Here is a 144,179-nt window from a genome sequence, read left to right as displayed (position 1 = left end):
AGTTTTCTAAATGTCTCAACCCCTTCTCCTTCTCAGGAGATCCCATGAGCTGCCACCTTGTTTACTGCAGGCTCTGTGAAAGTGAAATTTAGACCTGTCACACAAATGACAACAGTGAGAGAACAAGCCTGTGTCCCCCCCCCATATATATACAGTGGGTTAAGTACTTAATTCATTCCGGAGGTCCGTTCTTAACCTGAAACTGTTCTTAACCTGAAGCACCACTTTAGCTATTTACATGTTTAACACTTTACATGTTTTCTTTTTTCATGTCCCATTCCATGAAGACATTCATAAACCTACACAAAGTAGAATTAAAGCCGCATAATGGAACTGGGAATTGGACAGCACCAATGCAGAGACTGTGGGGAAATAAACTCCATACTATATATCATAAGCGTCCCTCTTCTTTGGAAAGCAGACAACAACCCCTGGCCTATTTAAAGAACAATAACTTCATAATCGGAAAATATTTTTAGCTAAACTGTGGGAAAAGAAACAGATACAGTGGTACCTAGGGTTACATACTGTTCAGGTTACATAAGCTTCAGGTTACAGACTCCGCTAACCCAGAAATATTACCTCAAGTTAAGAACTTTGCTTCAGGTTGAGAACAGAAATCGTGCTCCGGCGGCGTGGCAGCATCAGGAGGCCCCATTAGCTAAAGTGGTGCTTCAGGTTAAGAACAGACCTCTGGAACGAATTAAGTTCTTAACCTGAGGTACCGCAGTATTCCAAAATTGAGACAAAGTGGATTTATTCATCCCCTTGATCAACATAGCTAGCTCATGAAAATGTCAATTAATCACCTCTGCTCATCTGCAGGCAGAATACATCACTTGTGACCAAGACTCATCTCAAGGTACATCTATTAGTATTCTCACTCCAAAATCTCAGAGAGAGAGGCAGAGAAAAGGAAATGGGAGGAAGCGCGATTACCTTGAAAACCCGTGGAAGATTCATGCGCAAGGAAGTCTGCCTCTGTTCACTTTGAAATTGTATTTAAAAGAAAAAAATCCTCCACTCATACTCTAGAAACAAAATGAGTCTGCTGACATGAAGCCACGAAATGGGTGAGACCAGAGTCAATGGCAGACAGAGGCAGCTCTTTCTACTTTTGTCCCCATCCTCCTTCTTCCTGAAATGAACATCTTCTCCCATCCCTAAAAATGCAGGCATTTCACAGAATGAGCATTTTGAAAATGAGTTTGCTCAGCTCCTGAAGCATTATTCTCTTTGGCCCACCTCAATAACAGATGATTTAATTTCATAGCATACAAATTTCTCATGATAGGCAGTAGGATTATAAACCTTTGCTACAGAAATCCAAGGAAATTTAGACTGAAATTTGTATTTGAGATGAAAATTGGCACCACAACTTCCCACACCTCTGGGGCATAAAATGTGATAATTCTTTGTAGAAGCTTATTATGCTTAATTACCATGGAAGGTCTGGGGGGGACATAAATTTGCACATGGCTCTAAGTTTGCTACCATGGATACATAGGAGCATGTGGGGATGTTATGTAATTTGGTTGGCTTTCTTGTCTCTTTTTGGGGAATAAGAATTCCCCCTTTTGAGATTGCAGTGAATTGAGGTTTCATCCCTATCTGTGTCATAATGGATAGAATACCACAACCTCCAACATTTATAAAATGAAATTAGGGGCGTGAGACTAGAGCCAATCGCACACAGAATTAGTTTATTCTACTTTTGTCCCCTTCCTCCTCTTGCCTGAACTGAACCTCTTCCCCATCCCTGAGAATCCAGGACATGTTGCAGAATGGCCTTTTTGAAAAACTACTTTGCTAAGCTTCTGAGACATTCCTCTCTTTGGCCCACTTCAAATCCAGATGATTTAATTTCATGGCATACAAATTTCTCATGATAGGTATTAGGATTATAAATCTGTACTAGAGAAATCCCAGGAAATTTGAATTGAAATATGGTATTTGAGATGAAAATCAAGACCACACATTTCCGCAGCTCCAGGGCATAAAATGTGTTAATTTCTTGTAAAGGCTTATTATGCTTATTAGTCACTCAAGAGATTAGGAATGTTTTATTTGATCCTTTAGCACCTACTCAACTTACTGTATACAGAACCAAAATATGGTTAGCTGTAATTGTTTAAAAAAACCCTACAGGTATTCCAAAATTGAGAAAAAATGAATTTATTCATCTCCTTGATCAACACATCTCACTCCGGAAAATGTGAATTAAACACCTCTGTTCATCTGCAGGCAGGCCATCCCATGTGACCAAGGCTCTTGTGTCTGAGCATATCTATTAGTGTGCTGAGTCCAAAATCACAGAAACACAGAAAGAGAAGGAGAGAGATAGAGAGAGAGAAGCAAGATTAGCTTGAAAGCCCATGGAACCTTCATGCACAAGGAAGTCTCCCTCTGTTCTATTTGGATTAGACCCAACAAATTGTCCTACTATTATTAATCCTCTCAATAATTACTCATGACGCCTTCGGGTTCTTGGCACTACAATTTCTTTCATCTTCAAATAATTGGCTTTTCTGGGTGGAGCTTTTGGAAGTTGCCCTGCAACCATTGGTCTCCTGGTCTCTTTTACTCTCATTGTAATAAACATGCAGAACCAATAGAGCCCATCAACTCTTTGTCTATAGCTTTGCTTAATTCAGATATCCCCAGTCTGCAGCCCTCCAGATATTTCAGATTCTAACTTGGCAAAACCTCCACCCAGAAAAGGAGGGAATGGATGCCTTTTTGGTCATGTAGTGTCTGATTATTTGCAACATTCTCTGCAGAGGGGAGGAATCACCCCGTCTCTCCAGACCAACCCTGCCTGCTGCAAAGGTGGTTGGGTCTTCATCTCTCTCTGTGTGTAAAGAGAATCCCTTGCTTGAGTGCTTGTGTTGTGGTGTTTTCCACTTTGTCCAGTCCTCTCCTTCATCCTAGTTGCTAGATCATGCTTCTCCCCTCCCCTGTGTTGTCTGGGGAAGGAAGAGTCTAGGGGGCAGATGGATTCTGACCCCGGTGCTGGGCAGGCACAGAAGTGACAAGGCGAGGAGCTTGCTTTTCTCTCCCATTTCTTAAAAAGACAGGATTCTGTTGCAACAACTCAGCATTTCTCCAGGAGGCCTGCATAAATAAAAAGCCTCCAAAATATGTAATCAGTTTCATTACCAGCAATCAGAAAGCCCTTCTTGCATTTCTGGATATGAGGAAATGGAGGTGTGCTGCCGGGACAGCAATATCTCTCGTGTTCTGCAATTCTGCAATCAGGGGTCTTCAAGCAGTCCTGTGGTCTCTCTATGTCCATAATTATTTGCCTGACCACGGATCTTGCTTGATCCAATCCCAAATTTAAGATGGCTTGAGGAGCAAGGCCCAATTTCTGCAGAGAGTTCAGGACGGCTATCTGCCAGCCAGACTGGAACCGATCACAAAGAATCAGTGGAGCTATACCTTGGGGGAGCAATTTCCGTGTCAACCAGGGTTTCTCCAGGAGGCTTGCATATGAAAAATGCTGACAAAATATTAAATCAGTTTCATTGCCAACAATCTCAATGTTGTGACCGTGTATACTTCTGTATTTTTCATTTGGGGAAAATGACCCTATTGTGGATGGAAGCTTTCATGCAACCTTTACAAAATAACATAGGATAAAAGAGAAATAAATGATTATGAAATAGATGCTGATATAGGGAAGGGATGGGTGTTACAGCCACTTAGGAGCTTTGAGGTACTGAGTCATTCCTGAAGAACCAAAATTGCCAACTGTATGCTGGCCAAAATGATTACGCATTCATATTATCTGGGAGATTTCATGTGCTATATTGAAAAAGGTTTGTTTTTCATTTGCAGTTGTGCTTCAGCTTGAGATGGAGGCAGCAGCTCATTTTGGAAATTCACTCTGTTCCTGCTAATTGGTTTGTGATGTTGCTCTTTCATGTTTGATGTATTGTTGCTTTCATCAGCATTGGTTCTTGGTTGCAGTAATTGATGCATCATTTCAGATTTTGGCATGTTTGGTGAATGCCATCTCAGCTCTATTCTGATCCATGTTTGTATCTTGTGTAAACATGATTGGCGTCTCTCCTTCAGGTGAGAGCAGGGGCACAGCCACTAGTTGTTATTGGGGGGGGGGGGAGAGAAGCAATGGGTTTATCCTGCTCCCATCTCTCTCCTTTGGATGTGAGCATGGATACAGAGATTGACTGAAAGTCTTCTCTTGCAATTTTGTATGAAAGGATGGACAAAGAATTTCAGTTTCAGGTTCTCATTTTCTCATTCGCAAGCTCATTTTGCCATATTTCTATGCCGTAAGTCATTCAGTGTTCTGTTATTATTTTTTGTAGCTATTTGTCACACACCCCCCCCCCCGCCGCCATTCTCAATGAAGCCTCATGAAAGTGAAAAGGATATATTTATTAATAAAAGCAATGAAAGTTCTACTGGCCTCCCAGCAGATGTCAAGGCAAAAACCCCCACTATTTTACTTTTAAAAGACAACAGAAGGCTGCCCTGTTTAGGAAAGTTTTTAATGTCTGGTGCTGCATTGTTTTTAATATTCGGTTGGAAGCCACCCAGAGTGAATTCAATTTCAAAGACTTTTTTAAAAGGGAAGTTTAAAAGGTCTTCTATGAGCCAGATGGAACCACCCATGCCTGGGAAGATGGGCTTTACACCAATCTCTAGAATTGAGTGGACTGGGGGCTTGTAACCTTGACAGGCACACATACTTTATGAAGCAGGGGCAACACCAAGTATCATAATTAGTCATCAAAAGGAGTGAATAGGAGGATAATGAAAGGGGAATGAAATTGGATAAAACACATGCTAAAGAAGGCAGGGCAGCTCAGGAATTGCTGGATGAAGTCCACGTCCAACAATTAGTCAGGGAGGGTAGGACACCTGGAGACAGTTTTCGTTTACAAGGGAGGGACTTGCGGTCCTGGAATTGTATAAAAGGACTTGCTGCCCACGATTCTAACAACAGCTCCCCTCCCCTTCACCTGAGTACTTCTCTTGAGACCTTGGTAAGTGAGAGAACTTCATGCTTTTGCTGCCTCGTCCTTTCCAAACTTCATTCGCTTCCTTTTTTGAACCCAGACCTGCCTCTCCTTGCTCATCTTCTTTCTCATTCCTAGGGCACTTTGGCTAAGTAGGAAGGCTCCTTTCGTATGGAGTCAGAGCAATCCTCCATCTAGTTCAGGCCTAGAGGGAGGGAGGGGAATATCGATGGTCCTCCCAGAGTTGCTGGACTACAACTCCCATCCTTCCTGGCCATTGCTTGTGCCAGGTGGGCCTGATAGGTGTTGGAGTCCAGCAACACCTGGAGGCTCACAGATACCGCCACCCTATTGCTGGTCCACATGGACTGGTGCTGGGAGCTCTCCTGAGTTTCAGCAGGGCCCCTTTCCTGCCTTACCTTGAGATGACAGGCATTTCTTTCTCCAAAATGTATTTGGCAGGACTCCTAGAACATGTTGCAAAAAAACAGAAATGAAAGCAAAATGAAACACTGAAGGGGTAGCTTCTTGGTGCAAGTTTAGCTTTGCAACTGAAAAAGCACAGCATAAAAGGGAAGGGGGGGGTGAGGAAGGAAGAGGTGATTATGAGGCCATATACCTTCCATTGCCAAATATCGTAAGGGCTGTGGCATGGATGATGGAACATATCTGCTTTCTGTTGCTGGAGAAAGGATGTGAAACTTGTGGCTGCCATGAAGATGTTGAATTCCAAATAGCATCAAGCTTAGTTAGTTTGGCCAAGGGATGATGGGAGTTGAAGCAAAAAGTTAATATTACAAGAGATTCCAACCAAACATGAAGATGAACAGTATCATGGAATATGCGACCACTGAAGGCATTGGCTTATCAATGGTCAGATATTTATTTAATATTTTTATAGTATTAAATCTTAACAATCAACAATGTATGGTAAACACAACATATAATGGTTCTGTCAAGAGAAAGGGTTTTTGTACAAGAAAGGGAAGGACACAAATATATAACAGAATAAATATCTTACATTTGAGTTTCCTGTGCTCTCACACCCTTCATAGTTTATTCTGAGGGGTCTGGACAACCTTCAACTCCTAGAAACATAAAAGAAAAGCATGAAAATGTAATAATTTCAGGGTTCGCAGGAACAGACAAGGGTAAACAAGAATGCTTTTAGATCTTTTCTCAAAGATAGTCATAAGGATGATAGACACACTTCACGTGTTCCAAAAGCAGGCAGCTGCCTGGAGGAAGACCATCTCATGAGGTCGCAAGGGAGACAAACCCGTTGGTGACACCACCAAGAGGCCTCCAATGCTAGACTGCTGGACTATAGCTAGATTTGGATATTTTAATGATAGGGGATGTTTTTAACGAACTTGCAGATTGTGTTATAATCTCCCCTTCTTCCTCTCCGTCTTCACTGCTGGTGGTAGGGCTTGTTGTTATGGTTGTTGTTTTGTTATAAATTAGATGTGTGAGTCATCATGAATGATTGAATAAATTGGATGAATATTTGCTCATCATCATTTCAGATCCAGGACCCATCACTCCAAAATGACCTGTGGCTACAATTCCTCCTGCTGTTACCCAGTTGGCAGTCTGGGCTCACTGAAATCAAGTAGTGGCTTTGGGGACTTTGGGGGTTTTGGGGGAAGTGGGGGCTTTGGAGTCAATGGGGGTTCAAGTGGTGGCGGAGTGTCATCAAGTAGCCTCGCTATAAATCCTGCCACCAATGTTGATCTCATCAATCCGTTACCACCAAGAGAAGTAATCATCAGGCCATCTCCACTTAATATAATCCTCCCAGGAGTAAAACTCTCTATCTCGTTTCAGCCAGTACGTGTGTGAGGAAGACGGCTGCTTTAGACACTATTCGTGTTATTAAAGAGAGCGTTCAGCCCAGCAGAATGCCCTCACCGGCAATTGACGAACTCGGCATGGCTTCACGACTGATTATCTCATGGTCCTAGGTGCCAGAAATGCCAAGCGTTCCCAGTTCAACCACCAAGTTTACTAGATTCCCAGATGTTTGGCTCATCCATGTTTGCCTTACAAATGTGCAGCTGCTTCCTAGGATGTGTTGATCCCAACTACTATTCTCTATGCATCTCCTCCTCCTCCTCCTCCTCTTCTTCTCCTCTGCTTTTGCTGTGGAATGTATCTCCAGTTGAGGGGCAAATGTTTGAATGCATCCAACTTGTATTGCGCTTGAATGCCATAGAAACATAATACAATTCTGAATGTGTAGTTATTATCAGTGTCATCAAGATCAATGTTTGAATTCCCTTACTGCAATGCCTGGAAGGCAATTCTTCCTTGGTTTCTGGAATGAAAATGTTCTCTGTCTTCCTCTTATGCATTAAACTGAGCTTCAGCAAAGCACCTGTTCTCTGTGGTTTTCTTTAATTCTTGTCCCTCACTCCAGCACCAACACCCAACTTAAATCCATATCCCTGAGAAACATAACTCTTTTTTGTGGTGGGGTATTTTACTCTTCAGGACGCGGGTGGCGCTGTGGGTAAAAGCCTCAGCGCCTAGGGCTTGCCAATCGGAAGGTTGGCGGTTCGAATCCCCATGGCGGGGTGGGCTCCCGTTGTTCGGTCCCAGCGCCTGCCAACCTAGCAGTTCGATAGCACTCCTGAGTGCAAGTAGATAAATAGGGACCGCTTAGTAGCGGGAAGGTAAACGGCGTTTCCGTTTGCGGCTCTGGCTCGCCAGAGCAGTGATGTCATGCTGGCCACGTGACCCGGAAGTGTCTCCGGACAGCGCTGGCCCTCGGCGTCTTGAGTGAGATGGGCGCACAACCCTAGAGTCTGTCAAGACTGGCCTGTACGGGCAGGGGTACCTTTACCTTTATTTTACTCTTCAAAGATAAATTTCACTATGAAATGTCCCACAATTTAGGCTAACTGAGGCTGTGAAGGGGAAAAACCATTCCTGTTAGCTAGGGATGGTGTGATTTGTCGTCCCAAACATTTGGAGGGCCATGTTTGGGGATGTCTGAGGTAAGCTATGCCCCACATAATCGATCACATTGCATGGTGCCGCTGGATCTTGGTGGAGGACGGATGGCTTAGTCAATGCAAACCTCCCAAACTGCAGGGCTGATTGGAGAGCGTGGGAGACTATTGGCTCATCCAGGCTCCATAACACCAGCCTCCTCTAAACTCCACTTAGGAGCTTTGAGGTACTGAGTCAGTTCTGAAGAATCAGCTTGCAGATTGTGTTATAATCTCCCCTTCTTCCTCTCCGTCTTCACTGCTGGTGGTAGGGCTTGTTGTTGTGGTTGTTGTTGTTTTGTTATAAATTGGATGTGTGAATCATCATGAATGTGTGAATAAATTGGATGAATGTTTGCTCATCATCATTTCAGATCCAGTACCCATCACTCCAAAATGACCCGTGGCTACACTTCCTTGTGCTGTTACCCAGTTGGCGGTCTGGGATGGCTGGAACCAAGTAGTGGCTTTGGAGGCTGTGGGGGTTTTGGGGGAAGTGGGGGCTTTGGGGGTTTGGGGGGAATTGGAGGCTTTGGAGTCTATGGGGGTATGGGGGTTCAAGTGGTGGTGGAGTGTCATCAAGTAGCCTCGCTAAAAATCCTGCCACCAATTTTGATCTCATCAATCCGTTACCACCAACGGGGGCGGTGCGAACGGCAATGGCGGTCCCCTGCTACCTTTGAAGGGGAAGCTCGGCAGAAACGGGTCCTCCGCTACGGCGAAGCGGAGACCCTTACTAGAAACCCACAGGCAGCGATAGTCTGTGGTCGTGGGACTCGGCGGGCACCATAAGCGCCCCTAGAAATGACGAAGGGACCTCGTAAGGGGCTCCGGAGCGTGAAAGGGCTGGCGCGGTGCTGTGAGTCGATCGCTCTTTCTGTGGGGTGAAGCCGTGAAGCTGCTGCCAGTGACCGCTGACCCTTTTCCTGGGACAATTCGGCTATAAAACAACTACTCGTGAGTAGGTGAAGCTCATTGATTTTGGACTAAATTTTGTGAAATTTTGGCACTGAAGCGGGAGGCGCAACCAGGAAGTCCGTCTCCCGGCTCTGTTCAAAGACTTAAAGCAAAGACGTTTAACTTTCTAATGCCTTGGAAACTACAATTTTGAAAGGCACTAATCTGAGCATCAATTGAATTCAGCTCAATTTCGTTATCTGTGGATTTTACCCTTTATTCGTGGATACTTTTTTACCTCTTCACTTGTGGATTTACAAAATCATTGAGAAATCCCGGTAATCGGGCTGCCAGACTATTAGAGCTACTAAATTGCTAGAACTGTTAGGTTGTTTGAACTGCTATATTAGATTGTTACATTGAACTGTTACATTGGAACTCGCACTTCTTGAGACATTGTAAGTACTCAAGGATTGGCTCTGCAAAGACTAAAGGACTATGAAGGTTTTTGGGAGTTTGATGTTGTTTGACATTGATATTAATTCTTGAGAGACTTTGACCTCATGGTCCCTCCCAACTCTACAATTCTATGATTCTACGGTGGTACCTTGGTTGTTGAATGGCTTGACTCCCAAAAAAATCAGCTCCCAAACACCGCAAACCCAGGAGTGTGTGTTCTGGTTTGTGAATGTTTTTTAGAAGCCAAAGGTCCTACAGGGCTTCCGATTGAGTGCAGGAAGCTCCTGCAGCCAATCGGAAGCCAGGCCTTGGTTTTCAAACAGTTCTGGGAGTCGAACGGACTCCTGGAATAGATTAAGTTCAACCACCAAGGTGCCACTGTAATTGGGCCAGCTATTCGTTATATGTGTAGCCAACATTACTACTCAGGTGTAGAAGGCTCTAGGGGATGAGCAGAAAAACCATTAATGGAGAATTGCCTTGCCAGACCACAAGGCCAACCTAGTTCATCCAGTATCCTCCTTCCAACTGTGACCAGTCAGATCCTCCCATGAGAGATCCAAAGGCACCAGTTATCCCTGTCGTTTGGCCCTAGCATCTGTGCTTTAGGGGTAGACTGCTGTCATCCACAGAGGCTCCACTTTGAATGCAGCCGATAAAACTCTCTCTATCCCTCCCTCGTGCTACTCTATAATCTTAAGAGGAACATCTCCCTCTGCTGTCAAGCTAGAAGCCATGCAATTTTGTGGCTTACTATTTTGACTCCACTCCATTCCTTTGAGATTTTTGTGCCAGATTGCTGCAGGGTATTGTTGTAGCCTGTTCTTCCAGACAGTTGTTAGGAATTACACCTGAGGTGCAAAAGGAGTAATTACCATGCTTCAATGACACATTGACAGTGCTCTCCTAGTCACTCCCTGCTGCTCAGTCTTTCAGCCTGGCTGAAATCCACCATCAGGGATCAGTGTTTCACTCAGTTCTGTGAGAAGAAAGGAGGAAAACACAGAAGGTGGAACTTGTAATGAATCGGAGCTTCCTAAGGATGGGTAGTGATTGACAGACACACATTGCTCCCCCCCCCCCCGGCGAGTATTTCAGACCCTCCAAGTGTCCCTGTTTTCCAGGGACATTCCTGATTTAGAGAAGCCATCCCAGTTTCTGATTTGATCCTGGAACGTTCCCACTTTTCTTTACGATGTTCCTAGTTTCATTGGAGAAATGTTGGAGGGTATGGAGTGCCAAGGAGGGGGTTGCTTTCCTGAATCTTTCCTCCAAGCTACTAATCATTCACATGCAGGCAACGAATGGGTTACCAGATTTTATTGGCTTCTTCTCCAGCACCAGCTACAGGACATCAAATAGCAAGTCTTAATATTTATACATACATACATACATACGAGACGTGGGTGGTGCTGTGGGTTAAACCACAGTGCCTTGGACTTGCTGATCAGAACGTTAGCAGTTCGAATCCCCATGATGGGGTGAGCTCCCGTTGCTCGGTCCCTGCTCCTGCCAACCTAGCAGTTCGAAAGCGTGTCAAAGTGCAAGTAGATAAATAGGTACCACTCTGGTGGGAAGGTAAACGACATTTCTGGGCGCTGCTCTGGTTCTCCAGAAGCGGCTTAGTCATGCTGGCCACATGACCCGGACGCTGTACGCTGGCTCCCTCAGCCACTAAAGTGAGATGAGCGCCACAACCCTAGAGTCGGCCACGACTGGACCTAATGGTCAGGGGTCCCTTTACCTTTAACCTTTACATACCTACATACCTACCTACCTACCTACCTACCTACCTACCTACCTACCTACCCCACTCTGGGTGGCTCCCAACAGAATATTAAAACATTATATTAAAAATTAAAAACATAATAAAACATCAAACATTAAAAACTTCCCTAAAAAGGGCTGCCTTCAGATGTCTTCTAAAAGTCAGGTCGTTGTTTATTTCCTTGACATCTGATGGGAGGGTGTTCCACAGGGCAGGTGCCACTACCAAGAAGGCCCTCAGTAGTACATGGCATGTTCTCTGCCTCCTCATGCAGGTTAACTTGAAGATTTATAGGGGCTGGTTAATGCTGGCAATCAATCAGCCCCATCACATGCTCCCGCTGTTGGAACTAATTGTTCCCACATGCCTGAAGGGCCCCACCCAGCGATACTTGCTCACAGGTCCACTTTAATTAGTTTAATGCTAAGTAAATGTCCAGTGCGCTTCCATCGTCACAAGTCCCATACAGCAGAGCATTTCGGTTTAAGAAGGGCAGGAGAGGCAGTATCTTTTCAAAGAGGAATCTTGAAGCAAGCGGTTTGGAACTCAAACAAAAGGTTTATTTACAAAAGAAAAAACACTGGCGAGGAACCACACATATCAGCAAACACGCCCAAAGGGGGACAAACACACGGGTGACTGACTATTTATACAAACTCACATTCCTGTAAGCTTAATGACTTCCAGCTGCTCAGTGATTAGAGCGTCTTGCTACCTCTTAACGCTTTGGTAGCAACAACTACTTCATGGCATGGAGTTATCTTACCCATGAGCAGGTTGAAGGCAACATCCCCACATGCTCTTATTTATCCATAGCAGCAAACTTAGAGCCATGTGCAAATTTATGTGCCCTCCAGATCTTCAATGGCAATTAAACATAATAAGCTTCTACAAAGAATTATCACATTTTATGCCCCAGAGGTGTGGGAAGTTGTGGTGCCAATTTTCATCTCAAATACAAATTTCCTTGGATTTCTGTAATAAAGATTTATAATCCTACCACTTAGGAGAAATTTGTATGCCATGAAATTAAATCATCTGTTATTGAAGTGGGCCAAAGAGAATGATACCTCAGGAACTGAGCAAACTCATTTTCAAAATGGCCATTCTGCAAAATGCCTGCATTTTTAGGGATGGGAGAAGATGTTCAATTCAGGAAGAAGGAGGATGGGGACAAAAGTAGAATGAGCTGCCTCTGTATTCCATTGATTCTGGTCTCACCCATTTCGTGGCTTCATGAATATGTCAGCAGACTTATTTTGTTCCTAGAGTATGAGTGGAGGATTTTTTTCCCCTTTTAAATACAATTTCAAAGTGAACGGAGGCAGACTTCCTTGCGCGTGAAGCTTCCACAAGTTTTCAAGGTAATCCCGCTTCCTCACTTTTCCTTTTCTCTGCCTCTGTCTCTGAGATTTTGGAGTGAGAATACTAATAGATCTACCCAGATATAAGAGGCTTGGTCACAAGTGATGTATTCTGCCTGCAGATGAGCAAAGGCGATTAATTCACATTTTCATGAGCTAGCTATGTTGATAAAGGAGATGAATAAATCCACTTTGTCTCAATTTTGGAATACCTGTTTCTTTTCCCCCAGCTAGAGCTAAAAATATTTTCCGATTATGAAGTTATTGTTCTTTAAATAGGCCAAGGGTTGTTGTCTGCTTTCCAAAGAAGAGAAATGCTTATGGTATATAGTATGGAGTTTATTCCCCACAGTCTCTGCATTGGTGCTGTCCAATTCCCAGTTCCATTATGCGGCTTTAATTCTACATTATGTAGGTTTATGAATGTCCTCATGGAATGGGACATGGAAGAAAAAAACATTTATATATATGAGGAAAACACACAGGCTTGTTCTCTGCTGTCATTTGTGTGACAGGTCTAAATTTCCATTTTCATAGAGCCTGCAGTAAACAGGGTGGCAGCTCATGGGATCTCCTGAGAAGGGGTTGAGACATTTGAAGAACTATCCCTTATGGGGATAGGGCTGTTTCCCCCTCCAAACTTCCCACCCAACTCTGAGGTATTTCTTTTCCTCCAAACTCAATTAGCTCTTGGTTGTTGCTTGTGTGTCAAGACCCCGAGGCCTCCATGGAAGCTGGAACAAGAGGGAACTCCCCTTGGCTGTGTGGCTGTTTTAAAGGGCATAAGCCATGGCCCCTGGCCGCCGGATTGGCCGGCCCGGGGCCATGACATGGGGCCACATGGTCTGACCACAACGCCATCACACCTGGAAGTGGAATGCCTTTTTCTTCGCCTTTGTCATCTCCCCAAATAAAATATCTGAGGGGGCTGCCACCCCAAAGCTGATGGACGTCACCATTCAATTACTGTGCATGCTGTCACGGCTTAAAATTAGCCACTGTTTCTTTAATACAAAAGGAATTGAGTCAGCATGAGTCAGTGGTCAACAATAAATCAGCAAAGACTGCATGACTCGTGCAACCTTTCACCTACAAATGCCTATATATATATAAATGCCTATATATAGATATATGGTTGTGGGTTGGTTGGTTGGTTGGATGGTAGAGAGTTGGCTGAGTTTGGTGTGTGTAAAAGCTGTCGGTCGTGGTTGGAGAAGATGACTTTGTAAGAATAAAAGCAGCTATACTCTGCAAGAATACTTTTTCTCAAAGACTCTTTTGTGCCAACTAGGGTCCAAGGACTAGGCAAAGGAGTAAAAAGGAGGTCAGAACCTTTTCTTTTTCAAACACTAACACTTGCAACATGTTATGTGAACGATTATGTGGGGCAGAGCTTACCTCCCCCAAAAATATTTTATTCAACTTGGCAGCATGCCCACAAAGTTCCCAGACAACGCTGAGCTATTTGTAATGGTTTTTTTCTTCCCAACCTTCCACATTTTATGGTGCAATTTTTCTTTAAAGAGTAAAATGCCCCACCCCCACCCATAAAAGGGGGTTATGTTTCTCAGGGATATGGATCAAAGTTGGGTGTTGGCACAGGAGTGAGGGGCAAGTATTAATGAAACCCACAGAGAACAGGTGCTATGCTGAAGCTAAGTTTAATGCATAAGAGGAAGACAGAGAACATTTTCATTCCAGAAACCAAGGAAGAATTGCTTTCCAGACATTTTGCAGAAAGGTAAATCAAACATTGATCTTGATGAGAGAGATGGTACATAAACATTCAGAGTTGTATTATGTTTCTATAGCATTCAAGCGCAATACAAGTTGGAGGCATTAAAAAAATTGCCCCTTAGCTGGAGATAAATTCCATACATAGCAAAAGCCCAGAAGAAGAAGAAGAAGAGGTTGGGATCAACACATCCTAGGAAGCAGTTGCATGTTTGTAAGACAAACATGGATGAGCCAAGCATCTGGGAATCCTGCAGACTTGGTGGGCACCAAGGCCCATCAGATAATCAGCCGTGAAGCCATGCCAAGTTCATCAGTTGCTGGTGAGGGCATTCTGCTGGTCTGTGTGCTCCCTTTAATAGCATGAATAGCGTCCAGAGCAGCCGTATCCCAGGCCAGTTCCATAGGAGGCTGTGCCCACACAGGCGGTGTGTCCTCCCACACAAGCTGGCTCACCCGAGGCACAGAGCATTGCTCCTGGGATAGTCACACAACATGGAGGTGGCTGGATGCATACTTGCGATGGTGGTAACTGAGTCATGCAGCCAACACTGGCAGAAGGATGTATAGCGAGGCTACTTGATGACACTCCACCACCACTTGAACCCCCAAAGCCCCCACATCCCCCCAAACCCCCAAAGCCACAACTTGATTTCAGCGAGCCCAGGCAGCCAACTGGGTAACAGCAGGAGGAATTGTAGCCATAGGTCATTTTGGAGTGATGGGTACTGGATCTGAAATGATGATGAGCAAACATTCATCCAATTTATTCATGATTCACACATCCAATTTATAACAAAACAACAACCATAACAACAAGCCCTACCACCAGCAGTGAAGAAGGAGGAGAGGAAGAAGGGGAGATTATAACACAATCTGCAAGTACGTTAAAAACATCCCCTATCATAAAAAATCCAACACCAGCTATAGTGCAGCAGTCCAGCAATGTAGGCCTCTTGGTGGTGTCCAATTTCCTGTAATATTAACTTTTTGCTTCAGCTCCCAGGCCCTTGGCCAAATTGGCTGAGCTTGATGCTACCTGGAATGCAACAAGTTCATGGCAGCCACAGGTTCACCACCCTTTCTCCAGCAACAGAAAGCAGATATGTTCCATCATCCATGCCACATCACTTATGATATTTGGCAATGGAAGGTATATGGCTTCATAATCACCTCTTCCTTCCTCACCCCCTTTCCTTTTTATGCTGTGCTTTTTCAGTTGCAAAGCTAAACTTGCACCAAGAAACTACCCTCTTCATGTTTCATTTTGTTTTCATTTCTGATTTTTTACAACATGTTCTAGAAGTCCTGCCAAATACACTTTGGAGAAAGAAATGCCTGGCATCTCAAGGTAAGGCAGGAAAGGGGCCCTGCGGAAAATTAGGAGAGCCCCCAGCACCAGTCCGTGTGGACCAGGAACAGGGTGGTGGTATCTGTGAGCCTCCAGGTGTTGCTGGACTCCAACACCTATCAGCCCAGCTGGCACAGCTGGCACAGCCAATTACCAGGAATGATGGGAGTTGTAGTCCAGCAACTCTGGGAGGACCACTGATATTCCCCGTCCCTCCTGTAGACAGGACTGAACTAGATGGAGGATAGCTCTGACTCCAAACGAAAGGAGTCTTCCTTCATAGCCAAAGCGCCCGTAGGAAATGAGAAAGAAGATGAGCAAGGAGAGGCAGGTCTGGGTTCAAAGAAGGAGACAAAAAGAGTGAGGTTTGGACAGGAATAGGCAGCAAAAGGCATGGAGTTCTCTCACTTACCAAGGTCTCAGGAGAAGTACTCAGGTGAAGGTGAGAGGAGCTGTTGTTAGAATCGTGGACAGCAAGTCCTTTTATACGATTCCAAGACTGCAAGTCCCTCCCTTGTAGATGAAAACTGCCTTCAGGTGTCCTACCCTCAAAGGCCCTGACTAATTATTGGAAGCGGAATTCATCCTGAGCCACCCTGTATTCATTAGCATGTGTCTTATCCAATTCCATTCCCCTTTTCATTATTCTCCTATTCACTCCTTTTGATGATTAATTATGATACTTTTTACAATTGGTGTTGCCCCCTGCTTCATAAAGAATGTGTGCATGTCAAGGTTACAAGCCCCCAGTCCACTCAGTTCTAGAGATTGGTGTAAAGCCCATCTTCCCAGGCATGGGTGGTTCCATCTGGTTCATAGAAGACCTTTTAAAGTTCCCTTTAAAAAGTCTTTGAAATTGAAGTCAGGGGACATCAGGCACTCAGGCCATGGGTCCATCTGGCTAATAGTATCCTCCACGTTCCAGCTGAGGAGTGGAGAGTTCAATCCTGCTTGGGGGTCCGCTTGCCGAGTGCCTCCCCTGTGTCTTCCTGCCTGATGGCTTCCCCAGGGTGCTCCAGGGCTATGTCCTCCTGATGGAAGGCACTCTGTGCTACTGAGGTCACCTGAGCCTCAAGATACAGAAATGGATCCAGAAGTGTCCCCAAACTACATACCCACTCCTTCAGAGGGAGTATAAGACTATCAAGTACAGGAATCCATCCATCCAGTCTATGAAGCCACCCATTAAACGTTCCTCAGTATTATCTGCATTGACCTCCATTTGCATTCAAACCATCTCCCAGCTTGTTTCATTGTCCTATGTTCTGGTCAGTGGGCAGCAAACTTTTTCAGCAGGGGGCCAGTCCATTGTCCCTCAGACCTTGTGGGGGGGGGGCAGACTATATTTTTTGGGGGAAATGAACATATTCCTATGCCCCACAAATAACCCAGAGATGTGTATTAAATAAAACACGGATTCTACTCATGTAAAAACACACTGATTCCCAGACTGTTCATGGGCCGCATTTAGAAGGCGATTGGGCTGGATCTGTCCCCTGTGCCTTAGTTTGCCTACCCATGCTCTGGAGTATAACAGAGACCCAAGCAGGCTTCACAAACCAGGCTTCACACACTTTTTATATTATTAAAATAAACAACCCCCCCCCCAAAAAAAACCCCCAACCATAAACAGGGCAGTATCTCAATAAGCAGAGGATGAACAAAGACAAAACGACGAATGGATGTATGTTTGGGTGGGTGGGGGCAAAGAAGGAGGGCAAGGGTAGGGGAAACAGAACAGCTTTTGACATTCCAAAGAAGAAGTAATTTTTTTGGGGGGGGGGAGAAGCAGGGAGAAAGAGCGACATGAGCAGGATTTTTATAAGACAGAACTAGGATGGTGCACTTTTTAAAACCACTGATCCACAGCCCTTCTCCGTGCCAGAAGCCTTCTATTGTAAGCAGCAGTAGAGGTTTGGGATGCACAGTTGTGGTGCCCATGACAGTCTCTCCAGTTTGCAAAGGAGCTCCTGGTTCACAACTCACCATGGCAAAAGAATATACCTGACAGCAATTCCATCTATGGCTTGTGAAGGAAACGTAGGCCTAGCTGGGAAAGACTACCCGACACCCTCCAATAGGGAAATTGGGGTGTGTGGCCCCTCAAAAAGTGTTTCTTTGGCAGGAGCCAAACCGGGGCATGCCAGGATCCAGTCAAGGAAGTCCTGCTCAAAGCCCTGGGGGTGGTTGCGAGGTCTGCTCCCCAGTCCTGCTCAAAGCCCCAGACAGACATATTCACTTACAAAGTGGTTGGTTTGTTTTGACACAAATTAGCTGCCAACCTGACTATTATATGGAAGTCTGAGGTGGTACGTGTGACTATCCACGAGTGTCTGTGTAAAAACACCTGCTGTTTTTCATTTATTAACTCCAGCCTTAATAATTCCCACAATAGTCAATGAGCAATACATCCATAAAGATCTGAGCATCTTGTCCCACCTATTTGTTTTGACTGCATATGGCTACCCTGTAATATTGAAGAAATCAAAGCGGCACTGCTGGACCATTTAGCAGCTCAGACTGCTTATGTCTGAGTATTTTTACTTAATTTTATGGCCTCCCCAAAGCAAAGAGACAGGATGCAAAGTGCTAAAGATGGATCATTCATGCTCCAAACCTTGTTCCTCCATCAAAGTTGGCTTTCAGAATGAGTTTAAGTTGCTGGGCGGGATAACTCTTCCCTCTCTTGCTTTTACATTGTGCTTTTCTTTCTCTATGACATTTGTTTCAAGCTTCCTGGACTGTCTCTCTATATAGAGACTAGGAATACACACAAACACATACACTCACACACCTGGGCAATGATGTCTTTGTGTGTGTGTGTGTAGGGCTAGAGCCTAGGAGATTCATGTCCAAATCCTCACTCTGCCATTAAACTCACAGCATGACCTTGGGCCAGTCAAAATCGCTCATCCCAAGCCACTTGGTAGTGCTGTCATGATGATTAAATAGGGGAGGTGGGACCATGTATACCCGACCCTTTGCTCATTGGAGGGAAAGGTCGATTGAATTCCAAAGGCAGACTGAATTCTACCAGAATTCCCAAAAATCGGCTAAATATCAAGTGCTGGGTGGCATGAGATGTTATACACCCTATTGCAAAGTTTGGAGCACCCATCATTTCACATTTGTAGTGTTGTGCCCATAGCACCACCGTGCTCCAACTCACTTCCAACTACATTTTGGATAGGATATTGACTGTGTAAAGGCATTCTGCCCCTCTCTCGGTGATCCTTGACAGTGACTTACCAATCCTACCATTCCTGGTTTGGAAAATTTATCTGATTCTTATTAGTTTGTGACTCCATGCACATATGCGGCCTAGGACACACGAACCTACGGGACCGCCTCTCCTGGCATGCCCCACGGAGGACCTTAAGGTCCACAAATGACAACATTTTGGAGGTCCCAGGTCGCAAGGTGTTTAGATTGGTTGCAACTAGGGCCAGAGCCTTTTCAGTACTGGCCCCGCCTTGGTGGAATGCTCTGCCACAAGAGACTAGGGCCCTGCGGGACTTGACATTGCTCCGCAGGGCCTACAAGACAGAGCTGTTCTGCCTGGCCTTTGGTTTGGACTCAGTCTGACCCTTATGTTTTCCCTCCCCTTATGGTTTTGATCTATGGGCTACTTTTAAAAAGAGGCTGCATTTTAAATTGCATTTTAACCTGTATTTTAAATTGGGTTTTAACCCCCTATTATGATTTTACTGTCATTTTACTGGTTATTCGCCCTGAGCCTGGCTCTGGCCAGGGAGGGCGGGGCATAAATAAAATTTATTATTATTAGTCTTCTGTTTATGAATTTTGATACAGTAAAGGTAAAGGTACCCCTGCCCGTATGGGCCAGTCGTGTCTGACTCTGGGGTTGTGTGCTCATCTCGCTCTAGAGGCCATGAGCCGGCGCCGTCTGAAGACACATCCGGGTCACGTGGGCAGTCTGCCGAAGCTGCAGCTGGTGAGCCAGCACCAGCGCAGCAAACGGAAACGCCGTTTACCTTCGCGCTATAAAGCGCTACCTATTTTTCTACCTGCACTTAAGAGTGCTTTTGAACTGCTAGGTGGGCAGGAGCTGGGACCGAATGACGGGAGCTCACCCCGCTGCGGGTATAGTGTTATAAAAATATTGTCAGTACAGTGGTACCTTGGGTTAAAGATGCTTCAGGTTACAGATGCTTCAGGTTACAGACTCTGCTAACCCAGAAATAGTGCCTCAGGTTAAGAACTTTGCTTCAGGATGAGAACAGAAATTGTGTGGCGGTGTCGCGGTAGCAGCAGGAGGCCCCATTAGCTAAAGTGGTACCTCAGGTTAAGAACAGTTTCAGGTTAAGAATGGACCTCCAGAACGAATCAATTTCTTAACCCGAGATACCACTGTATATTATTAGCCGATATGTTGCTTGTTGATGTTCGGAGTCAGTTCTCCAGTGGGCTTCCCATAGGCATCTGGCTGGAGGAACAGGAAGCTGGATTAGATGGTGAGGCTGTTCACTGGATTCACTCAGAGTTCAAACCTTCCCCATTTGGGAGGATCATGGTTGAGTTGGGAGGACACAGCCCTGGAACACCCTGGGTGAGCCCACCCAGACAGATCAAAGGAGGCAGGAAGACACAGCGAATGCCCTTTGGACGTAGACCCCCAAGCAGGATTGAATCCTCCACTCTCAAGCAGTAAAGTGGAGGATTCAATACTGTGCGCTGTTCCTCTGCAAGGGCACTGCTGCTCATAATGCATTTTGGGGAAGTTGCAGGGTGAAAGTCTAGGCAATATTGAGCTAGATGCACCAATGGCTGACTTTGCTTAAGGAAGCTCCCTTTGAGGCTGATGTCCACTGAATTCAATTTGGAGGGCTTTGTTTAAAGCAAACACATGTAGGGATTATAAGGGAAGTTTAAATGGCTTTTTAAAACAGATAAACCCATCCCAGCGTGGGAAGATGGGGTTTACACAAATCTCTAGAATTCAGTGGAAAGGGGGCTTGAAGCCTTGACAAGCATGCATTCTTTACGAAGCAGGGGGCGACACCAATTGTAAAACGTATCATAATTAATCATTAAAAGGAGTAAATAGGAGGATAATGAAAGGGGAATGGAATTGGATAAAACACATGCTAATGAATACAGGGCGGCTCAGGAATGGCTGGATGAAGTCTGCTTCCAATAATTAGTCAGGGCCTTTGAGGGTAGGACACCTGAAGGCAGTTTTCGTCTACAAGGGAGGGACTTGCAGTCCTGGAATTGTATAAAAGGACTTGCTGCCCACGATTCGAACAACAGCTCCTCTCACCTTCACCTGAGTACTTCTCCTGAGACCTTGGTAAGTGAGAGAACTCCATGCCTTTTGCTGCCTATTCCTGTCCAAACTTCACTCTCTTTGTCTCCTTCCTTGAACCCAGACCTGCCTCTCCTTGCTCATCTTCTTTGTCAGTCCTACGGCATTTTGGCAATGTAGGAAGGCTCCTTTCATATGGAGTCAGAGCAATCCTCCACCTAGTTCAGTCGTGTCTACAGGAGCGACGTGGAATATCAGTGGTCCTCCCAGACTTGCTGGACTACAACTCCCATCATTCCTGGCCATTGCCAGCAGAGCCTGATGGGTCTTGGAGTCCAACAACATGTGGAGGCTCACAGATACCCCCACCCTATTCCTGGTCCACACAGACTGGTGCTGGGGGCTCTCCGGATTTTTAGCAGGGCCCCTTTAAGCCTTAATTTGCTTCTTGGTGTAAGTTTAGCTTTGGAACTGAAAAAGCATAACATAAAAGGGAAGAGTGTAAGGAAGGAAGAGGTTATTACGAGGCCATATACCATCCATTGCAAAACATCTTAAGGGCTGTGGCATGGATGACAGAACATACCTCCTTTCTGTTGCTGGAGAACGGGTGGGAAACCTGTGGCTGCCAGGGGGCTGTTGCATTCCAAATAGCATCAAGCTTAGCCAATTTGGCCAAGGGATGATGGGAGTTGGAGGAAAAGTTAATATTACAAGAAATTGGATTTTTTGGGTATTATGAGATTCCAACTAAACATGAATATGAATATGAATATGAATATGTGACCACTGAAGGCATTGGGCTATCAATGTTCAGATATTTATTTAATATTTTTGTAGTGGGCTGGGTGTTCATCAGTATGCAGATGACACCCAGCTCTACCTCTCCTTTAAATCGGAACCAGTGAAGGCGGTGAAGGTCCTGTGTGAGTGCCTGGAGGCGGTTGGAGGATGGATGGCAGCTAACAGTTTGAGGTTGAATCCTGACAAGACAGAAGTACTGTTTCTGGGGGACAGGGGGCGGGCGGTTGTGGGGGATTCCCTGGTCCTGAATGGGGTAACTGTGCCCCTGAAGGACCAGGTACGCAGCCTGGGAGTCATTTTGGACTCACAGCTGTCCATAAAGGCACAGGTTAATTCTGTGTCCAGGGCAGCTGTCTACCAGCTCCACCTGGTACGCAGGCTAAGACCCTACCTGCCCGCAGACTGTCATGCCAGAATGGTGCATGCTCTAGTTATCTCCTGCTTGGACTACTGCAATGCACTCTACGTGGGACTACCTTTGAAGGTGACCCAGAAACTGCAATTAATCCAGAATGCGGCAGCTAGATGGTGACTGGGAGTGGTCGCCGGGACCACATCACACCGGTTCTGAGAGATCTGCATTGGCTCCCAGTACATTTCTGAGTACAATTCAAAGTGTTGGTGCTGACCTTTAAAGCCCTAAATGGCCTCGGTTCCTGTATACCTGAAGGAGCATCTCCACCCCCATAATTCAGCCCAGACACTGAGATCCATCGCCGAGGGCCTTCTGGCGGTTCCCTCATTTCAAGAAGTAAGGTTACAGGGAACCAGACAGAGGGCCTTCTCGGTAGTGGCGCCTGCCCTGTGGAGCACCCTCCCAGCAGATGTCAAGGCAATAAACAACTATTTTACTTTTAAAAGACAACTGAAGGCAGCCCTCTTTAGGGAAGTTTTTAATGTCTGGTGCTGTACTGTTTTTAATATTCAGTTGGAAGCCGCCCAGAGTGGCTGGGGAAACACAACAAAAATGGTATCATCTAGAAAAAGGGTTTGTGTACGAGAAAGGGAAGGACACAAATATATAACAGAATTAATATCTTACATTTCTTTGAGTTTTCCTGTGCTCTCATACCCTTCATAGTTTATTCTGAGGGGTCTTGACAACCTTCAACTCCTAGAAACCTAAAAGAAAAGCATGAAAATGTAATACCGGTAATTTCAGGGTTCGCAGGAACAGACAAGGGTAAACAAGAATGCTTTTAGATCTTTTCTCAAAGTCTATCTATCATAAGGAGATACACACACAGCAGTGTGCAATGTGTTCCAAAAGGGGGGAACTGCCTGGAAGAAGACCATCTCATGAGGTCGCAAGGGAGACAAACCCGTTGGTGACACCACCAAGAGGCCTCCAATGCTGGACTGATGCACTATAGCTGGCTTGGGATTTTTTAATGATATGGTGTTTTTTTAAAATGGGCTTGCCGATTGTGTTATAATCTCCCCTTCTTCCTCTCCTTCTTCTTCACTGCTGGTGGTAGGGCTTGTTGTTATGGTTGTTGTTTTGTTATAAATTGGATGCGTGAATCATGAATAAATTGGATGAATGTTTGCTCATCATCATTTCAGATCCAGTACCCATCACTCCAAAATGACCTATGGCTACAATTCCTCCTGCTCTTACCCAGTTGGCTGTCTGGGCTCACTGAAATCAAGTTGTGGCTTTGGGGGTTTGGGGGGATGTGGGGGCTTTGGGGGTTCAAGTGGTGGTGGAGTGTCATCAAGTAGCCTCGCTATACATCCTTCTGCCAGTGTTGGTTGCATGACTCAGTTACCACCATCGCAAGTATGCATCCAGCCACCTCCATGTTGTGTGACTATCCCAGGAGCAATGCTCTGTGCCTCGGGTGAGCCAGCTTGTGTGGGAGGACACACCGCCTGTGTGGGCACATCCTCCTTTGGAACTGGCCTGGGATACGGCTGCTCTGGACGCTATTCATGCTATTAAAGGAAGCACTCAGACCAGCAGAATGCCCTCACCAGCAACTGATGAACTTGGCATGGCTTCACGGCTGATTATCTGATGGGCCTTGGTGCCCACCAAGTCTGCAGGATTCCCAGATGCTTGGCTCATCCATGTTTGTCTTACAAACATGCAACTGCTTCCTAGGATGTGTTGATCCCAACCTCTTCTTCTTCTTCTTCTGGGCTTTTGCTATGTATGGAATTTATCTCCAGCTAAGGGGCAATTTTTTTAATGCCTCCAACTTGTATTGCGCTTGAATGCTATAGAAACATAATACAACTCTGAATGTTTATGTACCATCAATGTTTGATTTACCTTTCTGCAAAATGTCTGGAAAGCAATTCTTCCTTGGTTTCTGGAATGAAAATGTTCTCTGTCTTCCTCTTATGCATTAAACTTAGCTTCAGCATAGCACCTGTTCTCTGTGGGTTTCATTAATACTTGCCCCTCACTCCTGAGCTAACACCCAGCTTTGATCCTATTCCTGAGAAACATGATACTTTTTGTGGGTGGGTGGTGGGGTGGGGTATTTTACTCTGAAAGCTAAATTGCACCACAAAACGTGGGAGGTTGGGAAAGAAAAAGATTGAGGTTGGGAACCGGGGGGGGGGGGGACACATTCCAAATACCTCAGGGTTCTGTTGGAATTTTGTGGACAGGCTGTCAACTTGAATATAATGTTCGGGGAGGTGTTTAAGCCCTGCCCCACATAATGGATCAAATGACACGGTGCAGACACGGCAGACCCCTCAAATATTTTATGGGGGCTCTGAATACCCCCTGGCTCCTATAATAATAATAATTTATTTTTTATACCCTGCTCATCTGGCTGGGTTTCCCGAGCCACTCTCGGTGGCTCCCAACAGAATATTAAAATACAATAGACCGGGAAAGATAAAAAGTTTCCCTAAACAGGGCTGCCTTTAGATGTCTTCTAAAAGTCTGGTGGTAGTTTTTCTGTTAGACCCTCCTGGTGGGAGGGTGTTCCGCAGGGAGAGGGTGCCACTACCAAGAAGGCCCTCTGCCTGGTTCCCTGTAACTTGGCTTATTGGAGTGAGGGAACCGCCAGAAGGCTCTCAGCACAGGGCCTCAGTGTCCAGGCAGAACAATGGGGGTGGAGACACTCCTTCAGGTAAACTGGACCAAGGCCGTTTAGGGCTTTAAAGGTCAGCACCAACACTTTGAATTGTGCTCGGAAATGTACTCATCCTGGAATGTCCCACATTTCCTTGGGATGTTGTTAAAGTTTGTTGGGTCGTATATCTTTTGACCCACTGAGTCTGCTGCAAGGGCTCTGCATGTTTGCAGCTTTCTGCCTCTTAACAAAACGAAAGGACCTTCCTAAGGTTCTCAGACAGACTGCTCTCCAGAGAGAGCTCAGATCAAAGGAGAAATGGAGGGATCATGTGGGCAGTGCACCCAGTTGATAAGAACGCTCCTGGAGTGTTAACTCCTGAGAGGCCAGAACCACAACAGATGTCCCTATTTTCATAGGAGAAATGTTGGAGGGTATGGAGTTAGCCAACCCCCAAGCTGTTTGATGGCAATCTTGTATAGGGAAGTTTTTAAAATGTTCAATGTTTTATTATGTTTTGTAGAGTGCCTGGGGCAGCCCAGTAAGATGTGTGGAGTATAAGAAGTAAAGTTTCATTGTGGAATGGAACTTCCCTATATTCATCAGAGAAAAGATGGAGGGTATCTAACACCCATCCCTCCTCTATATCAGCATCTATTTTTTTTTATATAAATATTTATTAGAGTTTTTAGAAAAAAAATACAATAGTAATAAACATTATTGCTTTGTTTTAACAAAGTTTCATGATATCCTTGAACTTCCTCACGTCTCCCGCTCCCATTTACATCTTTAATAAATTTTTGTCAAGCAAATTATCATCTTATTTCCAAATCTATAACCACTTGCTTAAATACCATAAGATAATTCTCCTACTAATTGTTTCTCTTAATCTCTCTTATCATCAATTCTTAATCTATTTTAATGATGGCCAATTATTTATAACCAAGCATCCTTCTTAACATTCCACTAAGTCACAATATTTCTGCAGGTAGGTCTTGAATTTCTTCCAATCTTCTTCAATCCTTTCTTCTCCCAGGTCTCGGATTCTGCCAGTCATCTCCGCCAGTTGCATATAGTCCATCAGTTGCATCTGCCATTCTTCCAGTGTGGGTAGATCTTGAATTTTCCAGTTCTTAGCAAGTAGTATCCTTGCTGCTGTTGTTGCGTACATGAAAAATGTTCTATCTTTCTTTAACACCTTCTGGTCGACAATGCCCAGAAGAAAGGCCTCTGGTTTCTTGGTAAAGGTATACTTAAACACCTTTTTCAACTCATTATATATCATTTCCCAGAAGGCCTTCACTTTGGGGCAAGTCCACCAGAGGTGGAAGAATGTTCCTTCATTTTCTTTACATTTCCAACATTTATTATCAGACGAATGGTATATTTTGGCAAGTTTAACTGGGGTCATGTACCATCTGTATATCATTTTCATTACATTTTCTTTCAAAGCATTACATGCAGTAAAATTCAACCCAGTGGTCCACAACCTTTCCCAGTCCTCAAACATAATGTTATGCCCAATGTCCTGTGCCCATTTTATCATAGCCGACTTAACCATTTCGTCTTGCGTATTCCATTTCAGCAGCAAATTATACATTCTTGAAAGTACCTTAGTCTTAGGTTCTAACAGTTCTGTTTCCAACTTCGATTTCTCCACCTGGAATCCTAGCTTTTTGTCACTTTTAAAAATTTCCTTAATCTGAGCGTAATGTAACCAGTCTCGCACTTTATCCTTCATTTTCTCCATACTCTGCAATTTCCAATTATCCCCATCTTTTTCTAACAGTTCCCAATATTTTGGCCAGTAGGCTTCCATATTGGGTCTTTTCCAAGCCTTAGCTTCCAGAGAAAAGATGGAGGGTATCCAACACCCATCCCTCCTCTATATCAGCATCTATTGCATAACCATTGATTTCTCTTTTATCCTGTGGTATTTCGTAAAGGTTGCATGAAAGCTTCCATACACAATAGGGTAATTTCCCCCAACTGAAATATAGAGACGTACATAGGCTCCCAACCTTCAGATTGCTGGCAATGAAACTGATTGAAAACAGTAAAACAAAGATGATCAAAATGATGAAGGAGAGGACTGGACAAAGGGGAAACCCCACAACACAAGCACTCAAGCAAGGGTTTCTCTTTACACACTGAGAGAGACGTGAAGACCCAACCACCTTTGCAGCAGGCAGGGTTGGTCTGGAGAGACAGGGTGATTCCTGCCCTCTGCAGAGAATGCTGCAAGACCCTGCCTGTCTCCCATAGGGGGAGTCATCCCTATCAGGAATGGCGTCCCCCTCCATCTGGTAAATAGCCAGACACTACATGACATTGATCGCCGGCATTGATGCTCTTCCAGAAGTAATCTGGGACAATGTCAAAGGTTTCTATACCACTTATTTTCCACCTGTGGTGAATGGTGGAAACGGTGTGAGTGACCCCAAAGATTATACAGTTGTCTGGGACTGGGCAGAGGAGGAGGGTGGGAGACTGCCTCTCCATCCTGACCCTTCCAGGGAGGAGGAAGAGGAAGACAGTATTGATTTACAGCCATGGTTTGAGGGAGGTCACAGCTCAGTGCAGATGAGGGGGGAAATTGGGAGAGGAGGAGGCAGAACAGGAATGGCAGCTGGCTGACATGGTGTCCTTAGCAAGCATTCCAGGCCCCCATCTCCCAGAACACAGTGACCCTTAAAAGTAGGAGAGCAAAGATCCCAAAGACAGAGGGCAGGTAGCAAACACTCCATTGGTGCTTCCTGCTGCTCATTTCCCCATTGACTTACTGCTTGCTTCTTTGATCACTTTCCTTCCCCTCATGTGTTTTCGTTCCTCCACCCCTCCTCTGGCCACGTTCCCTCACCCTTGCCTGCTCTTGCGCTTGCTCTGGAAGTCCCTGCTCTCTGGATGCAGAGACAAACATGCCTTTCTGCAAAATAGGTGCCTGCATCATTTTCCACCAGCTGCTAGGAAGCTGGATAAATCCAGCCTGGGATAAAGTGCTGTGCAAGTATCACTGGGAACGAGGCTGCAAAACTGACGGTATCAGCCTACAAACATGGCTGATAAAGTGAGTCAGGGCATTGGAATACTTTCATTACTTTCCCTTGGTATAATAGGGTCTATGTTTTGTAATACTTTTGGGTTTAACCATTATATCCATGCTACGAAGTGTTCTAATTCCTTCACTAATTTCCATGCATTCACATGCCTGTGGCTTATTTACCTGACAGGTGGTGATCCAGCCTCTATTTAAAATCCTCCAGAAGTCCACTATATAGCTCTTACCATCAGAAATGCCTGATGGTCGGAATCTCCTTTCTTCTCATTTGAATCTATTGGTTCTGGTCCTACACTCTGAAGCAGGAGAAAAACAAGCTCGCTCCATCTTCCATGTGATGGAAGGAATGTCTATAGAAGTGACGAGTCTCTGAGAGATTTTGAACAGTGGACTGCACTACTTTGCAACGTGGTGGACTGTCCTTCTCCTATATGACTCCCAAGGTCCCTTCCGTCTCTACACTTCCATGATTCTATGAATGACTATAAGTCTAATAAAAGGAAACTTAATGGAACCACAAGCAGTGGTGATACAGATAGGTGAGACTTATTTTAGTGGGGGGGACAGTTGCATGACATAATGTATGTTAACATTATGGGGTTATTGGGTTGTTTCTCTTAACTTTATGTTAACTTTATGTTAACTTTATGCTGCATGACATAAAGTTAAGCAATTGTGGTCCCTGCCTGTTTGGAGGAGGCAGTGGTAAATCCACTTCTTAAGAAACCTTCCCTGGATTTGGAAAATCTAAGTAACTACAGGCCAGTTGCTAATCTCCCTTTCCTGAGCAAGGTTCTGGAGCGAGTGGTCGCAGACCAGAACAAGGCGTTTTCGGAAGAAACTGCTTTTCTGGATCCATTTCAATCGAGGATTAGGAACAGTTTTGGCACAGAAACTGCTTTGGTTGCCCTGTATGATGTCTAGATAAGACTGAGACACTGTTAGTGGGTGGTTCCCTAGACCAGATGGGTGGGAGATTGAGAAGTCTGGAGGGTGGCAACTTGGGAACAGAGCCTTCTCTGTGGTGGCTCCCCGTCTGTGGAATGCTCTCCCCAGGAAAGTTCACCTGGTGCCTTCATTATACACCTTTAGGCGCCAGCCAAAAATGTTCCATTTTAATGGAGCCTTTGGTTGATTTGATTGACATCCTATGCCCTTTTAAAATGTGGGGGTTTGGAGGGGTGTTATTGGGTTGTTGCTTTTATCTTGTTTATATATTTTGTGGTGTTATATTTTGATTTTGTTCTGTGAACAGCCTTGAGACCTCCTGGTATGGGGCAATATATAAATTCAAATAAGAATAAGAATAAGAATAAAAGCAAACAATGCATTGAAGTGTAAAATAATTAAAAGACTGTTTTAAGGTTGCCTGCTGTGATTTAATCAAAGGGATACAGAGAAGAACAGAGCTTCTTGGGAAACTGGAAGCATCATATTCAGAGATCCATCAATGAATGACAAGTGTATGTCAGTCACACTTTGGTGTCCCACAAATTTTGGTCAAAGTACATTAGGTACAAGGGGAGAAAAAGGTGCATATCCAAGAGAAAAGGGAGGAAAACCGAAAGACGCACTGAGCAGAGAGGTGTAGACCTGAGTGTCAGAGATGCTAAGAGATCCTTGAGCCAGTCCATTTGGGCTTGTCTAGAAGGGAAGACCCAGCATTTCTGATACCTGAGCCCATGCAATCACCAGCTATTCATCCTACACATGCAATTCAGGGACCATTTCCCCCCTTTCCTCTGGGGATCATGTTCAGATTCAAAAGAGGAATGAGTTAATCCTTCTCTCAGTAAAGGAGCTGTTACCAGAGTCGTAGAGCTAGTTGTATTTCAGGTAAGATGCAGTGAGCCCTGCATTTATTCACATAAAGTTGATGTCGGTGATTCTACCGAAACCACCTCTATATATTTTAGGCGTTGTAGTAATTCTACCAGGAACAGGAAAAGGAAAAGGAACAGGAACAGGAATGGGACGAGGCTGGATGGATACACTGATGTTCATAGATGGCATCTTGAACGGCAGCTGTTAATCTGAAAAAAAAAGGAGGGAAACACTTAGAATCATAGACTTGAAGCATCCATGACATCCACATAAATAACAGAGGCAAAGAAAGATTGGAAAAACACATAAAAAGGAAAGAAAAAGAATTAACAAATTTCCCTCGAAAAGAGACAGTAAAACAGGACATTAAGATATTACATACACAGTTTTCAATGATAATAAATTAGGAAATAGGGTGGAAGATTGAATATATAAAACAGAAGCAATTAGAGGAAAAGGAGGGTGCGGGCATCACTACAGAGCTTGGTATTAGATTTACTCTCATTCTCATTCTCTCTCTCTCTCTCTCTCTCTCTCTCTCTCTTCCTCATCCACCTATCACAGCTTCCAAGAATTTGGTAAAAACCAATCAGAAACCAGAGGCCACGAGAGCAAGTCTCAAAATCCACGGGAAAACCTGAGAGCTGAGCTGTCTGAAGGTGTTGACAATGGGATGTCATTTTAAAATGAGTAAAACGGAAATAACACATTGTAGAATATAATCTGGGGAAGATACTAGAATTCTGTTGAAGAAGTGGATGGAGAGTAGGAGCCAGATGGGGGAAAGGACATTTTAGAAGAAAACTGGCAATTGTATCCAATTTATTATTTCCCTGATGATATTCCTCCAATAAGAGTGATGGACAAAAGTTCCTTTGGAAGATGGGGAAAGGCTTACTATTTCACAATACCTGGCTTTACTTATTCTATAGTGGCTGTAATTATGGAGATGAACGTCCAACGGAAAAGCATTTTTTATAAAATCAAAAATCACACTGTGTGGTTTTTCTGGTGCCTGGTCTAATGTTTGTTCCGATTGAACCTTCTCCCACATTTGAGGCTCATGAAAGGTTTCTCCCCTGTGTGAATCCCCTGGTGCTTCTTAAGGCATGAGCTCTGACTGAAACATTTCCCACACTCGGGGCACTTGTAGGGATTCTCTCAGAGTTAAAGGACTACAACTCCCATCATTCCTGGCTATTGGCTGTACCAACACAGTTACGGGGCACAAAATGTGCTAATTCCTTCTAAAGGCTTATTATGCTTATTAGTCAGTCAAGAGACTAGGAATGTTTTATTTGATAATTTAGCACCTACCCAACAAATTAAACCATTGAAGGCCTTCCTCCTTCAATGAGAAGCTTTTGAAGTGGAATATATGTGTTAGAAGCTGCCCAGAGTGGCTGGGGCAACCCAGCCAGATGGGCAGGGCTTAATTCTTATGACTCTTATGATTACGGTTATGATTATCCCAGTCTGCACTACATTTTGACTGAGTTATATATGGAACTGTGTTTAATTGTTCTTACCCTTTTCTCATTTTATGGTTGGACCAGTTTTATTTTTATGTAATTGTATATTTTATTGTAATAACCCAGCATGGGACCTTATAGCAAACGGCAGGTAAGGATTCAAATCAGATCAAATGAGCAATAGTGGTAAAACCACAATGTAAAATTTTTGTTTCTCACAGTAAAGGAGGCAGGAAGATTCTTTTAAATCAGAGGGGAGAGATATTCACAAGCAGCTGATGAACGAAGGGGAAACTAGAGGCAGCCATTAAGTGAATGATTAGCCTTTGAATTTATGCTGCTGTGCATTTAACATGGGATACCATTGATGTGGTAATTGAACACTGTGCAAACTAGCTTTCAAAAAGACCATTCTTCACTGAGCCATGCATTTTTAGGGATGGAAGAGCTGTTCAGTTCAGGCAGAAGTCGTTTTGCAGAGTTTCAAGGTAATCCTGCCTTCCCCACCTCCCTCCCTCCCTCCCTCCCTCTCTCTCTTGCAATTTTCCAAAAGTTAATCCTGCATCCAACACAGAGGTAATGAGGACGTGCCTGAACCAAGACTCAAAGAAATATGTCAGGGGCGATATGGTTGAGGCACTGGTTGTGCAGCTTTTAACTAAAAATAAAACAACACTTTATGAAGAAAGAAACCTGCTCCAGCATTACTTGATTGGAATGTAAGCAGAAAATTGGTGTAGAGAGTGTTGTCAATGAAGGGCAACTTAAAATCATTAGAATATCACGATGGCTAACTCTGAGGCCACATTTGCCCAAGTAGTCGCATTATGTGACCCATGAGAGCAGCAAAATAATGAGACTGTAACAAGGTGATGGGTCAAAATCAGGCCCAATCTCTATTGACAGCAGCAGGCAGCGAAAGGGTTGCCATAGCTGTGGGTCCCAGGATCAGTTCATCATTCCACAAGCCCCACGTTGAGGAAATAGATCCGCTGGGTTTCAACAGCCCCATGAAGTCAGTCACTGTTGAACCCTGACATGGTGCAAACCAGGGGTCAGCAAGGTTAACCGGTGATGGGATGGATCACTCCCATGGAGATCGTCCGTGGGCTGGACCGGCGTGGGCTGGAAATCGCATCTGCGTATATTCATGGCACCGGAAATTGCTTCTGCACAGGCCCAGATTCCATAAAGCACACCTGTGCAGAAGCGATTTTCGGTGTCTGGACATGCACAGACACAATTTTTGGTACAACCACCACCAGTCCATGTGGACCAGGATGGGGGGGGGGGGACACATTTTTGGCACTCCAGATACTGTTGGACTCCAACACCCAGCTGGCACAGCGAATGGCCAGGAATGATGGGAGTTGGAGTCCAGCATATCTAATTCTCCAAAGAGCCCTAGGAAATGAGAAAGAAGAGGAGCAAAAAGGAGCAGACCTAGGTTCAAAGAAGGAGTCAGAGAGAGTGAAGTTTGGAAAGGAAGAGGCAGCAAAAGGCATGGAGTTCTCTCACTTACCAAGGTCTCAAGTGAAGTACTCAGGTGAAGGTGAGGGGAGCTCTTGTTCGAGTCATGGGCAGCAAGTCCTTTTATACGATTCCAGGACTCCAAGTCCCTCCCTTGTAGATGAAAAATGTCTTGAGGTGTTCTACCCTCCCTGACTAATTGTTGGACGTGGACTTCATCCAGCCATTCCTGAGCCACCCTGTATTCATTAGCATGTGTTTTATCAAATTCCAATCCCCTTTCATTATCCTCCTACTTACTCCTGTGGTTATGTAATGCACTTTAAAAAATTAGTGTCCTGCCTCCCTTCTTAAGAAACTATTCCCTTCAGGACTGCAAGCCCTCTGTCCACTGAATTCTAGAGATATGTGTAATCCCCATCTTTCCAGTCCAGAAGAGCTTTATCTGTTTTATAGAAGACTTTTAAAACTTCCTTTATAATCCCTACATAAGGTAAAGGTAAAGGGACCCCTGGCCAATCGGTCCAGTCGTGGCCAACTCTGGGGTTGCGGTGCTCATCTCGCTTTACTGGCCGATGGAGCCAGCGTGTAGCTTCCGGGTCATGTGGCCAGCATGACTAAGCCGCTTCTGGCGAACCAGAGCAGCGTATGGAAACTCCATTTACCTTCCCTCCACAGTGGTACCTATTTATCTACTTGCACTTTGAACATGCTTTCAAACTGCTAGGTTGTCAGGAGCAGGGACTGAGCAACGGGAGCTCACCCCTTTGTGGGCATTCGAACCGCCGACCTTCTGTTCGGCAAGTCCTAGGCTCTGTGGTTTAACCCACAGCACCACCCGCGTCCCTAATCCCTACACATGTTTGCTATTTTGGCTTTAAACAAAGCGCTCTAAATTGAATTCAGGGGACATCAGCCTCAAAGGAGCTTCGTGGTGCAGTCTGGCCATTGGTCCATCTAGCTCAGTATTATCCTCCCCCTTTCCTCCTCCTTGTAATTTATGAATTTGATAATTGCGGTTTGCAGAACTTTTGTTGGTTTTATTAATAAATATATCCTTTTCACCTTCATGAGGCTTCATTGTGAGTGGGGGGGGGTGGGGGGATGACAAATACCTACCAAAAATAACAGAACACTAAATGACTTAAGGCATGGAAATATGGCAAAATGAGCTTGTGCATGAGAAAATGAGAACCTGAAACTGAAATTCTTTGTCCATCCTTTCATACAAATTGCAAGAGTAGGATAAACCCATTGCTTCTTTCCCCCAATGACAACTAGTGGCTGTGTCCCTGCTCTCACCTGAAGGAGAGACGCCAATCATGGTTGCACAATATACAAACATGGATCAGAATAGAGCTGAGATGGCATTCACCAAACATGCCAAAATCTGAAACGATGCATCAATTACTGCAACCCAGAACCAATGATGATGAAAGCAACAATACACCAAGCATGAAAGTGCAACATCACAAACCAATTAGCAGGAACAGAGTGAATTTCCAAAATGAGCTGCTGCCTCCATCTCAAGCTGAACCACAACTGCAAATGAAAACAAGCCTTTTCAAAATAGCACATGAAATACCCTCAGATAATATGAATGTGTAATGATTTTGGCCAGCATAGACATAGCAATCTTGGTTCTTCAGGACTGACTCAGTACCTCAAAGCGCCTAAGTGGCTGTAACACCCATCCCTTCCCTATATCAGCACCTATTTCATAATCATTTATTTCTCTTTTATCCTATGTTATTTTGTAAAGGTGGCATGAAAGCTTCCATCCACAATAGGGTCATTTTCCCTAAATGAAAATTACAGAAGTATACATGGTCACAACACTGAGATTGCTGGCAATGAAAGTGACTTAATATTTTGTCCGCATTTTTCATATGCAAGCCTCCTGGAGAAACCCTGGTTGACACAGAAATTGCTCCCCCAATGTATAGCTCCATTGATTCTTTGTGATCAGTTCCAGTCTGGCTGGCAGATAGCGGTCCTGAACTCTCTGCAGAAATTGGGCCTTGCTCCTGAAGCCATCTTAAATTTAGTATTGGATCAAGCAAGATCCATGGTCAGGCAAATAATTATGGACATGGAGAGACAACAGGACTGCTTGAGGTCCCCTGATTACATAACTGCAGAACACAAGAGATATTGCTGCCCAGCAGCATATCTCCATTTCCTCATATCCAGTGATGTATTCTGCCTGCAGATGAGCAGAGGTGATTAATTCACATTTTCATGAGCGAGCTATGTTGATCAAGGAGATGACTAAATCCACTTTGTCTCAATTTTGGAATACCTGTTTCTTTTCCCCCAGCTAGAGCTAAAAATATTTTCCGATTATGAAGTTATTGTCCTTTAAATAGGCCATGGGTTGTTTTCTGCTTTCCAAAGAAGAGATGTGCTTATGGTACATAGTATGGAGTTTATTTCCCCACAGGCTCTGCATTGGTGCTGTCCAATTCCCAGTTCCATTATGCGGCTTTAATCCTACTTTGTGGTGGTCTATGAATGTCTTCATGGAATGGGATATGAAAAAAGAAAACATGTATATATATGCGGGGGAAACACACGCTTGTTCTCTCACTGCTGTCATTTATGTGACAGGTCTAAATTTCATTTTCATAGAGCCTGCAGTAAACAAAGTGGCAGCTCATGGGATCTCCTGAGAAGGAGAAGGGGTTGAGACTTTTAAAAAACTAATCCTTATGGGGGTGGGGCTATTCCCCTTACAAGCTTCCCACCCAACTCTGAGTATTTTGAAAGGTATTTCCTTTCCTCCAAACTCAATTAGCTCTTGGTTGTTGCTTTTCTTCATGTTGGTCTTCTCACCATAATAAAATCTTTGAGGGGGCTGCCTCCCCCAAGCTGATGGACATTGCCATTCAATTAGCGTGTGTGCACTGTGTTATGTGATCAATTATGTAGGGCAGATCTTACCTCCCCCCAAAATATTTTATTCAAGTTGGCAGCATGCCCACAAAATTCCCACACAATGCTGAGCTATTTGTCATGGTGCTTCTTCTTCCCAATTTCCCACATTTTATGGTGCAATTTATTTTTGGAGAGTAAAATAAACCACTTACAAAAAGGGGGTTATGTTTCTCAGGGATATGGAACAAAGTTGGTGTTGGTGCTGGAGTGAGGGGCAAACATGAAAGAAACCCACAGAGAACAGGTGCTATGCTGAAGCTAAGAGGAAGACAGAGAACATTTTCATTCCAGAAAGAAAGGAAGAATTGTCTTCAAGACATTGCAATTAGGTAATTCAAACACTGATCTTGATGACACTGATAATACATACACATTCTGAATTGTATTATATTTCTATGGCATTCAAGTACAATACAAGTTGGATGCATTCAAATATTTGTGCCTCAACTGGAGATACATTCTACAATAAAACCGAAGAAGAAGAAGAAGAAGAAGAAGAAGAAGAAGAAGAAGAAGAAGAAGAAGACGACGACCCAGGAAGCAGCTGCATATTTGTAAGGCAAGCATGGATGAGCCAAACATCTGGAAATCCTGTGAACATGGTGGTTTAACTGGGGACGCTTGGCATTTCTGGCACCAAGGCCCATGAGATAATCAATCATGAAGCCATGCCGAGTTCGTCAATTGCCGGTGAGGGCATTCTGCTGGTCTGAGTGCTCCCTTTAATAGCATGAATAGAGTCCAGAGCAGCCATATCCCAGGCCAGCTCCAGAGGAGGATGTGCCCCCAGAGCCAGTATATCCTCCCACATGAACTGGCTCACACAAAGCATGGAGCTTGCTGGACGACTGCTTCCGATGGTGGTAACTGAGTCATGCTATCAACACTGGCAGCACGATTTCTAGCAAGGCTACTTGATGACACTCCACCACCACTTGAACCCCCAAAGGCTCCATAGCCCCCATAGATCCCCATGAGCACAAAGGCATTGTAAGCAGCACCAAAGCTAGGATACATTTTGGAGTGATGGATCCTGAATCTGAAAAGATGATGAGCAAGCATTCATCCAATTTATTCATGATTCACACATCCAATTTATAACAAAACAAGGACCATAACAACAAGCCCTACCACCGCCAGTGAAGAAGGAGAGGAAGAAAAGGAGATTATAACACAATCTGAAATCCATTTAAAAAACCCTATCATTATCAGGAAAACTCAAAGAAATGTAAGATATTAATTAGTGTTCTTCCCTTTCACATCCTTGGAAGCAGCTGCACATTTGTAAGGCAAGCATGGATGAGCAGGAAAACTCAAAGAAATGTAAGATATTAATTCCATTATATATTTGTGTCCTCCTTCTCATACACAAACCCTTTCTTTGGATGGGATCATTTTATGTTGTGTATACCATATGTTGTTGATTGTTAAGATTTAATACTACAGAAATCAATATTACATATCAAGCCTAAGCACAACTGCCAGTGAAAGAGAACCTCTTTGAATATAGCACATGGAATCCCCACAGAGAAGGGTGGGTGAACACTTATATCGATGTCTAGCCATACTTGCCAAGAGAACACATAGCAATTTTGATTCTTCAGGCCTCAAAGTTCCTAAGTAGAGTTTAGAGGAGGCGGGTATTATGGAGCCTGCATGAGCCAATAGTCTTCCATGCCTTCCAATCAGCCCTGCAGCATGTGAGGTTGACATTGGCTAAGCCATCCTTCCTCCTTCAAGATCTATCAGCAGTGGTGCAAAACCCATCCAGGAGACACCAAACAAGTGCAATCAGTATAGAAATTGCAATGGGCAACTGCTCATCTTGGCAGGCACCAGCACTCCACTGTGGCCAACATTAGATTCTAGGGCCCCCCCAAAAAACCAAAAACAAAAACCTTAAGCTTCGAAATCATTAATCAAGTGGGGTGGAAACCAAACCACACAGGAATTAACAAATTCAAGAAGTTTTTCTAAATAAGGTGCTCAATACCAGATGAAAAGAACGCTGTGGGAATGTGGTTGATGGGACTCCCTCAGGGCTAAGGGCCCAAAATAGCAAATACCCAGGAAGTGCAGCCAGACTGTATTTGCGTGTTCAGACCCAGAGACCTCCCCCCTAAATAAACACACATTTGACTCAAATTTTACTTTTGGTTTTTGGCAGAATTTAGGCCACAATTTTATTGATTACAGAAAAGTGAGTGGTTGCATAGGCTCTGGTTCAACTAGCTCGCTACACCCTTGCAGGTAGGGCTGACCCAGAGTTTTATCATAGGTCAGCCAAGGGTGAACACCTGAAGTAGGTGGAAACCCCGGGAACAGACACGGGCACAACCCCCTCATGGGGATTGACCAAACCAAGTTGAGTCCCTGGATTCCTTTAACAGAATACCCTTCACATAAGGATGGCAAGACCGTTCTCCCATCCCTATCACCTGAACCAGTGCCTATCCACAACCTTACAAGTTGTGACAATTTGCTACACGACAGGCGAAACCCAAATTGCAACAGACAATCAGCCAAGTGGGGAAAATTCCTGCCATGCCCCTGTCCCAACGACAGATGACACACGACGGCATAGCAAGGTCAATTGCAAACTGCCCTAAATGTGGGAAGAGGTGGGTGGGTGTTCCGATGCACGAGCCGAAAGAGGAAGGCCTGGGTAAGGTGCATAGGTATATATAGGTCCCTTGATCCATTTCGACTGCATCCCATTGGCCAGATTAAACCCAGCAACGAGGGACCTACCAATTGGGTGTTGTGGCTATCCAATATACCCACCCACAACCAGGCAGCCAGTCTCCAGGTCTCACCACAAAACGTGCCCTCTTTTTGGGAGGACACAGTATGGGCACAATGGGCTCTTCTTCTCTCTGAAGTTGTGAATGAAACTGTATAAAAGGGCTCCCCACAGAAGCTTTTTCCCAATAATGTGAATAGATGGCCCCATAGTCAGTCTCCCATACTTTCTAATCAGCACTGCAGTATAGCAGGTTTAGATTGACTAAGCCATCCTTCTTCCTCCAAGAGGAAGTGTTGCGAACACCATTCAGGAGGCCCCAAAGAAGTACAAACAGTACAGAAAACTGCAATGGACAACTGCTCATCTTGGCAGCCACCAGGTACTCCGCTGTGGCCAACATTGGCTTATTGCCTCCCTCCCATTAAGCCTCCAAAACACTAATCAACTGGGGTAGAAACCACACCACACAGCAATTAAATGAGGTGGCATGATGACAAATGAAAGGAATCTTCTTGAGATGTATTTGATAGGAATCCTCTAGGGCTTAGGGTCACAAAAAGCAAATATCCAGGAAGTGCAGCCAGATTGCATATAATAATTACCTCTTTGGGGCTAATTAAACGAACGAAACTGTATAAAAAGGCTCCACATAGAAGTTTTTTTTTTCCAATAGCAGGTTGAGGCTTCCCTTGTCTCCAGCTCCTGTGTTTTCTCCTGGTGTTGGTATGTCTGGTTTTAAACTAAACTTTGTGGGAGAGGACCTCTCTTCTTGGAATTTCTTATTGTGCTTTTGACTTCAGAGGTTAATACAGTGGTACCTTGGGTTACAGATGCTTCAGGTTACAGATGCCTCAGGTTACAGACTCTGCTAACCCAGGAATAGTACCTCAGGTTAAGAACTTTGCTTCAGGATGAGAACAGAAATCGTGCTCCGGCGGCACCACAGCAGCAGGAGGCCCCATTAGCTAAAGTGGTACCTCAGTTATTCTATTCGCAATTATTTCTAAAACCATTATAAATAATAAGGGGGATAATGGACAGCCCTGCCTTGTACCTTTCTCAATCTTAAAGGGTCTAGTCAAATTGTCGTTTATAATCAACCTTGCCTGTTGTTCTGCATATATTGCCCTGATCCCTTTCATATACGGGCCTTCAATACCTGCCTTTTCCAAACATTGTGATAAGAATTCCCATGAGACATTGTCAAATGCCTTTTCGGCATCTATAAAGATCAGTGCTGCAGGGACATCTATTCTCATATCTAGGTACTCAATGATATTTAGAATGTGGCGGACATTTTCTCTCAGGTGTCTGTTCGGTAAAAATCCCACTTGGTCTTTATGTATATACTCCTTCAAGAGTTTCTTAAGTCTGTCGGCCATGATATTAGCAAAGATCTTATAATCGTTGTTAAGTAAAGAAATAGGTCTATAATTTTTTATATCTGTTTTATCTTTCTCTGTCTTCGGGATCAAAGTTATATACGCCATTTTCCAAGAGGCTGGGATCTTCCCTACCTGGAAGATATTATTAAACACGTCTTTAAGCACTGGGGTTAGATGTTCCTCTAATGTTTTGTAATATTTTGCGGACAGGCCATCCGGCCCAGGGGCTTTCCCGTTCTTCATCCTATTAATGGCTTCCTTAATTTCGTCTACTGTGATCTCTTTATTCAGTTGTGCTCTATCCTCCTCTGATATATATTTCCTTTCATTTCTATCCAGATAATTTTTAATTTCTGTGCTATTTTCACTACCTCTCTCGTACAACTTTTCAAAGAACTGAATAAATCTATTTTCTATTCCCTCAGGTTCTTCTATGATATTATCCTCCGTTATTATTATAGAATAAGAGAGGCAGTTAATGTGAGGGGGATAAGAATTGGGAAGAAAGAATTTAAGCTTAAGGCATATGCTGATGACTTAGTCCTGTCCGTGGAGAACCCAGTAGAAAGCGCAAGTAAGGTGATAGAACTTCTAGAGGACTTCGGCAGACTATCAGGTTTTAAATTAAACAGGAAAAAAACAAAAAGTCTAGTAAAAAACATGACTGAACAGGATAAAATCGAACTAGAAGAAAAGACTGGTATTAAAATAGTGAATAAAGTTAAATATCTTGGAATATGGCTCTCACCAAAAAATATAAACCTGGTTGAAGATAATTATAGTAAGGTCTGGCAGGACATCAAAAAGGACATAGACACTTGGCATAGATTGAAGCTTTCATGGGCAGGGAGGATGTCTGCAATTAAGATGTGCATCCTTCCGAGATTATTATTTCTGTTCCAAAACATCCCGATTATTAAAGGCACCGCTCTTTTCAAAAATTGGCAAAAAACCCTGACCAGGTTTATCTGGCAGGGGAAGAAAGCCAGAATAAAGCTCAAATACTTAACAGATTCAAGAGACAGGTGCGGATTCGCTGTCCCAAACATCAAGCTATATTATGAAGCAGCCTGTTTATGTTGGCTAAAGGAGTGGGCCACCCTTAGAAATACAGACCTTTTGGATTTAGAGGGATTTAATATCAGATTCGGGTGGCACGCGTACCTTTGGCAGGAAAAAGGAGAGATCCATAGAGGCTTCTCCAATCATATAATTAGAGGGTCATTATTAGAGGTATGGAAGAGATATAGGAAACTGATTGAAAAGGGTACCCCATGGTGGCTCTCCCCAAGCGACATAATTGGAATAAAAAAAATTAATATGAATGAGGATAAATACACATATGAGGATCTTCTGGTAAAAACAGAAGAAGGATGGAAGGTGAAGCCCTATGAGGACCTGAAAGATAAAATAAAAGAATGGCTGCGCTTTTACCAGATTATTGCTTTATGGGGGGAGCATAAGAGAACGGGGATGAGCGAAAAAAAGTCAAGGTTCCAGGTAGAAATTTTGGAAAGTAATGATAAAATTCTCTCCAAAATGTATAAACAACTACTGGAATGGGACACTAAAGAAGACCGGGTGAAGGGAATGATGCTAAAATGGGAAAGAGATCTTGGCTATACTATAGATTATAATAAATGGCAGTCACTCTGGACAAAAGGTGTAAAATTTACAGCCTGTGTAGCCCTTCGTGAAAATTTAGAGAAAATGGTATACCGTTGGTACCTAACTCCGGCAAAGTTATCAAAGATGTATAAAACTGTTGATAATATATGCTGGAGATGTAAGGAGAAGGTTGGGACTTTTTTTCATACCTGGTGGACTTGTGACGTAGTGAAGAAATTTTGGACACAAATTTATGATGAACTGAAAAAAATTTTGAAGTACAATTTCCCAAAAACTCCCGAGCTGTTTCTTTTAGGTATGATTGGTAAAGAAATAAAGAAAATAGATCAAACCTTTGTCCAATATGCCATGGTTGCGGCAAGAATTCAAATCGCTCAAAAATGGAAAACTCCCGATCTGCCCACGATTGAAGAGTGGCAAATAAAGCTATACCAATATATTGATTTAGCGAGACTAACAAGGAAAATAAGACCAAATAATACAGTCAAACACAAAGATGAGTGGAACAAATTTGTACTTTATTTTGAGACGATTCAAGGAATAAATAATTTATCAGTAGACGATAACTAATATCATCGATGTAGAACGCTTTAATAATACTGTAAAAATAACATAAGAAATGGAAATCCCAAGACTGAGCTGGACGGAAGTTCTATTATTTTATTTATTTATTTTTTCTCTATTTTTTTCTTTTTGTTTTGGCTTTTGTTTTTTATCTTTTTTCTCCTTTTTCTTCTTTTTTTTCTTGTACTTTTATTTTGTACCTATTTGTACTATGTACTATGTAAATTCTGTACTATGTAAGCTGTGTATTCTTCTTGTAAATAAATAAAATCCAAAAAAAAAATAAAAATAAAAATAAAGTGGTACCTCAGGATAAGAAAGGTTTCAGGTTAAGAACGGACCTCCAGAACGAATTAAGTTCTTAACCCAAGGTACCACCGTAGTTTGGACTTATGTTTGGGTTGGGATTGCTACATAATATATTATTGTCGGGCTGCCTACAAGTGTTACCACCTTGAGTTTCTGCCGGTAATTATTTGTCTCGAACTGGAACTGTTTTAAGGAATACTTGAAGAGTAATTGCTGAATCTAAAAAGGGTGACGGATTTTGAGTAATTTCTGTGGATAATTATCTTAAAATGAAAATTGATTTATAAGAAATATTATAAATAAAAAGACAATGGACAAATATAGTCAATACCTTTATTAGTACAAAATGGAAGAGACGGGATGACACTTATTTATGAGGAATATTATGATTTCAAAATTACATCTTTTTTTCTTTTTCTCTTTTTTCTACTTCTTTGTGTACAGCAATGTTTTCCAATCTATGATAATAACAATTGTGAACTTAGTTTGAAAACAAGAATATGTATAATTACAAAATGTAAAGTTACAATGTAAAGATATACTTGTGAGTAATAAAGGAAAACTAATTTTTTTTAAAAAAGGGTTTTTTGCGGGCAGTTAGCTGCGATGGAAGTTTTTACAGCTGTATGACTCCCAGATTTTGATCAAAACTCAATAATGTCCTGGGAAAAGTGAAACCAAAGAGATTTGATAGAAGGGTGGCTACAGAAGCCCACTCCCCCTTAAAAAACAACTGACAATTTGTCTTGTTCAAATCACTTGTGACTCAGTGTTGAACCCCAACACTTGCTGTTTTTGAATATAGCACATGGAATCCCCACAGAGAAGGGTGGGTGAACACTTATATAAATGTCTAGCCAGTCTTGCCAAGAGAACACATAGCAATTTTGATTCTTCAGGACTGACTCAGTACCTCAAAGCTCCTAAGTGGATTTTGGGGGAGGCTGGTGTTATGGAACCTGGATGAGCCAATAGTCTCCCATGCTCTCCAATCAGCCCTGCAGTTTGGGAGGTTTGCATTGACTAAGCCATCCTTCCTCCTCCAAGATCCAGCAGCGCCATGCAACGTGGTCGATTATGTGGGGCATAGCTTACCTCAGGCATCCCCAAACGTGGCCCTCCAAATGTTCGGGACTACAAATCACATCATCCCTAGCTAACAGGAATTGTTTTCCCCCTTCACAGCCTCAATTAGCCTAAAATGTGGGACATTTTATGGTGAAATTTATCTTTGAAGAGTAAAATACCCCACCACAAAAAAGAGTTATGTTTCTCAGGGATATGGAATTAAGTTGGGTGTTGGTTCTGGAGTGAGGGAAAAGCATTAATGAAACCCACAGAGAACAGGTGCTTTGCTGAAGCTAAGTTTAATGCATAAGAGGAAGACAGAGAACATTTTCATTCCAGAAACCAAGGAAGAATTGCCTTCCAGGCATTGCAGTAAGGGAATTCAAACATTGGTCTTGATGACACTGATAATATATAAACATTCAGAATTGTATTATGTTTCTATAGCATTCAAATGCAATACAAGTTGGATGCATTCAAACATTTGCCCCTCAACTGGGGATACATTCCACAGCAAAAGCAAAGAAGAAGAAGAGGAGGAGGAGGAGGAGGAGGAGGAGGAGGAGGAGGAGGAGGAGGAAGAAGAAGAAGAAGAAGAAGAAGAAGAAGAAGAAGAAGAGGAGGAGGAGGAGGAGGAGGAGGAGGAGGAGGAGGAGGAGGAGGAAATGCATAGTGTATAGAAGTTGGAATCAACACATCCTAGGAAGCAGCTGCACATTTGTAAGGCAAACATGGATGAGCCAAACATCTGGGAATCCAGTAAACTTGGTGGTTGAACTGGGGACGCTTGGCATTTCTGGCACCAAGGCCCATGAGATAATCAGCCGTGAAGCCATGCCAAGTTCATCAGTTGCCGGTGAGGGCATTCTGCTGGTCTGAGCGCTCTCTTTAATAGCACAAATAGCGTCTAGAGCAGCCGTGTCCCTCCCACACGAAGTGGCTAAAACGAGCCACGGATTCTTGCTCCTGGGATAATCACAGAAACTGGAGCTAGCTGGATTACTACTTCCGTTGGTGGTAACGGATTGTTGAGATCAACATTGGCGGCAGGATTTATAGCGAGGCTACTTGATGACACTCCGCCACCACTTGAACCCCCATAGACTCCAAAGCCTCCAAAGCCCCCAATTTCCCCCAAACCCCCAAAGTCCCCAAAGCCACTACTTGATTTCAGTGAGCCCAGACTGCCAACTGGGTAACAGCAGGAGGAATTGTAGCCACAGGTCATTTTGGAGTGATGGGTACTGGATCTGAAATGATGATGAGCAAACATTCATCCAATTTATTCACACCTTCATGATGATTCACACATCCAATTTATAACAAAACAACAACCACCACAACAACAAGCCCTACCACCAGCAGTGAAGACGGAGAGGAAGAAGGGGAGATAATAACACAATCTGCAAGTTCATTAAAAACATCCCCTATCATTAAAAAATCCCAAGCCAGCTATAGTGCAGCAGTCTAGCATTGGAGGCCTCTTTGTGGTGTCACCAACGGGTTTGTCTCCCTTGCGACCTCATGAGATGGTCTTTCTCCAGGCAGCTCTCCCCTTTTGGACCACATTCCACACTGCTGTGTGTGTATCTCCTTATGATAGATAGACTTTGAGAAAAGATCTAAAAGCATTCTTCTTTACCCTTGTCTGTTCCTGCGAACCCTGAAATTATTACATTTTCATGCTTTTCTTTCAGGTTTCTAGGAGTTGAAGGTTGTCGAGACCCCTCAGAATAAACTATGAAGAGTGTGAGAGCACAGGAAAAGTCAAAGAAATGTAAAATATTCATTCTATTATATATTTGTGTCCTTCTCTTTCTCGTACACAAACCCTTTCTCTGGATGGGACCATTTTATGATGTGTACACCATATGTTGTTGATTGTTAATATTTAATACTATAAAAATATTAAATAAATATCTGACCATTGATAGGCCAATGCCTTCAGTGGTCGCATATTCCATGCTAATGTTCATCTTCATGTTTGGTTGGAATCTCATAATACTCAAAAAATCCAGTTTCTTGTAATATTAACTTTTTGCGTCAACTCCCATCATCCCTTGGCCAAACTAGAGGAGCTTGGTGCTATTTGGAATGCATCAACCCCATGACAGCCACAGGTTTCCCAACCTTTCACCAGCAACAGAAAGCAGATATGTTCCATCATCCATGCCACAGCCCTTAAGATATTTGGCAATGGAAGGTATATGGCTTCATAATCACCTCTTCCTTCCTCACCCCCTTGCCCTTTTATGCTCTGCTTTTTCAGTGGCAAGGGACGCGGGTGGCGCTGTGGGTAAAACCTCAGTGCCTAGGACTTGCTGATCGTATGGTTGGCAGTTCGAATCCCCGCAGTGGGGTGAGTTCCTGTCGTTCGGTCTCAGCTCCTGCCCACCTAGCAGTTCGAAAGCACCCTTAAGTGCAAGTAGATACATAGGTACCACTTTATAGTGGGAAGGTAAACGGCGTTTCCGTGTGCTGCGCTGGTGCAGGCTCGCCAGAGCAGCCTCGTCACGCTGGCCATGTGACCCAGAAGTGTCTCCAGACAGCGCTGGCCCTGGCCTCTTAAGCGAGATGGGCGTGCAACCCCAGAGGCGGTCACGACTGGCCAGTACGGTACCATAAATGGGTACCTTTACCTTTACCTTTTCAGTGGCAAAGCTAAACTTGCACCAAGAAGCTACCCCCTCAGTGTTTCATTTTGTTTTCATTTCTGATTTTTTGCAACATGTTCTAGGAGCCCTGCCAAATACACTTTGGAGAAAGAAATGCCTGGCATCTCAAGGTAAGGCAGGACCCTGCGGAAAATGAGGACAGCCCCCAGCTGTGGACCAGGATTTGGGGGGTGGTATCTGTGAGCCTCCAGGTGTTGCTGGACTCCAACATCCATCAGGCCCATCTGGCACAGCCAATTGCCAGGAGTGATGGGAGTTGTAGTCCAGCAACTCTGGGAGGACCATTGATATTTCGCGTCCCTCCTGTAGATAGGACTGAACTAGATGGAGAATAGCTCTGACTCCAAACGAAAGGAGTCTTCCTTCATAGCCAAAGTGCCCGTAGGAAATGAGAAAGAAGATGAGCAAGGAGAGGCAGGTCTGGGTTCAAAGAAGGAGACAGAGAGAGTGAAGTTTGGAAAGGAAGAGGCAGGAAAAGCATGGAGTTCTCTCACTTACCAAGGTCTCAAGAGAAGTACTCAGGTGAAGGTGAGAGGAGCTGTTGTTAGAATCGTGGGCAGCAAGTCCTTTTATCCGATTCCAGGACCGCAAGTCCCTCCCTTGTAGACGAAAACTGTCTTCAGGTGTTCTACACTCCCTGACTAATTGTTGGACATGGACTTCATCCAGCCATTCTTCAGTCGCCCTGTATTCTTTAGCATGTGTTTTATCCAATTCCATTCCCCTTTCACTATCCTTCTATTTACTCCTTTGATGACTAATTATGATACGTTTTTCAATAGGTGTTGCCCCCTGCTTCATAAAGAATGTGTGCCTGTCAGGGTTACAAGCCCCCAGTCCACTCAATTATAGAGATTGGTGTAAAGCCCATCTTCCCAGGCATGGGTGGTTCCATCTGGTTCATAGAAGACCTTTTAAACATCCCTTTAAAAAAAGTCTTTGAAATTGAATCCACTCTGGGTGGCTTCCACACCGAATATTAAAAATAATACAGCATCAGACATTAAAAACTTCCATAAACAGGGCCACCTTCAGTTGTCTTTTAAAATTAAAATAGTTTTTTATAGCCTTGACATCTGCTGGGAGGGCGTTCCACAGAGCGGGCGCTACTACTGAGATAGCCCTCTGCCTGCTTCCCTGTAACCTCTCTTCTCATAGCGAGGGAACCACCAGAAGGCCCTCGGTGCTGGACCTCAGTGTCCGGGCTGGATGGTGGGGGTGAAGACACTCCTTCAGTTATACAGGACCGAGTCCGTTTAGGGCATTAAAGGTCAGCACCAACACTTTGAATTTTGTTCGGAAACGTACCGGGAGCCAATGAAATTTTTTCAGGACTGGTTTGATGTGGTCTCGGCGGCAACTCCCAGTCACCAGTCTAGCTGCCGCATTCTGGATTAATTGCAGTTTTTGAGTCACCTTCAAAGGTAGCCCCACGTAGAGCACATTGCAGTAGTCTAAGCGGGAAATAACTAGAGCATGCACCACTCTGGCAAGACAGTCTGCAGGCAGGTAGGCTCTCAGCCTGCATACCAGATGGAGCTGGTAAACATCTGCCCTAGCACAGAATTAACCAGTGCCTCCATGGACAGCTGTGAGTCCAAAATGACTCCCAGGCTGTGCACCTGGTCCTTCAGGGACACAGTTACCCCATTCAGGACCAGGGAGTCCTCCACACCAGCTCACCCCCTGTCCCCCAAGAACAGTATTTCTGTCTTGTCAGGATTCAACCTCAATCCATTTCCAGCGATTCATCCTCCAACCACCTCCAGACACTCACACAGGACCTTCACCACCTTTACTGGTTCTAATTTAAAAGAGAGGTAGAGCTGGGTATAATCTGCATATTGATGAACACCCAGCTCACCCCCCCTGGTGATCTCTCCCAGCGGCTGCATGTAGATGTTATGTGTAATCCCCATCTTTCCAGTCTGGAGCAGCTTTATCTGTTTCTTTTAGAAGCCATTTTAAGTTTCCCTACATATGTTTGCTTTAAACAAAGCCCTCTAAATTGAATTCAGGAGACATCAGCCTCAAAGGGAGCTTCCCTGTGTAGTCTGGCCATTGGTCCATCTAGCTCAGTATTATCCTCCCCTTTGTGGCTGGGGAGTGGAGGATTCAGTCCTGATTGGGGGTCTATTCTGAAGTGTGTCTTTCTACCTGAAGCTCTCCATCTTGATTCATTCTGTTTTCAAATGCCGAAAATCCGGAAGTAACTGCTTCGTTTTTCGAATGCTTTTCGAAAGTCGAACTGTCCACGCGGCTTCCATATTGAATTTTCCTTTATTAAATGTTTCCAGGAGTAAATTCTTTGCTTATTGAGTGTTTCAGAACTCAATCGGTTTTCTGGAACGGATTACATTCAAAAAACGAGGTACCACTGATTTCTCTGGTTGGGCCCACCCAGGGTGTTCCAGTGCAATTTCAGGAAGAAAAGCTGGTTAGAGACCAGCCTAGAACTCTGGCTGTTTGCTTGCCTGCCAAAATTAGAAAAATACTGCCCCACTTGTTCTTTTTGAATTTGATCATTGTAGGATGTAGAACTTTCATTGGTTATATTAATAAATATATCCTTTTCACCTTCACTTTGTCTCATGAAGCTTCATTGTAAGTGTGTGTGGGCTTTAAATATGACAAATACCTAAACAAAACAAAACAAAAAGAACACTGAATGACTTACAGCATGGAAATATGGAAAGTGAGCAAGGGAATGAGAAAAAGAGTCTGAAATTGAAATATTTTGACCATCTTTTCATACACATTGCATGAGAAGACTTTCAGTTAATGTCTTTACGCTCCCTGACTTCATCCAGCCTTTTCTGTTTTATAGAAGACATTTAAAACTTCTTTTCTAATCCCTACATATTTTTGCATAAAACAAAAATAAAAATATTTTTGAATTTGGGGGACATCAGCCTCAAAGGAGCTTCCTGTGCAGTCTGGCCATAGATCCATCTAGCTCAGTATTATCCTCCCCTTTCCCCCCTCCTTGTAATTTCTGAATTTGATCATTGTGGTTTGCAGAACTTTCATTGGTTTTATTAATAAATATATACTTTCCACCTTCATGAGGCTTCATTGTGAGTCACGGGGGGGGGGGGGTGTGTGACAAATACCTACAAAAAATAATAACAGAACACTAAATGACATACGGCATGGAAATATGGCAAAATCAGCTTGCAAATGAGAAAATGAGAACCTGAACCTGAAATTCTTTGTCCATCCTTTCATCCAAAATTGCAAGAGAAGACTTTCAGTTAATGTCTGTGCCCATCCTCACATCCAAAAGAGAGATGGGAGTAGGATAAACCCATTGCTTCTCTCCCCCAATAACAACTAGTAGCTGTGCCCCTGCTCTCACCTGAAGGAGAGACGCCAATCATGTTTGCACAATATACAAACATGGATCAGAATAGAGCTGAGATGGCATTCACCAAACATGCCAAAATCTGAAATGATGCATCAATTACTGCAACCCAGAACCAATGCTGATGAAAGCAACAATACACCAAACATGAAAGAGCAACATCACAAACCAATTAGCAGGAACAGAGTGAATTTCCAAAATGAGCTGCTGCCTCCATCTCAAGATAAACCACAAATGCAATTGAAAATCAAACCTTTTTCAAAATAGCACATGAAATACCCTCAGATAATATGAATGCGTAATGATTTTGGCCAGCATACACATAGCAATTATAGTTTTTCAGGCTTGACTCAGTAGATCAAAGCTCCTAAGTGGCTGTAACACCCATCCCTTCCCTATATCAGCATCTATTTCATAATCATTTATTTCTCTTTTATCCTATGTTATTTTGTAAAGGTTGCATGAAAGCTTCCATCCACAATAGGGTCATTTTCCCTAAATGAAAAATACAGAAGTATACATGGTCACAACACTGAGATTGCTGGCAATGAAAGTGACTTAATATTTTGTCCGCATTTTTCATATGCAAGCCTCCTGGAGAAACCCTGGTTGACACGGAAATTGCTCCCCTAAGGTATATCTCCACTGATTCTTTGTGATCAGTTCCAGTCTGGCTGGCAGATAGCGGTCCTGAACTCTCTGCAGAAATTGGGCCTTGCTCCTCAAGGCATCTTAAATTTCGGATTGGATCAAGCAAGTTCTGTGGTCAGACAAATAATTATGGACATAGAGAGACAACAGGACTGCTTGAGGTCCCCTGATTACATAATTGCAGAACACAAGAGATATTGCTGTCCCGGCAGCATATCTCCATTTCCTCATAACCAGTGATGTATTCTTCCTGCAGATGAGCAGAGGTGATTAATTCACATTTTCATGAGCGAGCTGTCTCAATTTTGGAATACCCGTTTCTTTTCCCCCAGCTAGAGCTAAAAATATTTTCTGATTACAAAGTTAAGTAAAGGTAAATGTAACCCTGCCCGTACGGGCCAGTCATGTCCGACTCAAGGGTTGTGCGCCCATCTCACTTAAGAGGCCGGGGGCCAGCGCTGTCTGGAGACACTTACGGGTCACGTGGCCAGCGTGATGAAGCTGCTCTGGCGAGCCAGCACCAGCACAGCACACGGAAACGCCGTTTACCTTCCTGCTAGAAAGCGGTACCTATTTATCTACTTGCACTTGGATGTGACTTCGAACTGCTAGGTGAGCAGGAGCTGGGACCGAAAGACAGGAGCTCACCCCGCCACGGGGATTCAAACCGCCGACCATGCGCTCGACAAGCCCTAGGCGCTGAGGTTTTACCCACAGCGCGACCCGCATCCCTGATTATGAAGTTATTGTTCTTTAAATAGGCCATGGGTTGTTGTCTGCTTTCCAAAGAAGAGAAATGCTTATGGTATATAGTATGGAGTTTATTTCCCCACAGTCTCTGCATTGGTGCTGTCCAATTCCCAGTTCCATTATGCAGCTTTAATTCTACTTTGTGTAGGTTTATGAATGTCCTCATGGAATGGGACATGGAAGAAGAAATCATTTATATATATGAGGAAAACACACATGCTTGTTGTCTGCTGTCATTTGTGTGACAGGTCCAAATTTCTATTTTCATAGAGCCTGCAGTAAACAGGGTGGCAGCTCATGGGATCTGCTGAGAAGGAGAAGGGGTTGAGACATTTGAAGAACTATCCCTTATGGGGATAGGGCTGTTTCCCCCTCCAAACTTCCCACCCAACTCTGAGGTATTTCTTTTCCTCCAAACTCAATTAGCTCTTGGTTGTTGCTTGTGTGTCAAGACCCCGATGCCCCCATGGAAGCTGGAACAAGAGGGAACTCCCCTTGGCTGTGTGGCTGTTTTAAAGGGGATAAGCCATGGCCCCTGGCCGCCGGATTGGCTGGCCGGGGGCCATGACATGGGGCCACGTGGTCTGACCACAATGCCATCACACCCGGAAGTGGAATGCCTTTTTCTTCGCCTTTGTCTTCTCCCCCAAATAAAATATCTGAGGGGGCTGCCACTCGAAAGCTGATGGACGTCGCCATTCAATTAGTGTGCGTGCTGTCACGGCTTAAAATTAGCCACTGTTTCTTTAATACAAAAGGAATTGAGTCAGCATGAGTCAGTGGTCAACAATAAATCAGCAAAGACTGCATGACTCATGCAACCTTTCACCTACAAATGCCTATATATATATAAATGCCTATATATAGATATATGGTTGTGGGTTGGTTGGTTGGTTGGTTGGTTGGTTGGTTGGATGGTAGAGAGTTGGCTGAGTTTGGTGTGTGTAAAAGCTGTCGGTCGTGGTTGGAGAAGATGAATTTGAAAGAATAAAAGCAGCTATACTCTGCAAGAATACTCTTTCTCAAAGACTCTTTTGTGCCAACTAGGGTCTGAGGACTAGGCAAAGGAGTAAAAAGTTTTTTTCTTCCCAACCTTCCACATTTTTCTTTGAAGAGTAAAATGCCCCACTCCCACCCACAAAAAGGGGATTATGTTTCTCAGGGATATGGATCAAAATTGGGTGTTGGCGCAGGAGTGAGAGGCAAGCATTAAAGAAACCCACAGAGAACAGGTGCTTTGCTGAAGCTAAGTTTAATGCATAATGTTCATTCCATAAACCAAGGAAGAATTGCCTTTCAGGCATTGCAGTAAGGTAATTCAGACATTGATCTTGATGACACAGGTAATATATACACATTAAGAGTTGTATTGTGTTTCTATGGCATTCAAGCGCAATACAAGTTGGATGCATTCAAACATTTGTGCCTCAACTGGAGATACATTCCACAGCAAAAGTGAAGAAGAAGAAGAAGAAGAAGAAGAAGAAGAAGAAGAAGAAGAAGAAGAAGAAGAAGAAGAAGAAGAAGAAGAAGGAGGAGGAGGAGGACATAGTTGGGATGAACACATCCTAGAAAGCAGCTGCACATTTGTAAGGCAAGCATAGATGAGCCAAGCATCTGGGAATCCTGCAAACTTGGTGGTTTAACTGGGAACACTTGGCACTTCTGGCACCAAGGCCCATGAGATAATCAGTCGTGAAGCATGCCAAGTTCATCAGTTGCCCGTGAGGGCATCCTGCCATTCTGTGTGCTCCCTTTAATAGCATGAATAACATCCAGAGCAGCTGTATCCCTGGCCTCCTCCCACAGACGATGTGCCACCACAGAGGGTGTATCCTCCCACACGAACTGGCTCACACGTGGTAGCGAGAACTGCTCCTGGGAGGGTCAAAACTAATGGAGGTGGCTGGATGACTAGTTCCGATGGTGGTACCAGATAGAGGCAATCAACACTGGCAGCAGGATTTATAGCGAGGCTACTTGATGACACTCCACCACCACTTGAACCCCCAAAGCCCCCGCTTCCCCCCAAACTCCCAAAGCCCCCAAAGTCACAATTTGATTTCAGCGAGCCCAGACTGCCAACTGGGTAACAGCAGGAGGAATTGTAGCCACAGGTCATTTTGGAGTGATGGGTACTGGATCTGAAATGATGATGAGCAAACATTCATCCAATTTATTCATGATTCACGCATCCAATTTATAACAAAACAACAACCATAACAACAAGCCCTACCAACGCCAATGAAGAAGAAGGAGAGGAAGAAGAGGAGATTATAACACAATCTGCAAGTTCGTTAAAAACATCCCCTATCATTACAAAATCCCAAGCCAGCTATAGTGCAGCAGTCCAGCAATGGAGGCCTCTTGGTGGTGTCACTCACGGGTTTGTCTCCCTTGTGACCTCATGAGATGGTCTTCTTCCAGACAGCTCCCCCCTTTTGGAACGCATTCCACACTGATGTGTGTGTATCTCCTTAGGAGAGATAGACTTTAAGAAAAGATCTAAAAGCATTCTCATTTACCCTTGTCTGTTCCTGAGAACTCTGAAATTATTACATTTTCATGCTTTTCTTTTATGTTTCTAGGAGTTGAAGGTTGTCCAGACCCCTCAAAATCAACTATGAACGGTGTGAGAGCACAGGAAACTCAAAGAAATGTAAGATATAAATTCTATTATATATTTGTGTCCTTCTCTTTCTCGTACACAAACCCTTTCTTTGGATGGGACCATTTTATGTTGTGTTTACATATGTTGTTGATTGTTAAAAATTAATACTCTAAAAATATTAAATAAATATCTGACCATTGATAGCCCAATGCCTTCAGTGGTCGCATATTCCAGGGTACTGTTCATCTTCATGTTTGGTTGGAATCTCATCATACTTAAAAAATACAGTTTCTTGTAATATTAACTTTTTGCTTCAACTCTCATCATCCCTTGACCAAACTGACTGAGCTTGATCCTATTTGGAATGCAACAACTTTATGGCAGCCACAGGTTTCACATACTTTCTCCAGCAACAGAAAGCAGATATGTTCTGTCATCCATGCCACAGCCCTTAAGATATTTGGCAATGGAAGGTATATGGCCCCATAATCACCTCTTCCTTCCTCACCCCCTTTACCTTTTATGCTCTTCTTTTTCAGTTGCAAAGCTAAACTTTCTGATTTTTTGCAACATGTTCTAGGAGCCCTGCCAAATAAACTTTGGAGAAAGAAATGCCTGGCATCTCCAAGTAAGGCAGAAAAGGGGCACTGCTGAAAATTGGGGGAGCCCACTGCACCAGTCCGTGTGGACCAGGAATAGGCTGAGGTATCTGTGAGCCTCCAGGTGTTGCTGGACTCCAACACCTATCAGCCCAGCTGGCACAGCCAATTGCCAGGAATGATGGGAGTTGTAGTCCAGCAACTCTGGGAGGACCATCAATATTCCCCGTCCCTTCTGTACTGAACTAGATGGAGGATTGCTCTGACTCCATACGAAAGGAGTCTTCCTACATAGCCAAAGTGCCCGTAGGAAATGAGAAAGAAGATGAGCAAGGAGAGGCAGGTCTGGTTCTAAGAAGGAGACAGAGAGAGTGAAGATTGGAAAGGAAGAGGCAGCAAAAGCATGGAGTTCTCTCACTCACCAAGGTCTCAGGAGAAGTACTCAGGTGAAGGTGAGGGGAGCTGTTGTTAGAATCGTGGGCAGCAAGTCCTTTTATACGATTCTAATACCGCAAGCCCCTCCCTTGTAGACAAAAACTGCCTTCAGGTGTCCTACCTTCCCTGACTAATTGTTGGAAGTGGACTTCATCCTGAGCCATCCTGTCGTCGTCGTCTTCTTCTTCTTCTTCTTCTTCTTCTTCTTCTTCTTCTTCTTCTTCTTCTTCTTCTTCTTCTTCTTTCTCCAGTTGAGGGGCAAATGTTTGAATGCACCCAACTTGTATTGCGTTCGAATGCCATAGAAACATAATACAAATCTGAATGTGTATGTATTATCAGTGTCATCAAGAGCAATGTTTGAATTTTGTTGTTGTTTAGTTGTTTAGTCGTGTCCGACTCTTCGTGACCCCATGGACCAGAGCATGGCAGGCTCTCCTGTCTTCCACTGCCTCCCACAGTTTGGTCAAAAATGTTTGAATTACCTTACTGCAATGCCTGGAAGGCAATTCTTCCTTGGTTTCTGGAATGAAAACGTTCTCTGTCTTCCTCTAAATTTAGCTTCAGCAAAGCACCTGTTCTCTGTGGGCTTCTTTAATTCTTGTCCCTCACTCCAGAACCAACACCCAACTTAAATCTGTATCCCTGAGAAACATAACTCTTCTTTGTTGTGGGGTATTTTATTCTTCGGGGACGCCGGTGGCACTGTGGGTTAAACTACAGAGCCTAGGACTTGCTGATTAGAAGGTTGGCGGTTCGAATCCCCGCAATGGGGTGAGCTCCCGTTGCTCAGTCCTTGCTCCTGCCAACCTAGCAGTTTGAAAGCACGTTAAAATGCAAGTAGATAAATAGGTACCGCTCCGGCGGGAAGGTAAACGGAGTTTCCGTGCACTGCTCTGGTTCACCAGAAGCGGCTTAGTCATGCTGGCCACATGACCCGGAAGCTCTACGCCGGCTCACTCAGCCAATAAAGCAAGATGAGCTTGCAACCCCAGAGTCGGTCACGACTGGACCTAGTGGTCAGGGGTCCCTTTGTTGTTGTTGTTGTTTAGTTGTTTAGTCGTGTCCGACTCTTCGTGACCCCATGGACCAGAGCACGCCAGGCACTCCTGCCTTCCACTGCCTCCCACAGTTTGGTCAAACTCATGCTGGTAGCTTCAATAACACTATCCAGCCATCTCGTCCTCTGTCATCCCCTTCTCCTTTCCCAACATCAGGGTCTTTTCCAGGGAGTCTTCTCTTCTCATGAGGTGGCCAAAGTATTAGAGCCTCAGCTTCACGATCTGTCCTTCCAGTGAGCACTCAGGACTGATCTCTTTAAGAATGGATAGGTTTGATCTACTTGCAGTCCATGGGACTCACAAGGGTCTCCTCCAGCACCATAATTCAAAAGCATCAATTCTTCGGCGATCAGCCTTCTTTATGGTCCAGCTTTCACTTTCATAAATCACTACTGGGAAAACCATAGCTTTTACTATACGGACATTTGTTGTCAAGGTGATGTCTCTACTTTTTAAGATGCTGTCTAGGTTTGTCATTGCTTTTCTCCCAAGAAGCAGGAGTCTTTTACTTTCGTGGCTGCTGTCACCATCTGCTGTGATCATGGAGCCCAAGAAAGTAAAATCTCTCACTGCCTCCATTTCTTCCCCTTCTATTTGCCAGGAGGTGATGGGCCCAGTGGCCATGATCTTCATTATTTTGATGTTGAGCTTCAGACCATATTTTGCGCTCTCCTCTTTCACCCTCAATAAAAGGTTCTTTAATTCTTTAATTCCTCCTCACTTTCTTCCATCAAGTTTGTGTCATCTGCATATCTGAGGTTGTTGATATTTCTTCCGGCAATCTTAATTCCGGCTAGGGATTCATCCAGCCCAGCCTTTTGCATGATGAATTCTGCATATAAGTTGAATAAGCAGGGAGACAATATACAGCCTTGTCGTACTCCTTTCCCAATTTTGAACCTACCAGTTGTTCCATATTCAGTTCTAATTGTAGCTTCTTGTCCCACATAGAGATTTCTCAGGAGACAGATGAGGTGATCAGTCACCCCCATTTCTTTAAGAACTTGCCATAGTTTGCTGTGGTCAACACAGTCAAAGGCTTTTGCATAGTCAATGAAGCAGAAGTAGATGTCTTTATGGAACTCTCTAGCTTTATCCATAATCTAGTGTATGTTTGCAATTTGGTCTCTGGTTCCCCTGCCTCTTCTAAATCCAGCTTGCACTTCTGGGAGTTCTCAGTCCACATACTGCTTGAGACTTTCTTGTAGAATTTTAAGCATAACCTTGCTAGCGTGTGAAATGAGTGAAATTGTGCGGTAGTTGGCACATTCCTTGGCACTGCCCTTCTTTGGGATTGGGATGTAGACTGATCTTCTCCAATCCTCTGGCCACTGCTGAGTTTTCCAAACTTGCTGGCATATTGAGTGTAGCACCTTAACAGCATCATCTTTTAAAATTTTAAATAGTTCAGCTGGAATACCATCACTTCCATTGGCCTTGTTATTTGCAGTGCTTTCTAAGGCCCATTTGACTTCACTCTCCAGGATGTCTGGCTCAAGGTCAGCAACCCCACTACCTGGGGTGTACGAGCCATCCATATCTTTCTGGTATAATATAAAGGGGTCCCTTTACCTTTACCTATTTTACTCTTCAAAGATAAATTTCACCATAAAATGTCCCACATTTTAGGCTAATTGAGGCTGGGAAGGGGAAAAACAATTCCTGTTAGCTAGGGATGATGTGATTTGTAGTCCCGAACATTTGGAGGGCCACGTTTCGGGATGCCTGAGGTAAGCTATGCCCCACATAATTGACCACATTGCATGGCGCTGCTGGATCTTGGAAGAGGAAGGATGGCTTAGTCAATGCAAACCTCCCAAACTGCAGGGCTGATTGGAGAGCATGGGAGACTATTGGCTCATCCAGGCTCCATAACACCAGCCTCCTCTAAACTCCACTTAGGAGCTTTGAGGTACTGAGTCAGTCCTGAAGAATCAAAATTGCTATGTGTTCTCTTGGCAAGAATGGCTAGACATTCCTATAAGTGTTCACCCACCCTTCTCTGTGGGGATTCCATGTGCTATATTCAAAGAGGTTCTCTTTCATTTGCCATTGTGGTTAGGCTTGCGATGGAGGCAGCAGTTCATTTTGGAAGTTCACACTGTTCCTGCTAATTGGTTTGTGCTGCCGTTCCTTTAATAGTTAGTGTTTGTATGACAATAAAATTTCTACCTTATTTTATGAGATTCGGTGTTCTTTTTAATTAGCGCTAAGTATTGTTGCTTTCATCCTTATTGGTTCTGAACCTCAGTCATTGATGAATCATTTCAAAGGTTGAAGTGTCTGGTATGTGCCAGCTCAGCGCTATGCTGCTCCATGTTTCTACAGTGTGTATACATGGTTGGTGCCTCTTGTTCGAGCGAGAGCAGGGGTACCATGCTGCAACCCCACTTCCACTCATTTCTTGAGATTTGTGTAAAACCCCATCTTCCCACGCTGGGATGGGTTTATCTGTTTTAAAAAGCCTTTTTAAACTTCCCTTATAATCCCTACATATGTTTGCTTTAAACAAAGCCCTCCAAATTGAATTCAGTGGACAGCCGCCTCAAAGGGAGCTTCCTTAAGCAAAGTCCGCCATTGGTGCATCTAGCTCAATATTGCCTACACTTTCACCCTGCAACTTCCCCTAAAAGGCATTATGAGCAGCATTGCCCTTGCAAAGAAGCAGACCACGGTTCTGAATCCTCCACTTTACAGCTTGAGAGTGGATGATTCAATCCTGCTTGAGGGTCTACTTCCAAAGGGCATTCCACAGCTGGGACATAGGTGGAATAGAAACCTATGCTACTGTCCCAGATTAGTTCTGGAAGAGCATCAATGCGTGGCAGGGGTTGTAATCATAGGGGGACATATCAGCACTTGTGCTGAGGCTACCCAACAGTTATTATTTTGTTGTTGTTGTTTAGTCATTTAGTCGCATCCGACTCTTCATGACCCCATGGAGCAGAGCACGCCAGGCACTCCTGTCTTCCACTGCCTACCGCAGTTTGGTCAGACTCATGCTGGTAGCTTCGAAAATACTATCCAACCATCTCGTTCTCTGTCGTCCCCTCCTCCTTGACTAAGCCATCCTTCTTCCTCCAAGAGGAAGTGGTGCAAACACCATTCAGGAGGTGCTAAAGAAGTACAAACAGTACAGAAAACTGCAATGGACAACTGCTCATCTTGGCAGCCACCAGGCACTCTGCTGTGGCCAACATTGGCTTATTGCCTCCCTCCCATTAAGCCTCCAAAACACTAATCAACTGGGGTAGAAACCACACCACACAGCAATCAAATGAGGTGGCATGATGACAAATGAAAGGAATCTTCTTGAGATGTATTTGATAGGAATCCTCTGGGGCTTAGGGTCACAAACAGCAAATATCCAGGAAGTGCAGCCAGATTGCATATAATAATTACCTCTTTGGGGCTAATCAAACGAACAAAACTGTATAAAAGGGCTCCACATAGAAGTTTTTACTCCAATAGCAGGTTGAGGCTTCCCTTGTCTCCAGCTTCCGTGTTTTCTCTTGGTGTTGGTATGTCTGCTTTTAAACTAAACTTTGTGGGAGAGGACCTCTCTTTTTGGAATTTATTATTGTGCTTTTGACTTCAGAGGTTAATAGTTTGGGTTGGGAATCGGGAATAGTACATAATATATTATTGTTGGGCTGCCTAGAATTGTTACCACCTTGAGTTTCTGTGAATAATTAGGTGAGATAGAAGTCTTTGTTTTTCTGGAAACAAGGACTTGTGTGAGCCACAGATTTTGTCCAAAACTCATCATTGTCTTTGCAAAGGTGAAGCCATGGGTTTCACTGAATATTTGATTACAGAGGCCCCAACTCCCCAAACAGCTGTAATTGAAAACTGTGTTTGTAATATCTTAATGTCCTGTTTTACTGTCTCTTTTCAAGGGAAATTTGTTAATTCTTTTTCTTTCTTTTTATGTTTTTTTCCAATCTTTCCTTGCCTGTGTTATTTATGTGGATGTCAAGGGCCATCTGTCATGGATGCTTGAGTTGAGATTTCTGCATTGCAGGGCGTTGGACTAGATGTCCCTCTCCTTTCAGATTTTGAACTGTCTTTCCACAATGTCATCTATAACCATAATCAAATTATTCAATTCTATGATTCTAAGTGTTTCTCTCCATTTTTTTCAGATTAACAGCTGCCGTTCAAGATGCCGTCTATGAACATCAGTGTATCCATCCAGCCTCGTCCCATTCCTGTTCCTGTTCCTTTTCCTGTTCCTGGTCGAAGTACTACAACGTCTAAAATATATAGAGGCAGTTTCGGTAGAATAGCCAACATCAACTTTATGTGAATAAATGCAGGGCTCACTGCATCTCGCCTGAAATACAACTAGCTCTCTTCCCCTCTGGTGACAGCTCCTTTACTGAGAGAAGGATTAACTTATTCCTCTTTTGAATCTGAACATGATCCCCAGAGGAAAGGGGGGAAATGGTCTCTGAATTGCATGTGTAGGATGAATGGCTGGTGATTGTATGGGCTCAGGTGTCAGAAATGCTGGGTCTTCCCTTCTAGACAAGTCCAAATGGACTGGATCAAGGATCTCTTAGAGTCTCCTTCAGCACCATAATTCAGAGGCATCAATACTTTGGCGATCGGCCTTCTTTATGGCCCAGCTCCCACTTCCATAATATATCTCGGGAGTACTTTCAGAAATTTTTGATATTATAGATCAGGGGTAGGCAACCTAAGGCCCATGGGCCGGATGTGGCCCAATCCCCTTCTCAGTCCGGCCCGCAGATGGTCTGGGAATCAGCATGTTTTTACATGAGTAGAATGTGTCCTTTTATATAAATGGATCCCTGGGTTATTTGTGGGGCCTGCCTGCTGAGTAGTATGTGTGCTTTTATTTAAAATGCATCTCTGGGTTATTTGCGGGGCATAGGAATTCGTTCACCCCCCCCCCCAATATATATATATATATATATATATATATATATATATATATATATATATATATATATATATATATATTGCTTTCGTAGATTTTCACGGGTACAGGAATGCAGGTTTTGGTGTCCTCGGGTGTCTTCCCGTGTAAAAGTTGGGGTGTCTAGGCGACGTTTCGACGAGGTCTCACTCGTCATCTTCAGGCTGGTGCTTTCGGCTTCTTGTTACTGGAACAGAGCAGGATCTCAGTGTTTGAGTTCCTATAAATACTGTTGAGGGGGTGTGGTGTATAGCCTCCAATGTTCTGGGCAGAGAGGAAGTTCCCAGGCTAGTGTGCCTTTTCTTCTTTTGTTCCTTAATTACTTGAGGGATATCTTGAGTGATTTCTTGAGTGATATCCTGAGTACCACTTAGGTGGGTCATTAGGTGTGGATTAGTTGCTAAAGTCTTTGTGTCTTGACCTCTTGAACTTTGTGAAGAGTTTTTCTGAGAAGATGGCTGTACTGCACTTAGTTGTGCTCTGGCTTGGCTTCGTGTATAGGGGCGAGCTGTGGTTTTGTGGCCTGTGTCAGCCAGATCTGTGTAGGGATTGCAGGGGGGTGCAGCATCCGGAGGTGCCACCATGGTTTGGCTACTGGATGGTGTCTGTAATTTATCTGTGGAGAGGGTCTGGGTTTGGGTCTGGTGTGGTTGATTGGTGATAGCGTTCTGTGTGCCTCTGGATCTGGTGTCAGTTTTTGTGGGGAGGGCTAATTTCCAGATGTCTGGCAAGCGGGATGTGTCGTCACGCTTGTTCATGTTGTGAGGGTGTTTCTCTATCTCGATGGCTTCCATGATTATTCTCTTGTGGTGATGTTCCATGTTAAAGAGCAATTTGGAATCTGCAAAATTAATTTCGTGTCCTGTTTCTTTCATGTGTTGGAAAAGAGAGGAAGTTTTTTCTTCTTTTTTTGACGGCATTCTTGTGTTCTGCGATACGTGCATTTATTCGTCTGTTTGTTTGTCCAATGTACGTGGCTGGGCAGACTTTGCAGGGTATTTCATAGACCCCTTGGTTTTCCAACTGGATTTTATCCTTGGGGTTTCTGAGGATATTGGCTATTTTTTGGTTGGTGCAAAAGGCTGTTTTGATATTGTGTTTATGGAGGATTTTGCTAATTTTATCTGTAGTGCCCTTGATATAAGGAAGGAGGGCCATGCCATTGTTTTCTTCTGTGTCTTGGTTTTTGGGGGGTGTTTCTTTTTGGATTAGCTTCGTAACCCTGTTTTGCTGGTATCCATTGGCAATTAACACATTTGAGAGATTCTGTAACTCAGTTGTCAAGTGGTCTTTGTCAGCCAGGCGTTTGGTTCTGGAGATGAGAGTCTTGGCTACGGAGTTTATTTGTGCAGGGTGGTGGTGTGATTGTGCATGTAAGTAGCGGTTGGTGTGTGTTTTTTTTCCGGTAGATAGTGTGTCCTAGGGAGCCATCAGGTTTTTTGTAGATTAGGACGTCAAGGAAGGGAAGTTGGTTGTTGGCTTCTATTTCCATAGTGAATTGTATTTTGGGGTGTAGGCTGTTGAGATGTGTGAGGAAGCTGTCCAGTTTTGCCAATGGATACCAGCAAAACAGGGTTACGAAGCTAATCCAAAAAGAAACACCCCCCAAAAACCAAGACACAGAAGAAAACAATGGCATGGCCCTCCTTCCTTATATCAAGGGCACTACAGATAAAATTAGCAAAATCCTCCATAAACACAATATCAAAACAGCCTTTTGCACCAACCAAAAAATAGCCAATATCCTCAGAAACCCCAAGGATAAAATCCAGTTGGAAAACCAAGGGGTCTATGAAATACCCTGCAAAGTCTGCCCAGCCACGTACATTGGACAAACAAACAGACGAATAAATGCACGTATCGCAGAACACAAGAATGCCGTCAAAAAAGAAGAAAAAACTTCCTCTCTTTTCCAACACATGAAAGAAACAGGACACGAAATTAATTTTGCAGATTCCAAATTGCTCTTTAACATGGAACATCACCACAAGAGAATAATCATGGAAGCCATCGAGATAGAGAAACACCCTCACAACATGAACAAGCGTGACGACACATCCCGCTTGCCAGACATCTGGAAATTAGCCCTCCCCACAAAAACTGACACCAGATCCAGAGGCACACAGAACGCTATCACCAATCAACCACACCAGACCCAAACCCAGACCCTCTCCACAGATAAATTACAGACACCATCCAGTAGCCAAACCATGGTGGCACCTCCGGATGCTGCACCCCCCTGCAATCCCTACACAGATCTGGCTGACACAGGCCACAAAACCACAGCTCGCCCCTATACACGAAGCCAAGCCAGAGCACAACTAAGTGCAGTACAGCCATCTTCTCAGAAAAACTCTTCACAAAGTTCAAGAGGTCAAGACACAAAGACTTTAGCAACTAATCCACACCTAATGACCCACCTAAGTGGTACTCAGGATATCACTCAAGAAATCACTCAAGATATCCCTCAAGTAATTAAGGAACAAAAGAAGAAAAGGCACACTAGCCTGGGAACTTCCTCTCTGCCCAGAACATTGGAGGCTATACACCACACCCCCTCAACAGTATTTATAGGAACTCAAACACTGAGATCCTGCTCTGTTCCAGTAACAAGAAGCCGAAAGCACCAGCCTGAAGATGACGAGTGAGACCTCGTCGAAACGTCGCCTAGACACCCCAACTTTTACACGGGAAGACACCCGAGGACACCAAAACCTGCATATATATATATATATATATATGCTTTCGTAGATTTTCACGGGTACAGGAATGCAGGTTTTGGTGTCCTCGGGTGTCTTCCCGTGTAAAAGTTGGGGTGTCTAGGCGACGTATATATATATACACACACACACACACATACACACACACTCTGGCCAACAACATGGCCTGTAGGATGGTGAACCGTCCATGGCTGGAAAAGATTGCTGACCCCTCTTATAGCTTACAGATTTTTCAAAGGGTCCATAGGTTCATTAGGAGAAGTGAACTCCTGATAATTTTGCTTGTTTCTGAGAGACTTTCTATTGCCCAAACATGGTGGAATCTACAAGGTTTGGGAGGAGACTCATAGTATAAGGATGTGTGGAGGTTTGCTATAGCTTTGAAAATAACCCACAATGCCATGGTGCTGACAGGAAAGGAAGGAAAGGATGTCTCTTATCTCATGTAGTGTCTGGTTATTTACCAGATGGAGGGAGACACCATTCCTGATATGGATGACTCCCCTTATGGGAGTCAGGCAGGGTCTTCAACTTGCAATGTCCTCTCCAGAGGGGAGGAATCACCCCATATCTCCACAACAACCCTGCCTGCTGCAAAGCACCTGCAGCTGGCACCTTTAGATGGAGGATGAATGACACCTTATTCAGAGATAAAGAATTCTGCAAAAAGGCCCAAAAAACATTAAGAGACTATTTTGAGATTAATATGAGGACTAATGTGGAAAAAAGAGTAATCTGGGACGCAAGCAAAGCGGTCATGAGAGGTTTCTTGATACAACAAAATGCAATTAAAAAGAGAAGCCAAAATGCGAAAAAAGGTAAGATTTTGGAAAAAATAAAGGAAGGAGAAAAGAAATTAAGATCCAAACCAAAGTCTCAGGAGATCTTGAGAGAAATTAAACTATATCAAACCCAATACATGGAACTGATGAATCAAGAAATAGAATGGAAAATTAAACAAATGAGACAGAAAATTTTTGAATCTGCAGACAAATGTGGTAAATTTTTGGCTTGGCAACTGAAGAAGAGACAAAAATTAAATACAGTGACAAGTTTAGAAGTGGATGGAAAGAACATTATAAATCCATCTGAGATTAAAAGTTGCTTCCAGAGATACTTTAAACAATTATATGCACAAGGGCCACAAAAAGATATGGACATAGAACAATTCTTGGAGAAAAATGGGATGAAGGAAATTTCGAGAGACGGGAAAGCACTTTTGAATCAGAAAATAACTGAACAAGAAATAGAAGGTGCCATTCAAAATATGCAACTGGGCAAATCTCCGGGGCCTGATGGACTGACTTCCAAATACTATAAAATTTTAAAAGAATGGTTAATACAACCTTTGAAAGAAGTCTGCAATGAAATCCTTGCGGGGAAAGAAGCACCTGAAACGTGGAAAGAGGCTTATATCACGCTTATACCGAAGACAGAGACTGAAAAGACTCAGCTTAAGAACTACCGCCCAATCTCGTTACTAAATGTGGATTACAAAATTTTTGCTGACATTTTGGCTAAGAGACTGAAAAAAGTTTTGATGGAGGAGATTCATAGGGATCAAGCGGGCTTTCTCCCGAGAAGACATTTGTCAGACAACGTAAGGAATATAATAGACATTTTGGAAATGTTAGAAGTGAATTTAAACACAAAAGCTGTTCTGATTTTTGTGGATGCGGAGAAAGCTTTTGACAACATATCCTGGACCTTTATGAAGAAGAATCTCCATGGGATGGGGGTAGGCCAATGGTTTGAAAATGGTATAGGCGCAATATATTCTGAACAAAAAGCGAAGTTAATTGTAAATAATGTGGTTACAGAAGAACTTAAGATAGAAAAAGGGACACGTCAGGGGTGCCTAATTTCCCCACTACTATTTATTTCGGTCCTGGAGGTCTTGCTGAATATGATAAGGAAAGACCAGCTGGTCAAAGGGGTTCAGGTCGGAGTGAAACAATATAAGTTGAGAGCATTTGCAGATGATGTGGTACTCACATTACAAGAGCCAGGAGCTAGTACTAGAAGGGTTCTGGAACTAATTCAAGAGTTTGGTCAAGTGGCAGGATTTAAATTAAATAAATTAAAGACTAAGGTATTAGAGAAAAATCTAACAGCAATGGAGAAGGAGAAGTTCCAGAATGAAACTGGTTTAACTGTGGTTAAGAGTGTAAAATATTTGGGGATCAATATGACAGATAAAAACATGAATTTATTTAAAGATAACTATGAGAAATGTTGGAACCAAGTGAAAAAAGATTTGGAAATTTGGTCAAACTTGAAGCTTTCCTTGTCAGGTAGAATTGCAGCTATTAAGATGAATGTATTGCCTAGAATGTTATTTTTATTCCAAACACTGCAAATTATTGATAAGATGGAGTGTTTCAAGGGATAGCAGCGTGATATTTCTAAATTTATTTGGCAGGGCAAAAAACCCAGAATAAAATTTAAGATTCTAACGGATGCAAAGGAAAGAGGGGGATTTGCCCTGCCAGACTTGAAACTTTACTATGAATCAGCAGCTTTCTGCTGGTTGAAGGAATGGCTGCGTCTTGAGAACACAGATATTTTGGATTTGGAAGGTTTTAATAATGTTTTTGGGTGGCATGCATATCTATGGTACGACAAGGTTAAGGCTCATAAAGGTTTTAAAAGTCATATTGTCAGAAAAGCACTGTACAATGTTTGGATTAGATATAAAGATCTACTGGAAAATAAAACCCCAAGGTGGCTTTCGCCTATGGAGGCCAAAGCAGTAAAAAAGCTTAATATGGAATGTACATGGCCGAAATATTGGGAAATTTTGGAACAGGAGGGTGATAAATTGAAACTGCTGAGTTTTGAGAAATTAAAAGGTAAGGTCAGAGATTGGCTTCACTATTATCAATTGTTGGAAGTCTATAAGATGGATAGGAAAATTGGCTTCCAGGTGGAAAAATCAAAGCTAGAGACTGAACTGTTAGAACCCAATACTAAGAACTTGTCAAGAATGTATAATTTGCTGTTGAAATGGAATACACAAGATGAAACTGTTAAATCTGCAATGATTAAGTGGGCACAGGATATTGGTCACAACATTTTGTTTGTTGACTGGGAAACATTATGGACCACCAGGATGAAATTTACGGCATGCAATGCCTTAAGAGAAAATATTATGAAAATGATTTACAGGTGGTACATGACCCCAGCAAAAATCTATCATTTGCCCGATAATAAATGTTGGAAATGCAAAGAAACTGAAGGAACATTCTTTCACCTTTGGTGGACGTGCCCAAGGATTAAGGCTTTCTGGGAAATGATATATAATGGAATGTAAAAGGTATTTAAATATACCTTCTTGAAGAAACCAGAGGCCTTTCTCCTGGGCATGGTCAGCCATGTGGTGTTAAAGAAGGACAGAACTTTGTTTATGTATGCCACAGCAGCAGCAAGGATTCTTATTGCAAAGTATTGGAAGACACCAGAGCTACCCACCTTGGAAGAATGGCAGATGAAAATAATAGACTACATGGGACTGGCAGGGATGACGGGCAGAATCAGAGACCAGGAGAAAGAGACAGTGGAAGAAGATTGGAAGAAATTTAAAGATTATCTTGACAAGTATTATAAAATTAATGAAGGCTAGAAAGACATGGGTTGGAAAATAATACAGTGTTCAGAGATGTTAATTAAGAAAAGGAATGGAATTGTCAAAAAACTTTGGGAAATAAGGGAATGGATTTACTGACTGGATAATGAAAATAGAATACAGAATGGGGAGGTATGAGGGAGTCGGGGAAAGTAGGCTGAGAAAATAAGGTCTGAAACTATACTTGTTGTTTTTGTTTATGTTTGTTTTTACTGTTGTTGTTTTGTTTTTCTATGTTGTTAATGGAAACTTCAATAAATATCATTTAAAAACAACAACAACAACAACCCTGCCTGCTGCAAAGGTGGTTGTGTCTTCATGTCTCCCTCTGGGTGTACAGAGAAACCCTTGCTTGAGTGCTTGTGTTGTGGGGTTTCCCCCTTTGTCTAGTCCTCTCCTTCATCCTACTTGCTAGATCATTCTGATGATCTTTGTTTTACTGTGTTTTCCAGTTGCCCCCCCCCCAGCTTCTTCATTCTCTTCATGCTTCTCCCCTCCCTCCTGTTGTCTGGGGAAGGAAGAGTCTAGGGGGGAGCTGGATTCTGACCTGATAGCCAGGCAGGCACAGGAGAAGTCCACAGAAGCGACTGGGTCAGGAGCTTGCGTTTCCCTCCCATTTCTAAAAAAGGTGGGAACGCCATTCTGTTGCAAGAACTCAGCATTAATATATTATTTATTGTTACGGTCAAAGACCAGTTCAAGAAGCACAACTGAGACTGCTTTCACAAGAGTGAAATAGACATTTTAAAACAATATACAATAACAGCTTATAGAGCCGAACTTCTGGCAAGAGTAAAGGTCCTTCTTGCATTTCTGGATATGAGGAAATGGAGATATGCTGCCGGGACAGCAACGTATCTCTGGTTTGCTGCAATTATGTAAACAGGGGACCTCAAGGAGTCCTGTTGTCTCTCTATGTCCATAATTATTTGCCTGACCACAGATCTTGCTTGATCCATTCCCAAATTTCAGATGGCTTGAGGAGCAAGACCCAATTTCTGCAGAGAGTTCAGGACGGCTATCTGCCAGCCAGACTGGAACCGATCACAAAGAATCAATGGAGCTATACCTTGGGGGAGCAATTTCAGTGTCAACCAGGGTTTCTCCAGGAGGCTTGCCTATGAAACATGCTGACAAAATATTAAATCAGTTTCATTGCCAGCAATCTCAATGTTGTGACCATGTATACTTCGGTATTTTTTATTTGCAGAAAATGACCCTATTGTGGATGGAAGCTTTCATGCAACCTTTACAAATAACATAGGATAAAAGAGAAATAAATGATTATGAAATAGATGCTGATATAGGTAAGGGATGGGTGTTACAGCCACTTAGGAGCTTTGAGGTACTGAGTCAGTCCTGAAAAACTATAATTTCTATGTGTATGCTGGCCAAAATCATTACACATTCATATTATCTGAGGGTATTTCATGTGCTATTTTGAAAAAGGTTTGATTTTCAATTGCATTTGTGGTTCATCTTGAGATGGAGGCAGCAGCTCATTTTGGAAATTCACTCTGTTCCTGCTAATTGGTTTGTGATGTTGCTCTTTCATGCTTGGTGTATTGTTGCTTTCATCAGCATTGGTTCTGGGTTGCAGTAATTGATGCATCATTTCAGATTTTGGCATGTTTGGTGAATGCCATCTCAGCTCTATTCTGATCCATGTTTGTATATTGTGCAACCATGATTGGCGTCTCTCCTTCAGGTGAGAGCAGGGGCACAGCTACTAGTTGTTATTGGGGGAAAGAAGCAATGGGTTTATCCTACTCCCATTTCTCTCTTTTGGATGTGAGGATGGGCACAGAGATGGACTGAAAGTCTTCTCTTGCAATTTGTATGAAAGGATGGACAAAGAATTTCAATTTCAGGTTCTCATTTCCTCATTCGAAGCTCATTTTGCCATATTTCCATGCCGTAAGTCATTCAGTGTTCTGTTATTCTTTGTAGACATTTGTCACACACACAAACCCGCCACTCACAATGAAGCGTCATGAAGGTAGAAAGGATATATTTATTAATAAAACCAATGAAAGTTCTACTGGCCTCCCAGCAGATGTCAAGGCAAAAAACCTCACTATTTTACTTTTAAAAGACAACTGAAGGCTGCCCTGTTTAGGAAACCTTTTAATGTCTGATGCTGTATTATTTTTAATATTCGGTTGGAAGCCACCCAGAGTGAATTCAATTTCAAAGACTTTTTTTAAAGGGAAGTTTAAAAGGTCTTCTATGAACCAGATGGAACCACCCATGCCTGGGAAGATGGGCTTTACACCAGTCTCTAAAATTGAGTGGACTGGGGGCTTGTAACCTTGACTGGCACACATTCTTTAGGAATCAGGGGGCAACACCTATTGAAAAACATATCATAATTAGTCATTAAAGGAGTAAATAGGAGGATAATGAAAGGGGAATGCAATTGGATAAAACACATGCTAAAGAATACAGGGCGGCTGAGGAATGGCTGGATGAAGTCCATGTCCAACAATTAGTGAGGGAGGGTAGAACACCTGAAGACAGTTTTCGTCTACAAGGGAGGGACTTGCGGTCCTGGAATCGGATAAAAGGACTTGCTGCCCACGATTCTAACAACAGCTCCTCTCACCTTCACCTGAGTACTTCTCTTTAGATCTTGGTAAGTGAGAGAACTCCATGCTTTTGCTGCCTCTTCCTTTCCAAACTTCATTCTCTGCTTTTTTGAACCCATTCTCTGCTTTTTTGAACCCAGACCTGCCTCTCCTTGCTCACCTTCTTTCTCATTTCCTATGGGATCTTTGGCTATGAAGGAAACATGAAGGAGGTAGCTTTTTGGTGCAAGTTTAGCTTTGGAAGTGAAAAAACACAGCATAAAAGGGAAAGGGGGTGAGGAAGGAAGAGGTGATTATGAAGCCATATACCTTCCATTGCCAAATATTGTAAGGGCTGTGGCATGGATGATGGAACATATCTGCTTTCTGTTGCTGGAGAAAGGGTGGGGAAGCTGTGGCTGCAATGGGGTTGTTGCATTCCTAGTAGTATTAAATCTTAACAATCAACAGCATATGGTAAACACAACATAAAATGGTCCCAACCAGAGAAAGGGTTTGTGTATGAGGAAGGGAAGGACACAAATATATAACAGAATTAATATCTTACATTTGAGTTCCCTGTGCTCTCAAACCCTTCATAGTTTATTTTGAGGGGTCTGGACAACCTTCAACTCCTAGAAACATAAAAGAAAAGCATGAGAATGTAATAATTTCAGGGTTCGCAGGAACAGACAAGGGTAAACAAGAATGCTTTTAGATCTTTTCTCAAAGTTAGTCATAAGAATGATAGACACACTTCAGAGGGGCATGTGTTCCAGAAGCAGGCAGTTGCCTGGAGGAAGACCATCTCATGAGGTCGCAAGAGAGACAAACCCGTTGGTGACACCACCAAGAGGCCTCCAATGCTGGACTGATGCACTATAGCTGGCTTGGGATTTTTAATGATAGGGTGTTTTTTTAAATGGGCTTGCAGATTGTGTTATAATCTCCCCTTCTTCCTCTCCGTCTTCACTGCTGGTGGTAGAGCTTGTTGTTTTGGTTGTTGTTTTCTTATAAATTGGATGTGTGAATCATGAATAAATTGGATTAATGTTTGCTCATCATCATTTCAGATCCAGCGTCCATCACTCCAAAATGAATTCATACTTTGGCGCTGCCTACAGGGGCCTGGGGGGCTACGGTGGCTTTGTGGGCATTGGGGTCTATGGCTACGGAGGCTCTAGGGCTGGAGTGCCATCAAGTAGCCTCGCTATAAATCCTGCTGCCAGTGTTGATCGCATCAATCCGTTACCACTATCGGAAGTGTTCATCCAGCCACCTCCAGTTATTGAGATCCTCCCAGGACCAATACTCTCTGCCTTGTGTGAGCCAGTTCGTGTAGGAGGATATACTGGCTGTGTGGGCCCATCCTCCTTTGGAGCTGGCCTGGAATACGGCTGCTCTGGATGCTATTCATGCTATTAAAGGGAGCACTCAGACTGGCAGAAAGCCCTCACTGGCAACTGATCAACTTGGCATTGCTTCACGACTGATCATCTCATGGGCCTAGGTGCCAGAAATGCCAAGCGTCCCCAGTTCAACCACCAAGTCTGCAGGATTCCCAGATGCTTGGCTCATCCATGTTTGCCTTACAAAAGTGCAGCTGCCTCCTAGGATGTGTTGATCCCAACTTCTATGCACTATGCATTTCTTCTTCCTCCTCCTCCTCTTCTTCTTCTTCTTCTTCATCATCATCTTTGCTTTTGCTGTGTAATGTATCTCCAGTTGAGGCACAAATATTTGAATGCATATCCCTGAGAAACATAACCCCCTTTTTGTAAGTGGTTCATTTTACTCTCCAAAAAACAAAAAGAAAGAAAGAAAGAAAGAAAGAAAGAAAGAAAGAAAGAAAGAAAGAAAGAAAGAAAGAAAGAAAGAAAGAAAGAAAGAAAGAAAGAAAGAAAAGCACCATAAAATGTGGGAAATTGGGAAGAAGAAAAACCATGACAAATAGCTCAGCATTGTGTGGGAATCTTGTGGGCATGTTGCCAACTTGAATAAAATATTTTGGGAGGAGGTAAGCTCTGGCCCAGGGACACAGGTGGCGCTGTGGGTTAAAGCCTCAGCGCCTAGGACTTGCTGATCGAAAGGTCGGCGGTTCGAATCCCTGCTGCGGGGTGCGCTCCCGCTGCTCGGTCCCAGCGCCTGCCAACCTAGCAGTTCGAAAGCACCTCCGGGTGCAAGTAGATAAATAGGGACCGCTTACCAGCGGGAAGGTAAACGGCGTTTCCGTGTGCAGCTCTGGCTTGCCAGAGCAGCGATGTCACACTGGCCATGTGACCCGGAAGTGTCTCCAGACAGCGCTGGCCCCTGGCCTCTTAAGTGAGATGGGCGCACAACCCCAGAGTCTGTCAAGACTGGCCCGTACGGGCAGGGGTACCTTTACCTTTACCTTTAAGCTCTGGCCCACATAATCAATCACATAACACGGTGCACACACACTAATTGAATGGCAATGTCCATCAGGTTTGGGGTGGCAGCCCCCACAAATATTTTATTATGGGGAGAAGACAAAGGTGAAAAAAGCAACAATCATGATCTAATTGAGTTTGGAGGAAAAGAAATACCTTTTGAAATACCTCAGAGTTGGGTGGGAAGTTTGTAGGGGGAAATGGCCCCACCCCCATAAGGATTAGTTTTCTAAAAGGCTCAACCCCTTCTCCTTCTCAGGAGATCCCATGAGCTGCCACCTCGTTTACTGCAGGCTCTGTGAAAGTGAAATTTAGACCTGTCAGGCAAATGACATCAGTGAGAGAACAAGCCTGTGTCCCCCCCATATATATATATATATATATATATATATATATATATATATATATATATTTGCTTTCGTAGATTTTCACGGGTACAGGAATGCAGGTTTTGGTGTCCTCGGGTGTCTTCCCGTGTAAAAGTTGGGGTGTCTAGGCGACGTTTCGACGAGGTCTCACTCGTCATCTTCAGGCTGGTGCTTTCGGCTTCTTGTTACTGGAACAGAGCAGGATCTCAGTGTTTGAGTTCCTATAAATACTGTTGAGGGGGTGTGGTGTATAGCCTCCAATGTTCTGGGCAGAGAGGAAGTTCCCAGGCTAGTGTGCCTTTTCTTCTTTTGTTCCTTAATTACTTGAGGGATATCTTGAGTGATTTCTTGAGTGATATCCTGAGTACCACTTAGGTGGGTCATTAGGTGTGGATTAGTTGCTAAAGTCTTTGTGTCTTGACCTCTTGAACTTTGTGAAGAGTTTTTCTGAGAAGATGGCTGTAATGCACTTAGTTGTGCACTTAGTTATCCCACCAGAGAGGTATCAGGCCACAGGTGCGTGGGTAAGTTTCGCACAGTGCGATTCTGAGAGTTGTGAGGTGGTTCCACAAATGCCAAACAGGTTTGCCAAGGGAGGGCACAAGGCATTGGAGAAGGGATCGATCTCACAAGGTGTTACTGAAGATGTTGCACAGGTATCACGCAGGGACACAAGGGGGGGTGTTATGGTTCAGAATTTATCTGGTTAAATTCCCCTGGTGTGTGTCACCTGCTGACGTCAGCTCACAGCTGGGCGGAGACAGAAGCTGGGCGGGACAATCCCTGTATTGTTCACTTCCCTCTGTGTATCTGTGAGGGAGACATGGCTGAAAGTAGCCCTGGACTTTGTTTGCTGTAATGTTTTAATAAAGAGCTGTAAATAGACGAACCTGTCTATGTGTGCTTACAAGGAGCAAGACTGCTTTACACGCTGTTCAACTCTGCTAAACCGTGACTGAAACGAGAGACAGCAGGAGTTATTGCGCAGAGGAAGTGTGCCGGACCCGTTATAAACCGCTGTAGGTGATTGATGCGGATCGTAAAGCTGTCTGACGTTGCGGCTCTATCGATAAGGCAAGATCGATAGATATCTCCGAACAATATATATATATATATATAACAAGCCTGTGTCCCCCCCCCCCATATATGTTCAGTGGGTTAAGTACTTAATTTGTTCCCGAGGTCTGTTCTTAACCTGAAACTGTTCTTAACCTGAAGCACCACTTTAGCTAATGGGGCCTCCAGTCTGTAACCTGAAGTGTATGTAACCTGAAGTGCATGTAACCCGAGGTACCACTGTACATGTTTTCTTTTTTCATGTCCCATTCCATGAAGACATTCATAAACCTACATAAATGAAAATGTGAATTAATCACCTCTGCTCATCTGCAAGCAGAATACATAACTTGTGACCAAGCCTCTTATATCTGGGTACATCTATTAGTATTCTCACTCCAAAATCTCAGAGAGAGAGGCAGAGAAAAGGAAATGGGAGGAAGCGGGATTACCTTGAAAACCCGTGGAAGCTTCACGCGCAAGGAAGTCTGCCTCAGTTCACTTTGAAATTGTGTTTAAAAGAAAAAAATCCTCCACTCATACTCTAGAAACAAAATGAGTCTGCTGACATGAAGCCACGAAATGGGTGAGACCAGAGTCAATGGCAGACAGAGGCAGCTCTTTCTAGTTTTGTCCCCATCCTCCTTCTTCCTGAATTGAACATCTTCTCTCATCCCTAAAAATGCAGGCATTTTGCAGAATGGCCATTTTGAAAATGAGTTTGCTCAGCTCCTGAGGTATTATTCTCTTTGGCCCACTTCAATAACAGATGATTTAATTTCATAGCATACAAATTTATCATGATAGGCAGTAGGATTATAAACCTTTGCTACAGAAATCCAAGGAAATTTAGACTGAAATTTGTATTTGAGATGAAAATTGACGCCACAACTTCCCACACCTCTGGGGCATAAAATGTGATAATTCTTTGTAGAAGCTTATTATGCTTAATTACCATGGAAGGTCTGGGGGGGACATAAATTTGCACATGGCTCTAAGTTTGCTACTATGGATACATAGGAGCATGTGGGGATGTTATGTAATTTGGTTGGCTTTCTTGTCTCTTTTTGGGGAATAAGAATTCCCCCTTTTGAGATTGCAGTGAATTGAGGTTTCATCCCTATCTGTGTCATAATGGATAGAATACCACAACCTCCAACATTTATAAAATGAAATTAGGGGCGTGAGACTAGAGCCAATCGCACACAGAATTAGTTTATTCTACTTTTGTCCCCTTCCTCCTCTTGCCTGAACTGAACCTCTTCCCCATCCCTGAGAATCCAGGACATGTTGCAGAATGGCCTTTTTGAAAAACTACTTTGCTAAGCTTCTGAGACATTCCTCTCTTTGGCCCACTTCAAATCCAGATGATTTAATTTCATGGCATACAAATTTCTCATGATAGGTATTAGGATTATAAATCTGTACTAGAGAAATCCCAGGAAATTTGAATTGAAATATGGTATTTGAGATGAAAATCAAGACCACACATTTCCGCAGCTCCAGGGCATAAAATGTGTTAATTTCTTGTAAAGGCTTATTATGCTTATTAGTCACTCAAGAGATTAGGAATGTTTTATTTGATCCTTTAGCACCTACTCAACTTACTGTATACAGAACCAAAATATGGTTAGCTGTAATTGTTTAAAAAAACCCTACAGGTATTCCAAAATTGAGAAAAAATGAATTTATTCATCTCCTTGATCAACACATCTCACTCCGGAAAATGTGAATTAAACACCTCTGTTCATCTGCAGGCAGGCCATCCCATGTGACCAAGGCTCTTGTGTCTGAGCATATCTATTAGTGTGCTGAGTCCAAAATCACAGAAACACAGAAAGAGAAGGAGAGAGATAGAGAGAGAGAAGCAAGATTAGCTTGAAAGCCCATGGAACCTTCATGCACAAGGAAGTCTCCCTCTGTTCTATTTGGATTAGACCCAACAAATTGTCCTACTATTATTAATCCTCTCAATAATTACTCATGACGCCTTCGGGTTCTTGGCACTACAATTTCTTTCATCTTCAAATAATTGGCTTTTCTGGGTGGAGCTTTTGGAAGTTGCCCTGCAACCATTGGTCTCCTGGTCTCTTTTACTCTCATTGTAATAAACATGCAGAACCAATAGAGCCCATCAACTCTTTGTCTATAGCTTTGCTTAATTCAGATATCCCCAGTCTGCAGCCCTCCAGATATTTCAGATTCTAACTTGGCAAAACCTCCACCCAGAAAAGGAGGGAATGGATGCCTTTTTGGTCATGTAGTGTCTGATTATTTGCAACATTCTCTGCAGAGGGGAGGAATCACCCCGTCTCTCCAGACCAACCCTGCCTGCTGCAAAGGTGGTTGGGTCTTCATCTCTCTCTGTGTGTAAAGAGAATCCCTTGCTTGAGTGCTTGTGTTGTGGTGTTTTCCACTTTGTCCAGTCCTCTCCTTCATCCTAGTTGCTAGATCATGCTTCTCCCCTCCCCTGTGTTGTCTGGGGAAGGAAGAGTCTAGGGGGCAGATGGATTCTGACCCCGGTGCTGGGCAGGCACAGAAGTGACAAGGCGAGGAGCTTGCTTTTCTCTCCCATTTCTTAAAAAGACAGGATTCTGTTGCAACAACTCAGCATTTCTCCAGGAGGCCTGCATAAATAAAAAGCCTCCAAAATATGTAATCAGTTTCATTACCAGCAATCAGAAAGCCCTTCTTGCATTTCTGGATATGAGGAAATGGAGGTGTGCTGCCGGGACAGCAATATCTCTCGTGTTCTGCAATTCTGCAATCAGGGGTCTTCAAGCAGTCCTGTGGTCTCTCTATGTCCATAATTATTTGCCTGACCACGGATCTTGCTTGATCCAATCCCAAATTTAAGATGGCTTGAGGAGCAAGGCCCAATTTCTGCAGAGAGTTCAGGACGGCTATCTGCCAGCCAGACTGGAACCGATCACAAAGAATCAGTGGAGCTATACCTTGGGGGAGCAATTTCCGTGTCAACCAGGGTTTCTCCAGGAGGCTTGCATATGAAAAATGCTGACAAAATATTAAATCAGTTTCATTGCCAACAATCTCAATGTTGTGACCGTGTATACTTCTGTATTTTTCATTTGGGGAAAATGACCCTATTGTGGATGGAAGCTTTCATGCAACCTTTACAAAATAACATAGGATAAAAGAGAAATAAATGATTATGAAATAGATGCTGATATAGGGAAGGGATGGGTGTTACAGCCACTTAGGAGCTTTGAGGTACTGAGTCATTCCTGAAGAACCAAAATTGCCAACTGTATGCTGGCCAAAATGATTACGCATTCATATTATCTGGGAGATTTCATGTGCTATATTGAAAAAGGTTTGTTTTTCATTTGCAGTTGTGCTTCAGCTTGAGATGGAGGCAGCAGCTCATTTTGGAAATTCACTCTGTTCCTGCTAATTGGTTTGTGATGTTGCTCTTTCATGTTTGATGTATTGTTGCTTTCATCAGCATTGGTTCTTGGTTGCAGTAATTGATGCATCATTTCAGATTTTGGCATGTTTGGTGAATGCCATCTCAGCTCTATTCTGATCCATGTTTGTATCTTGTGTAAACATGATTGGCGTCTCTCCTTCAGGTGAGAGCAGGGGCACAGCCACTAGTTGTTATTGGGGGGGGGGAGAGAAGCAATGGGTTTATCCTGCTCCCATCTCTCTCCTTTGGATGTGAGCATGGATACAGAGATTGACTGAAAGTCTTCTCTTGCAATTTTGTATGAAAGGATGGACAAAGAATTTCAGTTTCAGGTTCTCATTTTCTCATTCGCAAGCTCATTTTGCCATATTTCTATGCCGTAAGTCATTCAGTGTTCTGTTATTATTTTTTGTAGCTATTTGTCACACACCCCCCCCCCCGCCGCCATTCTCAATGAAGCCTCATGAAAGTGAAAAGGATATATTTATTAATAAAAGCAATGAAAGTTCTACTGGCCTCCCAGCAGATGTCAAGGCAAAAACCCCCACTATTTTACTTTTAAAAGACAACAGAAGGCTGCCCTGTTTAGGAAAGTTTTTAATGTCTGGTGCTGCATTGTTTTTAATATTCGGTTGGAAGCCACCCAGAGTGAATTCAATTTCAAAGACTTTTTTAAAAGGGAAGTTTAAAAGGTCTTCTATGAGCCAGATGGAACCACCCATGCCTGGGAAGATGGGCTTTACACCAATCTCTAGAATTGAGTGGACTGGGGGCTTGTAACCTTGACAGGCACACATACTTTATGAAGCAGGGGCAACACCAAGTATCATAATTAGTCATCAAAAGGAGTGAATAGGAGGATAATGAAAGGGGAATGAAATTGGATAAAACACATGCTAAAGAAGGCAGGGCAGCTCAGGAATTGCTGGATGAAGTCCACGTCCAACAATTAGTCAGGGAGGGTAGGACACCTGGAGACAGTTTTCGTTTACAAGGGAGGGACTTGCGGTCCTGGAATTGTATAAAAGGACTTGCTGCCCACGATTCTAACAACAGCTCCCCTCCCCTTCACCTGAGTACTTCTCTTGAGACCTTGGTAAGTGAGAGAACTTCATGCTTTTGCTGCCTCGTCCTTTCCAAACTTCATTCGCTTCCTTTTTTGAACCCAGACCTGCCTCTCCTTGCTCATCTTCTTTCTCATTCCTAGGGCACTTTGGCTAAGTAGGAAGGCTCCTTTCGTATGGAGTCAGAGCAATCCTCCATCTAGTTCAGGCCTAGAGGGAGGGAGGGGAATATCGATGGTCCTCCCAGAGTTGCTGGACTACAACTCCCATCCTTCCTGGCCATTGCTTGTGCCAGGTGGGCCTGATAGGTGTTGGAGTCCAGCAACACCTGGAGGCTCACAGATACCGCCACCCTATTGCTGGTCCACATGGACTGGTGCTGGGAGCTCTCCTGAGTTTCAGCAGGGCCCCTTTCCTGCCTTACCTTGAGATGACAGGCATTTCTTTCTCCAAAATGTATTTGGCAGGACTCCTAGAACATGTTGCAAAAAAACAGAAATGAAAGCAAAATGAAACACTGAAGGGGTAGCTTCTTGGTGCAAGTTTAGCTTTGCAACTGAAAAAGCACAGCATAAAAGGGAAGGGGGGGGTGAGGAAGGAAGAGGTGATTATGAGGCCATATACCTTCCATTGCCAAATATCGTAAGGGCTGTGGCATGGATGATGGAACATATCTGCTTTCTGTTGCTGGAGAAAGGATGTGAAACTTGTGGCTGCCATGAAGATGTTGAATTCCAAATAGCATCAAGCTTAGTTAGTTTGGCCAAGGGATGATGGGAGTTGAAGCAAAAAGTTAATATTACAAGAGATTCCAACCAAACATGAAGATGAACAGTATCATGGAATATGCGACCACTGAAGGCATTGGCTTATCAATGGTCAGATATTTATTTAATATTTTTATAGTATTAAATCTTAACAATCAACAATGTATGGTAAACACAACATATAATGGTTCTGTCAAGAGAAAGGGTTTTTGTACAAGAAAGGGAAGGACACAAATATATAACAGAATAAATATCTTACATTTGAGTTTCCTGTGCTCTCACACCCTTCATAGTTTATTCTGAGGGGTCTGGACAACCTTCAACTCCTAGAAACATAAAAGAAAAGCATGAAAATGTAATAATTTCAGGGTTCGCAGGAACAGACAAGGGTAAACAAGAATGCTTTTAGATCTTTTCTCAAAGATAGTCATAAGGATGATAGACACACTTCACGTGTTCCAAAAGCAGGCAGCTGCCTGGAGGAAGACCATCTCATGAGGTCGCAAGGGAGACAAACCCGTTGGTGACACCACCAAGAGGCCTCCAATGCTAGACTGCTGGACTATAGCTAGATTTGGATATTTTAATGATAGGGGATGTTTTTAACGAACTTGCAGATTGTGTTATAATCTCCCCTTCTTCCTCTCCGTCTTCACTGCTGGTGGTAGGGCTTGTTGTTATGGTTGTTGTTTTGTTATAAATTAGATGTGTGAGTCATCATGAATGATTGAATAAATTGGATGAATATTTGCTCATCATCATTTCAGATCCAGGACCCATCACTCCAAAATGACCTGTGGCTACAATTCCTCCTGCTGTTACCCAGTTGGCAGTCTGGGCTCACTGAAATCAAGTAGTGGCTTTGGGGACTTTGGGGGTTTTGGGGGAAGTGGGGGCTTTGGAGTCAATGGGGGTTCAAGTGGTGGCGGAGTGTCATCAAGTAGCCTCGCTATAAATCCTGCCACCAATGTTGATCTCATCAATCCGTTACCACCAAGAGAAGTAATCATCAGGCCATCTCCACTTAATATAATCCTCCCAGGAGTAAAACTCTCTATCTCGTTTCAGCCAGTACGTGTGTGAGGAAGACGGCTGCTTTAGACACTATTCGTGTTATTAAAGAGAGCGTTCAGCCCAGCAGAATGCCCTCACCGGCAATTGACGAACTCGGCATGGCTTCACGACTGATTATCTCATGGTCCTAGGTGCCAGAAATGCCAAGCGTTCCCAGTTCAACCACCAAGTTTACTAGATTCCCAGATGTTTGGCTCATCCATGTTTGCCTTACAAATGTGCAGCTGCTTCCTAGGATGTGTTGATCCCAACTACTATTCTCTATGCATCTCCTCCTCCTCCTCCTCCTCTTCTTCTCCTCTGCTTTTGCTGTGGAATGTATCTCCAGTTGAGGGGCAAATGTTTGAATGCATCCAACTTGTATTGCGCTTGAATGCCATAGAAACATAATACAATTCTGAATGTGTAGTTATTATCAGTGTCATCAAGATCAATGTTTGAATTCCCTTACTGCAATGCCTGGAAGGCAATTCTTCCTTGGTTTCTGGAATGAAAATGTTCTCTGTCTTCCTCTTATGCATTAAACTGAGCTTCAGCAAAGCACCTGTTCTCTGTGGTTTTCTTTAATTCTTGTCCCTCACTCCAGCACCAACACCCAACTTAAATCCATATCCCTGAGAAACATAACTCTTTTTTGTGGTGGGGTATTTTACTCTTCAGGACGCGGGTGGCGCTGTGGGTAAAAGCCTCAGCGCCTAGGGCTTGCCAATCGGAAGGTTGGCGGTTCGAATCCCCATGGCGGGGTGGGCTCCCGTTGTTCGGTCCCAGCGCCTGCCAACCTAGCAGTTCGATAGCACTCCTGAGTGCAAGTAGATAAATAGGGACCGCTTAGTAGCGGGAAGGTAAACGGCGTTTCCGTTTGCGGCTCTGGCTCGCCAGAGCAGTGATGTCATGCTGGCCACGTGACCCGGAAGTGTCTCCGGACAGCGCTGGCCCTCGGCGTCTTGAGTGAGATGGGCGCACAACCCTAGAGTCTGTCAAGACTGGCCTGTACGGGCAGGGGTACCTTTACCTTTATTTTACTCTTCAAAGATAAATTTCACTATGAAATGTCCCACAATTTAGGCTAACTGAGGCTGTGAAGGGGAAAAACCATTCCTGTTAGCTAGGGATGGTGTGATTTGTCGTCCCAAACATTTGGAGGGCCATGTTTGGGGATGTCTGAGGTAAGCTATGCCCCACATAATCGATCACATTGCATGGTGCCGCTGGATCTTGGTGGAGGACGGATGGCTTAGTCAATGCAAACCTCCCAAACTGCAGGGCTGATTGGAGAGCGTGGGAGACTATTGGCTCATCCAGGCTCCATAACACCAGCCTCCTCTAAACTCCACTTAGGAGCTTTGAGGTACTGAGTCAGTTCTGAAGAATCAGCTTGCAGATTGTGTTATAATCTCCCCTTCTTCCTCTCCGTCTTCACTGCTGGTGGTAGGGCTTGTTGTTGTGGTTGTTGTTGTTTTGTTATAAATTGGATGTGTGAATCATCATGAATGTGTGAATAAATTGGATGAATGTTTGCTCATCATCATTTCAGATCCAGTACCCATCACTCCAAAATGACCCGTGGCTACACTTCCTTGTGCTGTTACCCAGTTGGCGGTCTGGGATGGCTGGAACCAAGTAGTGGCTTTGGAGGCTGTGGGGGTTTTGGGGGAAGTGGGGGCTTTGGGGGTTTGGGGGGAATTGGAGGCTTTGGAGTCTATGGGGGTATGGGGGTTCAAGTGGTGGTGGAGTGTCATCAAGTAGCCTCGCTAAAAATCCTGCCACCAATTTTGATCTCATCAATCCGTTACCACCAACGGGGGCGGTGCGAACGGCAATGGCGGTCCCCTGCTACCTTTGAAGGGGAAGCTCGGCAGAAACGGGTCCTCCGCTACGGCGAAGCGGAGACCCTTACTAGAAACCCACAGGCAGCGATAGTCTGTGGTCGTGGGACTCGGCGGGCACCATAAGCGCCCCTAGAAATGACGAAGGGACCTCGTAAGGGGCTCCGGAGCGTGAAAGGGCTGGCGCGGTGCTGTGAGTCGATCGCTCTTTCTGTGGGGTGAAGCCGTGAAGCTGCTGCCAGTGACCGCTGACCCTTTTCCTGGGACAATTCGGCTATAAAACAACTACTCGTGAGTAGGTGAAGCTCATTGATTTTGGACTAAATTTTGTGAAATTTTGGCACTGAAGCGGGAGGCGCAACCAGGAAGTCCGTCTCCCGGCTCTGTTCAAAGACTTAAAGCAAAGACGTTTAACTTTCTAATGCCTTGGAAACTACAATTTTGAAAGGCGCTAATCTGAGCATCAATTGAATTCAGCTCAATTTCGTTATCTGTGGATTTTACCCTTTATTCGTGGATACTTTTTTACCTCTTCACTTGTGGATTTACAAAATCATTGAGAAATCCCGGTAATCGGGCTGCCAGACTATTAGAGCTACTAAATTGCTAGAACTGTTAGGTTGTTTGAACTGCTATATTAGATTGTTACATTGAACTGTTACATTGGAACTCGCACTTCTTGAGACATTGTAAGTACTCAAGGATTGGCTCTGCAAAGACTAAAGGACTATGAAGGTTTTTGGGAGTTTGATGTTGTTTGACATTGATATTAATTCTTGAGAGACTTTGACCTCATGGTCCCTCCCAACTCTACAATTCTATGATTCTACGGTGGTACCTTGGTTGTTGAATGGCTTGACTCCCAAAAAAATCAGCTCCCAAACACCGCAAACCCAGGAGTGTGTGTTCTGGTTTGTGAATGTTTTTTAGAAGCCAAACGTCCTACAGGGCTTCCGATTGAGTGCAGGAAGCTCCTGCAGCCAATCGGAAGCCAGGCCTTGGTTTTCAAACAGTTCTGGGAGTCGAACGGACTCCTGGAATAGATTAAGTTCAACCACCAAGGTGCCACTGTAATTGGGCCAGCTATTCGTTATATGTGTAGCCAACATTACTACTCAGGTGTAGAAGGCTCTAGGGGATGAGCAGAAAAACCATTAATGGAGAATTGCCTTGCCAGACCACAAGGCCAACCTAGTTCATCCAGTATCCTCCTTCCAACTGTGACCAGTCAGATCCTCCCATGAGAGATCCAAAGGCACCAGTTATCCCTGTCGTTTGGCCCTAGCATCTGTGCTTTAGGGGTAGACTGCTGTCATCCACAGAGGCTCCACTTTGAATGCAGCCGATAAAACTCTCTCTATCCCTCCCTCGTGCTACTCTATAATCTTAAGAGGAACATCTCCCTCTGCTGTCAAGCTAGAAGCCATGCAATTTTGTGGCTTACTATTTTGACTCCACTCCATTCCTTTGAGATTTTTGTGCCAGATTGCTGCAGGGTATTGTTGTAGCCTGTTCTTCCAGACAGTTGTTAGGAATTACACCTGAGGTGCAAAAGGAGTAATTACCATGCTTCAATGACACATTGACAGTGCTCTCCTAGTCACTCCCTGCTGCTCAGTCTTTCAGCCTGGCTGAAATCCACCATCAGGGATCAGTGTTTCACTCAGTTCTGTGAGAAGAAAGGAGGAAAACACAGAAGGTGGAACTTGTAATGAATCGGAGCTTCCTAAGGATGGGTAGTGATTGACAGACACACATTGCTCCCCCCCCCCCCCGGCGAGTATTTCAGACCCTCCAAGTGTCCCTGTTTTCCAGGGACATTCCTGATTTAGAGAAGCCATCCCAGTTTCTGATTTGATCCTGGAACGTTCCCACTTTTCTTTACGATGTTCCTAGTTTCATTGGAGAAATGTTGGAGGGTATGGAGTGCCAAGGAGGGGGTTGCTTTCCTGAATCTTTCCTCCAAGCTACTAATCATTCACATGCAGGCAACGAATGGGTTACCAGATTTTATTGGCTTCTTCTCCAGCACCAGCTACAGGACATCAAATAGCAAGTCTTAATATTTATACATACATACATACATACGAGACGTGGGTGGTGCTGTGGGTTAAACCACAGTGCCTTGGACTTGCTGATCAGAACGTTAGCAGTTCGAATCCCCATGATGGGGTGAGCTCCCGTTGCTCGGTCCCTGCTCCTGCCAACCTAGCAGTTCGAAAGCGTGTCAAAGTGCAAGTAGATAAATAGGTACCACTCTGGTGGGAAGGTAAACGACATTTCTGGGCGCTGCTCTGGTTCTCCAGAAGCGGCTTAGTCATGCTGGCCACATGACCCGGACGCTGTACGCCGGCTCCCTCAGCCACTAAAGTGAGATGAGCGCCACAACCCTAGAGTCGGCCACGACTGGACCTAATGGTCAGGGGTCCCTTTACCTTTAACCTTTACATACCTACCTACCTACCTACCTACCTACCTACCTACCTACCCCACTCTGGGTGGCTCCCAACAGAATATTAAAACATTATATTAAAAATTAAAAACATAATAAAACATCAAACATTAAAAACTTCCCTAAAAAGGGCTGCCTTCAGATGTCTTCTAAAAATCAGGTCGTTGTTTATTTCCTTGACATCTGATGGGAGGGTGTTCCACAGGGCAGGTGCCACTACCAAGAAGGCCCTCAGTAATACATGGCATGTTCTCTGCCTCCTCATGCAGGTTAACTTGAAGATTTATAGGGGCTGGTTAATGCTGGCAATCAATCAGCCCCATCACATGCTCCCGCTGTTGGAACTAATTGTTCCCACATGCCTGAAGGGCCCCACCCAGCGATACTTGCTCACAGGTCCACTTTAATTAGTTTAATGCTAAGTAAATGTCCAGTGCGCTTCCATCGTCACAAGTCCCATACAGCAGAGCATTTCGGTTTAAGAAGGGCAGGAGAGGCAGTATCTTTTCAAAGAGGAATCTTGAAGCAAGCGGTTTGGAACTCAAACAAAAGGTTTATTTACGAAAGAAAAAACACTGGCGAGGAACCACACATATCAGCAAACACGCCCAAAGGGGGACAAACACACGGGTGACTGACTATTTATACAAACTCACATTCCTGTAAGCTTAATGACTTCCAGCTGCTCAGTGATTAGAGCGTCTTGCTACCTCTTAACGCTTTGGTAGCAACAACTACTTCATGGCATGGAGTTATCTTACCCATGAGCAGGTTGAAGGCAACATCCCCACATGCTCTTATTTATCCATAGCAGCAAACTTAGAGCCATGTGCAAATTTATGTGCCCTCCAGATCTTCAATGGCAATTAAACATTTATAATGACTACCACTTAGGAGAAATTTGTATACCATGAAATTAAATCATCTGTTATTGAAGTGGGCCAAAGAGAATGATACCTCAGGAACTGAGCAAACTCATTTTCAAAATGGCCATTCTGCAAAATGCCTGCATTTTTAGGGATGGGAGAAGATGTTCAATTCAGGAAGAAGGAGGATGGGGACAAAAGTAGAATGAGCTGCCTCTGTATTCCATTGATTCTGGTCTCACCCATTTCGTGGCTTCATGAATATGTCAGCAGACTTATTTTGTTCCTAGAGTATGAGTGGAGGATTTTTTTCCCCTTTTAAATACAATTTCAAAGTGAACGGAGGCAGACTTCCTTGCGCGTGAAGCTTCCACAAGTTTTCAAGGTAATCCCGCTTCCTCACTTTTCCTTTTCTCTGCCTCTGTCTCTGAGATTTTGGAGTGAGAATACTAATAGATCTACCCAGATATAAGAGGCTTGGTCACAAGTGATGTATTCTGCCTGCAGATGAGCAAAGGCGATTAATTCACATTTTCATGAGCTAGCTATGTTGATAAAGGAGATGAATAAATCCACTTTGTCTCAATTTTGGAATACCTGTTTCTTTTCCCCCAGCTAGAGCTAAAAATATTTTCCGATTATGAAGTTATTGTTCTTTAAATAGGCCAAGGGTTGTTGTCTGCTTTCCAAAGAAGAGAAATGCTTATGGTATATAGTATGGAGTTTATTCCCCCACAGTCTCTGCATTGGTGCTGTCCAATTCCCAGTTCCATTATGCAGCTTTAATTCTACATTATGTAGGTTTATGAATGTCCTCATGGAATGGGACATGGAAGAAAAAAACATTTATATATATGAGGAAAACACACAGGCTTGTTCTCTGCTGTCATTTGTGTGACAGGTCTAAATTTCCATTTTCATAGAGCCTGCAGTAAACAGGGTGGCAGCTCATGGGATCTCCTGAGAAGGGGTTGAGACATTTGAAGAACTATCCCTTATGGGGATAGGGCTGTTTCCCCCTCCAAACTTCCCACCCAACTCTGAGGTATTTCTTTTCCTCCAAACTCAATTAGCTCTTGGTTGTTGCTTGTGTGTCAAGACCCCGAGGCCTCCATGGAAGCTGGAACAAAAGGGAACTCCCCTTGGCTGTGTGGCTGTTTTAAAGGGCATAAGCCATGGCCCCTGGCCGCCGGATTGGCCGGCCCGGGGCCATGACATGGGGCCACATGGTCTGACCACAACGCCATCACACCTGGAAGTGGAATGCCTTTTTCTTCGCCTTTGTCATCTCCCCAAATAAAATATCTGAGGGGGCTGCCACCCCAAAGCTGATGGACGTCACCATTCAATTACTTTGCATGCTGTCACGGCTTAAAATTAGCCACTGTTTCTTTAATACAAAAGGAACTGTGTCAGCATGAGTCAGCGGTCAACAATAAATCAGCAAAGACTGCATGACTCATGCAACTTTTCACCTACAAATGCCTATATATATATATATATATATATATATATATGCAGGTTTTGGTGTCCTCGGGTGTCTTCCCGTGTAAAAGTTGGGGTGTCTAGGCGACGTTTCGACGAGGTCTCACTCGTCATCTTCAGGCTGGTGCTTTCGGCTTCTTGTTACTGGAACAGAGCAGGATCTCAGTGTTTGAGTTCCTATAAATACTGTTGAGGGGGTGTGGTGTATAGCCTCCAATGTTCTGGGCAGAGAGGAAGTTCCCAGGCTAGTGTGCCTTTTCTTCTTTTGTTCCTTAATTACTTGAGGGATATCTTGAGTGATTTCTTGAGTGATATCCTGAGTACCACTTAGGTGGGTCATTAGGTGTGGATTAGTTGCTAAAGTCTTTGTGTCTTGACCTCTTGAACTTTGTGAAGAGTTTTTCTGAGAAGATGGCTGTACTGCACTTAGTTGTGCTCTGGCTTGGCTTCGTGTATAGGGGCGAGCTGTGGTTTTGTGGCCTGTGTCAGCCAGATCTGTGTAGGGATTGCAGGGGGGTGCAGCATCCGGAGGTGCCACCATGGTTTGGCTACTGGATGGTGTCTGTAATTTATCTGTGGAGAGGGTCTGGGTTTGGGTCTGGTGTGGTTGATTGGTGATGGCGTTCTGTGTGCCTCTGGATCTGGTGTCAGTTTTTGTGGGGAGGGCTAAGTGGTACTCAGGATATCACTCAAGAAATCACTCAAGATATCCCTCAAGTAATTAAGGAACAAAAGAAGAAAAGGCACACTAGCCTGGGAACTTCCTCTCTGCCCAGAACATTGGAGGCTATACACCACATCCCCTCAACAGTATTTATAGGAACTCAAACACTGAGATCCTGCTCTGTTCCAGTAACAAGAAGCCGAAAGCACCAGCCTGAAGATGACGAGTGAGACCTCGTCGAAACGTCGCCTAGACACCCCAACTTTTACACGGGAAGACACCCGAGGACACCAAAACCTGCATTCCTGTACCCGTGAAAATCTACGAAAGCATATATATATATATATATATATATATATATATATATATATATATGGTTGTGGGTTGGTTGCTTGGATGGATGGTAGAGAGTTGGCTGAGTTTGGTGTGTGTAAAAGCTGTCGGTCGTGGTTGGAGAAGATGAATTTGAAAGAATAAAAGCAGCTATAATCTGCAGGAATACTCTTTCTCAAAGACTCTTTTGTACCAACTAGGGTCTGAGGACTAGGCAAAGGAGTAAAAAGGAGGTCAGAACCTTTTCCTTTTCAAACACTAACACTTGCAACATGTTATGTGAACGATTATGTGGGGCAGAGCTTACCTCCCCCAAAAATATTTTATTCAACTTGGCAGCATGCCCACAAAGTTCCCAGACAACGCTGAGCTATTTGTAATGGTTTTTTTCTTCCCAACCTTCCACATTTTATGGTGCAATTTTTCTTTAAAGAGTAAAATGCCCCACCCCCACCCATAAAAGGGGGTTATGTTTCTCAGGGATATGGATCAAAGTTGGGTGTTGGCACAGGAGTGAGGGGCAAGCATTAATGAAACCCACAGAGAACAGGTGCTTTGCTGAAGCTAAGTTTAATGCATAAGAGGAAGAGGAACATTTTCATTCCAGAAACCAAGGAAGAATTGCTTTCCAGACATTTTGCAGAAAGGTAAATCAAACATTGATCTTGATGAGAGAGATGGTACATAAACATTCAGAGTTGTATTATGTTTCTATAGCATTCAAGCGCAATACAAGTTGGAGGCATTAAAAAAATTGCCCCTTAGCTGGAGATAAATTCCATACATAGCAAAAGCCCAGAAGAAGAAGAAGAAGAGGTTGGGATCAACACATCCTAGGAAGCAGTTGCATGTTTGTAAGACAAACATGGATGAGCCAAGCATCTGGGAATCCTGCAGACTTGGTGGGCACCAAGGCCCATCAGATAATCAGCCGTGAAGCCATGCCAAGTTCATCAGTTGCTGGTGAGGGCATTCTGCTGGTCTGAGTGCTTCCTTTAATAGCATGAATAGCGTCCAGAGCAGCCGTATCCCAGGCCAGTTCCAAAGGAGGATGTGCCCACACAGGCGGTGTGTCCTCCCACACAAGCTGGCTCACCCGAGGCACAGAGCATTGCTCCTGGGATAGTCACACAACATGGAGGTGGCTGGATGCATACTTGCGATGGTGGTAACTGAGTCATGCAACCAACACTGGCAGAAGGATGTATAGCGAGGCTACTTGATGACACTCCGCCACCACTTGAACCACAAAAGCCCCCACTTCCCCCCAAACCCCCAAAGCCACAACTTGATTTCAGCGAGCCCAGACAGCCAAATGGGTAACAGCAGGAGGAATTGTAGCCATAGGTCATTTTGGAGTGATGGGTACTGGATCTGAAATGATGATGAGCAAACATTTATCCAATTTATTCATGATTCACACATCCAATTTATAACAAAACAACAACCATAACAACAAGCCCTACCACCAGCAGTGAAGAAGTAGGAGAGGAAGAAGGGGAGATTATAACACAATCTGCAAGTACCTTAAAAACATCCCCTATCATAAAAAATCCCAAGCCAGCTATAGTACAGCTGTCCAGCAATGTAGGCCTCTTGGTGGTGTCCAATTCCCTGTAATATTAACTTTTTGCTTGAGCTCCCAGGCCCTTGGCCAAATTGGCTGAGCTTGATGCTACCTGGAATGCAACAACTTCATGGCAGCCACAGGTTCACCACCCTTTCTCCAGCAACAGAAAGCAGATATGTTCCATCATCCATGCCACAGCCCTTATGATATTTGGCAATGGAAGGTATATGGCTTCATAATCACCTCTTCCTTCCTCACCCCCTTTCCCTTTTATGCTGCACTTATTCGTTTGCAAACCTAAACTTGTACCAAGAAACTACCCTCTTCATGTTTCATTTTGTTTTCATTTCTGATTTTTTGCAACATGTTCTAGGAGTCCTGCCAAATACACTTTGGAGAAAGAAATGCCTGGCATCTCAAGGTAAGGCAGGAAAGGGGCCCTGCGGAAAATTAGGAGAGCCCCCAGCACCAGTCCGTGTGGACCAGGAACAGGGTGGCGGTATCTGTGAGCCTCCAGGTGTTGCTGGACTCCAACACCTATCAGCCCAGCTGGCACAGCTGGCACAGCCAATTACCAGGAATGATGGGAGTTGTAGTCCAGCAACTCTGGGAGGACCACTGATATTCCCCGTCCCTCCTGTAGACAGGACTGAACTAGATGGAGGATAGCTCTGACTCCAAACGAAAGGAGTCTTCCTTCATAGCCAAAGTGCCCGTAGGAAATGAGAAAGAAGATGAGCAAGGAGAGGCAGGTCTGGGTTCAAAGAAGGAGACAAAAAGAGTGAGGTTTGGATAGGAATAGGCAGCAAAAGGCATGGAGTTCTCTCACTTACCAAGGTCTCAGGAGAAGTACTCAGGTGAAGGTGAGAGGAGCTGTTGTTAGAATCGTGGACAGCAAGTCCTTTTATACGATTCCAAGACTGCAAGTCCCTCCCTTGTAGACGAAAACTGCCTTCAGGTGTCCTACCCTCAAAGGCCCTGACTAATTATTGGAAGCGGAATTCATCCTGAACCACCTTGTATTCATTAGCATGTATTTTTTCCTATTCCATTCCCCTTTCATTATCCTCCTATTCACTCCTTTTGATGATTAATTATGATACTTTTTACAATAGGTGTTGCCCCCTGCTTCATAAAATATGTGTGCCTGTCAAGGTTACAAGCCCCCAGTCCACTCAATTCTAGAGACTGGTGTAAAGCCCATCTTCCCAGGCATGGGTGGTTCCATCTGGTTCATAGAAGACCTTTTAAAGTTCCCTTTAAAAAGTCTTGCCATGGGTCCATCTGGCTAATAGTATCCTCCACGTTCCAGCTGAGGAGTGGAGAGTTCAATCCTGCTTGGGGGTCCGCTTGCAGAGTGCCTCCCCTGTGTCTTCCTGCCTGATGGCTTCCCCAGGGTGCTCCAGGGCTATGTCCTCCTGATGGAAGGCACTCTGTGCTACTGAGGTCACCTGAGCCTCAAGATACAGAAATGGATCCAGAATTGCCCCCAAACTACATACCCACTCCTTCAGAGGGAGTATAAGACTATCAAGTACAGGAATCCATCCATCCAGTCTATGAAGCCACCCATTAAACGTTCCTCAGTATTATCTGCATTGACCTCCATTTGCATTCAAACCATCTCCCAGCTTGTTTCATTGTCCTATGTTCTGGTCAGTGGGCAGCAAACTTTTTCAGCAGGGGGCCAGTCCATTGTCCCTCAGACCTTGTGGGGGGGGGCAGACTATATTTTTTGGGGGAAATGAACAAATTCCTATGCCCCACAAATAACCCAGAGATGTGTATTAAATAAAACACGGATTCTACTCATGTAAAAACACACTGATTCCCAGACTGTTCATGGGCCGCATTTAGAAGGCGATTGGGCTGGATCTGTCCCCTGTGCCTTAGTTTGCCTACCCATGCTCTGGAGTATAACAGAGACCCAAGCAGGCTTCACAAACCAGGCTTCACACACTTTTTATATTATTAAAATAAACAACCCCCCCCCAAAAAAACCCCCAACCATAAACAGGGCAGTATCTCAATAAGCAGAGGATGTACAAAGACAAAACGACGAATGGATGTATGTTTGGGTGGGTGGGGGCAAAGAAGGAGGGCAAGGGTAGGGGAAACAGAACAGCTTTTGACATTCCAAAGAAGAAGTAATTTTTTTTGGGGGGGGGAGAAGCAGGGAGAAAGAGCGACATGAGCAGGATTTTTATAAGACAGAACTAGGATGGTGCACTTTTTAAAACCACTGATCCACAGCCCTTCTCCGTGCCAGAAGCCTTCTATTGTAAGCAGCAGTAGAGGTTTGGGATGCACAGTTGTGGTGCCCATGACAGTCTCTCCAGTTTGCAAAGGAGCTCCTGGTTCACAACTCACCATGGCAAAAGAATATACCTGACAGCAATTCCATCTATGGCTTGTGAAGGAAACGTAGGCCTAGCTGGGAAAGACTACCCGACACCCTCCAATAGGGAAATTGGGGTGTGTGGCCCCTCAAAAAGTGTTTCTTTGGCAGGAGCCAAACCGGGGCATGCCAGGATCCAGTCAAGGAAGTCCTGCTCAAAGCCCTGGGGGTGGTTGCGAGGTCTGCTCCCCAGTCCTGCTCAAAGCCCCAGACAGACATATTCACTTACAAAGTGGTTGGTTTGTTTTGACACAAATTAGCTGCCAACCTGACTATTATATGGAAGTCTGAGGTGGTACGTGTGACTATCCACGAGTGTCTGTGTAAAAACACCTGCTGTTTTTCATTTATTAACTCCAGCCTTAATAATTCCCACAATAGTCAATGAGCAATACATCCATAAAGATCTGAGCATCTTGTCCCACCTATTTGTTTTGACTGCATATGGCTACCCTGTAATATTGAAGAAATCAAAGCGGCACTGCTGGACCATTTAGCAGCTCAGACTGCTTATGTCTGAGTATTTTTACTTAATTTTATGGCCTCCCCAAAGCAAAGAGACAGGATGCAAAGTGCTAAAGATGGATCATTCATGCTCCAAACCTTGTTCCTCCATCAAAGTTGGCTTTCAGAATGAGTTTAAGTTGCTGGGCGGGATAACTCTTCCCTCTCTTGCTTTTACATTGTGCTTTTCTTTCTCTATGACATTTGTTTCAAGCTTCCTGGACTGTCTCTCTATATAGAGACTAGGAATACACACAAACACATACACTCACACACCTGGGCAATGATGTCTTTGTGTGTGTGTGTGTAGGGCTAGAGCCTAGGAGATTCATGTCCAAATCCTCACTCTGCCATTAAACTCACAGCATGACCTTGGGCCAGTCAAAATCGCTCATCCCAAGCCACTTGGTAGTGCTGTCATGATGATTAAATAGGGGAGGTGGGACCATGTATACCCGACCCTTTGCTCATTGGAGGGAAAGGTCGATTGAATTCCAAAGGCAGACTGAATTCTACCAGAATTCCCAAAAATCGGCTAAATATCAAGTGCTGGGTGGCATGAGATGTTATACACCCTATTGCAAAGTTTGGAGCACCCATCATTTCACATTTGTAGTGTTGTGCCCATAGCACCACCGTGCTCCAACTCACTTCCAACTACATTTTGGATAGGATATTGACTGTGTAAAGGCATTCTGCCCCTCTCTCGGTGATCCTTGACAGTGACTTACCAATCCTACCATTCCTGGTTTGGAAAATTTATCTGATTCTTATTAGTTTGTGACTCCATGCACATATGCGGCCTAGGACACACGAACCTACGGGACCGCCTCTCCTGGCATGCCCCACGGAGGACCTTAAGGTCCACAAATGACAACATTTTGGAGGTCCCAGGTCGCAAGGTGTTTAGATTGGTTGCAACTAGGGCCAGAGCCTTTTCAGTACTGGCCCCGCCTTGGTGGAATGCTCTGCCACAAGAGACTAGGGCCCTGCGGGACTTGACATTGCTCCGCAGGGCCTGCAAGACAGAGCTGTTCTGCCTGGCCTTTGGTTTGGACTCAGTCTGACCCTTATGTTTTCCCTCCCCTTATGGTTTTGATCTATGGGCTACTTTTAAAAAGAGGCTGCATTTTAAATTGCATTTTAACCTGTATTTTAAATTGGGTTTTAACCCCCTATTATGATTTTACTGTCATTTTACTGGTTATTTGCCCTGAGCCTGGCTCTGGCCAGGGAGGGCGGGGCATAAATAAAATTTATTATTATTAGTCTTCTGTTTATGAATTTTGATACAGTAAAGGTAAAGGTACCCCTGCCCGTATGGGCCAGTCGTGTCTGACTCTGGGGTTGTGTGCTCATCTCGCTCTAGAGGCCATGAGCTGGCGCCGTCTGAAGACACATCCGGGTCACGTGGGCAGTCTGCCGAAGCTGCAGCTGGTGAGCCAGCACCAGCGCAGCAAACGGAAACGCCGTTTACCTTCGCGCTATAAAGCGCTACCTATTTTTCTACCTGCACTTAAGAGTGCTTTTGAACTGCTAGGTGGGCAGGAGCTGGGACCGAACGACGGGAGCTCACCCCACTGCGGGTATAGTGTTATAAAAATATTGTCAGTACAGTGGTACCTTGGGTTAAAGATGCTTCAGGTTACAGATGCTTCAGGTTACAGACTCTGCTAACCCAGAAATAGTGCCTCAGGTTAAGAACTTTGCTTCAGGATGAGAACAGAAATTGTGTGGCGGTGTCGCGGTAGCAGCAGGAGGCCCCATTAGCTAAAGTGGTACCTCAGGTTAAGAACAGTTTCAGGTTAAGAATGGACCTCCAGAACGAATCAATTTCTTAACCCGAGATACCACTGTATATTATTAGCCGATATGTTGCTTGTTGATGTTCGGAGTCAGTTCTCCAGTGGGCTTCCCATAGGCATCTGGCTGGAGGAACAGGAAGCTGGATTAGATGGTGAGGCTGTTCACTGGATTCACTCAGAGTTCAAACCTTCCCCATTTGGGAGGATCATGGTTGAGTTGGGAGGACACAGCCCTGGAACACCCTGGGTGAGCCCACCCAGACAGATCAAAGGAGGCAGGAAGACACAGCGAATGCCCTTTGGACGTAGACCCCCAAGCAGGATTGAATCCTCCACTCTCAAGCAGTAAAGTGGAGGATTCAATACTGTGCGCTTTTCCTCTGCAAGGGTACTACTGCTCATAATGCATTTTGGGGAAGTTGCAGGGTGAAAGTCTAGGCAATATTGAGCTAGATGCACCAATGGCTGACTTTGTTTAAGGAAGCTCCCTTTGAGGCTGATGTCCACTGAATTCAATTTGGAGGGCTTTGTTTAAAGCAAACACATGTGGGATTATAAGGGAAGTTTAAAATGGCTTTTTAAAATAGATAAACCCATCCCAGCGTGGGAAGATGGGGTTTACACAAATCTCTAGAATTCAGTGGAAAGGGGGCTTGAAGCCTTGACAAGCATGCATTCTTTACGAAGCAGGGGGCGACACCAATTGTAAAAGGTATCATAATTAATCATCAAAAGGAGTAAATAGGAGGATAATGAAAGGGGAATGGAATTGGATAAAACACATGCTAATGAATACAGGGCAGCTCAGGAATGGCTGGATGAAGTCTGCTTCCAATAATTAGTCAGGGCCTTTGAGGGTAGGACACCTGAAGGCAGTTTTCGTCTACAAGGGAGGGACTTGCAGTCCTGGAATTGTATAAAAGGACTTGCTGCCCACGATTCTAACAACACCTCCTCTCACCTTCACCTGAGTACTTCTCCTGAGACCTTGGTAAGTGAGAGAACTCCATGCCTTTTGCTGCCTCTTCCTTTCCAAACTTCATTCTCCGCTTCCTTCTTTGAACCCAGACCTGCCTCTCCTTGCTCATCTTCTTTCTCATTCCTACGGCACTTTGGCTATGTAGGAAGGCTCCTTTCATATGGAGTCAGAGCAATCCTCCACCTAGTTCAGTCGTGTCTACAGGAGGGACGTGGAATATCAGTGGTCCTCCCAGAGTTGCTGGACTACATCTCCCATCATTCCTGGCCATTGCCAGCAGGGCCTGATGGGTCTTGGAGTCCAACAACACGTGGAGGCTCACAGATACCCCCACCCTATTCCTGGTCCACACAGACTGGTGCTGGGGGCTCTCCGGATTTTTAGCAGGGCCCCTTTAAGCCTTAACTTGCTTCTTGGTGTAAGTTTAGCTTTGGAACTGAAAAAGCATAACATAAAAGGGAAGAGTGTAAGGAAGGAAGAGGTTATTACGAGGCCATATACCATCCATTGCAAAACATCTTAAGGGCTGTGGCATGGATGACAGAACATACCTCCTTTCTGTTGCTGGAGAAAGGGTGGGAAACCTGTGGCTGCCAGGGGGCTGTTGCATTCCAAATAGCATCAAGCTCAGCCAATTTGGCCAAGGGATGATGGGAGTTGGAGGACAAGTTAATATTACAAGAAATTGGATTTTTTGGGTATTATGAGATTCCAACTAAACATGAAGATGAATATGAATATGTGACCACTGAAGGCATTGGGCTATCAATGTTCAGATATTTATTTAATATTTTTGTAGTGGGCTGGGTGTTCATCAGTATGCAGATGACACCCAGCTCTACCTCTCCTTTAAATCGGAACCAGTGAAGGCGGTGAAGGTCCTGTGTCAGTGCCTGGAGGCGGTTGGAGGATGGATGGCAGCTAACAGTTTGAGGTTGAATCCTGACAAGACAGAAGTACTGTTTCTGGGGGACAGGGGGCGGGCGGTTGTGGGGGATTCCCTGGTCCTGAATGGGGTAACTGTGCCCCTGAAGGACCAGGTACGCAGCCTGGGAGTCATTTTGGACTCACAGCTGTCCATGAAGGCACAGGTTAATTCTGTGTCCAGGGCAGCTGTCTACCAGCTCCACCTGGTACGCAGGCTAAGACCCTACCTGCCCGCAGACTGTCTTGCCAGAATGGTGCATGCTCTAGTTATCTCCTGCTTGGACTACTGCAATGCACTCTACGTGGGACTACCTTTGAAGGTGACCCAGAAACTGCAATTAATCCAGAATGCGGCAGCTAGATGGTGACTGGGAGTGGTCGCCGGGACCACATCACACCGGTTCTGAGAGATCTGCATTGGCTCCCAGTACATTTCTGAGTACAATTCAAAGTGTTGGTGCTGACCTTTAAAGCCCTAAACGGCCTCGGTTCCTGTATACCTGAAGGAGCATCTCCACCCCCATAATTCAGCCCAGACACTGAGATCCAGCGCTGAGGGCCTTCTGGCGGTTCCCTCATTTCAAGAAGTAAGGTTACAGGGAACCAGACAGAGGGCCTTCTCGGTAGTGGCGCCTGCCCTGTGGAGCACCCTCCCAGCAGATGTCAAGGCAATAAACAACTATTTTACTTTTAAAAGACAACTGAAGGCAGCCCTCTTTAGGGAAGTTTTTAATGTCTGGTGCTGTACTGTTTTTAATATTCAGTTGGAAGCCGCCCAGAGTGGCTGGGGAAACACAACAAAAATGGTATCATCTAGGAAAAGGGTTTGTGTACGAGAAAGGGAAGGACACAAATATATAACAGAATTAATATCTTACATTTCTTTGAGTTTTCCTGTGCTCTCATACCCTTCATATTTTATTCTGAGGGGTCTTGACAACCTTCAACTCCTAGAAACCTAAAAGAAAAGCATGATAATGTAATAATTTCAGGGTTCGCACGAACAGACCAGGGTAAACAAGAATGCTTTTAGATCTTTTCTCAAAGTCTATCTATCATAAGGAGATACACACACAGCAGTGTGCAAAGTGTTCCAAAAGGGGAGAGCTGCCTGGAAGAAGACCACCTCATGAGGTCGCAAGGGAGACAAACCCATTGGTGACACCACCAAGAGGCCTCCAATGCTGGACTGATGCACTATAGCTGGCTTGGGATTTTTTAATGATATGGTGTTTTTTTTAAATGGGCTTGCAGATTGTGTTATAATCTCCCCTTCTTCCTCTCCTTCTTCTTCACTGCTGGTGGTAGGGCTTGTTGTTATGGTTGTTGTTTTGTTATAAATTGGATGCGTGAATCATGAATAAATTGGATGAATGTTTGCTCATCATCATTTCAGATCCAGTACCCATCACTCCAAAATGACCTATGGCTACAATTCCTCCTGCTCTTACCCAGTTGGCTGTCTGGGCTCGCTGAAATCAAGTTGTGGCTTTGGGGGTTTGGGGGGAAGTGGGGGCTTTTGGGGTTCAAGTGGTGGTGGAGTGTCATCAAGTAGCCTCGCTATACATCCTTCTGCCAGTGTTGGTTGCATGACTCAGTTACCACCATCGCAAGTATGCATCCAGCCACCTCCATGTTGTGTGACTATCCCAGGAGCAATGCTCTGTGCCTCGGGTGAGCCAGCTTGTGTGGGAGGACACACCGCCTGTGTGGGCACATCCTCCTGTGGAACTGGCCTGGGATACGGCTGCTCTGGATGCTATTCATGCTATTAAAGGAAGCACTCAGACCAGCAGAATGCCCTCACCGGCAACTGATGAACTTGGCATGGCTTCACGGCTGATTATCTGATGGGCCTTGGTGCCCACCAAGTCTGCAGGATTCCCAGATGCTTGGCTCATCCATGTTTGTCTTACAAACATGCAACTGCTTCCTAGGATGTGTTGATCCCAACCTCTTCTTCTTCTTCTTCTGGGCTTTTGCTATGTATGGAATTTATCTCCAGCTAAGGGGCAATTTTTTTAATGCCTCCAACTTGTATTGCGCTTGAATGCTATAGAAACATAATACAACTCTGAATGTTTATGTACCATCAATGTTTGATTTACCTTTCTGCAAAATGTCTGGAAAGCAATTCTTCCTTGGTTTCTGGAATGAAAATGTTCTCTGTCTTCCTCTTATGCATTAAACTTAGCTTCAGCATAGCACCTGTTCTCTGTGGGTTTCATTAATACTTGCCCCTCACTCCTGAGCTAACACCCAGCTTTGATCCTATTCCTGGAAACATGATACTTTTTGTGGGTGGGTGGTGGGGGGGGGTATTTTACTCTGAAAGCTAAATTGCACCACAAAACGTGGGAGGTTGGGAAAGAAAAAGATTGAGGTTGGGAACCGGGGGGGGGGGGACACATTCCAAATACCTCAGGGTTGTGTTGGAATTTTGTGGACAGGCTGTCAACTTGAATATAATGTTCGGGGAGGTGTTTAAGCCCTGCCCCACATAATGGATCAAATGACACGGTGCAGACACGGCAGACCCCTCAAATATTTTATGGGGGCTCTGAATACCCCCTGGCTCCTATAATAATAATAATTTATTATTTATACCCTGCTCATCTGGCTGGGTTTCCCGAGCCACTCTGGGTGGCTCCCAACAGAATATTAAAATACAATAGACCGGGAAACATAAAAAGTTTCCCTAAACAGGGCTGCCTTTAGATGTCTTCTAAAAGTCTGGTGGTAGTTTTTCTGTTAGACCCTCCTGGTGGGAGGGTGTTCCGCAGGGAGAGGGTGCCACTACCAAGAAGGCCCTCTGCCTGGTTCCCTGTAACTTGGCTTATCGGAGTGAGGGAACCGCCAGAAGGCTCTCAGCACAGGGCCTCAGTGTCCAGGCAGAACAATGGGGGTGGAGACACTCCTTCAGGTAAACTGGACCAAGGCCGTTTAGGGCTTTAAAGGTCAGCACCAACACTTTGAATTGTGCTCGGAAATGTACTCATCCTGGAATGTCCCACATTTCCTTGGGATGTTGTTAAAGTTTGTTGGGTCATATATCTTTTGACCCACTGAGTCTGCTGCAAGGGCCCTGCATGTTCACAGCTTTCTGCCTCTTAACAAAACGAAACGACCTTGCTAAGGTTCTCAGACAGACTGCTCTCCAGAGAGAGCTCAGATCAAAGGAGAAATGGAGGGATCATGTGGGCAGTGCACCCAGTTGATAATAACGCTCCTGGAGTGTTAACTCCTGAGAGGCCAGAACCACAACAGATGTCCCTATTTTCATAGGAGAAATGTTGGAGGGTATGGAGTTAACCAACCCCCAAGCTGTTTGATGGCAATCTTGTATAGGGAAGTTTTTAAAATGTTCAATGTTTTATTATGTTTTGTAGAGTGCCTGGGGCAGCCCAGTAAGATGTGTGGAGTATAAGAAGTAAAGTTTCATTATGGAATGGGACTTCCCTATATTCATCAGAGAAAAGATGGAGGGTATCTAACACCCATCCTCCTCTATATCAGCATCTGTTGCATAACCATTGATTTCTCTTTTATCCTGTGGTATTTTGTAAAGGTTGCATGAAAGCTTCCATCCACAATAGGGTAATTTCCCCCAACTGAAATATAGAGAAGTACATAGGCTCCCAACCTTCAGATTGCTGGCAATGAAACTGATTGAAAACAGTAAAACAAAGATGATCAAAATGATGAAGGAGAGGACTGGACAAAGGGGAAACCCCACAACACAAGCACTCAAGCAAGGGTTTCTGTTTACACACTGAGAGAGACGTGAAGACCCAACCACCTTTGCAGCAGGCAGGGTTGGTCTGGAGAGACAGGGTGATTCCTGCCCTCTGCAGAGAATGCTGCAAGACCCTGCCTGTCTCCCATAGGGGGAGTCATCCCTATCAGGAATGGCGTCCCCCTCCATCTGGTAAATAGCCAGACACTACATGACATTGATCGCCGGCATTGATGCTCTTCCAGAAGTAATCTGGGACAATGTCAAAGGTTTCTATACCACTTATTTTCCACCTGTGGTGAATGGTGGAAACGGTGTGAGTGACCCCAAAGATTATACAGTTGTCTGGGACTGGGCAGAGGAGGAGGGTGGGAGACTGCCTCTCCATCCTGACCCTTCCAGGGAGGAGGAAGAGGAAGACAGTATTGATTTACAGCCATGGTTTGAGGGAGGTCACAGCTCAGTGCAGATGAGGGGGGAAATTGGGAGAGGAGGAGGCAGAACAGGAATGGCAGCTGGCTGACATGGTGTCCTTAGCAAGCATTCCAGGCCCCCATCTCCCAGAACACAGTGACCCTTAAAAGTAGGAGAGCAAAGAGCCCAAAGACAGAGGGCAGGTAGCAAACACTCCATTGGTGCTTCCTGCTGCTCATTTCCCCATTGACTTACTGCTTGCTTCTTTGATCACTTTCCTTCCCCTCATGTGTTTTCGTTCCTCCACCCCTCCTCTGGCCACGTTCCCTCACCCTTGCCTGCTCTTGCGCTTGCTCTGGAAGTCCCTGCTCTCTGGATGCAGAGACAAACATGACTTTCTGCAAAATAGGTGCCTGCATCATTTTCCACCAGCTGCTAGGAAGCCGGATAAATCCAGTCTGGGATAAAGTGCTGTGCAAGTATCACTGGGAACAAGGCTGCAAAACTGATGGTATCAGCCTACAAACATGGCTGATAAAGTGAGTCAGGGCATTGGAATACTTTCATTACTTTCCCTCGGTATAATAGGGTCTATGTTTTGTAATACTTTTGGGTTTAACCATTATATCCATGCTACGAAGTGTTCCAATTCCTTCACTAATTTCCATGCATTCACATGCCTGTGGCTTATTTACCTGACAGGTGGTGATCCAGCCTCTATTTAAAATCCTCCAGAAGTCCACTATATAGCTCTTACCATCAGAAATGCCTGATGGTCGGAATCTCCTTTCTTCTCATTTGAATCTATTAGTTCTGGTCCTACACTCTGAAGCAGGAGAAAAACAAGCTCGCTCCATCTTCCATGTGATGGAAGGAATGTCTATAGAAGTGACGGGTCTCTGAGAGATTTTGAACAGTGGACTGCACTACTTTGCAACGTGGTGGACTTTCCTTCTCCTATATGACTCCCAAGGTCCCTTCCGTCTCTACACTTCCATGATTCTATGAATGACTATAAGTCTAATAAAAGGAAACTCAATGGAACCACAGCCAGTGATGATACAGATAGGTGAGACTTATTGTAGTGGGAGGACAGTTGCATGACATAATGTATGTTAACATTATGGGGTTATTGGGTTGTTTCTCTTAACTTTATGTTAACTTTATGTTAACTTTATGCTGAATGACATAAAGTTATGCAATTGTGGTCCCTGCCTGTTTGGAGGAGGCAGTGGTAAATCCACTTCTTAAGAAACCTTCCCTGGATTTGGAAAACCTAACTAACTATGGGCCAGTTGCTAATCTCCCTTTCCTGAGCAAGGTTCTGGAGCGAGTGGTCGCAGACCAGAACAAGGCGTTTTCGGAAGAAATTGTTTTTCTGGATACATTTCAATCGAGGATTAGGAACAGTTTTGGCACAGAAACTGCTTTGGTTGCCCTGTATGATGTCCAGATAAGACTGAGACACTGTTAGTGGGTGATTCCCTAGACCAGATGGGTGGGAGATTGAGAAGTCTGGAGGGTGGCAACTCGAGAACGGAGCCTTCTCTGTGGTGGCTCCCCATCTGTGGAATGCTCCCCCCAGGAAAGTTCTCCTGGTGCCTTCATTATACACCTTTAGGCGCCAGCCAAAAATGTTCCATTTTAATGGAGCCTTTGGTTGATTTGATTGACATCCTATGCCCTTTTAAAATGTGGGGGTTTGGAGGGGTGTTATTGGGTTGTTGCTTTTATCTTGTTTATATATTTTGTGGTGTTATATTTTGATTTTGTTCTGTGAACAGCCTTGAGACCTCCTGGTATGGGGCAATATATAAATTCAAAAAATAATAAGAATAAGAATAAAAGCAAACAATGCATTGAAGTGTAAAATAATTAAAAGACTGTTTTAAGGTTGCCTGCTGTGATTTAATCAAAGGGATACAGAGAAGAACAGAGCTTCTTGGGAAACTGGAAGCATTATATTCATAGATCCATCAATGAATGACAAGTGTATGTCAGTCACACTTTGGTGTCCCACAAATTTTGGTCAAAGTACATTAGATAGAAGGGGAGAAAAAGGTGCGTATCCAAGAGAAAAGGGAGGAAAACCGAAAGATGCACTGAGCAGAGAGGTGTAGACCTGAGTGTCAGAGATGCTAAGAGATCCTTGAGCCAGTCCATTTGGGCTTGTCTAGAAGGGAAGACCCAGCATTTCTGGCACCTGAGTCCATACAATCACCAGCCATTCATCCTACACAGGTATTTCAGGCAAGATGCAGTGAGCCCTGCATTTATTCACATAAAGTTGATGTCGGCTATTCTACCGAAACCACCTCTATTTATTTTAGGCGTTTTAGTAATTCTACCAGGAACAGGAAAAGGAAAAGGAACAGGAACAGGAATGGGACGAGGCTGGATGGATACACTGATTTTCATAGATGACATCTTGAACGGCAGCTGTTAATCTGAAAAAAAGGAGGGAAACACTTAGAATCATAGACTTGAAGCATCCATGACAGATGACCCTTGACATCCACATAAATAACAGAGGCAAGGAAAGATTGGAAAAACACATAAAAAGGAAAGAAAAAGAATTAACAAATTTCCCTCGAAAAGAGACAGTAAAACAGGACATTAAGATATTACAAACACAGTTTTCAATGATAATAAATCAGGAAATAGGGTGGAAGATTGAATATGTAAAACAGAAGCAATTAGAGAAAAAGGAGGGTGTCCTCACCCCCTCAGGTAGAAAGGGATGCAAAGAGATCATGTGCAGAGGGGGCTGCTTAGAGAGAGAGTCCTTTGTTTCCTTGCCTAATGAATATGTAATGAAGGAAAGACCATACTCGGTATAATGAGTATTGTGTCGTAACTTTAGATTGGAGGAAGTTTATGCATATGTATTGCTTTTATAGATAACAGCTATGTATATTAAGAGGGTGCCACCCTTTTGGTTTGCTCAGCTTTTGGAGAGTGATCCCACTGAGCCATTATTGCTGGCAATAAACACCCTTTGTTTTCTCACTGCAGCATGGAGAATCTCCAGCCTGGAATGTTGATTTTGCTACACCAGGATCAGTTCATCATTCCACAAGCCCCACGTTGAGGGAAGAGATCTGCTGGGTTTTCAACCTCCCCATGAAGTCAGCCAGCGTTGAACCTTGCCATGGTGCAAACGAAGTAAGGAAGTTCTCAATGGGGGACCAGGGTGCAGATTCCAACCAGGGAGATACTCAACCCAAGCTTGGGGCTGTCTTAATCAATCCTTCCCTCAGGACGCTAATGCTAGTGTGTTAATAGTTCCCAATGCCTTTTCTGCCCTCATACAAAAACGTCCTTCCGCCTAACAAGGAAGGTTTTAATTTCACTGAGGGAAAGGTAAAAGAAACCCCAACCAAGTGCTAATGAGGTTGAGCAAAATAATAGTAATTTCCAGCCCTGTCAACCAGCAACCCAAATAGCTCAGTGACGACACTAACCCCAGTGTCCTACCCGAGTCCGGGTAGGAAGCTCTCCAAGCAAAATGGCTCTGTGCTCCAGGGGAAGCAGGCTTATGCAGGCTTTCGGCTCCCCTTTGCTTATGGGACAGCTTTTCCCATCAGCCACATCACACAGACAAGACACTGGGCAAAACCTTGCCCAGTATTCTGCTGCAGTCTGTGGGTCACCAGGCAAAGGCATCCCACACTTAATGGGCATGGAATGGTTCTTGCAACAGACTATTCTGCTTTTGTAGAATACAGCAGTTCAGTATTCCACGAGCTGTACTGTTTTAAGGGTGCTCAAAACAGGGAGGGAAGCCATGACTGCTGAAAGTAGTATCATAGTATGTGTAATCAATGCTGCAATTTTGCTCTGAGGACAATAATAGACATGCGCAGACGTAACATTTAGCCCAGTGTTCTGGATCAGTGCAAGGAAAAAATGTGGGTGTTGATGTTGGAGTGAGGAGAAAGGATTAAAGAAACCCACAGAGAACAGGTTCTATGCTGAAACTAAGTTTAATGGGAAGGAAGAAATCAGAGGACATTTTACATTCCAGAAACAAAGGAAGAACAACCTTCTAGGCTTTGCAGTAATTCAGACGTTGATATTGATTACAAAGATCATACATGCACATCCAGAGTTGTATCATGTTTCGAGTGGAATACAAGTTGGAAGCATTAAAAAATTGCCCCTTAGCTGGACTGAAGAAGAAGAAGAAGAAGAAGAAGAAGAAGAAGAAGAAGAAGAAGAAGAAGAAGAAGAAGAAGAAGAAGAAGAAGAAGAAAAGCCTGGTGAATAGAAATTGGGAGCAACACATCCTAGGAAACAACTGCACATTTGTGAGACAAACATGGGTGAGCCAAGCATCTGGGCATCCTGCAAACAGGACGCTTGGCATTTCTGGCACTTAGGCCCATGAGATCATCAATCGTAAAACAAGCCATGCCAAGTTCGTCAATTGCCAGTCTGGGCATTCTGCTGCTCTGAGTGCTCCCTTTAATACTATGAATAATGTCTATGGTAAGAACAACAACCATCAGTACCCATGAATAACAAGAAGAAGAGATAGTGGTATGCAGTGCAGAACAACATGATAGCAGAATCTGCAAGTCAATAAAAAAATGATCATAAAAAACAAGCCAGCAATAGTGTTGTTGGGGTGGCCTTTTGGTGGTGCCCCCACTCAGCTTTTCTCACTTTAGTTGTGACCCCCATTTCTCCAGCAACAGAAAACATGTATGTTCTGTCATCCATGGGACAAGGATTAGGTTTTTGGGCAATGGCATGTATATCGACTCTTATAGACCTCTGCCCTCCTCATCCCCGTTTGCTTTAGTGCTGTGCTTTTTAGGTTTCAAGCCTGTGAGCAGAAAATGAGCATTTGAAAGATCTTCTTGGAAGCTTTTGTAGAAATGTAGGTTAAATACACTTTGAAGAAACAAATGACAATAAGCTCATTTTCCAGAATTCTGAATATATGTGATAGATTCATAGACTATATTGCATTAAATAAAACTTCATGTGGTATCTCTGGCATCTCAAGGTAGGCCAGGGAAAGGGCCGTGCCTGAAACCCGGGACAGCCACCACCAGTCCATGTGGACCAGGAATTGGGGAGACATCTTGTCGCTCCAGATACTGTTGGACTCCAACACCCATCAGGCCCAACTGCCACAGCCAAAGGGCCAGGAATGATGGGAATTGTAGTCCAGCATCTCTGGGAGGAACATAGATATTACCCATCCCTTCCTACAAGTGCCCTAGGAAATGAGAAAGAAGATGAGCAAGGAGAAGCAGGCCAAGGTTCAAAGAAGGAGACAGAGAGAGTGAAGTTTGGAAAGGAAGAGGCAGCAAAAGGCATGGAGTTCTGTCACTTACCAAGGTCTCAAGAGAAGTACTCAGGTGAAGGTGTGGGGAGCTCTTGTTCGAGTCATGGGCAGCAAGTCCTTTTATATGAATAGAGGACTGCAAGTCCCTCCCTTGTGAAGTAAAACTGCCTTCAGATGTCCTACCCTCAAAGGCCCCGAATATTTATTGGAACTGAACTTCATCCAGCTATCCCTGAACCACCCTGTATTCATTAGCATGTGCTTTATAAAATTCCATTCCCGTTTTATTATCCTCCTCTTCACTCCTGTGGTTATGTAATACACTTATAAAAATTAGTGCCCTGCCTCCCTTCATAAGGAAACTATTCCCTTCAAGGCTGCAAGCCCTCTGTCCACTGAATTCTAGAGATATGTATAATCCCCATCTGTCCAGTCTGCAGCTTTATCTGATTCTTTTAGAATCCGTATTAACTTTCCCATATAATCCCTATATATGTTTGCTTTAAACAAAGCCCTCTAAATTGAATTCAGGGGACATCAGCCTCAAAGGGAGCTTTCTTGTGTAGTCTGGCCGTTGGTCCTTCAAGCTCAGTATTATCCTCCCCTTTCTGGTGGGGATTGGAGGATTCAATCCTGATTGGGGGTCTATTCCGAAGTGTGAATGAATGAATAGACTTTATTTGCGTAGCCGACATGCCATAGCATCAAAGGACAAATACCAACAAAAATAGATTACGAATATAGTTACCATAAAATCTTATGACCTATTAAAACCCTAGGTAGAAGCTGGATTATCATTCATCCATGACCCTCTGTCCCATGGGCGGCGGCCTTTTCTCTGGTAGATTGTTCCAGGTCGGTTAAGTGAATAGACCAGCCAAATTGAAAGATTATAAATATAAATATAACCTCGGAGGGATGGTCAGGACAGGGAGAAAGATAATAATAACCAGATGCAGATACATTAATAATCTCAGTACTTAAAACTTGGCAGAGGTAATAAAATAATAATAATAAAATGTAATAATAATAATAATAATAATAAGATCCTAGGCAAGGAATCCGGGTGACGACACTGATGTCATTCAGATAACAGCTCTCAGTCTCATTGCTCTCTCGATAAATTTGGCAACCTTCTCTGTTGTCCAGCTGTTCTGGTTGGCTAGGTGTGAGAACAATTTGGCTTCACAAGAGCGGCCCGGGATGGCAGATAGGAGCGGCGTGATGGTCTCGTCCCTGAGATCTTTATATAGGGAGCAAGACAAGAGAAGGTGTGACACAGTCTCTACGTAGCCAGCTCCACAGGGGCAGAGCCAGTTCTCGAATTAAATTTTTTGATATCTACCTTCAAGAACAGCTGAGGGTAACATATTTAGTCTGGCCAGTGTAAAGGCCCGTCTGAGTTTTGGAATGGTTAAGGAAGACAAATAAGATGCCCGAAAATCAAAGTGGGAGGGGGGCAGATAAGCGTACCAAGCACTAAATTTCTTAATGTAGGCCAGATTATTCTGCTGCTCAATAACCTTCATGCGCTGGTCAATAAAGGTTTTTGCCTTGGGGAGACCCATTTTCAGGAGATGCTATGCTTGGAGGCCACATGTAAGTAGTTTTTGATGCACTACTTTGGACCACCGACTTCTATGAGCATCTCGTTCTACTAGAGGTAGTAGTCCGGATGGGTTTAAATTTAAGCAAAGCCAATAGTTGAATGTTCTTAACCAGATCCAGGTTTCGACGGAGAGGAGGCCAGTCTCCAGCCGTAGGGCCGCATTTGGTGCGCATGGTGGAATGGCTAGAATCTGTCTTAAAAATTTAGACTGGACCATTTCAAGTGTGCGGCAATGATTTCCTGTCCAAATTTGGGCCCCATAGAGTAATTGCACCAAGGGTTTTGCTTGAAAGACCTCCAGAGTTCCTGGGATATGTCTGCCCCCCTTCGTAAAGTAAAAGCGAGACAGTATTTTGGCGCTTTGAGATGCTTTTTCCCGAAACCAGAGGCCTTTCTCCTGGGTATGGTAAGCCATGTGGTGCTAAAGAAGGACAGAACTTTTTTATGTATGCTACAACAGCAGCAAGGATACTCATTGCAAAGTATTGGAAGACACAAGATCTACCCACTCTGGAAGAATGGCAGATGAAGATGATAGACTATATGGGACTGGCAGAGATGACTGGCAGAATCCGAGACCAGGACAAAGAGACAGTGGAAGAAGATTGGAAGAAGTTTAAAGGCTATCTTAATAAATATTATAAAATTAATGAAGGCTAAAAAGATATTGATTGTGAAGCTGAGGCTCCAGTACTTTGGCCACCTCATGAGAAGAGAAGACTCCCTGGAGAAGACCCTGATGTTGGGAAAGATGGAGGGCACAAGGAGAAGGGGACGGCAGAGGACGAGATGGTTGGATAGTGTTTTTGAGGTTACCAGCATGAGTTTGACCAAACTGCGGGAGGCAGTGGAGGACAGAGGTGCCTGGCGTTCTCTGGTCCATGGGGTCACGAAGAGTCGGACACGACTAAACGACTAAACAACAACAACAAAAAGATATGGGTTTAAAAATTAGTGGTTTGCAGGGGCGTTGATTAAGGAAAAAGAATGGAATTAATAAAAACTACGGGAAATATGGGAATGGATTTGCTGATAAGATAAATGAGATTAGAATACAGAAGGGGGAGGTGCGAGGAGGTCGGTGAAATTAGGTTTAGAAAATAAGGTCTGAACGTATACTTGTTTTGTTTTTGTTTGTTGGTATGTTTTTATTGTTGTTTGTATTTGTTTTTATTGTTGTTTGTATTTGTGTTTATATGTTTTATTGGAAACTTAATAAATATCATTTCCCTAGCATATTTATGATGGGCCTCCCAGGCCCCTGTTGACTGGAAAACTACTCCGAGGTATTTGAAAATTTTGACCTGTTCTATTGGCTGATTGTCCATCTCCCATCTGTGATGTCTGTGTCTCCTAGCGACGACCATGACTTTGGTTTTTTGGTGATTAACCACCAGTTGATCTCTCCTGCAGTAGGCTGAGAATTCTCTTAGTAACCTTTTGAGGCCTACTTTAGTTCGTGATAAGAGAACTGCGTCGTCTGCATAGAGGAGCACTGAAATTGATTTTTCGGCCAATTTGGGGGCATGAAACTTCGGGGATGTTAGGTATTTGAGCATGTCATTTATTTATAAGTTGAATAAGGCCGGGGCTAAAATACAGCCCTGCTTGACTCCTTTGGTGGCTGGTACAGGGCCAATTAGTTGCCCATTTACTGAGGTTCTTACATATAACTTGGAGTCTTTATATAGGCTTTTTATCAAGAATAGTAATCTTTTGTCAATATTGGTAGCATTGAGTTTAGCCCAAAGTTTGACTGCATATAGAATCCCACATGTTTTATTGACGTATTTGTCAATGAGGTGTGCTAATACGAAGCAATGGTCTATTGTTGTTCTGCCCTGTCTGAAGCTGGCTTGCTCTTCTGCCCGAACTGCCTCAGTTTCCATCCAGTCAATTAGCTTGATGTGGAGGTGTTTGGCATACAGTTTGCTGGGGATAGTAAGGAGGCTAATGGGTCTATAGCTCGCTGGATCTGCCATAGGACCCTTTTTATAGATTGGAATAATTACTGCCTCTGTCCAGCAACCAGGTATTATGCCTGTTTTATCGATGTATGTAAATATTGACGCCATTATAGGAGCCCACCAACTGATACTGTTCTTCATGAGCTCTGCTGGAATGTGGTCTATGCCCGGGGCTTTGTTGTTTTTCAGTTGGGCAATTAGTTTCCCCACCTCCTCTATGGAGACAGGAGGCCAATATGGTAAATTCTCCGAGTAGGCACTTGGATCATTGTGCTGAGCTTTGTCGTCATAGAAGAGGGTTTGAAAATATTTCATCCACTCCTGGGGTTCTACAGTACATGTTTCTGAAGTGTGTGTTTCTGCCTGATGCTCTACTTCCTGATTCATAGGTATCTCGGTTTTTGAGCGTCTCAAAAGTCAAACGTTTAGGTTTTCTAACGCCGAAAATCCGGAACTGCTTCAGTTTTCAAATACTTTTCGGAAGTTGAACTGGCCACACGGCTTCCACGTTGAGTTTTCCATAATTAAATGCTTCCGGAAGTAAATGCTTCAGTTATCTAACATTTCGGAACTCAAACAGTTTTCCGGAATGGATTGCGTTCGGAAACTGAGGTACCATTGTAGCCCTTGATCTTTCTGGTTGGGCTCACTCAGGGTGTTCCAGTGAATTTCAGGAAGAAGAGTTGGTTAGAAAACAGCCTAGAACTCTGGCTGTTTGCTTGCCTGCCAAAATTAGAAAAAATACTGCCCTGCTTGTACTTTTTGTAATTTCGTTGTCCCGGAGAGGAGGCAATGACAATAAAGATATTATTATTATTATTATTATTATTATTATTATTATTATTATTATTATTATTATTATTATTATTGAATCTGATCGTTGTGGGTTGCAGAACTTTCTTTGTTTATATTAATAAATATATCCTTTTCACCTTCACTTTGTCTCATGAGGCTTCATTGTGAGGGGGGAGGGGTTAAATTTGACAAATACCTAAACAAAACAAAACAAACACTGAATGACTTATAGCATGGAGATACAGAAAGTGAGCTAGGGAAGGAGAAAATGAGAGCCTGACATTGAAATATCTTGACCATATTTTCACACACATTGCAATAAAAGATTTTCAGTTAATGACTTTACCCATCCTCACATCCAACAGAGAGAGGTGGGAGTAGGATAAACTCATTGCTTCTTTTCCCCAATAACAACTAGTGGCTGTGCCTCTGCTCTCACCTGAAGGAGAGACGCCAAGCATGTTTGCACAATATACAAACATGGATCAGAATAGAGCTGAAATGACATACACCAAACATGCCAAAATCTGAAACGATGCATCAATCATTTTGGCACAAAACCAATAATGAAAGCAAGAATGCTTCTAGCTAATTAAAAAGAACACCGAAGCTCACAAAATGTGGTAGAAAATTATTTTGTCATAATTATTGCAACTCAGAACCAATGCTGATGAAAGCAACATTACATCAAGCATGATGGGAACAACATCACAAACCAAATAGCAGGAACCGAGTGAACTTCCAAAATGAGCTGCTGGCTCCATCTCAAGCTTAACCACAACTGCATGTGAGAGAGAACCTTTTTGAGAAGAGCACATGAAATACCTGCAGAGAGAAATGGTGTGAACATTAATATGAATGTGTAATCATTTTGGCCAGGATACACATAACAATTTTGATTCTTCAGGACTGACACAGTACCTCAAAGCTCCTAAGTGGACTTTAGAGGGGGCTGGTGTCATGGAATCTGGACGACCCAGTAGTCTCCCATGCCCTCCAAAAAGCCCTGCAGCATGGGAGGTTTGCATTGGCTAAGCCATCCTTTCTCCTCCAAGATCAAGCAGCAGTGGTGCAAAAACCATCCAGGAGATGCCAATCAGTATAGACATATCAATGATCAACTGCTCATCTTGGCAGGCACCAGCACTCCACCGTGGCCAACATTGGCTTCTTGGTTGTTGTTTTTCAAATTAAACTTTCACAGCTCTAATCATTGGGGTGGAAACCAACCCACACAGCAATTAACAAATTCAAGAAGTCATTCCAAATGAGGTTTATAAAATCAGATGAAAAGAACGCTGTGGGGATGTGATTGATGGGACTGTTTCAGAGCTGAGTGCCCAAAATAGCAAATACCCAGGAAGTGCAGCCAGATTGCATATTAGAATTAGTTCTCTAGTGCTGACTTAAACTCGGTAGTGGTGAATGAAACTGTATAAATGGGCTCCCCACAGATGTTTTTCCTCACTAACATGAGTAGCCAGCCCTTGTCTCCAGCTCCCGTGTTTTCTCCTGCTCTTGGTATGTCTCCTTTTCAATTAAACCTTGTTGGAGAGGACATCTCTTCTTGGAATGGGTTATTGTGCTTTTGACTTCATATGTTAATAGTTTGATTTATGTCTGAGTTGGGAATGGGGACTGGGAATCGGGAATGAGCTGCCTGGAATTGTTACTACCTTGAGTTTCTGTTGGTAATTATCTGAGATGTAAGTTTTTACAGTAAACAGGGAGCTGCATGACTTGCAGATTTTGATCAAAACTCAACACAGGCATTGGAAATTGAAACAAAATAGATTTAATTGAACATTTAATTACAGAAGCCCAAACCAAGAAAACAGCTGCAAAAATTTCTCATTCATATGACTTGTGGCTCAGGGTAGAAACACAACACTGGCGGTTTCCATAGATTTTTATATATAAAAAAAATACAATAAAACAACTGAAGTTTTTTAAATGTTTAAAGTTTTATTATGTTTTGTAGGGTGCCTGGGGCAGCCCAGTAAGATGTGTGGTGCATCAAAAGTAAAATTTCATTATGGAATGGGACTTCCCTATATTCATCGGAGAAAAGATGGAGGGTATCTAACACCCATCCCTTCTCTATATCAGCATCTATTGCATAACCATTGATTTCTAACATAACAATATTTATTACAGCCGTAGGCCCATACCGGTAAAAACAACACATAAATAACAGCTTGTGCACGTGGGGAAAGAAAAAAAAACAGCCGCTAAAACACCACTATAACAATAAAATACTATAAGATAGAATGGCATACTACGCCTTAGTTAGCTTGTAGTGCTCCTTGGCGTCGCTTTTGGGTAAGAACAGCGACCAGGAACCTAGCCACTTTCAGGGTCGTATGAGTATCCTTATCCTGCAAGATTTGGGCAAGGTGGAATTTTGGTGGGGTACCCTCTAGTTTCTGTATGATTGATCCCAACAAATTTGCCCGTGGCACATTGAACAGGGGGCAAGTGAACATAATGTGCTGGAGCGACTCCGGCGTCTCCTTATCACATTCGCACATGGCGGGGGCTTGGCCCTTTGAGAATCTATGTCTCAGGACGTTGGAGGGAAAAACGTTGAACCTCGCTTTGGTAAAGGCCAGTCTATGGGAAACAGTCGAAAGGGAGGAGAGGTATGATGGAACGCAGTAAGTTAAAGTGATACTAACCATTGATTTCTCTTTTATCCTATGTTATTTTGTAAAGGTTGCATGAAAGCTTCCATCCTCAATACAGTAATTTTCCCCAATTGAAATATACAGAAGTATATATGCTCACAACTTTCTGATTTCTGGTAATGAAATTGATTAAATATTTTGCAGGCTTTTTTCTTATGCAGGCCTCCTGGAGAAATGCTGAGTTGTTGCAACAGAATCCTGCCTTTTAAAGAAATGGGAGAGAAAAGGAAGCTCCTCGCCTTGTCACTTCTGTGGACTTCTCCTGTGCCTGCCCAGCACTGGGGTCAGAATCCAGCTGCCCCCTAGACTCTTCCTTCCCCAGACAAGATGGGGGGGGGGAGAAGCATGAAGAGAATGAAGAAGCTGTAAGGGGGGGAGCCAACTAGAAAACACAGTAAAACAAAGATGATCAGAATGATGATCTAGCAAATATGATGGAGAGGACTAGACAAAGGGGAAACCCCACAACACAAGCACTCAAGCAAGGGTTTCTCTTTACACACAGAGAGAGATGAAGACCCAACCACCTTTGCAGCAGGCAGGGTTGGTCTGGAGAGACAGGGGGATTCCTGCCATCTGCAGAGAATGTTGCAAGACGCTGCCTGTCTCCCATAGGGGGAGTCATCCCTATCAGGAATGGTGTCACCCTCCATCTGGTAAATAACCACACATTATACATGACATAAAAGGCATCCTTTCCCTCATTTTCTGGGTGGAGGTTTTGCCAAGTTACAATGTGAAATATCTGGAGGGCTGCAGACTTTGGATATCTGAATTAAGCAAAGGTATAGACAAAGATTTGATGGGCTCTATTGGTACAGCATGTTTATTACAATGAGAGTAAAAGAGACCAAGAGTCTACAAAGCCACTCCCGACATAAGGAGGGGGGGGGTGTTGTGGACTCACGCCCCATCTGCATCCTCACAGGGCTGGCTGCAGCCCCGCGGGACTTGGGAATCCTGGGGTTCTTTATTATTCATCATTTGCTGCGCCAGCCCATTGGCTGGTGGCGGGGGCGGGCTTACTATAGTTCATTTAAGGTCAGGGCAGCCCGTGCTCGCCCCTTTCTTTTCTTACAGCCGGCTGCGGTTTCCCACCCACCCACCCTCTAGGTTGTCATTTGGACTTTGCTATGGGCTTCGGCTGGTCACCACAAGGGGCCTGGTAGGAGTTTTTCCACTTGGCTAATTGGCATTATTTTGGAAGCCACTTGGTTTTTTCACCTACCTCGTAGCAAAACGTCACAACACTTTTGGTTTGGGCGGTTAGGCATTGGCAGGGGTATTATTATGCAAAATGGGTTGGGCGGAGGAATGCCATCACCTCCCCCAAATGATGAAGGGTAGTTCGTTAAAGGACTCTGGGGGGCGTCACCTCATCCGAAACCTATGGAGGCTAGGGCCTAATGCGCGCCCCCGAGCGGTAACCCCTTGGGGAGCACCTAGGGATGTGCATCTCGGGGGCTCCCCCTGTTGGTGCTTAACCCTTCCCGGTTCTATGCTGGTTAGTGTGATAGGGCCAATGCCTAAAGCCAATACCGCTCTTACCTGTAATCAATAAAGTTGTGGCCATTTTTTCGCCCATTAACCTAAATTCTGGTGTCCATGTGTCTTTATTTATTCCATCTGCGGCAGTGGGCGGGTATTGCCACGCAACCAAATATTCAAGACATTCAAAATTGAAAAACAGAAGGGTCTCTCCACTTAGACCTCCAGATTTGAATTGGATGTGGTGAACTCAAAGATTAATACACTTTCTAAAGCAGACCGACTCCTCCTTGACTGGGAAGTCAAGGAGGAGGAGGTCACTGCGGCTGTGGTTACGTGGTTGCAAGATTTTGGGTACACAATAACTATGAAGCAGTAGGAAAGCCTTTGGAAAACAAACTGGAAATTCACAGCTTGTTACACTCTGCTTGAGAATTTTCTTAAAATGCAGCATCGGTGGTATCTAAGTCATTGGAAACTGTCCAAGATGTATAAAAGTCTCTCAAGTGATTGTTGGAGATGTAAAGAAAAGCCGGGTACTCTATTTCACATGTGGTGGCAATGTTAAGAAATTGAGACATTTTGGGAGGATATCCACATAGAATTGGAAAAAAATGTTAAAAATATCCTTCCATAAAAAATCCAGAAGCTTACCTCTTGGTAATCACAGATTTGGAATTCCCAAGAAGGTGAGAGAAATCTTTTTATACGCCACAGTGGCAGCAAGAGTTCTAATTGTGACCAAGTGGAAGAGTAAAAAAGTTCCATCAACATCAGAATGGATTTAAAAATTGGTCAAATATGCGGAACAAGTTTGTCAGAGAAAATAAAAAGCAAACCAAAACAAGTATTTATTTCAAGATGGGAAGTCTTAAAACTTATTTGAAAAATAACAATTGTAGTTTAAGGTCAGTTGCAGCGTTCAAATAATTTCAGCAGTAGTTTTAAATATGATGTAAAAGATAAGACAGATCAAAGATTAGCAAACTTTAATAGAACTTGTTATGCTATGGGAGTGTATAAACAATGAGACATTGAGGTGGAGAGTAGACAGGAAGTCTGTTCGACAGAAGAAGATGATAATTTATTTCAATATTAGGAAAATATTAGTTGATGTATTGATTTTATTCTTATTTTTTTCTTTGTGGTGATGGATATTTGTTTTTGTATGATGTGTAAAAGTGAATAAAATGAGAGAGAGAGAGAGAGAGAGAGAGAGAGAGAGAGAGAGAGAGAGAGAGCGCAGGAGACAAATGGTATCTACTGTAGGGCAACTTCCACAAGCTCCATCCAGAAAAGCCAATTATTTGGGGATGAAATAAACTGTAGTGCAAAGAACCCCAAGGCATCATGCCGTTGTTCTCAAAGCTTAGAGGGGAATGCATGATAACTCATGAGTAATTAATGAAAGGATTAATAGTAGTAGGACAATTTGTTGAGTCTAATCCAAATCTAAAGTAGTCAGATACCACTCACAGTGTCCAGTTACCAAATAAGCTTATTGAAGGAGGAAGGACTTCCATGGTTTTGTTAGCAATTACTTGAGTAGGAGCTTAAAGATCAAATAAAACATCTCTAGTCTCTTTACTGACTAATAAGCATAATCAGTCTTTGCAAGCAATTATCACATTTTATGCCCTGGAGCTGTGGAAAGGTGTGGCGTCAATTTTCATCTCAAATACAGTGGTACTTCAGGTTATGTGATGAATGTGTTTGCTGCCAAGCTAGTAAAGATAAAGTTCCAGGCACTGAGCCATTTCTGTCTGGTAGATTTATTACTAAAAGTTCAAAAGCAAATACAGGAGTTCGAACAAACGCATCCATGCTTCTCAGTCAGTTGTCTCTTCTCACTCTTTGTGACGTCTTTTTGTCCAGCATGTCCATCGGTGGAGGGCACGCCTCCTACTTCCTTTGTTCTGTGAATAGCTAGTTCTGGGGACTGACTGGCCCATCCCTATTTCTCCCTCCGAGTCGGAAGACAAACTAGAAAAAGGCTCTTTTGGATCTCAGTAAGTGCTTCCATGCCCCCTCCCCTCTCTAGCTGCCTCCCTTTCCCTGACAGGCTAAGAACTTAATTCGTGAATGGGGCTGATTGATATCCAAGATGGCGGCTGTAACAACTTCTCCTCCGTGACCCCTCCTGGATTACAAACCTTTTATAGCCTTTTACAGCCCTTTACAGACGTTTTTATAGCTGTTCCATTAGACTTTTAATTATTTTACCTCTGTTAGAAGTTTTAACCGTTTTATCTCAACTGTTGGCCAGCCGTGGCCAATATACGTTTTAACAAGGATATTCAAACCTTCTGCTGAGAAAGCCTGCTGCTGATTAGAAACGCCGCCTTGAAGACTGGGTTATGCTGAGCAGTAGAAGAGGAGTAGCAAAGGAGTTGTGTCCACAAAAGATAAGTTCTCCTTTTATTGCCGTTTATCTCTACTTTTAACCTCCGCAGTCAGTGAGACAGTGACAAATGGGTCATGGCAAGCGACCAAGATCTGCTGAGAAAGGTTGTTCTCCTCCGAGAGTAAAGCAGTTAAAGCTTGAATCTCCCTCGCCACCTACTAACAATAACAGCCAAACAGAGCAAGTAACTGTTTCTGCCGTCGAAACATACAACCGCTTTTGGCCACTGTATGGTCAAGGGGAGCTGGAAAAGCCAGTTGATTCAGGGGGAGATGGAAACCATAGGGAAGCCCTCCTCCCTGACACCTTAATTACACCTTCGCCGTCACTAAAACAGGACGCATCAGGGCAAATTGAATCAGTACCTGATCAAATACAACTAGTAATCAGGACTTTAAGCTTTATTTTCAAGAAATTGGAAGGGATTTCTTCATCTTTGGATAAACTCTCACAAGCCCTTCTGACTCATCTACCTTCCTCAACTGAGTTATCTAATTTGCATCAATCTCCTGTGCAGCTTGTAAGTGCCTTAAAGAGACAACATGACCAGAAATCTCACCTTAAGGGTTCTAGAAGCAAGCTGCCACTGCCCCAAAGGAACAAGCAATCCTTGATTTTTCAACCAAAAAAAATATGTCTATCCATTTTTTCCCATGACGCCCCCAGACTTAGGTGGAATAACCTGAGGATGGCTAAACGGTACCTACGTGATCTGCTAAATATCCCTTTTTTCCAGATAGATCTTATATCTGTAGTACCCTTAATTACCACGCCCTGGCCAAGGAAATTTATGCTCTCCTTCCAGTCTGCAAGGATCCCACATCTTCTTGCAAGACAAAAAGACCGGCTGGCAGCCTGGGAGATTGTAACAACAAGAGTCTTTAAGGACACGAGTGTCAAACCTCTTTTTGCCAACATCTTAACCGGCAATGAATGCTCGTTACCTCCTTCTGTTCCTATTATAAAGGAAAAAATACCTAGCCGGGTACCCCCTGTTCCACCTGCGATCCCAAGTGTCCATCTAGCTACGCCGAGGAATGATCCAATTGCAAGCGGAGATTGGAATATCCCTGAAGAGAGAAATCTTATCTCCTCCTATGGAAAACTCCCTTCAGAAGAACAGCAGGCTATTCTCGACAGATTGGATCTACTCAAACAAAGACTCTTATCGCAAGGGGACCCCTCTATGCTGACGAGAGAGGAGAGCAGGCGCTCCATGTCGCACAAGGCGTCCCCATCAAATGCCTTGATAAGCTTTCAACCCGCTACTTTGTTACCCCCTACTGATCTGAATCAGCAGTCACCTGTTGACCAACAGCACCAGTCTACCGTGGAGGAAGTCGATAAACTCAACACTCCCGTCTCAGACCTTATGTCCAATCAAAATATGGAAGTTGATAAATCCTTTGCTTCAATGCCAGAGCTAGAATCTACCCTGCCTGAAGATCACCAGGAAATGATTATGCATGTACCATCCCCACGTTCACGTCCTTCAATACATCTGCGTGATAATTCTTCTCCATCTGCGCAGCAACTACAAGTGATGGCTGGAACACCTCTTAGTGCTACCCTGGTTAAGACTGACAACTCTGACGGATCTACTAGTATAGCCCATCAACGACCTACCACTACTCACCTCAATGAACAGCATCCGACCTCACTAATTTTGCCTAATTCTTCCTCCCCGGCAAAGCCCTCCTTGCCTGTTAATGTTACCAGATCATGGATTCGATCAACACAGAAGACCCTATCCGCACAAACTAAAATTACTGATTTCTTTATGGGTCCTCCTTCTATCTCCAAGAACGTATTAAACAACTCAAAGTGACAATTACCGAGACAGCACAAGGATCTGACATTATCAATACTTAGCTGGAACAGTGCTGGTTGGAGAACCAAAAAATCAGATCCCGAATTCAGGAAGTACATAAATTCATTTAATATCATTCTATTCCAAGAAACATGGGATGAGGAAGAGATTATCATAGACGGCTTCGATCTTCTAACACTTCCGGCCTCCCCTTCCTTGAAAGGCGGTCGCCCCAAAGGGGGTCTTTTGATTGGGATCTCACTCCAACTTCACGCCAAACTCACTCTGGTACGGGCTTCCCCGCCTTTTGCTCTATCTGGACTGATCACAGAAGGGAAGTCCTCATTACTAATTACTAATGTCTATCTCCCCCCTGAAGGCTCTGCACCTGATCTTGATTGGAGGTGGGAATCATTTGAAGATCACCTATTGTCATGTCATACCAAATGCCTTAACTCGTACTCCTTAATTGGGGGAGACTTTAATGCTCGTATTGCCACAAATTGGGACCTATTAACCAAGTCCAAATGGTGGACTCCCCCATGCTTGGACAACTTTGACTTGGAACATGCCAGAATTAGAACTTCAAAGGACAACAGAGTAAGCAAAGCAGGGGTGACCCTTTACCAAATGGCCATTCGCCTGAATCTAGTCTTCTTGAACGGCACCTTCCCCCCCGACATACCGGGGGAGTTCACTCACCTGGGACTTGCATCAAACAGTGTTATCGATTACTTCTTGATCTCTGCAAATTTGGCCGTTAATGTACTTTCCTTCCAAGTTGAAAACCAACATTTCAGTGATCACCTTCCAATAGTGACCACTTTGTCATTGTTCCGGTGCCAGAAGGACTATAAACACTCAGTCCTTCTGGAAACCTCATCATCGACCAAAATAAGAGGGATCAAATGGTCGGAGGCTGTGGCCCAAAAATACCAGGAATTTTTTCATAGGGAAATCATTGCCTATCTACCTCAAACAGGTACTGATTTACAAGATTTCAATTCGGTTTTGAAACTTTTTAACCTTCTCATAACAAACCTTACCACTTTTTTTACATCACCTCCTCAAAAGGCAAAAGTGGCGCATTGCAGTACTGGGGCCCCTTGGTTTAACACCTCTTGCAAACAAGCAAGATCCCTTCTTCACTCTATCTATAACGAATACAAAAACTCTAATGCCCAGGCTCTACCACCCTCCTATTTACAAGCCAAAAGAGCATATAAACAGACTTTAAAGCTGGCCAAACGCGAGTGGTACCAAAAGCGTTGGCGAGCTTTGATTGCGGCCTCTAGATCCCGCAGATCCCAGGAATTTTGGGCTCTGATAAACAAAAGAGGAAGGAAGTACCCACTGGCGATTATCCCTGCGCCCACATGGGAACAATTCTTGAGTAAATATTTCTCTTTGGCAGAGGAATCCAACTCACCGATGGAATTCCGAGCCGACCATCTACCTTTGTGGCCCTCTACCGACCCAGAACTGATAATGGACTTGATACTAGATCTGAAAACGGGCAAAGCCCCTGGGCCGGATCTAGTCCCTGCTGAGGCTATTGTTGCACAACCGAGGTGGTGGGCTGAAATTCTGGCCAAAGTCTTTGACGCAATTAATTCTACGGGGCTTATCCCTAGGTCATGGAAGGAGGCCGTGATCGTACCAGTCCACAAAAAGGGTTCCCCCACTGACCCAGAGAACTATCGGAACATCAGCCTTTTGTCTATCATCGGGAAAATCTATGCAAAATTTTTGTTGTCTAAGCTGTCCCATTGGGCATACGACTCAAACTTGATTGGCCACGAGCAAGCGGGCTTTAGGAACAATTATTCGACCACTGACCATATGGTAATTATGTATCATCTTGCCAGAAAATATTCTGCCCCGAGTCGGGGGCGCCTATGTGTTGCTTTCATAGACTTAAAGGCCGCCTTCGACAGTATCCCACGAAACTGTCTATGGAAGAAATTAGAGAGATGGGGCATAGATAGAAGGCTGTTATGGCTTATAACCCAATTACACCACGGGTCGTCGGCTAGAGTGAGACTTACACCGGCGGGAAACCTATCCAATGAGGTCCCAATAAATAGAGGAGTGCGCCAAGGCTGCATTTTGGCCCCACTCCTCTTCAACTTGTTTATTAGTGATATGAAGCTCTTTCTGAGTGAGTCTCAAGCCAACATTCACGCCCCCCGCCTAGCTGATTTTCGTTGCCCTCTGCTCTTATATGCTGACGATGCAGCGATCCTTTCCTACTCTAGAGTCGGTTTATGCAGAGCTCTAAAGATTTTTGCGGCTTATTGCAAACTCAACCACCTGACAATTAATCATGGAAAATCTAAAGTACTTGTCTTTACCAGGTCTCGGAAAATTTACAGCTGGAAGTTAGATGGAGTCCAATTAGAACAGGTTTTCAAATTTAAATACCTGGGAGTCTTTTTTCACTACAACCTAAGCTGGAAGCCACAGATACAGTACTTACTGAACAAAGGGAAAACAATACTTTACACTCTACTCCAATTTTTTGCGGTCGACGGAGCCTCCCACATCCCTTCTGCATTGAAGGTGTACCACGCAAAAGTGATTTCCACCCTCTGTTATGCTGCCCCGCTCTGGGCCCCAGGGTCCAATTTAACATCGCTGGGGACATTGCAGAATCAGTTTCTCCGTCGCCTCCTGAAACTCCCCATGTGTGTGAGCAACGCAGCCATTCATCTGGAGTTAAGGATTGTATCTTTAGAGACGGTCATCTGGAAGCGAGTCTTTGGCTATTGGCTGTCCAGCTGGCATAGGCTTCCCGACCATTACCTCTTTCAGTGCCTCTGGCGGGATGACTTTGTTAACCCGTGGGTAGGAAAAATCCATGCTAAACTTCTGAGCTTCGGAATTTCCCCAGCGGACTCCTTAAAGATGAACCTACGCTCAGCCAAAAGCCTTATCGAGCAAAGATTAGCAGACATTGAAAATCAACACAACCTCTCCAGGGGTGGGGGTGTCTGCTCCCCCAGGTATCACGGAATAACCCCACCACTTGGCCTTCCATCATACATGTCATCTCTTTCATCTGTACCACACCGACTTGCATTTATTCGTGCAAGGTTCAATGTTTTTCCATCGAACCTGCTGAGCCACAGATTTTCCAAGGGTTTGGTGTCTCCGCTATGCGAGTGTGACGGGAAAACAGTTGAATCTCTTCCACATATAATGTTCAACTGTCCCTTACATAGCATAGCTAGGACTAAATTCCTGGGTCCTGCTTTATTGCGCTTGGTTGGCAGGCCTGTTGAGTTACATGCCGCACTGCTTTTGCAGGATACAGATCCTTCTGTAACTCTGCAGGTCGCGAGATTCCTGAATGCGGTTATCTCACACACAAAAACCACCAAAAAACAACAACAACAACAAAAACTAATCGAACAGTTATGATGAGAGTGCATGATGGATCTCGTCTCCAGTTCTCCTTTTTCTGTGAACCGTCCCTTGGATCTTTCCAGGCCCCAAGCTGTTATTTGTCACTGCTCAATGACCCACCCTTGCATCGTGGTGTTCCCCTTCTGTTGTTAGATGTATTGGTTTTTTATGCTTCTGTGCTTTTATGTTTGTACATATTTTATGGGCTAATAGCCGTAAATAAATTTGAATTTGAATTTGAACTAGAAAAAGGCTCTTTTGGATCTCAGTAAGTGCTTCCATGCCCCTTCCCCTCTCTAGCTGCCTCCCTTTCCCTGACAGGCTAAGAACTTAATTCGTTCTGGGGGTCCATTCTTAAACTGAAACTGTTCTTAACCTGAGGTACCACTTTAGCCAATGGGGCCTTCCACCACCGCCGCACAATTTCTGTTCTCAACCTGAAGCAAAGTTCTTAACCCGAGGTACTATTTCTGAGTAAGTGGAGTCTGTAAAGCACCTGTAAACTGAAGTGCCTATAACCCGAGGGACCACTAGAAGGGCGCAGGCCTGCTTCTCAGTGTATTACAGTGGTGCCTCGCAAGACGAAATTAATTCGTTCCGCAAGTTTTTTCGTCTTGCGAGTTTTTCGTCTTGCGAAGCACGGTTTCCCATAGGAATGCATTAAAAATCAATTAATGTGTTCCTATGGAGACCGCTTGCCAGGCTGGCGGTGCGGAGAAGGGCTTTTCTCCCCACCGCAAGCCTTCAGCACAGGTCCGAGAACAGAGGGGAAGGCGCGCAGCGCTTCTCCTCTGTTCCCGGGACTTGCGGTGGGAGGAGGGTTTTTCCTCCCCACCGCCAACATTCAGAACAGCATTCTGAATGTTGGCGGTGGGGAGGAAAGCCCTCCTCCCACCGCAAGCCTTCAGGACAGGTCCGGGAACAGAGGGGAAGGCGTGCAGCGCTTCTCCTCTGTTCCCGGGACTCGCGGTGGGAGGAGGGTTTTTCCTCCCCATTGCCAACATTCAGAACAGCATTCTGAATGTTGGCGGTGGGGAGGAAAGCCCTCCTCCCACCGCAAGCCTTCAGGACAGGTCCGGGAACAGAGGGGAAGGCGCGCAGCGCTTCTCCTCTGTTCCCGGGACTTGTGGTGGGAGGAGGGTTTTTCCTCCCCACCGCCAACATTCAGAACAGCATTCTGAATGTTGGCGGTAGGGAGGAAAGCCCTCCTCCCACCGCAAGCCTTCGGAGGAGGCTGGCGATGGGGCGGAGAGCTCTCCGCCCCATCGCCAGGCTTCGGAGGAGGTCCGAGGACAGTGGGGAAGACGCGCTGCACTTCCCCGCTGTCCCTGGAGATTTCCCTATGGGCTTTCGTCTTGCGAAGGAAGCCCATAGGGAAATTCGTTTTGCGAAGCGCCTCCAAAACGGAAAACCCTTTCGTCTAGCGGGTTTTTCGTCTTGCGAGGCGTTCGTCTTGCGGGGCACCACTGTATTCAGATGTTCATGGCCAGCCTCAGCTTTAAGTTTCATTTCCTGGGAAGTGGGAACTATGTGGGAACTATTTCTTGACTTTTTTATATATGGAATTGTTTTTCATTGTTCTTACCCTTTTTATGGTTGCACCAGTTTTATTTTTATGTAAGTGTATATTTTATTGTAATAACACACCATGGGACCTTATGGCAAATGGCAGGTGCTGTAAGAATTCATTTCAACTTAATTTTTTTTGCAGAAGAGGAAAAAAATATTGAAAAAATAAACAAGAATTCAAACAACTTCTGTCTGGAGTTTCAGTCTCTGAAATATGGCAACCGATGGAAAAAGCCATTCTGCAACATTCCTTGCATTTTTTAAATAAATAGAATTAGACTGGGGACAAAACCAGTTCTGTCTGCCACTGGCCCTGGTCTCCCCCACTTTTGTCTTACTGAGTATGACACCAGTCTCATTTTGTTTCTAGAGTCCCAGTGGAGGAAAATTTCTTTAAAAACCAATTTCAAGGTGAACAGAGGGAGACTTGCTTATGCAGGAAGCTTCCATGGGCTTTCAAGCTAATCCTGCTTCTCTCTCATTTTCTCTCAATTATGGAATATCTGGTTTATCTTTTTCATAATTACAGGCAACAATAGTTTTTTATTGTTTATACAATTAGTAGAGCTAAAGGATCAAATAAAACATTCCTAGTGTCTTGACTGATTCATAAGCATCATAAGCCTTTACAAGGAATTATCACATTTTATGCCCTGGAGTACCTAAAAAGTATGTAAAAAATAAAAGACCGACAGGCACATTGTTTAGAAATAATGCAAAGTGGGCTTTCAGTTGGGAAAATGAGAACCTGAAACTGATGTTTCACTTGAACGAGAGACATCAATCATGTATGAAGAAGAAGAGGAGGAGGAGGAGGAGGAGTTTGGATTTGATATCCCGCTTTATCACTTCCCAAAGGAGTCTCAAAGCGGCTAACATTCTCCTTTCCCTTCCTTCCCCACAAGAAACACTCTGTGAGTGGAGCTGAGAGACTTCAAAGAACTGTGACTACCCCAAGGTCACCCAGCAGCTGCATGTAGAGGAGCGAAGACGCGAACCCTGTTCACCAGATTATGTGTTCACCACTCTTAACCACTACACCACCCTGGCTCTCACACTTGTAGAAACATGGAGCAGAATAAATCTGAGCTGGCACATACCAGACACTCCAACCTTTGAAATGATTCATCAATGATTGAGGTTCAGAACCAATAAGGATGAAAGCAACACTTCTTCCAGTTTATTGAAAAGAACACTAAAACTCAAAAGATGGAGTAGGAAAATACTTTGTCATAGAAACACCAAATGTTAAAGGAACAGCAGCACAAACCAATTAGCAGGAACAGAGTGAACTTCCAAAATGAGCTGCTGCCTCCATCGCAAGCCTAACCACAACGGCAAATGAAAGAGAACCTTTTTGAATATAGCACATGGAATCCCCACAGAGAAGGGTGGGTGAACATTAATATGAATGTCTAGCCATTATTGCGAGAGAACACATAGCAATTTGGATTCTTCAGGACTGATGCAGTACATCAAAGCTCCTAAGTGGACTTTAGGTAAAGGTAAAGGGGCCCCTGACCATTAGGTCTAGCCATGACCGACTCTGGGGCTGCGGCGCTCATCTCACTTTATTGACTGAGGGAGCCGGCTCACAGCTTCCAGGTCATGTGGCCAGCATGACTAAGCCACTTCTGGTGAACCAGAGCAGTGCACGGAAACGCCGTTTACCTTCCCGCCAGAGTGGTACCTATTTATCTATTTGCATTTGAGGTGCTTTCGAACTGCTAGGTTGCCAGGAGCTAGGACCGAGCAATGGGAGCTCATGGTAGCTTGCCCCGTCGGGGATTCGAACCGCCAACCTTCTGATTGGCAAGTCCTAGGCTCTGTGGTTTAACCCACAGCGCCACCCGCGTCCCACTAAGTGGACTTTAGAGGAGACCCAAAATTCTCCATGCCTTCCAATCAGTACTGCAGCATGGGAGGTTTAATAATAATAATAATAATTTATTATTTATACCCCGCCTATCTGGCTGGGTTTCTCCAGCCACTCTGGGGGGCTTCCAATGGAATATTAAAATAAAATAATCTATTAAATATTAAAAGTCTCCCTAAACAGGGCTGCCTTCAGATGTCTTCTAAAAGTCTGGTAGTTGTTGTTCTCTTTGACACCTGGTGGTAGTGCGTTAAACAGGGCGGGTGCCACTACCAAGAAGGCCCTCTGCCTGGTTCCCTGTAACTTGGCTTCTTGCAGCGAGGGAACTGCCAGAAGGCCCTCAGCACTGGATTTCAGTTTCCAGGCAGAACGATGGAGGTGGAGATGCTCCTTCAGGTATACTGGGCTGAGGTCGTTTGCATTGGCTAAGCCATCCTTCCTCCTCTAAGATCTATCAGTAGTGGTGCAAAACCCATCCAGGAGACACCAAACAAGTGCAATCAGTATAGAAATTGCAATGGGCAACTGCTCATCTTGGCAGGCACCAGCACTCCACTGTGGCCAACATTAGATTCTAGCCCCCCCCCAAAAAAACCTTAAGCTTCCAAATCATTAATCAAGTGGGGTGGAAACCAAACCACACAGGAATTAACAAATTCGAGAAGTTTTTCTAAATAAGGTGCTCAATACCAGATGAAAAGAACGCTGTGGGAATGTGGTTGATGGGACTCCTTCAGGGCTAAGGGCCCAAAACAGCAAATACCCAGGAAGTGCAGCCAGACTGTATTTGGGTGTTCAGACCCAGAGACCTCCCCCCTAAATAAACACAGATTTGACTCTAATTTTAGTTTGGTTTTTGGTAGAATTTAGGCCCCAATTTTATTGATTACAGAAAAGTGAGTGGTTGCATAGGCTCTGGTTCAACTAGCTCGCTACACCCTTGCAGGTAGGGCTGACCCAGAGTTCTATCATAGGTCAGCCAAGGGTGAACACCTGAAGTAGGTGGAAACCCCGGGAACAGACTCTGTTCACTCCCCAGATGCTCCCCTGGACTCAGACATGGGCACAACCCCCTCATGGGGATTGACCAAACCAAGTTGAGTCCCTGGATTCCTTTAACAGAATACCCTTCACATAAGGATGGCGAGACCATTCTCTCATCCCTATCACCTGAACCAGAGCCTATCCACAACCTTACAAGTTGTGACAGGCGAAACCCAAATTGCAACAGACAATCAGCCAAGTGGGGAAAATTCCTGCCGTGCCCCTGTCCCAACGACAGATGACACACGATGGCATAGCAAGGTCAATCGCAAACTGCCCTACCTAAATGTAGGAAGAGGTGGGTGGGTGTTCCGATGCACGAGCCGAAAGAGGAAGGTCTGGGTAAGGTGCATAGGTATATATAGGTCCCTTGATCCATTTCGACTGCATCCCATTGGCCAGATTAAACCCAGCAACGAGGGACCTACCAATTGGGTGTTGTGGCTATCCAATATACCCACCTACAACCAGGCAGTCAGTCTCCAGGTCTCAGTGCAAAACGTGCCCTCTTTTAGGGAGGACACAATATGGGCACAATGGGCTCTTCTTCTCTCTGAAGTTGTGAATGAAACTGTATAAAAGGGCTCCCCACAGAAGCTTTTTCCCAATAATGTGAAAAGATGGCCCCATAGTCAGTCTCCCATACTTTCTAATCAGCCCTGCAGCCCTTCTTCCTCCAAGAGGAAGTGTTGCAAACACCATTCAGGAGGTGCCAAAGAAGTACAAACAGTACAGAAAACTGCAATGGATAACTGCTCATCTTGGCAGCCACCAGGCACTCCATTGTGGCCAACATTGGCTTATTGCCTCCCTCCCATTAAGCCTCCAAAACATTAATCAACTGGGGTAGAAACCACACGACACAGCAATTAAATGGGGTGGCCTGATGACAAATGAAAGGAATCTTCTTGAGATGTATTTGATAGGAATCCTCTAGGGCTTAGGGTCACAAACAGCAAATATCCAGGAAGTGCAGCCGGATTGCATATAATAATTACCTCTTTGGGGCTAATTAAATGAATGAAACTGTATAAAAGGGCTCCACATAGAAGTTTTTTTTCCCAATAGCAGGCTGAGGCTTCTCTTGTCTCCAGCTCCTGTGTTTTCTCCTGGTGTTGGTATGTCTGCTTTTAAACTAAACTTTGTGGGAGAGGACCTCTCTTCTTGGAATTTGTTATTGTGCTTTTGACTGCAGAGGTTAATACAGTGGTACCTTGGGTTACAGACGCTTCAGGCTACAGATGCCTCAGGTTACAGACTCTGCTAACCCAGGAATAGTACCTCAGGTTAAGAACTTTGCTTCAGGATGAGAACAGAAATCGTGCTCCGGCGGCACCACAGCAGCAGGAGGCCCCATTAGCTAAAGTGGTACCTCAGGATAAGAAAGGTTTCAGGTTAAGAACGGACCTCCAGAACGAATTAAGTTCTTAACCCAAGGTACCACCGTAGTTTGGACTTATGTTTGGGTTGGGATTGCTACATAATATTGTCGGGCTGCCTACAAGTGTTACCACCTTGAGTTTCTGCGGGTAATTATTTGTCTCGAACTGGAACTGTTTTAAGGAATACTTGAAGAGTAATTGCTGAATCTAAAAAGGGTGACGGATTTTGAGTAATTTCTGTGGATAATTATCTTAAAATGAAAATTGATTTATAAGAAATATTATAAATAAAAAGACAATGGACAAATATAGTCAATACCTTTATTAGTACAAAATGGAAGAGACGGGACGTCACTTATTTATGAGGAATATTATGATTTCAAAATTACATCTTTTTTTCTTTTTCTCTTTTTTCTTCTTCTTTGTGTACAGCAATGTTTTCCAATCTATGATAATAACAATTGTGAACTTAGTTTGAAAACAAGAATATGTATAATTACAAAATGTAAAGTTACAATGTAAAGATATACTTGTGAGTAATAAAGGAAAACTAATTTTTTTAAAAAAGGGTTTTTTGCGGGCAGTTAGCTGCGATGGACGTTTTTACAGCTGTATGACTCCCAGATTTTGATCAAAACTCAATAATGTCCTGGGAAAAGTGAAACCAAAGAGATTTGATAGAAGGGTGGCTACAGAAGCCCACTCCCCCTTAAAAAACAACTGACAATTTGTCTTGTTCAAATCACTTGTGACTCAGTGTTGAACCCCAACACTTGCTGTTTTTGAATATAGCACATTGAATCCCCACAGAGAAGGGTGGGTGAACACTTATATAAATGTCTAGCCAGTCTTGCCAAGAGAACACATAGCAATTTTGATTCTTCAGGACTGACTCAGTACCTCAAAGCTCCTAAGTGGATTTTGGGGGAGGCTGGTGTTATGGAACCTGGATGAGACAATAGTCTCCCATGCTCTCCAATCAGCCCTGCAGTTTGGGAGGTTTGCATTGACTAAGCCATCCTTCCTCCTCCAAGATCCAGCAGCGCCATGCAACGTGGTCGATTATGTGGGGCATAGCTTACCTCAGGCATCCCCAAACGTGGCCCTCCAAATGTTTGGGACTACAAATCACATCATCCCTAGCTAACATGAATTGTTTTCCCCCTTCACAGCCTCAATTAGCCTAAAATGTGGGACATTTTATGGTGAAATTTATCTTTGAAGAGTAAAATACCCCACCACAAAAAAGAGTTGTGTTTCTCAGGAATATGGAATTAAGTTGGGTGTTGGTTCTGGAGTGAGGGAAAAGCATTAATGAAACCCACAGAGAACAGGTGCTTTGCTGAAGCTAAGTTTAATGCATAAGAGGAAGACAGAGAACATTTTCATTCCAGAAACCAAGGAAGAATTGCCTTCCAGGCATTGCAGTAAGGGAATTCAAACATTGGTCTTGATGACACTGATAATACATAAACATTCAGAATTGTATTATGTTTCTATAGCATTCAAATGCAATACAAGTTGGATGCATTCAAACATTTGCCCCTCAACTGGGGATACATTCCACAGCAAAAGCAAAGAAGAAGAAGAAGAGGAGGAGGAGGAGGAGGAAGAAGAAGGAGGAGGAAGAAGAAGAAGAGGAGGAGGAGGAGGAGGAAGAAGAAGAAGGCAAACATGGATGAGCCAAACATCTGGGAATCCAGTAAACTTGGTGGTTGAACTGGGGACGCTTGGCATTTCTGGCACCAAGGCCCATGAGATAATCAGCCGTGAAGCCATGCCAAGTTCATCAGTTGCCGGTGAGGGCATTCTGCTGGTCTGAGCGCTCTCTTTAATAGCACAAATAGCGTCTAGAGCAGTCGTATCCCTCCCACACGAAGTGGCTAAAACGAGCCACGGATTCTTGCTCCTGGGATAATCACAGAAACTGGAGCTAGCTGGATTACTACTTCCGTTGGTGGTAACGGATTGTTGAGATCAACATTGGCGGCAGGATTTATAGCGAGGCTACTTGATGACACTCCGCCACCACTTGAACCCCCATAGACTCCAAAGCCTCCAAAGCCCCCAATTTCCCCCAAACCCCCAAAGTCCCCAAAGCCACTACTTGGTTCCAGCAAGGCCAGACTGCCAACTGGGTAACAGCAGGAGGAAGTGTAGCCATAGGTCATTTTGGAGTGATGGGTACTGGATCTGAAATGATGATGAGCAAACATTAATCCAATTTATTCACACCTTCATGATGATTCACACATCCAATTTATAACAAAACAACAACCACCACCACAACAAGCCCTACCACCAGCAGTTAAGACGGAGAGGAAGAAGGGGAGATTATAACACAATCTGCAAGTTCGTTAAAAACATCCCCTATCATTATAAAATCCCACACCAGCTATAGTGCAGCAGTCTAGCATTGGAGGCCTCTTGGTGGTGTCACCAACGGGTTTGTCTCCCTTGCGACCTCATGAGATGGTCTTCCTCCAGGCAGCTCTCCCCTTTTGGAACACATTCCACACTGCTGTGTGTGTATCTCCTTATGATAGATAGACTTTGAGAAAAGATCTAAAAGCATTCTTCTTTACCCTTGTCTGTTCCTGCGAACCCTGAAATTATTACATTTTCATGCTTTTCTTTCAGGTTTCTAGGAGTTGAAGGTTGTCGAGACCCCTCAGAATAAACTATGAAGAGTGTGAGAGCACAGGAAAAGTCAAAGAAATGTAAAAATATTCATTCTATTATATATTTGTGTCCTTCTCTTTCTCGTACACAAACCCTTTCTCTGGATGGGACCATTTTATGATGTGTACACCATATGTTGTTGATTGTTAAGATTTAATACTATAAAAATATTAAATAAATATCTGACCATTGATAGGCCAATGCCTTCAGTGGTCGCATATTCCATGCTAATGTTCATCTTCATGTTTGGTTGGAATCTCATCATACTTAAAAAATCCAGTTTCTTGTAATATTAACTTTTTGCTTCAACTCCCATCATCCCTTGGCCAAACCTCAGTGCCTAGGACTTGCTGATCGTATGGTTGGCAGTTCGAATCCCCGCAGCGGGGTGAGTTCCTGTCGTTCGGTCTCAGCTCCTGCCCACCTAGCAGTTCGAAAGCACCCTTAAGTGCAAGTAGATACATAGGTACCACTTTATAGCGGGAAGGTAAACGGCGTTTCCGTGTGCTGCGCTGGTGCAGGCTCGCCAGAGCAGCCTCGTCACGCTGGCCATGTGACCCAGAAGTGTCTCCAGACAGCGCTGGCCCTGGCCTCTTAAGCGAGATGGGCGTGCAACCCCAGAGGCGGTCACGACTGGCCAGTATGGTACCATAAATGGGTACCTTTACCTTTACCTTTTCAGTGGCAAAGCTAAACTTGCACCAAGAAGCTACCCCCTCAGTGTTTCATTTTGTTTTCATTTCTGATTTTTTGCAACATGTTCTAGGAGCCCTGCCAAATACACTTTGGAGAAAGAAATGCCTGGCATCTCAAGGTAAGGCAGGACCCTGAGGAAAATGAGGACAGCCCCCAGCTGTGGACCAGGATTTGGGGGGTGGTATCTGTGAGCCTCCAGGTGTTGCTGGACTCCAACATCCATCAGGCCCATCTGGCATAGCCAATTGCCAGGAATGATGGGAGTTGTAGTCCAGCAACTCTGGGAGGACCATTGATATTTCGCGTCCCTCCTGTAGATAGGACTGAACTAGATGGAGAATAGCTCTGACTCCAAACGAAAGGAGTCTTCCTTCATAGCCAAAGTGCCCGTAGGAAATGAGAAAGAAGATGAGCAAGGAGAGGCAGGTCTGGGTTCAAAGAAGGAGACAGAGAGAGTGAAGTTTGGAAGGGAAGAGGCAGGAAAAGCGTGGAGTTCTCTCACTTACCAAGGTCTCAAGAGAAGTACTCAGGTGAAGGTGAGAGGAGCTGTTGTTAGAATCGTGGGCAGCAAGTCCTTTTATCCGATTCCAGGACCGCAAGTCCCTCCCTTGTAGACGAAAACTGTCTTCAGGTGTTCTACACTCCCTGACTAATTGTTGGACATGGACTTCATCCAGCCATTCTTCAGTCGCCCTGTATTCTTTAGCATGTGTTTTATCCAATTCCATTCCCCTTTCACTATCCTTCTATTTACTCCTTTGATGACTAATTATGATACGTTTTTCAATAGGTGTTGCCCCCTGCTTCATAAAGAATGTGTGCCTGTCAGGGTTACAAGCCCCCAGTCCACTCAATTATAGAGATTGGTGTAAAGCCCATCTTCCCAGGCATGGGTGGTTCCATCTGGTTCATAGAAGACCTTTTAAACATCCCTTTAAAAAAAGTATTTGAAATTGAATTCACTCTGGGTGGCTTCCACATCGAATATTAAAAATAATACAGCATCAGACATTAAAAACTTCCATAAACAGGGCCGCCTCCAGTTGTCTTTTAAAATTAAAATAGTTTTTTTATAGCCTTGACATCTGCTGGGAGGGCGTTCCACAGAGCGGGCGCTACTACTGAGAAAGCCCTCTGCCTGGTTCCCTGTAACCTCTCTTCTCATAGCGAGGGAACCACCAGAAGGCCCTCGGTGCCGGACCTCAGTGTCCGGGCTGGATGGTGGGGGTGAAGACACTCCTTCAGTTATACAAGACCGAGTCCGTTTAGGGCATTAAAGGTCAGCACCAACACTTTAAATTGTGCTCGGAAACGTACCGGGAGCCAATGAAAAATTTTCAGGACTGATTTGATGTGGTCTCGACAGCAACTCCCAGTCACCAGTCTAGCTGCCGCATTCTGGATTAATTGCAGTTTCCGAGTCACCTTCAAAGGTAGCCCCACGTAGAGCACATTGCAGTAGTCTAAGCGGGAAATAACTAGAGCATGCACCACTCTGGCAAGACAGTCTGCAGGCAGGTAGGCTCTCAGCCTGCGTACCAGATGGAGCTGGTAAACATCTGCCCTAGCACAGAATTAACCAGTGCCTCCATGGACAGCTGTGAGTCCAAAATGACTCCCAGGCTGTGCACCTGGTCCTTCAGGAACACAGTTACCCCATTCAGGACCAGGGAGTCCTCCATACCAGCTCACCCCCTGTCCCCCAAGAACAGTACTTCTGTCTTGTCAGGATTCAACCTCAATCAATTAGCTGCCATCCATCCTCCAACCACCTCCAGACACTCACACAGGACCTTCACCACCTTTACTGGTTCTAATTTAAAATAGAGGTAGAGCTGAGTATCATCCACATATTGATGAACACCCAGCTCACCCCCCCTGGTGATCTCTCCCAGCGGCTGCATGTAGATGTTATGTGTAATCCCCATCTTTCCAGTCTGGAGCAGCTTTATCTGTTTCTTTTAGAAGCCGTTTTAAGTTTCCCTACATATGTTTGCTTTAAACAAAGCCCTCTAAATTGAATTCAGGAGACATCAGCCTCAAAGGGAGCTTGCCTGTGTAGTCTGGCCGTTGGTCCATCTAGCTCAGTATTATCCTCCCCTTTGTGGCTGGGGAGTGGAGGATTCAGTCCTGATTGGGGGTCTATTCTGAGTGTGTCTTTCTACCTGAAGCTCTCCTTCTTGATTCATTCTGTTTTCAAATGCCGCAAATCCGGAAGTAACTGCTTCGTTTTTCGAATGCTTTTCGAAAGTCGAACTGTCCACGCGGCTTCCATATTGAATTTTCCTTTATTAAATGTTTCCAGGAGTAAATTCTTTGCTTATTGAGTGTTTCAGAACTCAATCGGTTTTCTGGAACGGATTACATTCAAAAAACGAGGTACCACTGATTTCTCTGGTTGGGCCCACCCAGGGTGTTCCAGTGCAATTTCAGGAAGAAAAGCTGGTTAGAGACCAGCCTAGAACTCTGGCTGTTTGCTTGCCTACCAAAATTAGAAAAATACTGCCCCACTTGTTCTTTTTGAATTTGATCATTGTAGGATGTAGAACTTTCATTGGTTATATTAATAAATATATCCTTTTCACCTTCACTTTGTCTCATGAAGCTTCATTGTAAGTGTGTGTGGGCTTTAAATATGACAAATACCTAAACAAAACAAAACAAAAAGAACACTGAATGACTTACAGCATGGAAATATGGAAAGTGAGCAAGGGAATGAGAAAAAGAGAGTCTGAAATTGAAATATTTTGACCATCTTTTCATACACATTGCATGAGAAGACTTTCAGTTAATGTCTTTACGCTCCCTGACTTCATCCAGCCTTTTCTGTTTTATAGAAGACATTTAAAACTTCTTTTCTAATCCCTACATATTTTTGCATAAAACAAAAATAAAAATATTTTTGAATTTGGGGGACATCGGCTTCAAAGGAGCTTCCTGTGCAGTCTGGCCATAGATCCATATAGCTCAGTATTATCCTCCCCTTTCCCCCCTCCTTGTAATTTCTGAATTTGATCATTGTGGTTTGCAGAACTTTCATTGGTTTTATTAATAAATATATACTTTCCACCTTCATGAGGCTTCATTGTGAGTCACCGGGGGGGGGGGGTGTGACAAATACCTACAAAAAATAATAACAGAACACTAAATGACTTACGGCATGGAAATATGGCAAAATGAGCTTCGAATGAGGAAATGAGAACCTGAAATTGAAATTCTTTGTCCATCCTTTCATCCAAAATTGCAAGAGAAGACTTTCAGTTAATGTCTGTGCCCATCCTCACATCCAAAAGAGAGATGGGAGTAGGATAAACCCATTGCTTCTCTCCCCCAATAACAACTAGTAGCTGTGCCCCTGCTCTCACCTGAAGGAGAGACGCCAATCATGTTTGCACAATATACAAACATGGATCAGAATAGAGCTGAGATGGCATTCACCAAACATGCCAAAATCTGAAATGATGCATCAATTACTGCAACCCAGAACCAATGCTGATGAAAGCAACAATACACCAAACATGAAAGAGCAACATCACAAACCAATTAGCAGGAACAGAGTGAATTTCCAAAATGAGCTGCTGCCTCCATCTCAAGATAAACCACAAATGCAATTGAAAATCAAACCTTTTTCAAAATAGCACATGAAATACCCTCAGATAATATGAATGCGTAATGATTTTCGCCAGCATACACATAGCAATTATAGTTTTTCAGGCTTGACTCAGTAGATCAAAGCTCCTAAGTGGCTGTAACACCCATCCCTTCCCTATATCAGCATCTATTTCATAATCATTTATTTCTCTTTTATCCTATGTTATTTTGTAAAGGTTGCATGAAAGCTTCCATCCACAATAGGGTCATTTTCCCTAAATGAAAAATACAGAAGTATACATGGTCACAACACTGAGATTGCTGGCAATGAAAGTGACTTAATATTTTGTCCGCATTTTTCATATGCAAGCCTCCTGGAGAAACCCTGGTTGACACGGAAATTGCTCCCCTAAGGTATATCTCCACTGATTCTTTGTGATCAGTTCCAGTCTGGCTGGCAGATAGCGGTCCTGAACTCTCTGCAGAAATTGGGCCTTGCTCCTCAAGGCATCTTAAATTTCGGATTGGATCAAGCAAGTTCTGTGGTCAGACAAATAATTATGGACATAGAGAGACAACAGGACTGCTTGTGGTCCCCTGATTACATAATTGCAGAACACAAGAGATATTACTGTCCCGGCAGCATATCTCCATTTCCTCATAACCAGTGATGTATTCTTCCTGCAGATGAGCAGAGGTGATTAATTCACATTTTCATGAGCGAGCTGTCTCAATTTTGGAATACCCGTTTCTTTTCCCCCAGCTAGAGCTAAAAATATTTTCTGATTACAAAGTTAAGTAAAGGTAAATGTAACCCTGCCCGTACGGGCCAGTCATGTCCGACTCAAGGGTTGTGCGCCCATCTCACTTAAGAGGCCGGGGGCCAGCGCTGTCTGGAGACACTTACGGGTCACGTGGCCAGCGTGATGAAGCTGCTCTGGCGAGCACCAGCACAGCACACGGAAACGCCGTTTACCTTCCTGCTAGAAAGCGGTACCTATTTATCTACTTGCACTTGGATGTGTCTTCAAACTGCTAGGTGAGCAGGAGCTGGGACCGAAAGGCAGGAGCTCACCCCGCCACGGGGATTCAAACCACCGACCATGCACTCGACAAGCCCTAGGCGCTGAGGTTTTACCCACAGCGCGACCCGCATCCCTGATTATGAAGTTATTGTTCTTTAAATAGGCCATGGGTTGTTGTCTGCTTTCCAAAGAAGAGAAATGCTTATGGTATATAGTATGGAGTTTATTTCCCCACAGTCTCTGCATTGGTGCTGTCCAATTCCCAGTTCCATTATGCAGCTTTAATCCTACTTTGTGTAGGTTTATGGATGTCCTCATGGAATGGGACATGGAAGAAGAAAACATTTATATATATGAGGAAAACACACATGCTTGTTCTCTGCTGTCATTTGTGTGACAGGTCCAAATTTCTATTTTCATAGAGCCTGCAGTAAACAGGGTGGCAGCTCATGGGATCTGCTGAGAAGGAGAAGGGGTTGAGACATTTGAAGAACTATCCCTTATGGGGATAGGGCTGTTTTCCCCTCCAAACTTCCCACCCAACTCTGAGGTATTTCTTTTCCTCCAAACTCAATTAGCTCTTGGTTGTTGCTTGTGTGTCAAGACCCCGATGCCCCCATGGAAGCTGGAACAAGAGGGAACTCCCCTTGGCTGTGTGGCTGTTTTAAAGGGGATAAGCCATGGCCCCTGGCCGCCGGATTGGCTGGCCGGGGGCCATGACATGGGGCCACGTGGTCTGACCACAATGCCATCACACCCGGAAGTGGAATGCCTTTTTCTTCGCCTTTGTCTTCTCCCCCAAATAAAATATCTGAGGGGGCTGCCGCCCGAATGCTGATGGACGTCGCCATTCAATTAGTGTGCGTGCTGTCATGGCTTAAAATTAGCCACTGTTTCTTTAATACAAAAGGAATTGAGTCAGCATGAGTCAGTGGTCAACAATAAATCAGCAAAGACTGCATGACTCATGCAACCTTTCACCTACAAATGCCTATATATATATAAATGCCTATATATAGATATATGGTTGTGGGTTGGTTGGTTGGTTGGTTGGATGGTAGAGAGTTGGCTGAGTTTGGTGTGTGTAAAAGCTGTCGGTCGTGGTTGGAGAAGATGAATTTGAAAGAATAAAAGCAGCTATACTCTGCAGGAATACTCTTTCTCAAAGACTCTTTTGTGCCAACTAGGGTCCAAGGACTAGGCAAAGGAGTAAAAAGGAGGTCAGAACCTTTTCTTTTTCAAACACTAACACTTGCAACATGTTATGTGAACGATTATGTGGGGCAGAGCTTACCTCCCCCAAAAATATTTTATTCAACTTGGCAGCATGCCCACAAAGTTCCCAGACAACGCTGAGCTATTTGTAATGGTTTTTTTCTTCCCAACCTTCCACATTTTATGGTGCAATTTTTCTTTGAAGAGTAAAATGCCCCACCCCCACCCATAAAAGGGGGTTATGTTTCTCAGAGATATGGATCAAAGCTGGGTGTTAGCTCAGGAGTGAGGGGCAAGTATTAATGAAACCCACAGAGAACAGGTGCTTTGCTGAAGCTAAGTTTAATGCATAAGAGGAAGAGGAACATTTTCATTCCAGAAACCAAGGAAGAATTGCCTTTCAGGCATTGCAGTAAGGTAATTCAGACATTGATCTTGATGACACAGGTAATATATACACATTAAGAGTTGTATTGTGTTTCTATGGCATTCAAGCGCAATACAAGTTGGATGCATTCGAATATTTGTGCCTCAACTGGAGATACATTCCACAGCAAAAGCGAAGAAGAAGAAGAAGAAGAAGAAGAAGAAGAAGAAGAAGAAGGAGGAGGAGGAGGAGGAGGAGGAGGAGGAGGAGGAGGAGGAGGACACAAAATCCCGACACAACCCTGAGGTATTTGGAATGTGTGCCCCCCCCCCGTTTCCCAACCTCAATCTTTTTCTTTCCCAACCTCCCACATTTTGTGGTGCAATTTATCTTTGAGAGTAAAATACCACAAAAAGTTTCATGTTTCTCAGGGATAGGATCAAAGCTGGGTGTCAGCTCAGGAGTGAGGGGCAAGTATTAATGAAACCCACAGAGAACAGGTGCTATGCTGAAGCTAAGTTTAATGCATAAGAGGAAGAGGAACATTTTCATTCCAGAAACCAAGGAAGAATTGCTTTCCAGACATTTTGCAGAAAGGTAATTCAAACAGAAGAAGAAGAAGAAGAAGAAGAAGAAGAAGAAGAAGAAGAAGAAGAAGAAGAAGAAGAAGAAGAAGAAGAAGAAGAAGAAGAAGAAGAAGAAGAAGAAGAAGAAAGACATAGTGTATAGAAGTTGGGATCAACACATCCTAGAAAGCAGCTGCACATTTGTAAGGCAAGCATGGATGGGCCAAGCATCTGGGAATCCTGCAAACTTGGTGGTTTAACTGGGAACGCTTGGCACTTCTGGCACCAAGGCCCATGAGATAATCAGTCGTGAAGCCATGCCAAGTTCATCAGTTGCCGGTGAGGGCATCCTGCCATTCTGTGTGCTCCCTTTAATAGCATGAATAGCATCCAGAGCAGCTGTATCCCTGGCCTCCTCCCACAGGCGATGTGCCACCACAGGGGGTGTATCCTCCCACACGAACTGGCTCACACGTGGTAGCGAGAACTGCTCCTGGGAGGGTCAAAACTAATGGAGGTGGCTGGATGACTAGTTCCGATGGTGGTACCAGATAGAGGCAATCAACACTGGCAGCAGGATTTATAGCGAGGCTACTTGATGACACTCCACCACCACTTGAACCCCCAAAGCCCCCGCTTCCCCCCAAACCCCCCAAAGTCACAATTTGATTTGAGCGAGCCCAGACTGCCAACTGGGTAACAGCAGGAGGAATTGTAGCCACAGGTCATTTTGGAGTGATGGGCACTGGATCTGAAATGATGATGAGCAAACATTCATCCAATTTATTCATGATTCACACATCCAATTTATAACAAAACAACAACCATAACAACAAGCCCTACCAACGCCAATGAAGAAGAAGGAGAGGAAGAAGAGGAGATTATAACACAATCTGCAAGTTCGTTAAAAACATCCCCTATCATTAAAAAATCCCAAGCCAGCTATAGTGCAGCAGTCCAGCATTGGAGGCCTCTTGGTGGTGTCACCCACGGGTTTGTCTCCCTTGTGACCTCATGAGATGGTCTTTTTCCAGACAGCTCCCCCCTTTTGGAACGCATTCCACACTGATGTGTGTGCATCTCCTTAGGATAGATAGACTTTAAGAAAAGATCTAAAAGCATTCATGTTTACCCTTGTCTGTTCCTGCAAACCCTGAAATTATTACATTTTCATGTTTTTCTTTTATGTTTCTAGGAGTTGAAGGTTGTCCAGACCCCTCAAAATCAACTATGAAGGGTGTGAGAGCACAGGAGAGCACAAGAAATGTAAGATATTAATTCTATTATATATTTGTGTACTTCTCTTTCTCGTACACAAACCCTTTCTTTGGATGGGACCATTTTATGTTGTGTTTACATATGTTGTTGATTGTTAAAAATTAATACTCTAAAAATATTAAATAAATATGTGACCATTGATAGCCCAATGCCTTCAGTGGTCGCATATTCCAGGGTACTGTTCATCTTCATGTTTGGTTGGAATCGCATAATACTTAAAAAATACAGTTTCTTGTAATATTAACTTTTTGCTTCAACGCCCATCATCCCTTGGCCAAACTGACTGAGCTTGATCCTATTTGGAATGCAACAACTTCATGGCAGCCACAGGTTTCACATACTTTCTCCAGCAACAGAAAGCAGATATGTTCTGTCATCCATGCCACAGCCCTTAAGATATTTGGCAATGGGGTGAGCTCCCGTTGCTCGGTCCCTGCTCCTGCCAACCTAGCAGTTTGAAAGCACGTTAAAGTGCAAGTAGATAAATAGGTACCGCTCCGTCAGGAAGGTAAACGGAGTTTCCGTGCGCTGCTCTGGTTCACCAGAAGCGGCTTAGTCATGTTGGCCACATGACCCGGAAGCTGTACGCCAGCTCACTCAGCCAATAAAGCAAGATGAGCTTGCAACCCCAGAGTTGGTCATGACTGGACCTAATGGTCAGGGATCCCTTTGTTGTTGTTGTTGTTTAGTCGTTTAGTCGTGTCTGACTCTTCATGACCCCATGGACCAGAGGATGCCAGGCACTCCTGTCTTCCACTGCCTCCCACAGTTTGGTCAAACTCATGCTGGTAGCTTCAAAAACACTATCCAACCATCTCGTCCTCTGTCATCCCCTTCTCCTTGTGCCCTCCATCTCTCCCAACATCAGGGTCTTTTCCAGGGAGTCTTCTCTTCTCATGAGGTGGCCAAAGTCTTGGAGCCTCAGCTTCACAATCTGTCCTTCCAGTGAGCACTCAGGGCTGATCTCTTTAAGAATGGATAGGTTTGATCTTCTTGCAGTCCATGGGACTCACAAGAGTCTCCTCCAGCACCATAATTCAAAAGCATCAATTCTTCGGCAATCAGCCTTCTTTATGGTCCAGCTTTCACTTTCATAAATCACTACTGGGAAAACCATAGCTTTTACCATACGGACATTTGTTGTCAAGGTGATGTCTCTACTTTTTAAGATGCTGTCTAGGTTTGTCATTGCTTTTCTCCCAAGAAGCAGGAGTCTTTTACTTTCGTGGCTGCTGTCACCATCTTCAGTGATCATGGAGCCCAAGAAAGTAAAATCTCTCACTGCCTCCATTTCTTCCCCTTCTGTTTGCCAGGAGGTGATGGGCCCAGTGGCCATAATCTTCGTTTCTTTGATGTTGAGCTTCAGCTCAATAAAAGGTTCTTTAATTCTTTAATTCCTCCTCACTTTCTGCCATCAAGGTTGTGTCATCTGCATATCTGAGGTTGTTGATATTTCTTCCGGCGATCTTCATTCCGGCTTGGGATTCATCCAGCCCAGCCTTTCACATGATGAATTCTGCATATAAGTTAAATAAGCAGGGAGACAATATACAGCCTTGTCGTACTCCTTTCCCAATTTTGAACCAATCAGTTGTTCCATATCCAGTTCTAACTGCAGCTTCTTGTCCCACATAGAGATTTCTCAGGAGACAGATGAGGTGATCAGGCACTCCCATTTCTTTAAGAACTTGCCATAGTTTGCTGTGGTCAACAGAGTCAAAGGCTTTTGCATAGTCAATGAAGCAGAAGTAGATGTCTTTCTGGAACTCTCTAGCTTTCTCCATAATCTAGCGTATGTTTGCAATTTGGTCTCTGGTTCCCCTGCCTCTTCTAAATCCAGCTTGCACTTCTGGGAGTTCTCGGTCCACATACTGCTTGAGACTTCCTTGTAGAATTTTAAGCATAACCTTGCTAGCGTGTAAAATGAGTGGAATTGTGCGGTAGTTGGCGCATTCCTTGGCACTGTCCTTCTTTGGGATTGGGATGTAGACTGATCTTCTCCAATCCTCTGGCCACTGCTGAGTTTTCCAAACTTGCTGGCATATTGAGTGTAGCACCTTAACAGCATCATCTTTTAAAATTTTAAATAGTTCAACTGGAATACCATCACTTCCACTGGCCTTGTTATTTGCAGTGCTTTCTAAGGCCCATTTGACTTCACTCTCCAGGATGTCTGGCTCAAGGTCAGCAACCACACTACCTGGGGTGTACGAGCCATCCATATCTTTCTGGTATAATATAAAGGGGTCCCTTTACCTTTACCTATTTTACTCTTCAAAGATAAATTTCACCATAAAATGTCCCACATTTTAGGCTAATTGAGGCTGGGAAGGGGAAAAACAATTCCTGTTAGCTAGGGATGATGTGTTTTATAGTCCCAGTCATTTGGAGGGCCACGTTTGGGGATGCCTGAGGTAAGCTATGCCCCTCATATTCCACCACATTGCATGGCGCCGCTGGATCTTGGAGGAGGAAGGATGGCTTAGTCAATGCAAACCTCCCAAACTGCAGGGCTGATTGGAGAGCATGGGAGACTATTGGCTCATCCAGGCTCCATAACACCAGCCTCCTCTAAACTCCACTTAGGAGCTTGGAGGTACTGCGTCAGTCCTGAAGAATCAAAATTGCTATGTGTTCTCTTGGCAAGAATGGCTAGACATTGCTATAAGTGTTCACCCACCCTTCTCTGTGGGGATTCCATGTGCTATATTCAAAGAGGTTCTCTTTCATTTGCCATTGTGGTTAGGCTTGCGATGGAGGCAGCAGCTCATTTTGGAAGTTCACACTGTTCCTGCTAATTGGTTTGTGCTGCCGTTCCTTTAATAGTTAGTGTTTGTATGACAATAAAATTTCTACCTTATTTTATGAGATTCGGTGTTCTTTTTAATTAGCGCTAAGTATTGTTGCTTTCATCCTTATTGGTTCTGAACCTCAGTCATTGATGAATCATTTCAAAGGTTGGAGTGTCTGGTATGTGCCAGCTCAGCGCTATGCTGCTCCATGTTTCTACAGTGTGTATACATGGTTGGTGCCTCTTGTTCGAGCGAGAGCAGGGGTACTATGCTGCAACCCCCCTTCCACTCATTTCTTGAGATTTGTGTAAAACCCCATCTTCCCACGCTGGGATGGGTTTATCTGTTTTAAAAAGCCTTTTTAAACTTCCCTTATAATCCCTACATATGTTTGCTTTAAACAAAGCCCTCCAAATTGAATTCAGTGGACAGCCGTCTCAAAGGGAGCTTCCTTAAGCAAAGTCCGCCATTGGTGCATCTAGCTCAATATTGCCTACACTTTCACCCTGCAACTTCCCCTAAAAGGCATTATGAGCAGCATTGCCCTTGCAAAGCAGCAGACCACGGTTCTGAATCCTCCACTTTACAGCTTGAGAGTGGATGATTCAATCCTGCTTGAGGGTCTACTTCCAAAGGGCATTCCACAGCTGGGACAAAGGTGGAATAGAAACCTATGCTACTGTCCCAGATTAGTTCTGGAAGAGCATCAATGCGTGGCAGGGGTTGTAATCATAGGGGGACATATCTGCACTTGTGCTGAGGCTGCACAACAATTTTTTTATTGTTGTTTTTTAGTCATTTAATCGCATCCGACTCTTCATGACCCCATGGACCAGAGCACGCCAAGCACTCCTGTCTTCCACTGCCTACCGCAGTTTGGTCAGACTCATGCTGGTAGCTTCGAGAACACTGTCCAACCATCTCGTCCTCTGTCGTCCCCTCCTCCTTGACTAAGCCATCCTTCTTCCTCCAAGAGGAAATGGTACAAACACCATTCAGGAGGTGCCAAAGAAGTACAAACAGTACAGAAAACTGCAATGGACAACTGCTCATCTTGGCAGCCACCAGGCACTCTGCTGTGGCCAACATTGGCTTATTGCCTCCCTCCCATTAAGCCTCCAAAACACTAATCAACTGGGGTAGAAACCACACCACACAGCAATCAAATGAGGTGGCATGATGACAAATGAAAGGAATCTTCTTGAAATGTATTTGATAGGAATCCTCTGGGGCTTAGGGTCACAAACAGCAAATATCCAGGAAGTGCAGCCAGATTGCATATAATAATTACCTCTTTGGGGCTAATCAAACGAACAAAACTGTATAAAAGGGCTCCACATAGAAGTTTACTCCAATAGCAGGTTGAGGCTTCCCTTGTCTCCAGCTTCCGTGTTTTCTCCTGGTGTTGGTATGTCTGCTTTTAAACTAAACTTTGTGGGAGAGGACCTCTCTTTTTGGAATTTATTATTGTGCTTTTGACTTCAGAGGTTAATAGTTTGGGTTGGGAATCGGGAATAGTACATAATATATTATTGTTGGGCTGCCTAGAATTGTTACCACCTTGAGTTTCTGTGAATAATTAGGTGAGATAGAAGTATTTGTTTTTCTGGAAAGAAAGACTTGTGTGAGCCACAGATTTTGTCCAAAACTCAGCATTGTCTTTGCAAAGGTGAAGCCATGGGTTTCACTGAATATTTGATTACAGAGGCCCCAACTCCCCAAACAGCTGTAATTGAAAACTGTGTTTGTAATATCTTAATGTCCTGTTTTACTGTCTCTTTTCAAGGGAAATTTGTTAATTCTTTTTCTTTCTTTTTATTTTTTTTCCAATCTTTCCTTGCCTGTGTTATTTATGTGGATGTCAAGGGCCATCTGTCATGGATGCTTGAGTTGAGATTTCTGCATTGCAGGGCGTTGGACTAGATGTCCCTTCAGATTTTGAACTGTCTTTCCACAATGTCATCTATAACCATAATCAAATTATTCAATTCTATGATTCTAAGTGTTTCTCTCCATTTTTTTCAGATTAACAGCTGCCGTTCAAGATGCCGTCTATGAACATCAGTGTATCCATCCAGCCTCGTCCCATTCCTGTTCCTGTTCCTGTTCCTTTTCCTGTTCCTGGTCGAAGTACTACAACGTCTAAAATATATAGAGGCAGTTTCGGTAGAATAGCCAACATCAACTTTATGTGAATAAATGCAGGGCTCACTGCATCTCGCCTGAAATACAACTAGCTCTCTTCCCCTCTGGTGACAGCTCCTTTACTGAGAGAAGGATTAACTTATTCCTCTTTTGAATCTGAACATGATCCCCAGAGGAAAGGGGGGAAATGGTCTCTGAATTGCATGTGTAGGATGAATGGCTGGTGATTGTATGGGCTCAGGTGTCAGAAATGCTGGGTCTTCCCTTCTAGACAAGTCCAAATGGACTGGATCAAGGATCTCTTAGAGTCTCCTTCAGCACCATAATTCAGAGGCATCAATACTTTGGCGATCGGCCTTCTTTATGGCCCAGCTCCCACTTCCATAATATATATATATATATATATATATATATATATATATATATATATATGCAGGTTTTGGTGTCCTCGGGTGTCTTCCCGTGTAAAAGTTGGGGTGTCTAGGCGACGTTTCGACGAGGTCTCACTCGTCATCTTCAGGCTGGTGCTTTCGGCTTCTTGTTACTGGAACAGAGCAGGATCTCAGTGTTTGAGTTCCTATAAATACTGTTGAGGGGGTGTGGTGTATAGCCTCCAATGTTCTGGGCAGAGAGGAAGTTCAAACACTGAGATCTTGCTCTGTTCCAGTAACAAGAAGCCGAAAGCACCAGCCTGAAGATGACGAGTGAGACCTCGTCAAAACGTCGCCTAGACACCCCAACTTTTACACGGGAAGACACCCGAGGACACCAAAACCTGCATTCCTGTACCCGTGAAAATCTACGAAAGCATATATATATATATATATATATATATCGGGAGTACTTTCAGAAATTTTTGATATTATAGATCAGGGGTAGGCAACCTAAGGCCCATGGGCCGGATGTGGCCCAATCCCCTTCTCAGTCCGGCCCGCAGATGGTCTGGGAATCAGCATGTTTTTACATGAGTAGAATGTGTCCTTTTATATAAATGGATCCCTGGGTTATTTGTGGGGCCTGCCTGCTGAGTAGTATGTGTGCTTTTATTTAAAATGCATCTCTGGGTTATTTGCGCGGCATAGGAATTCGTTCACCCCCCCCTATATATATATATACACACACACACACACACACACACACACACACACACACACATACACACACACTCTGGCCAACAACATGGCCTGTAGGATGGTGAACCATCCATGGCTGGAAAAGATTG

General features: G+C 44.1%; 2 long non-coding RNA genes across 3 annotated transcripts; both read right to left on the bottom strand.

Annotated features, from left to right (window-relative positions):
* Window positions 1-14,633: 14,633 nt before the first annotated feature.
* On the bottom strand, window positions 14,634-32,803 carry LOC309358765. 2 transcript variants are annotated; one of them, XR_014163574.1, is made up of 4 exons: window positions 32,545-32,803; window positions 29,628-29,759; window positions 22,673-22,752; window positions 14,634-14,940 (listed from the first exon to the last, which is right to left on the bottom strand). It is a non-coding gene; the product is annotated as an uncharacterized lncRNA (long non-coding RNA). The 2 variants fall into 2 exon arrangements; XR_014163575.1 differs by lacking the exons at window positions 14,634-14,940; window positions 22,673-22,752 and having other exon boundaries at window positions 29,084-29,759.
* Window positions 32,804-52,642: 19,839 nt separating this feature from the next.
* Window positions 52,643-105,096, bottom strand: LOC309358818. Its single transcript, XR_014163637.1, has 4 exons — window positions 104,611-105,096; window positions 101,578-101,709; window positions 95,991-96,070; window positions 52,643-52,714 (listed from the first exon to the last, which is right to left on the bottom strand). It is a non-coding gene; the product is annotated as an uncharacterized lncRNA (long non-coding RNA).
* Window positions 105,097-144,179: the final 39,083 nt, after the last annotated feature.

This window comes from Podarcis melisellensis (genome assembly GCF_964234715.1).
Source record: "Podarcis melisellensis genome assembly, chromosome: 16".
NCBI classification, from domain to species: Eukaryota; Metazoa; Chordata; class Lepidosauria; order Squamata; family Lacertidae; genus Podarcis; species Podarcis melisellensis.
This window is presented reverse-complemented; position numbering and strand designations above follow the sequence as displayed.